Here is a 121,896-nt window from a genome sequence, read left to right as displayed (position 1 = left end):
TTCAGTCAGATTGATTTATTCTCTGGGAATATCTGTGTAGGACTTTTTGCTTATAGGCGTTTTATTATAGTTATAGATTTGTTTTGTTCAGAGTTCAGAGTATTTTTACAGTACTTTGTAATACTGCATTATGTGACGTGTAGTAGCAACACAGCATGAAATATTATTAAAGAATATAGAAGAGGAATGGAAGCAGCGTAACGGGATGCACTGTGGAAGATGGAGTCACCTGATCAGCCCAACGAGGTGGGAAGTCTCCACCATTGTTAACCTTAAGTTTAAGGTCACATTTTTAATAAGTTCCTCTCTCACTAATCTTCTACTTAACAGCTGTCTGCTGTTTCCAGCAGCCCCTCCCTCTCTCCCTCCCGTCCCCTTTTGTCTCTCTCACCCCCCTTTTCACAGCCTTCCATTCTACATTCTTTGTAGGCAGGTAAGAAGGTGCTGAGGGGGCTGAAATGTACACGTATTTCTCTTTAGTGCCACTTGTGAAAGTGCCATTCGGAGCTTTTCACCGCGGCCAGTTGTTCCCTCGGGGCCTTTCCAGCTGTTACTTTCGGCTGCCCGGGTCATTTTGGTCCAGCCTCTCTAATTGCACGGGGAGCTATTGTGTCATCTCTAAGCCACTTGTCCTCAGAGCTGTCTGTAAATCGATCCGTGTTTGTGCGTCAAGTGTGAGTGAGTGTGTGTGCGTGCGTGTGTGTGTGTGTGTGTGTGTGTGAGGTCTATATTTACCAACTTAACAATGAGAGAGCATTGTGCTGTCCACATTCTTGGCGCCAGAGGACACTTTGTGTTCGGGGGGTCACCCTCATCGCCTCATCAAGAGCGGCAGAGAGGCAGGAGGCCGCGGGGTGGACACGGACAGACAGGCGGCGAGGACGGCGACAGCAAGACTACAGAGGTCCCATCAAGGAGAGAGACAGACAGGGACACACGCGTCCTGCAGATCCGGGACACTCAGAGGACTTCAGCTGTTTCTTTAGAGAAAGCGTGAGTGGGATTTCTGATTTCTTTTGCCTTACGTCAGTCAAGACACTGACGCGTTATTCCTTTACAAACGATACAACGCTCAGAATTCTTCTGTCTCTGTGTTGTCAGAAAGGATTCTGTTCGCTTGACTCTGCAGCTAGTTGACCTTCTGATTTCTCTCGTCTCTCCTTGATGGCTTCCGTGGAAGTAACTGGTCTTTACTCCCCCCGAGGACGGCAAACAGCGAGCTCCTGTAGTGTTCAAACAACGCCTTCCCCTTCATTTGTCTCATGTTCCGCTATTGATGTGTTTGTGTGTGTGTATATATATATATATATTATTTTCATCATCAGAGACCTAGAAACCGAGCTTTCGATTCACTCCAGAGACGTGAAACTGCACCGTGCGTGGAGAAAAAAAACAGGCACTGCTCCGCTGTTTCTGCTTTAGCTCCCGCCAGGGGCCCCGGACTCCGGCCCGCCCATGGAGGCCCGATCAATTTTAATGTGCCAGAGGTCGACCTTCCATTAACACTGCTCAAACAAACCCCTCTCCGTGCGCCACGGTGATGCACAAAAAAGGGCAACATGGGAGTCAGCCGGCCCGCTAGTTCATTAGCCTGTTAGCTCGCCGCTGTTTTCCATGATGTAATTGAGGGGGAGAGATAACACATCACGCAGTGGAGCCAAGCTGACGCTTTCTGTTGAGTGTGTTCTGCATTCATTCGCATGATGGACGACAGGCAGGGTGATTTATGAAACATGGGACCCAAAACACACCTTTTCTGCATCTTTTTCTTTTTTGGAGTTTTCGATGAAACCAAACATCATTTTTGGCTTTAAAAAGTGCATTTTTATCATTTCCTAACATTCAAAATTCAACCTATATTCAAATAATCAAGAAGATAAATTGCAGAACAAGTCATTTTTGAATTTCGAGCATTAGCTGCGGTGATGCTGGACTCAAAATGGAAGTCGGTAGGGAGGGTAGATGGGGTGGGAGGGGGGGCGTGAGTTTGATGTATGATCCAGAGAGTAATGCAGCAGATGTGAATTCAGACACAAAATGATACTAGTAGGCCCGTGTTACGCCTGGTCTTTGCATTTGTAGTCATTTCAAGACTTGTGCTTCTTCTGATAGTGCTTGTCTACTGAGGAGATAAATGGTGCACTGAATATCTTTTCATACACTTATCCCGACCTTTGGGCTCAATTGTAATTCGTACGCAACTGCAGCCAAATTCGCCATCCTGCACCAGCACAATATGGAAAAGCTGTTACTCCACCATCTCGACTGAGCAAATGACCAGAAGTGTGCCTGCAAGGCCCCGTGTGCATACAAAGCACAATAAGGACGGTTGTCTCTCGGCAAAAGCTAAAGTGGCCGATAAAGTGGCGTCTCGTCTGCACTCGGGAAACTTACAGCTTTGATTTGGCTGCAGCGTCTCGTCCGACTCTCATTGACTCTCCTCCCACGGCCTCCTCGCTTTCATCCTCCCCTCTCTCCACAGGTGCCAGACGGGTTACCATGGAAACCAGGACGGCGATGCAGCGAGAGCGGGAGGAGCAGTCGTCCCAGATGTCTCACAGCGTGCAGCTGTCGTCCCAGATCAAGAAGAGGACCTTCACTTCCAGGTGCGAACACGCTCCCCTGACTTCGGCGGTGGCCGAGGTTCAGATCATTTACTCGAGTGAAAGCATCACAAACACTGCATCACAAGTCCTGTGTTTAAACAGAGAACCTTCCTGAGGTTCAGACCAGAAGTATTATCATCCCGAAACTAACCCTTAAAAGAATCATAGTAAAATAAAAAGAAACATTCCTTTATTAAAGCGGATGCATTAATGTGCCAGTAAACATGTATACGTATATTCACCATGTAAAGGTGTTTCCCAATATGTTTAATCGAATATTGAATCTGACACTTTATTATCAAGTATGTTGAAGGAGTGGAGACACACACACACAGAGCCAAGTGGAGCATTCCATTGAATACACAAAGACAGCTGTGTGTGCAGTGGCAGCGCAACCGCACCGTGGATATTAGGCATTAGTTAAATGTCCGTCCCAGGTGTTCCAGGTGTTCCAGTCAACCAGCGCGGCTTGATAGGAAAATATGAACGGCAGCAAATGCGAGAGTGGAAACATTAGAAAGGCGACAGGTGTCAAAATAAGTGCTGGAGAACGGCTTTACGCATTAAAGCCAACGGACATGAACTGGCTCCACTTTGTCCCGGAGAGACATAATTCTCAATGTTGATCCACGACCTCAACTGTTATGCAAGTAAAGATATTCTGAGGGTGTTTGAGAAGAAGTGAATAAGTCAAACTTCTTCTTTTCAATGGAAATTGGGCTTCAGGACAACGGCGACTAAATCAACCTTGAGACGAGTTTCAAATACGTCGGTAAGTCCTCACATTTTCTTGCCGTTCAAGCCACTGACTTCACCGGCCGTGATATGATTTAGGATTATTACCGAGGTGAGATCAGTAATGCAAAAGCCTTTTTTTTCCCCATTTCACTGGGTTATCTCTCTTTCTACACGTGTGCACACACACACACACACACACACCTGAACTCTACACTACGGTCAGTTTGCACTGTGACATGAAAGGGAGAAATGAAGAAAGAAATCCACTCAGCAAATACGCCCCGTGCTGCCAGACGATGCGACTGAGCTGAAATAGAAATCTCTTCCTACCCAATAAACTAGTCAAATGTGCATTGATTTTCAACCCCCCCCCCCTTCTTTCAGCGGCCTACAATCTCCATTGCAGAATAAAAGGAACTGGACCCACGTTATCTCAGACCGACCGGTGCCTCTCAGAGCTTTTCCTCTTTTTCTAATTCCTCGTCCCACCGAGTTAATTATTTGCGGAAGCAAAAAGACAGACATGTAGAACCTCCACTCTCCTGCACGGAGCAACGCTATCAACTCAGCCATAAAGGTTTGTTTGCATGGGGGTTCGCGCGTGTGCGCATGTTGCTGTGTGAGTGTCTGTGTCCCTGTGTACACATCTGCAGGCTGTACTCCAGCGACGCTGCACCGCCGTGGGCTCTGCGCTGCATTATTCAGCAGCCCGGGCCCTCTCACAAACACAACAAGAAGCAGAAGTTGTCCTTACAAAAAAAAAAAAAAAAAGAGAAGTCACGTCAATTTGCATGAGCATTTGTAAGGTGGCTGGTTGGAGGTAAAGCCTGAGGCTCAAAGTTGACAGCAGGAGTAGTGTGGTACACACCTGGGTAAATAAAAAGCTCTGGCCCACAAACTTCATCCCTTTCCATGGCGCTTTAAGCAGGCCGTCAATAAAGATCTATTAATAAGACGTGGAGGGACAGCAGGGAGTTAACAGTCATCTGTGGATCCAGCGGGAGCAGAAATTAAAGCCCCCTCCTGATACAAAAATGCCTTTCATTGCCTCCAATGACTTTGTCGCGAACAACAGATTGTGGTGTCAGTGCAGTTTATTTATTACTTATTTATTAAGTACTACAACCCGGTGGTCCAGATAGAGAGCTCCTGCTTTTCGCGTATCTTAAACACACGGGGGGACCTGCTTTCTGCGGGACCCATCGAAAACAATCCTACGACCAGGCGCTCCGCGTGTTCGTCTTTGTTTTTTTGTGTTCCAGTTCATCGACCGGAACACACCCGGATCCACCGCCGGGTCGACACATTGACGCATTGTGCGTTAAAAAAAACAAAAACAAAAAAAAAAGCGGAACGTTGCAGATAATTGCGCGCTGCAGCACAGATACGGTTACGATCACCGTTGTGCCATGAGCGATCGGCTCTGATCCAACAACCCTTTGTCTCGGTAACAGTCGGCCTCTTGTCTGTGTGTCTGTGCACATGGACAGCTTGTGTTCCTCCTGATTGTATAAGCTCCCTGTGGACAATAGCACCAGTGAGCAAAAGAGGAACAATAAGCAGAGCAGAAGCAGCCGATGGTGATCACGTCTCGCTCGAAAGAGATAAGAGGTCATGCACGATCACCCTTTGCACGCCAAGCAACCGGGCGATCGAGCAGATGGCGACACTTGGCAGTTACCAATGCTGATTGACATTGACCAATCTGCACCCAGCGCTGCCCCTGTGACCCAAGAGAAGGGGTGCAGCTCTTCTGCTCAGGAGAAGACGACACGTCGAGGTCTGAATCTTCGCATCGTGGCGCGTCGAGCTGCACAGACGGACGAGGGTACCGGCGAGACGCGCCGTGTTGACGCTGTCTTTCAAAGCGGGTCATGTCGTCCCGCTGTGTTCTCACTTCTTTGCTGTTTATTTGGCTCTGTTTGATTTTGGCGTGTCAATGTTTACCTTTTTTTCAGAAAGAGAGCAGACAGCAAACAGTCTACGATAAGAGTTTCCAGTTTTAAGCAGAATCCCCGGAGTGGCTGATTAAACGAGGCCTTGTGTCCGTAACGCGTGCACGCGTTGCCCGGAGCTCCCTCTCATGTTCGGAAGGAGAAACACTGCTGCTTTCTAGTGGCAGAGGAGAATATTTGCCTAATGAGCTTGAGATTGGATTTTAGGACGTAAACCGTGACAGAATTAATAGGCGCGCTAACGTGAACACCCAATCCTCCCATCAACGGAATGAATAACCGCGAAATTAAAGCTGCAAGCAGCATCAAAAAAAGTCATGGAAAAAAAGGTCTGAATGTATCAGGTCGAAAGGTTTGACTGGAAAAAAGCCCAAATATATTTTGAATTTCTGTGACCATCGGAATCCGAAGAGGCGACGATTGATTTGATTTAAGAGGCACATTCAATTACTTTACATTACAGCCCGACTCTAAAACCAGCACAAATAATTCATTGTGCCATTAATGAAAACTCCATTCATGAGCATAATTTGAAAATGGTCGTTATCCAATTTTTGCCCTTCAAAGATCTTTCATTGAAATTATTTAAATCAGAGAAGTCATTTTCTGCTGCTGTGCCCGCAAACCCAAAGTTTCTGGATCGCAGTATTAATAGAATCCTGATTACAGACACAGTCGGTGGCGTTATGACGCCATTATATCAGCTGACATGAACACACAATTAATATAATTGCACATGTGTCATTTGATGATATTCAAGATACATCAATTGTGTTGATCAGCTTTATTTTCTTCTCTGGATGGAACAGGGACGAGGAAGCCTCCTACTCTGATTTCCATCCCATCATCACCGCCGACGTGATGTCCGTCAAGGAGATCCTGAACACGGGGGACTTTCCCCGCCACAGGACATGGTGAGATGAGACATCCGGCTAAATACAAGTTTGTTGATTATCACTAAGACTTGATGGATTGTTGATGTGGATAAAAGCCTCTCGATCAGTCTGTTTTCACGTCACGTCGGTGCACGAACCATGAAAATGTTCAGACCTGCCTCACAGTGTGTGTCACCCGAAGGTGAAAGGTCAGGTACTATCGAATAGATACAATTTATATCTGCACATTCCCACTAGAAATTCGTAATAACACAGTGAAAAGTCATTTCCTCTCATACTGATCCAAAAGGACTGTGAGCGAGCCATCAGACCTCCTTCCTGCAATGTGAGGTTCTGGTGGTAAAACCTCTCCATCAGTATTCACCACCACGTCCTCTCTCTCCACCTGATTGGAGGAAGTGGAGCGGGTGAAGTTGCCCTGGTGCTTTGGCCTGCACGCCATTCACCGCCCGTGAGCTCTCACACTCCGAGCGTCTTGATGAATATTGGATATCCGGGCTGTTTTCCCCACTTGAATCCGTCAGTAGAAGACCAGCTGGGGACTCTTCCCGCCATTTGCTCTTTCACAGAAGTCATTCGACGTGCAGGCGGACGTTTGTTTGTCTGATTTGATGGGGAAGAGGAAGGAGCCTCACATCCTTTCGGAGGAAATTTGATCAGCAAAATGCATGAAGTGATAATCACCCTGTAAAAAGAGTCATTCTTGGAGCAAAAATGCTTTTTTCTGATTCTGGTTTCTCAAATGTGAGAATTTGCTATTTGCAAACAGCTGGCGGGAGCTATGTTTTCGTTTCTTTTTCATTTCATTTCTAATATTTTACAGACCAATTGCATAGATCCTAATGAATAAATAATGAAATAGCCACTTGATGTCTAGTCGTAGCTGGGTCACTCAACAGAACCGTCACGTTTGGAGGCTCAGTTGTAGCCTCTTTACTCCTCTCTAATCCGTCCAGAAATTAAACTGGAATCGCTGTGTCAAAATGACTTTGACATCCCTAATATATAATTGGTCCTTTATATTCATGTAAAAACAGAAATAATGAACAATAATCTAGCCATTAAAGGAGGCTAGATGACTGAATACTAGAACACAGAGTTGTCAAGGAGGGGGAAGGAAAAGGTGGGTGTGGTGGGGGGGGGCTGTGTCTTCTTGAAAGACAGAACACATCCGACCGTGATGAGCCTCAGCTGCGGCGGGGCGGCCCTGCCAACTCGCCATCTCGACCCGACACCACCGCAACCCTCCATCTCCTCGTTCTTTTACCCCTCAGAAGGAGGATGAATATTTCAGGGGGGAGGCCCGGAAATCTGGTAACGCTTGAGATGATTGACTCCTTCCAGGACGAGAGAGGAAGGACGGAAGGACGGAGTTGAAAGCTTCGGGGGGGGTCGGCGCAGCGTTCCTGGAAGGGGCCCGAGCGTCGGAAGACGCCGGAGCATGAAGTTTGTTTTGGTTCCTGTGGGAATGAATCCGCCGCGTCTTTGTATGTTTGGCGAGTGCGGCTCAAGCTGCACATTTCCATGTGAGTCATCCGAACGGTTTCTCCACTGTCCCTGTGGGACGGGGGTAACGTGTAAATGATGCAGCTGACTCATGCGTGCCCCGTTTGTCTTGGCAAGGGGGGGGCGGTTGGCTGTTGTTCGCACCAATGAGCAATATTAAAATTCTCATTTTGAGCAATAATTAAGCCGTACGATCATATTCTCATACTCACTGAGTTTGTGTGCTGCAGTGGTTCATTCCCCTCAGGGTTGAACATCTCTGAGCCAACAGAGATTGGAAATGCAGTCAGGCACACACACACACACACACACACACACACACACTCAAACGCCAAAACCTTCTTTCCAAACGCCTCGGAGTGCGAGTGTGTTCTGCATACGCATCTGTGCATTCACATATTTAAATATTTCTTGATGTTGTTTGTGCATTTCATTGAATCATTGCAGGCAAACGACGGGCAATTTGTGCTGAGACAAGAGTCCGTAAACACTTAAGATTCTGCGTCCGTTTGTTGTGTCTGTGAAGTACATCTTGGAATAATTAAGCCCCGTCAATCAAAAGACGGCTCGGGATTGCCCCTTTGGTTAAAACGCAGCGTTTAAAGAGCAGGCAAGACTCATAATTGTGTGTTTTGTAGTGCGTGTGATCGCCGATGCATGCAGATGAACTGCTGCATGTACACAAGAGAATGCCACGTAAGCTATATGGCATTCACAGCTGCATGTGACCACCAGAAGGCCTCCTGGGGTTGTTTGGTGCAGGTTCAACAGCCATGAAGAGCATCATCATCATCATCTTTAGAGAACCAGTAAAGGCCGACTGGTGAAAACCTTCAGTCTGGTGGGAGAGTGGTGCCCTGTGTGAAATGACACGTATAGGTTTTTTAAACGCCACGGCGACCTCACCACTCGAGCCTTTTATGCGGCGCGCTGCGAGACATCGCGAAAACTAACATCTGCGTGCAAATGGACTGGGACAAAAAGAGACGTTTGCAACGCCAAAAGGAATCAATGTGAAATTGCCGTTTTCTTTCTCTCAGAGGTCGATCCGCGTCGCTTCAAACCGCATTCAAGCCTTTGTGTGAAACGCCGTCTCTACTTTTGTCCTCTCTTCCAATGTGTTCTTCTGAATTGCTGTGACAACCCGCTCAAAATGTTCAGATGAGCCAAATTACTTCCATTCTAGCCACGGTTGAAAATATTTTGTGCTGCTGAAAATCCAATGTGCACCTTAACATACTTACTTAACATTTGTTTCATGGGTGTGTGGATTGGTCATTAGAAGGCTGCTGGGTTGTACACTTCACAAAAAAAGTCGGCTACCGTCTATGTTTTTTTTTGCATCTGCATTTGTGTGTATTCACCACCCTTATTTGCCAGTTAGTCCTGAAATGTGCTCCACCAGGGACGTCCTGCGGGAGACTCTGGCTGAGGAGCACCACAGAGACAAGTGGACCATGTTTGGCAACGAGGCGGAGAAGGTTGAGCTGGACGTGATGAGGAACCAGCGTGCGCTACGCAGACGCGGCGACGCGGCGGCCTTTCGCAAGCAGGTGAAAGATCCGAGGAACGACTGCCTCGTGCTCAGCTGAACAAACAAAATCATGTTCTTAACATCAAAGTCTAATAGTCAACAGGTTTCACAGCCACAGAAGACGTGTTTTATTGGAAAGACAAATACCCGAGTCTTCGGTCTCAGTGGTGATTAGTAGTGATTTACACTTTGTGTCACTTTTCTGTTTAATTTATTTCTATTCATAATTTTGTGCCGCAGGCCGAAGCGAAGGCATCTGCCCACTTGAAGCACCTGGAGCGTCTGAGTCAGAAGGCCCCGGACTTTCCAATCCCGCTGAGGTCTCACGCCGTCTGGGAGGGAATGACGGTCACATTCTCCTGCACCGTCCAGGGCTGTCCTCCCCCAGAGGTCACATGGTGAGAACTTCTGCCCCTGCAGCGCTCAGGTGATATGAAGGTGATATTCCTTCCAGCAGTTTCTATTAAAGTCATTCGGGTCGTGCAGGGAATTGGTGTCTTTTCACTTTGGTTCCTCACTTGGCCTGAAGTCATCAGGAATCAGGAATCAGGAAACATTTATTTGCCAAAATATGCCAAACATACAAGGAATTTGTCTTGGCGGTTAGTGCGCGACAGTAGAATAGCTTCCAGTGGACCACTGGATACCATTTATAATGACGTGCACTCCGGATACATCTTACTTTAACACCAAATCGTCAATCAATCGATCGGTCAATCTAGAAACATCTAATTGTCAACGAATTTGATTAACGGCTATTTAAGTCAGTTATAACCTTTTGATTGTGGGATGTTGCAAACGAACAGAACTGGCAAGACAAACTAAACAAAACAACATTTTCGGGCAGTTTATAGAAAAAAGAAAAAAAATGAGTCCTGATTTGCATAATTAATTCATGCCTCATGCATGATGTGACACAAATAAATACTTCAGAATCAGTCACGGGATCATACGAGCAACATTGCTTGACGTATGCAGGTAGTTCAGGCTGGACACCCGTACGTGCAAATGATTGAATACAAAAAAAGACAAAAAAAACGTCACGACATCACATTCCCGATCCCTCTCTATGAATATGAAATATCCTGTGTTATTTCAGGCACCGTTCCAAACTGTCGACCTTGATACTCGAGCTGCTGTGAGACTAGCGGATGAATGGACTGTGTGTGTGCTCAGCATTCATGAACCCAGGCAGAGATCCAGAGGACTGGAAGCCTCCGGGTTTCACCGTCCCGCCCAACGGGCTGCCCTTAACAAGACGAACGCGAGATCGAGGGGCCCCTCTGGTTGTCATGGATTCGGCCAAACTAACACTTGACCAGTTGGAAACGTGCACGAGTAATCATGGGGCCCAATCGTGAACACCTTTCCAAATGAAGCCCATTGTTTCATCTTTCTGTCAAAAACACACGTTGATTTCTAACGTCCTCCCTCAGGTTTAAGGACGGTCTGCCCCTGAGAATGTCTGACCAGCCCTGGAATTACAGTCTTCAGCAAAAATATGGCCTCAGCTCACTGGAGATCAGAAGGTAGGTCACTGGCTCCAATCCCTCATTGAGGATGCAAAGCTCCGTGCAGGATGAGAGAGATCGGACAACCTTACTATTGATTCATTTTGAATATTATAAATGATTATAAAGGTGACGAGATCCGCGTTCGGAAGCGAGCTGACGGCTCACAGTTTGATGCTGACGCGTCATTCTCTGCTCATGTGGACGTTGAACACGTTCAGGGAAGCTTAGTCTTACAAGATGTAATGCGACTGTCAAACTAAGAAATTCATGATTGTGTTACATTTTTAATCGGCTTCATTACCAACTTTTGAGGGTTGAAAAGTGCCAATTAAGTTCGGGACTAGTCAAACCGCAATAACTACTACAGCTAAAAGATGTGCAACGAAAGCGCAGGCGGGTGACAGGACAGAAGCAGAAGCAGAAGCAGAAGCAGAAGCGGCTCCGTTTCAGCGCTTCTGTATCCTCAGGTGCTCCCCGGATGATGCCGGCGAGTATAAAGCGATCGCCACGAGTCCCCTGGGTGAAGCGCTGACATTCGGAACCCTCCTGGTGAACTGTGAGCATTTTTCTATTTCATATCAGCCGCACCCTTCTGGAAATCCATTACACGGAATACAAAGACGGGGTTTTAGGAACAAGGACTGAAATACAGTTCTGTTGCGTGTTCCAAACTGGTTACGGGTCAGTGAGACACCCGGAGTGAATGGCAGTGAGTTTTTTGCATAAACTGCAATATGTCGCAAGTGAGGCCATCGAGAATATGTAAAATTATCAATGGTTGATTAAAAGGAAAAAAAGACTAAGCTCCGCCCCTAGCTTGACAGGTAACATTGATTATATCTGGCCATTACTTATGATGGAGCCCGAAGTAATTAAGTGGCCAAATATCTTTGATATTATGAATGCTAGCCAATAAATGAGCAGAAATGGTTGTAAAGAAGTGTCAAAAAATGGAGGTAATTTAGAGACACTGTAGTTTTCCCATCAAAAGGCACTGACTTAAAAATATTAGGTCACAGTTGACAGTTGTTAAATCTCATAATCAAATTGAACAATCAGGAAAGTTTCAGATCTCAGCTCAAATTGTAATTTAGTTTGTCTTTAAACTATCAATATTTAAAGAACCTCAAATATCCAATATTGCTGGGTCCGTTTGTTTAGCATTTTTATTTTGCACAGATATTCATTAATGCCTCCAGGGTGCTGATACATTTGACCGTATATCTCTGTCCTCCTAATGTTGGTTAAATTCTCTTTTTTTTTTCCATGTAAGCCCAAGCAGATTATTTCCATTTTGTATGCTGTATCCCCCCCACACACCCCCCAGCCCCTGGGCACACTGTCGTTTTATATCCCCATTATTACACTTTCTGTATAAATGAAAATGAAAATCCACAGCAGGCTAAAATGATGAGTGGACCACAGCTCATTGCAAAAGTCATTGTAGAAGTTGGAGGAAGGTGGAAGTTGTGGTGACTGATAATCCGACACGTACATCGAGCATTGTGGCCTTGCAGCGTTGTGGCAGAAACAGTAATGATTCCTCTTTACAACTTTTAAATGGCCGCCTCGATGCCTGGCAGTAAAGCTCCCCTAATGTTCCAGATATCAGTCAGACGGCGCCCGCGCTTTAATGATGCACTTCAAGGCTTCTCCTCGTCATCCATATTTCACCCGCTTTCTTGGGGTTGTTAAAAGTCGGTTAGAGGGAATATTAGATGTGACTGGCGTGACTGTGGCGTTGCCAGGTTTGATGAATCTGCTGTGTCTCCTTTCCCATCTGTTTCCGTCTCCACCTCTTGACTCCTCGGCGGCGTCCTCCATCCCGTCCCGCCCCAGCGCGCCACGGAGCCGCCGCCGGTTCAGAGCGCTCGCCGAACCCCGGTAAGTTTCACGCCAAGGGGCCTAATAAAAAGTGGGCCCCTTGCATTTCTTCCTCCGGCCTTTGGAATTCTTCCCGCTGCACGAGTGAACGAGGTGGGGTGAGAGGGGGGTGAGGAGGGTGAGAGGGGTGAGGGGGGGGGGTAATGGGGGGGGGGGGGCAACGCTCTGCTCTGCTGCACCTGCACATTTGCTCAGTACCTGATCGGGCCAGCTGGTCGTGGGAGCAAGATATTTAACTCAGTGTGTTCTTACTACCAGTTCAGCCAGCGTCTCAATATATCTTTTAAGATGCTTGCACGGCCTTTGTCCTTTGTCTCCCATGGAGACATGGAGACACAGGACACTGGGGCCAGGCGTCAAACAACAGACGGCGGCGAAAGCTGAAGATTCCTTCAAAAATTCCTGTCAGGTTTTTCCTTCAGCTGCCATTGTCTCACTCGTCAAAGCACTGAGGCGATGCAAACTGGAAGTGAGAGATACCACGAGGTCCCGTCGAATCCTTTTCTTTCGAGATGCGGCCGAGAGTCTGTGACATGTTTCTTGTAATGATCTGGTTCTGCTCAGTGGTCCCGAATATCACAGGAATGTGCGCTGCTTCATTTCCCCTTTCATTCAAACCTTCCCTCAGCGCCATGATGATTATGATAAATTCACCACAGTTCATGTTGTAAAATGTGATCTGCTTAATAGGAGATAATTAAGTATCGGTTACATATAAACGGCTCCGTGCAATTCTTTAGCACATTCACGTGGCACTAAAGGCCCACGGCCATTACAAGCTGATGAAGCTTCATTCAAAATGATTGCCACTTAATTTCTGAATGTGTGGGGAATTATTGCGCCATACATAATACTTCTGCAGAGGCAACGGTGGATTTGAAGCAAAGCCAGTAATGAAAAAAAAAAGGACGGATGGAGTTGACTTTATTTTGGAGGTTTCCAACCCCCTAATTTCAGAGTTAAGTGCCTCACTGTCACGGTTTGGGTTAATGTCTGGTTTTATTTTGTAGTTTCTTGCCTCTGTTCTCCCTGGGTCACTTCCTGCCTTGTCCTGTCCTCCTCTGTGATTGTCTGTCATGTCATGATTGTTTCCACCTGTGTCCAATCACCTGCACCTCCCTAGTGTATTTAAGCCACGTGTGTCTTTTGTCACGGATGTTCCTCGTTCCTGGCTGCCTTTTTGCCCCATGTTCCTGTGTGTGTGTTTTTGCCCGTTGGCCTTTTGCGTTTTTGCATTTTGGCTATTAAAGTCCCTTTTGTTTCCCGCAAACCTTGCGCTTGAGTCCTGTCTTTTTCCCCGCGCAACATCCCTGACACTCACAAATAGTTGATTGTCTTATCTACTGATCATTAACTGTATACTGTGGACGTGGTTCCTGAGGTCACCCGTCGGTTTGTGAGCATTGTTTTGGAACCTCGTGTTTGACATTAATGCCTTTTCCATCTTGGATTTGGAAAAAAAAAAACATTTAGAAACGGAATTAAACAGTCGACTTTTGCACATCTTCTGCCTCCTGATTCCTCTCCTCAATACTTGTGTTTTCGCTTTGTGTTTAGGCCCAACGGAGTTTTTTTTTTCTCACTTTTAATACATGTGTTTTTTCAGAAGTAAGGCTGGATCTGCAGTTGACCTACATTTCAATATTCACCTGCGAGGACGCAAATGCATATTGCTGAAAAAGTTCTTCCCTCCGCTTCCTTTTTCTACGACAAACTTGACGTCTTAAGGATTTGTCTTCCGCTCCCTCGCATTCGCTCCTTTCAACTTTCCTTTTATCTCCACCCGTGTCACCCGTAGCCTTCAAGCCTGAGCGGGAGGCCCAGTTTGGCGACACCTTCCCCCCGACATGGGTGACGGAGGGCGACAGCCTCACCCTGCGCTGCACCATCGGCTCAGCTCTGCGGCCCTGCCAGCGGGACGTCACCTGGTTCAGAGACGGTGATCACCCGTGAAGATGGACTCCGATGTTTGACCACTTCCAGGTTCGACATCTGTTTTTATTTGCGCTCCGTAGGCGCCCGGCTTCATCCGTCTACAAATGTGGACATCGTCACGGTGGACGGCGAGGCCTCCGTCACTTTGCGGGCCGCTAACAAGGAGCACGAAGGCGTGTACGCGGCCCGGCTGAGGACCCGGGACGGCGTGCAGGAGCACAGCGCTTTCGTCTATGTCGAAGGTGAGGACCACGCTGCGTCGCTTCTCAGACGACGGGTTGTTTTTATTCATTGCATGAAGACAGCGAGATCGTTTCGTCAATATCAAAGGAAATGTTTAAGTGAATATTTTCATCCTATCAATCTCTATACATCGTCATCGTCACCCACGACGACAGCTATAAGAATAGTAAAACAAATAGCTGTTGAATGCAACAATAGATGAAGGCAACAAACAAATGAGCATCGATCAAAGCAGGAGCTTTCGTGACACCCACACTTAAACTGATCACAGATACCCGTTTAATGGCAACACCTCACACGATTTATTCTATCCATTTGGTGCCAGAACGCTAAATGCTAATTTCCCAAGCTCAGCATTGATCGGAGGATGAATACCGGGGGCCGCAGGCGGCCGGCAGTGTAACGAGGCTTAGTCCTTCCTGCGGGGATTTCAACGCGACGTCCTCTTCTTCTCCCCCTTTCCGTTCTAAAACCCCCGACACAGAGCTGGTGACATTTAGGTTTGAGTAGCACGAACGCTGGGAATGAGGGAAATACTAACCTGGACCGATCCAAAGGGAACATGAGTGGCCTACCAGGACCTATAATACAAACAGTGAGTCTCAATTATATCTCACCCGGGACAGTAAAACAAACGAGTTGTTGCTGGTATATTGGGGGGGGTTTGGAGTCCTGTCAACATCTTGAAATGTCAAATAACTCCTTTCAAGAGATGCTCTTTAAAGATGGTCTTTATGAAGATAACATCTGGGCTTTAAATAGCTGTCCCACCATATCACACCAGGAACCCCTCCAAGGCTAAATGCAATCCAAAAGCATGCTTCATTCTGAAGTGATCTATTTTCTGTTCCACAAACCCGACGGATGCTTTGCAGGCACCTCGAGACATTTGCATGCCAAACTGCCGCTGTGTTTCAGAGACCGGAGTCATCATTTGTTGCCCCAATCTGGATAAATGGTGTTTTGATTGTAACCTTCACTCAAAACACGATTTGCATTTTTCAGATTTTGGGTCTACTTCCACTTCCTGTCACTGAACTAGCCCGACTCGTACTGGGGGGGGAATTGCACCATCAATCAAGCTGTTCTGTTGTAAGGGGGCTTGTTAAAACTATTTTCTTTTCCAGGCTGCTATTTTCTCTCTCGTACGCTGTTTTTGCTGCATGCAAATAAACCGGAGCACCACCCATACTTGAATCATCAGACATTTGAAATGTATCGGTGCAGCTCTGCAGCATAATACCGCCGCTTACGTATTGCACCTCAACGGCCACAATGTGCACTGAATCATTCATGGGTTGGTGTGCACATACACACCGATCGCACGAGTGCAAACACACACTCGTGTATGAAAACTGTGCAAAATGAATGTTCAGGTCTCTCTTTTATTGAGGAGCTTCTTTAGCAGAGCTCGGGGTACTAATTGGTGAATCCGCTAACTTTCCTGCTCCTGGGTTCGCGCCTTCATTCATCCGTCATATTTGCATTACAAATAGGCCGAACAGGCGAGCAACAACAAATGAGAGAGAAGTGAGGGCGAGGATGCAAATTAAAAAGCGGTTAGCGATGAGCTTGATGTCGGTTTTGAGTCTTTTGTTGAGGGAAGCGTCCGTTCCGAGCCTCCAGAAAAGGTTTGGGAAGACATCCAGTCCCTTTTAATCCGCTTTGCATAATTTTCTCATTTATTTTCTCTGCCGGCTGTCTGTGTGGCTTCACTTCCACTGGTTGTGTATAGAAGATGTTAAACAACACATGTTAACACGTTGCTTCCTCCGGCCTCCGCATCACTTTTCAAACAAGCTCCGTCACACCAAATTGCTTTTTCCTCTTTTCAATCCATTTCTTTTTTCCACTCAAGTTTTTCACTTTTCACCTTTTGGATTTCCTTTTCATGTATTTCCTTCAAATGACTTCTTGCATTGCTCCAGTCTGTCCATCTCCTCCTTTGGTTTCCTCCTGTAAATGACTCTCTCGTGCTGCAGATGCATCAGCTGTAGTGGTGGGAGGCCCCGCTTCTCCTCTGGCGCTCCAGGTATCCGACGTCAACAAGGACTACGTCTTCCTCGCCTGGCAGCCCCCCAGTGCTGATGGAGGCTCACCTGTGGAGGGTTATTATGTGGAAAGGCGAGTTAACATGAATCTCGGAATTGTCTTCGCTTCTCCGGCAATTCAGTTTGATCGTAAAGAGCTTTTAAGCGGATTAATTTATTCAGCAGATTAATTGGATCAAAATAAGTGTCAACTAATCTATAGATTGAAGTATTTGAATAACTCCAGTTAAATTGCTTATTTTCTGCTTTTAACTTAATTAATTAATCTACTTGGTATACCTTAAAATATTAGATTTTAGGATTTCTTTTATGAAGCTGTTTAATATTGTTGTTTGATTTGTCAATTCACTGTCATGTTACTTTGCATTTCTGCTTCAGTAGAAACACATTTGGTATTTGTTTTTCCATTGCCACCAATATTCAGCACAAATAATGAATCCCTCACAGCAACCTCCCACTGATTTAATCTACATATTAAGTTTTATTTTAGATCGTTTTTTTACCTTTTATTGCAAGTCCACAACGGCCCAGTAGCAACACGCTGCTGAACCCCAGCTCGCTCCGCATCCCGCTTTGGAGGAAATTAGATCATGGGGGGGGGGGGGGGATAAGGATGGCGGTGGCCTGCAGCGGCGTTGTATCCGTTCGGCACAGTTCACGGCAGATGGATGGCACACATGGTGATCTCAAGACCATGTGAACTGCCGAGTCAAAGACTCCCGCGGGGGGAGCAGGCGCTTCCCTTTATCGACGGCCCCCCCATCAATCAATAACGGTGGTCCTGTGGCTGTGTACGTGCACGCGAGTCGTCGCAGAACATAAGTCAAGTATGTATATTTGCACACGTGTCGCTTGGGTTCCTTCTCTCTTGGAGGTCGACGATGAGTGTGTTGGCATTCGGGGTTAGCGGAGGGCAAAGTGGGATGCTTAGTTCCCTAGCAACCTCTTCATGGTGTTGGTTACGTCTGAGCTGCAGTTCTACTTGGAAGGCAGGTTTTCACTGTGTTTGGAGGCCCATTATTTTTCTGTGTCTGGTCACAATTACGAGTGTGGGAGGGATATTCACCGACTTCAATGTGTCCTTGCTGTTGTTGTTGTTGCTGCGTGAAACGACACACCGAGAATACTGAATGGTGTTTTTTGTTCTGTGTTTACCTCTCATTTAAATGTCTCTCTCAGGCGCGACCTCCGTCGGGGCGAGTGGGTGCGCTGCAACGAGCGCATTCAGGGCGCCTGCCAGTGCCCGATGTTTGGGCTCCAGGAAGGAACCGTGTACCAGTTCAGAGTGTGTGCCGTTAACCGGGCCGGAGCGGGGCGCCCCTCCAAGGCCACCGAGCCCGTCCTCGCCGCAGACCCGCTGCGACACACCAGGACCACGGGTACGACGGCGGCCACCACTCCACCGGAGGACACAGCGTGTTTGGTTCTAAGTGCATCGGCGGTGTGAACGCTGTAACGGATTCGGGATTTAGTGATCATAGCGATTCATTATTAAATCGGTACGCTGGTCACGATATTCTTTTTCAATCAGACGAGCTATCAAAAACTGAGGCGTGCCGAGCTCATCGGTCACACATGTTCCTCCCGGATCCCTCCCCCCCACCAACCCCCTTGTTATGTTATGAGATGCAGTTTATATTATTAATGCTTTTACTCAATTATTTATTCGTGAGCTCAATTGCGAGAATAAATAAACACACGTTGCGGTATAAGTGCATCCAACGCAGCACGGCGTCCATTTGATAAATGATGGTCCCGCGGGGAAATGGACGTGGCTGCGTCACTCTATTTAGCTTCTTCCCTTCAATCCGTCCCCCCCCCCGCTTTGCATCTACTACAAAGAGCAACGTGTCGACCACTCAATCGCCTCGTCTGCTCCCAGCCGCCGAGCCATCCGCACCGGGAGGACGGATGGGCTCTGGTCCAAAGCTGTGGATCATTAACCGCGGACGAAGGACGGGCAAGAAGGTCGACTGGCCTGCAGCCTGCAGCGGCTCCTCCAACGCTAACACTATAATATCACGGGCGCTCGTGTAACTTCATTAAGGCGACGTGAGTTCCCTCTGGCCTCAACCCGTCTCCTTCTCTGTTTCGCAGTGGTCAAAGTAGACAGAGGGAGGACGGTCGCCGTCACTAAGGATCAACTCGAGGGTGAGAGTGCCGTATTCCTGTTTCACTGTGCGTGATTTAGTCGTGAATAGAACGTGAACGTTGAACGTTTTCCGCCCATGATTTGAAATAGCACCCATGTTTTACCGGCACGCAGCGCCTTCAGCCCGCCTCGGGCTCAGTGGCTTAATGCATCTTCGTATTATATTAAACAACGAGCTGCGGTAATTGCACGGCTGAGGCGACGAGCGTTTCTCCCATTTGCAGAAGTGAAAGGAACGAACACTCCCTGGTGGTTTCCTGGTAAATGCACATAATGGCCCGAGCCAGTGTGAATGCCTGTGAAGAGGCCCGCTAACGCTGGAGACGTACCTCGAAGACAAAGGAGGGTGGAGGAGGAAGATGGATTTTTCATCCAGGCAACCAGAAAACAGATGTAGCGGAGACAGTGCTTTCCTACTTTCTTTATCCTGCTCTTTAGTGGAGCAGAAAGTGTGCATGCAAATTTGAAAGGGGGGAGAGAGAAAGCACTCATGTGTGTTTGTGTGCAGCTTTTGTCCAAGATGGCGGAGAGAAAGTTACATTCAAGCAAATACACATTGGAAATGCTTTTTACAGCGAGTTATTTGCTAGAAATATATTCATGCAAAGCTAAGCTTTCTTCATACTTAACATGGTATTGATCTTTTCCTCTTACTCTCTTAGAGAACTCCCTTCTATAAGGGTCATGAAGGAAACGCTATTCCAATTACTTTTTGCATGTTTGTGCTATTTTGTACTAATTTGACGTGAACGTCCTCCTCGCATTTAAGGTGAAACATCAGAACTTTAACCTCGTAGTCATGGATTCATTTAAAGGTCACGGGTTTGAGTGCAGAGCTACAATACAGGACAATATTAACTACTGCAGTCTCACCCACACACACACTCACACACACACACAGACACGGTTTATGCTTCAGATCAGCTTCTTTCATTTCTCTTTGCTCTGGAGTTCCTTTCTGATCCTCACTGCAGCTCCGTAGCTCTTCAGGGGATGCAAAACAAAGTCTTACACAAACGCAAACGCAAGACCCGTGACTAAATCCGGACGCTTTCATTGTCCTTGAATCCCTTGGAGAGTCACTGGGAGTGTGCTGACTCAAGCCATTTGCCTCTGTGTTATCCAATATTCGTGTATATTGGGAATGGAGGTGGAGTTTGGGCCTGCAGGGTAAAGCCTCACCATTGTGTGCACGCTCAATTCAGCGCCACCAAAGAAAGAAAGAATGCGTGCACAACATACGCCAGCTGGACTCCACATTCTCGCTGACTTTGTTCTAACTTTTTGTTCTTTGTCTACCTCCTCCTCCTCCTCCTCCCTTTGGCTCTGCAGGTCAAATCAGAGCTCCTTTCCCTCCCACCAACGTCCTTGCCTGCGAGGTGAGCGACACCTACGTGGTGCTGAGCTGGACCGAGCCTGAACCCAGAGGCAGGGAGCCGCTCACCTTCTACGTGGAGCGGGTCAGTGTGCGCTCACACACACACACACACACACACACACACACACACACACACACACACCAATGCTCGGTAACTCTGGGGGTCTCGGTTGATGAGTATTGTCCTCTCACCCTTCACCTAATCACAACCCCGGACGTCCTACAAGACAGCTTGCATCCAAGGAAGTCTGATATTGGAGAGATGGCTTCTATCTTTGAGCTGTGTTGTCAAAGTGTGACTTCCAAAGCTCAGATCCTGAACAGGGAAATAAGATTTTCAGCAATATAGGCAGCAAAACCTTTCAAGAGGCTTCATCTCAGGCATTGTAGTGCAGTGGCTGAGAAAGAGATGTGGAAAAAAGCACTTGTCCAAAGTGTTGCTTGAGGATGTTTGAATGTTCATCATAAAAACTTCTTCAGTTTTCTCCTTAAGTCTGAAAAAGCGTCACACCATCACGCTGAGTGATTGAGATGGACCTTCACACACGGTTCCTGCTCATCACTGCTTTACTACGAAGTTCTAAACCCAAGCAGGCTGCTGGGTAATCCCTCTTTAGAAGAAAAGGCACAGGCACAAAGAAGTGTTCTTCAAAGGAGACACACGCTATCGCTCACACACGAGATCACGTGTGAACACAACCGCCATCGTAATCAGTGACTTACATCCACTGGGCGCAAGGATCGATTTCTCTAGCGTCATTAGTTCCTGTATTCGCTCGCTGGGTTTTTTGAGGTCCGTTGCTGGAGTGTGAGCCAAATTAACAGCAAGCTCCTGACCACTAATTAAGGAGACAGCAGAAAGAAACGCTGTGTCTGTTTAAGGGGGAATTTGTGGAGCCATTAAAAGTGAGCAGACCTTGATGTTGCTCTTTTGCGACGTGCGCGTTGCTTTTCTCGCTCACGCACTTTTGTAGCTTGTGATTTTAAACTACGTGGAACTTTATAATTCTTTATTTTGTGTGAGGGGTGACCTGTTCATCACGACAATAAATGGCTCCGGCCCTCCACCAGGAGCCCGTACTCCCGACAGCTTCTGTAGCTCCAATAATCAGAAAACTGCCACAGGACAGATTTATATTGGACTTTTGTAAGATGCCGTGGTAATAAAATCTGTCTAATCTGTCAAAGGCAGCTGAAACTATTACAGTGTGCTGCTTCACCTCTGCTTCTGCAATGAGGTGAACATTCAAATACCCCCTTTGTCCTTGAGCAAAGCACTAACCCTGAAAAGGTGGTTACGTTTTCTTCTTCAAACAGGGTGTTAGAGAAGGAAGACTATGAAATAGAGAAGGTTAGTGTAGTAAAGCCCACAACTTCTACAAAAAAGTCCTGAGTTATGCAACAGAGACTGGTTTTACAATATTGAAGTAGATAATGTGAAGTATTTGGTAGTCCAAGCAGGTTGAATCCTCCAACATGTCTGAAGGGGACTGAATAATGAGCATGTCCTTGAGAAAGATGCAGATAGAGCTTTGAAATCATCTTTTTTTTTTTGTTTTTTTTTATCAGTCTCAGGCAGGAAAGAGCAGCTGGGAGCTGGCCAATCTGGACACGGAGGTAAACTCTCCGAGGTTCCCAGTGTTTGACCTGGCCAAGGGCAAGCAGTACCTCTTCAGAGTGCGCTCCGTCAACAAGTACGGAGTCAGCGACCCCTCCGAGCCGTCTGCACCCGTCTCCTTGGGAAAGCCACAAGGTGAGAAATGAGCCTCGTCCGACACTGTGACCATCAACTGCTCTGCCCGTGAAGGTCAATTAGACTTCCTCTTTGTGAGATAAACAGCGTGGTTACATGGATTCGATCAACTGGCCTAGTCGGGATGAAATCCAATGATCCGTTTCATGTAAACACCTTTGTCCGTGCGGTCCGACTACGATCCGACTAACACCCCTGAATAATTCCATCCGATCCAGTTGGTAGTTCGACTATTGCGGCATGTAGCGGTGAATCGGATGAGGAACTGGACTTTGCGTCTTTGCGCATGCTTGAGATCCCGACGGCGTCTTCTCTCCGTTATCAAATCAGCCAATAGCGCCATTCGCATTCGCTGTGCTCCTATTAGCATCATGCAAAGATAGTAGAGGGATGTAGCTTCACCTTGCTCTCCGCTCGCCATCTTTCTCATAATGTTGATGTTGTTGTTGTTGTTGGTAGTGGTGAAGCGGTCAAGCGGAAATGGCTGCATCACAACTAGTTGTAATGAAAACAGCGCCACCTATCGTATCGGATATGACGATATGCTTTCGGCCAATGATTCGATTTATTCACTGCCATGTATATTGGGATAATAGCACCTCCCCCCGAAAGAGAGCACAGTCCGACTAAGCAAAGATTCAAATGATACCATCATGTAAACACACTGTCTGTCTTTGTACAAACATCGATCTTCATAGCAGGTCAAATATATATATATATATATATACATATATATGTATATGTATTAACATCCCGTAAGTAGGGTGGCTGCACACTGCATCGGGATCACGATTCGTCTGCAGCTTAATCAAAGCTGAAGGAAAGATATATTAAGGTGACATTTCTTTGGGAAAGAAGCAATTTTGACTCAACATTTGTGAATTTTGCTTAAATTAGACCCTGATACAGCGTGGCCCCTTTTAGTGTTTTTGTATAGTATAAAAACCTCAAAGAGGCAACTTAAGTGCAGAACTTGAGTAAGTACCTTTCCACACTAGTAAGATTTCTGCACCCTTTATCTGTGTGAATTTTTTCCAAAATCAAAGGAGGAGTTTTTGTTTCTGTGTTTCCGATCAGCGGCGCCGGCTCCGCCTCACTCCGTCGTGGCCGTCAGAGACACGCACACCTCGGTGTTGCTCCAGTGGCAGGAGCCCAAAGAAAAGGACGACATCCTGGGTTACTACCTGTACTACAGCGAAAGTGGCCACCAGGACTGGAAGACTGTCAACAACAAGCCTATCAATAAAAGCAGGTAGTAAGTGAAAGCATTGCCTGAAGGCGAGTTGCCGCTGTGGGAGAGGAGTATCTGTGCAGCCGGGTAACTACGCGCAGCTAAAGACAACTTTGTCTCAGATTTACAGTTCACGGCCTCAAGAACCGGAAGGAGTATGTGTTCAGGTTGAAGTCGGTGAGCCGAGCAGGAAACAGCAACTACTCGGATGAGTCTCAACCCGTCCTCGTCAAATCAGCCATTTGTAAGCGCACCCTCCAGGCCCCAAAATAATGGGCATGAAATGTATTACAGGGCGACAACTCAAGGACGTTCAAAGCGTTTTACTCACCAAGCAACTCTTGCACCATTTCTAAAGTCTTGTGCAGATTGTTGGAGATGCACAATTCCGACACCGGGAGTCTTGCACGCACATGTTGTCTCCAGAATTCAGAAATGTGTTCGCGTTATCGACTTATGCATTCACCTTTCCAGTTACACGGCTGATAATGTTGCCCATTAACAGTTTGCACTGCTAGTGTGTTCGTATTCGACTAAGATTGTGCTCCTTCAACATGTCATGGTGGCTCTTATCGTGGTTGCCTCGTAGCTGTGTGGAGACGTCCCTCTCAAACAGCGAACCGACCCTTCGCTCTTCCCGTGTTGCAGTCTCGGATAATGTGCACTATGACTCATTTCGCTCGCCGCTCACTCACTAGAATATCCTCACCTCATCTACTTTTCCACTCCGCCATTACCTGAGGATAGAAAATCCAATTCTTTTGGGGGGGGGTGAATACATTTTTTATCAAATAGAATATGAGATGAATATTTCTTCCCTTCTCATACAGAAATACTCAATACGGGCTTTTAGATATGAATTTGCAACTCGCGGCGCGGAGTTGCAGGCGGTGGTGAAGTTATTGACTTTCTCGGTCTATTTAGCAGGAATAGGTGCCTTCTCTCTGCTATTATTTACACCGTTTGTTTTTGTTTTCATCCTTCTCTGCTTGACGCAGCCGTTCCTTCGGCTCCCTCTGCCATCGCCCTGCTGCTGTGCACCGGAGCAGAGATGGTGTTGGGCTGGAGGGCCCCCGCGTGTAACGGGGGAGACCCCGTGCGCGGATACTACCTGGACCAGATGGAAAAGGGCGCCAGCTCATGGAGGGAGGTCAACGTCAAACCCGCCAAAGAGAGGCTGTTTGAGGTCTGTAATGGTGGAGTGTGACGCTCGCTGCATGTCAGTCTGTCAGTCAGTCAGTCAGTCAGTCAGTCCACATGTTGCTCCAGACTGAGTCTCTACAATTGTTGAAAACATTCTTGGTGCCCGGAGGAAAATCCTCTTTTATATCTTGACAACTATTGGAAGGTTTGTCCATCTTATGCAGCCGTGGATGTTGGCACACTGCCTCCTTGTTCTTTACCGATGCCAAAAGATGATGAGTAGCTGCAGAAGAGCTACAGCGGCATTTGGTTATCCGGTATTGTCTGTTTTTTGTGTTTTTTTTGTTGTGAAACTGTCCGAAAGATTGAAAAGTAATACAAATGCATTGACCAAACATTGCCTGCAAATCTAAGGACATTCCTGTCATCCCCCGCTGCACTTGCTTTGTTCTAATTAGCAACGTTTAGCATGCTATCTCGCTGAACAAAGGTTTTGAACACGAAAAGGATTATACCTGCCAAACATCAGCCCGTTAGCGATGGCACCGTAGGCATCGTAGGCATGTAAGCGTGCTGACTTCAGCATTTAGGTCACAGCGAGCAAAGAACAGTCTCGCGGGGCCGCAGCCTTCGACTGGAGACTGTTGTTTCTCTAAGTGTGTACTGCTTAGCCTTCACATCATATGCATGAAGCGGTCTAGAAAGATGTTTTACATTATGCACATGTGAACTTGCAGTATCCACAATGCACAACAGAGTATGTTCTATTCACCGACAGTATGACGACACATAATTCATTTTTTCATGTTTTGATAATGGAGATGAAGGAGAAGGAATCATTAAAATCACAGCAGAAAGAAATATACATTTCTTGTCGGGACGATACGGGAATACTTTTAATAAAATTATAAAAATTCAGGTTACCTCTCCATTTAGTAGTTGGCTCAAGGTGATGGAAATGCTGGCTAAAGCTCCCTCATCCACATAGGCTTTGTCACTAGGCAACAAGCAGTGTCCATGGAGACCTGGAGCAAAGTTAAATCTTTAACCTGTCTGGAGGAGATTACAGGTGCTCCGTAATCAGACATTGTTCTAATGTGGTCCATGTGAGCGACTGTTTTTAGCTCCTGGGTAGAACAAAGACGGAGCCAATTAGAACATAAAATGACTGTATGGGAGGATTATCCCTGCACATTGTGGAGAGGGCAGTATTGAGGATTGGAGATCCATTTCTCAGAAGGAAACCTCTGGTGAGAACATGCAGCTCCCCCTTTTGGGGGGAATCAGCTATTTGAAGCCCGTCACGATGTGCGGTCTCCACTTCTCGCCGCAGCTGTAGTACGAGGTTATTCAAATCGCGCTGGTGACCTCGTGGATGCAATTAAGATCAGTCATTTGACTGTTGATTCTTTTAAAGAGGTAAACTGTGAAGAATTACTTTGCCGTGGAAGCTTCCACAATGAGATGTCCTGATGTCACTGATCCCGCTCCATTAGAACGAAAACAAGATTTGGTTTTATTTTCTCCTCCGATTGCAATTTCACCACGAACCATCCAGGAGAGATTACTTCTTAAAGTCAAACACAACTAACAATCCTTCATTGCAAGTGAAAGACTTAATCAACACAACTGTACGTCAAATGGATCAAGTGGAGCCAGTTTGCCATCTAGTGGATGAAAGCTGGATTCCCCTCAGCGAATTCTGGCAGAAAACCTCTGCTTTCCTTGGTGTGAACTGTATATTGGTTTGATAAGAAGGTTGCCATTCAGTCTAAATATGGTTGGAAAAGGCATTGTAGGTAAAGACATATAGCTTTTTTTAGAGAGTGATTGCCATTACTGCACAATAAGCTGCCCCTGGTTTTGTCGATTCGTTGCCGGGAGCAGCAGCGAGTTCACAACCGTTCACTGAGGCGATAAGGGCCTTAAGGTCTCAGAGGCTGTAAATAGGAAGATCAATGAATGGATCAATAAGGCTGAATCCTTTCTCTTTTCAGGGGCTGGGCCAAAAAGATGTACAGCAGCAGAGCTAATACCTTTTAAAATGCCTGCTTGATTCTAGAGGGAGCGTTGGTCCTGTGTGATGTGCCAACTGATCCGTGTTTTCCATTTGTACTCAATATTAACCAATTTAATGTCAAGATGTCTATTATCTACAGACAAAATCCATAAATCTCTAATTAAACAAGCACTGAATAATTACTTGAGTACTTTCTTTTATTCTCTCTTGGCTTTTGAGTTAAGAAAAACAAAAACATTATAAGCTCAGTTTTCGGTTTTCCGCCTAAAATCCTTTTGAATCTTAATTCTAATCTCATATATTGTCTTACATTCAATGAGAGCTGTAACATGTGGTTAAAACTATAATATAGATAAATATGTTCTTATTTCAATGAATTTTGAAGTAAGCTTGACTAATCCTACCACAAGAGACGAGAAGAGACGATTTTGCCTCTTCATCGGCAGGTTTGCAACCTAACCAGTGGACACCTTTACCAGTTCCGTGTGTTTGCCGCAAACATGGTCGGAGTTGGCGAGCCATCTGAGGCCAGTGAAGCTTTCCTGTGTGAGAAGTGGACCATGCCAGAGCCAGGTGAGGACAAAATGCCACTTCACCTTCACGAAGGATATATGAGATCTCTGCACACCTGAATGTGTGACCGGTGGAGGGCCCACACGTGGAAACCTTCCTGCACACTATGTTGCAGCTGGTATGATTATTTAAGACACATAAAATAGTCTTCTTTTAATACTTTTTATACCTTTTAACTTTAATTTGCACACCCACACACACACAGGCTCAATGTTACTCTGGTATGCGGCGGTTCATCGTTGTGGCTCCACTCCTTTCAGCTTCTTGGGACATTAATACTGAAAATTGAGAGAGAGACTCCCTCACACACGCCACTTATAAAGCTGAGCTCATTAATCTTTGTAAATGGGCTTTCCTCTGTGTGGTTAATAATTCAAAAGTCATTAAGCAAATTAACTACTAAGTGTCAGTGGGGGTAGATTAAAGAAAGTCACTGTACTCATTTACACATTTTGTATGGTCACCATATATTAAGCTTCCTTGCCCCAAAGCAGAGACCTTGATATGCCGCATGTCTCCTCTCCCTCAGGTTGTCCCTACGATGTGCAGTTCAGGGAGGTGGGAAACGGCTCCCTGGTGCTGCTGTGGGCGCCTCCGATGTACGAGGGACGGAGCCCCGTCACTGGCTATTTCCTGGAAATCAGCCAGGGCGACCAATCGGACAACTGGACCGCTTTGAATGAAGGGCCAATCTGTGACACACATTACAAGGTGAGAGAAGCTGTGAAAATGTTGACAAGCTCCGAGACAGACATGCATATTTAGGGTTCATCCATTATCTGATCGGGAAAACTATTGCCGTATTAAATAAAGTTGCTAATAATAAAGTTATTAGCCAACCCTATATTGTGTTCCTCATGTGTGGGACCAAACCTTTAAATAGTCATTATAAATTATGCCAACGAGCTGTAAATCTTTGATTTGTGTTTCTTGCGACATCCAGGTGTCTGGTCTTCAGACGGGTCAGACCTATCGTCTCCGTGTGCTGGCTGTCAATGAGGCTGGGGTGGGCCGGGCCTCTCTGCCCACTGAGCCCGTCACGGCTGAGTCCCGACCAGGTCTGACAGTACAGATACAGGAATAAAACATTGAAATGCAAAACTTACAAAATCACTTCCATGCCCTGTTTTCTGGCGGTTTCTGGACCTAAGAAATGTGATGATAGGAAAAGCCTTGACACACCTAGGGTCTGCCATAGGGTCTGATATTGGGTCGGCCCAAAAAAGGGTCTGATATGGGGTCTGCCATAGGCTCTGAAAAAGGGTGTGATAAAGGGTCTGCCAAAGGATCTGATATTGGTCGGTCTGATGGGTCTGATATTCGCTCTGAAAATAGGTCTGATTTAGGGTTAGTCTGATATAGGATCTGATACAGGGTCTGATAGGGGTCAGTCTGATATAGGGTCTGATTTAGGGTCTGATAGGGGTCAGTATGATATAGGGTCTGATTTAGGGTCAGTCTGATTTAGGGTCTGATATAGGGTCTGATTTTGGGTCAGTCTGATTTAGGGTCTGATATAGGGTCTGATATAGGGTCTGATTTTGGGTCAGGGTGATATAGGTCTGATTTAGGGTCTGTCTGATTTAGGGTCAGTCTGATATAGGATCTGATGCAGGTTCTGATAGGGGTCAGTCTGATATAGGGTCTGATTTAGGGTCAGTCTGATATAGGGTCTGATATGGGGTCTGATTTAGGATCAGTCTGATTTCGGGTCTGATATAGGGTCTAATAAAGCCACACTAATCAACTATTTCACCTTCAGGTGCCAAAAACATTGAGATTGGAGTGGACAACGATGGTTTTATATTTCTGGGCTACGAGGCTGATGAGACGGACGACGAGAGCAAGTTTCTATGGAATAAGAACTACACAGAGCCCATCGATGCCAAGAGGGCTCAGGCAGAGACAAAGAAGGACGGGTATGGCTTGAGATTACATTGATATTAGGTTTTGACCAGGCAACTTCAATTTGCTTTGTGGAGCCAATTGTTTCAAAGCTTTTCACAGTGAAATTCCCACTCAAGGCAAATGTCCGTTAATTATATCTTCTCTAAGCTTAAAGGAAGTCTATCCGCCAACCATTGCACTCATTGATGGCATGCAAAACAATGACTAACTTTGGGATTACATTGTTGGGGTAGAAGGCACTATGAAGTGTGGTGGCTGACAGACTAAAGCAGCACCTTCATTCCTCAGGTCAGTCCTTACCTTCACAGACCCCTCTGAGGAGGATCTGGGTCTCTACACCGTCGAGTTGAGCGACAGCCCGAACCACTCATCCAGCTACGACTTCACTGCCGAAGGTAAACTGACAGCCAGAAGGTCAGAAAACTGTCTCGTCTAATTCACAACTTCGTCTCAGGCGCAACCAGGACTCTCCTGCGTTCATGAATAGCAGGGCTTTTGATTTTATGCGTTGTCAAGCTGTTCCGTCAAGCAAATCATTATGCACCTCGCGACCTGTTCCAGAAGGTCACCCGTCCAACTAATCTTATGTTCTCAATCAGCTCTCAGCTTGAAATTAGAGCCATTGTTCCTTGACAATAAGAAGAATTGTTAGTCCTGTTCAAAGTTGAATTAACCTTCGGCTAACATTTTACTTCTCTGCAGACCTCGGACGACTCAAAGAACTCAGCTGGCAAGTGAGAAATCCATGTATGTACCAAAGACATTGCGCCCTGTGTGTTCAGCTGATATATCAAAAAAAATGTTGAAAAAGTTATTATCAACATTAAATGTGAAATACTTAAAGTATGTATTGGAGCGCTTGTTATTTTGAGCCAAAATGATTGAATTGAATGATCGTCTAAACTCACTCGTCCCTGAATGCTCTGCCTTTGTTATTTTGTAGTGATAGATCTGAAGTCAGGCTGGCAGGTGGAGGTTTCGGATCAAGGCGACGTACGTCTTTGGCTCCAGACCGAGAGTCTGAGCGACGCCGCTGAGCTCCGTCTCATCTTCAATGACCGAGAAATCACCGGCACGCCGGTGAGAACCGCCTCGGTACTGCAGCTCAGACACCCACATGGTCAGGGTTGGACCATTTGTTATCCATCCATTGCCTGCAATCACGCATCCTATTCAGGGATGCTGTCATTACACAGTTATGAAAACTTCATGGATGGAATGATTCACGCGGCGCGTTTTAGGATTTTATGTCCTGCAAAGGAGACTAATTGTTCTGAGCACATGGCAGCGTACTTTACTTGTCGGCCTGCTGCTCATCAAGTTGACAAATGCATGTTGGCCAGATTTGGATTTGATGGAGAAATCTGCCCATCAGGTCTCACCAAACCATAATTTGCGCAAACAATGTCACCAGTGCATGAGGGGAAGGTTTTTTAGTCATTGATTTTAGTGTTTAGAGGCTAACTAGCAAATGCTCAATAGTATGTGACCCTCTTGAGCGCCCCTGACCCACAGATTGGGAACCATTCCTGGACTAAACTACCTAACTGTGTAAAGTACCTCATTTATCTACATTAGCAGCTACTTCTTCTGAAAAGAAAAGAAAATTCAGGGTCATGTGATTGATGCCTTTTTCTCTTGCACTTCAATTACAATGCGCTAAAAGTCTTTCTTTTTTTTTGTTTTTTCAATGACGCTACTACAATATACTGGTTACTCCTGCTTTAAAATGTGTTTCACATCTCAAAAATTACCTCCACATTCATTTAGGTTGATAAAACGTCTCGGTAAAGAGAACACTGGCTGAATGTGAACAAATCCTACTCAGCACTCAGATGTTCTACTACCAAGTTAAAAATAATTAGCTTTGCCGTCGAGGTTATTGAACCTTGTACTGACGTGGCCAATGAGGGAAAAGCAGAAACAACTCAGTGTATTTATCGTGTTTCACAACTCTGTCAGATACATTTTGTGTGACTGTGTTTGTGCGAGTCAGGCGACTGCTTCGTAGTCCTCGCATGCATTCATAGCTTCTGTTGCATTTTCATTTACTCCATTATTTCTCAGAGCTGCATATGAACAGTAGTGATTATTATCATTATTTCTGAATGACCACAGCTGACGTTTGCGAATTTGAAAGCCATTTGGCTATTTAGGGCCCTCAGGTCCCCCTTGCACCACAAATGACATCCACCTGAGGCCTATGCACCTGCAAGGAAACGCTTATCATGATGAACATTACAATCAGGAAATAAATCACTCGTTTGTTTGTGTTTGTCTGTGTGCGAATGTGTCAGAAAAACAGGATATTTCATTTAAGCTGTGCATTTTGTCGTTCCAGTGGCCTTTCGTGTGCCAATTATCAATCCTATTCTCTCTGCCTCACTAACCATCGACACAATAGGCCGCAAGTGGCGTGTCTACCTGCCACTCTGCTGTGGACTGTCCGTGTGCCAATGCTTGTTTGCTGTTCTGCAGCACCGTAAGATCAACTTCGACAAGGACAAAGGTCTGTTGGAGATACTGTTTGACCAGCTCTGCCGGCAGGACGAGGGCTCGTACACGGCTCAGCTGAAGGACGGCCGCGCCAAGAACCAATTCACCTTGGTCTTTGTGGATCAGAGTGAGTCTTTCACCACGATGAAAGAGGACCCGACGTGTAGAGGGACAATAGAAAAGAACAGACATCTCTTCCTGACCGTGATATAAACTGTAGTGAGCAGAGACGTTCTTTTTTTTTTTTTTATCAAGCCGCTGTTTATTTCTTCTGTTAAATTGGGTCTTTTGGCATTGCGATCTATGGCGACTGCTTACGTTTGGAGCCGTCTAAAAGTTTCAAGGAATTGCAGCATTTTTTGCTTCAGCGTTGCCCCCCCCCCCCCCCCCCCTCCTCAGAGAAAGCATAGTTGTGCACAGTTACTATGAGATTATAAGTCTAAATGTTTCCCATAGACACTCAATGCTTGAGTCAAGATAACCTTTTAAGTGCTGTTTTACATAACTTCACACAAAATACATAAAAAGTCTGTCTCCATGGGCCTTTATTTCCATCGGACTCTGGGAAAGTGTGAAAAAAAGTCAATTTCCCCAAATCCACCATACCACTGATCTATCTCACTAAGTAAAGCTCACATTACACATTCAGCTGCTTTTGTGAAATCTTGAAACGGTTTGGAGCCATATTTTTTATTCCTGGCAGAGGAGAGAAGCATTTTGAACATTTGTCTCTTGAATAAATAACATTAACAGAAATAATTTAATGCAATATGAAAAACAACATTAGGGAAATAATAAAGGAAGCTTAAAGGAAGCTAAAGGTCTGCATTCATGGTGCATTTATTTCTAGACATCTGACCTTTTAATGACCTGCTTCCTTTAACGACAACCAGAGGAGCTGATTTGTGCCACAATTTCTTCTGAAAAGAATGACTAAATGATCCTATAATTATCTTCTCTTGTGTTGCTTTGTGAACGATGTCGGTCAGTACTTGACGACCTGTTTTCAAATCATACAATTATTTTGCCTCAGTTTAAATCCATTTTTAGCAAACTGTTTTCCACTCGGCCTGAAAACTGACATTGTTTGTGTCTCGTCAGCGTTTCGTCAGACGTTGGCCCTGGCGGATAAAAAACGACGTGACCATCAAAGGAAATCTGGTGAGAACAGAAAAAAAAAGCACTAACAGATAAATAATGAATAAATAAATAATAAGAGTCGCCGCACGGACAGAAAGGAAGCCCTCTTTGCTGCTGAGCTCTGTGGATGTGATAAGCTGGAGCGTTTGTGTGCACAGGCCGATGCCCCACTGCACCCTCGTGCAAACAGACGCCTCAAAGCGCTCTGGCGTTCAAAGTACTCGTGGCTCAGAGCCCGCCTTGCACATTTTGTCCATTACGTGCAGAACAGTTCAGTGCAAAGCAGCTATTAAAGCGGGCTGGTTAATTACTGCACGCTGTTATGAATGACCTCACCCTGTTCATTTTTGGAAGCTGTCACTATCATTAATTGCCATGAATTGCCTTGTAATGAGGCGTTTATGTTTCCGTGGTTGCTTTGAATAAGTTATTGTCTAGTGCTCACTGTTTTCTACCAGGGGAATAATGTGCTGTGCTCTCTCCTCTCCCAAGGACCTTATTTCCAGGAATACTTGGCGTGGACCATAAATGAAGATTGCGAACTCATTATAAAGTGCAAGGTGCTTTGTTTTTGCTTAATGAATGTGCTGTAAATACAATAATTAGCCTAAGTGCTGCTAACCAGGAAATGTTTAACCCTTCAAACAAAAATGTATGTTGTTACATTTGCTTTGAAGGTCGCTAAGCTGCAACATCATTAAGTACAAAGACAATTTTCTGCGTTGGATTCATGCGTTGCAAAAAGAAGGACTTTTATTTCTCAACACATAGGTGACAAATACAAACAAGGACACGTCACTCAAGTGGTTGAAAGACGGCGCGGCGGTGAGCCGCTTCGTCTATGACCAGTCATCTGGGGTCAGCACACTCACCATCCCGCAGGTATCAAACGCCGCTCTATTTTCAGAGTACGTGTGTGTGTGTTTGTGCTTCGGAGTCTCCAGGTTAAATAAAGGATGAGTTAAAGTGTTTGGTTGTTCTCCAGAGTCATCAATAATTCATCAGAGGACCTATGAATGAGAGCGCGTCTCCCCACAGGTTACAGAGAAGGACGCGGGTTCCTTCCGGTGCGAGGTGTCCGACGGGAGGGGGGAGGACGTCAGCACTTTGGAGTTGCTCGGTGACGGTGAGACGTCGTTCCCCGTTTGCTCACGTGTGCTGTTTCAATTTAGCATCAATAATAGAAGTGAGGCGGTGATCATCTTTTTCCTCCGTGTCTCATTTGGGGTCTGCAGCATTTAGCTCCCCACCACTAATCTTGGGTTTAGTGTTTATTGAATTCCAATATCAACATAAAAGAGCGTCTGAGGGCTTCATTGTCCTTTTCATTTACAGAGTATGACAAGCTTCTGCAGCAGCTGGGTGAACGGTCGGGTGAGTTGCTCACAGTTGGAGTCTCTACGTTTGTGGAATGTGCCAATGAATTTGCTTCACATCTGCTTTGTTTGTGATGGGGAGGAAACGACTGAAAGCCGTGTTACTAATTGGTTGTTGTGTGTGTGTGTGTGTGTGTGTGTTGCATTCGAAATATGCAACATGAAATGGGCGAGGACACGGAAAGGGATACGCAGACTGTCTCTCTCTCCCTCTCTGCAGCATTGTCTGCCAGCCCGTTGAAGGTTCAGAGCACCGCTGTGGGTCTCATGCTCTACTGTTCCCTCAAATACTACATGAGCTTCCTGAAGACCAGCTGGCTCTTCAAGTGAGTCCGCGTGCGAAGCACCTGTCTGACCTCTCCGCCCTGCCGATGACGAAGTGTTCCAAAAAATACCCGTGATAAATAGAAATGTTAAAGATCCTTGTGCGCACAAACACCTGCACAGAAAAACCAATGAGAAGTAGCTTAAAGTGGGGTTTGTCTGATGAACCATCTGTAGCAGTGTGGCCACAGAAGGAGCTTCACGGACCGGCTTGTAAGCCGGTTCAGAGGTAACCCATAAAATAATTAAGAAAGCGAGCGGGAAGCTGTTCCACTGGACTGTTGGACTTTGTTCTCAACTGTCCTGTCGTGCACGTGTGTTTCTGTGACTCGATCCTGTGATTAGATTTAATACATTGTGAATCATTTTAAAATGACTGTGAAAAGGCTGAGGGGGGAATGTTTTTGCTGGAAGGCCTCAAGCAACACCTGCTGGGGGCTTGAAGGACTGCCTTAAAAACAGAACAAACAGGTTTGATTGACAGGTTTCTTATTCTGGAATAATGATTATATAATAATAACTTTTGTATGATTATAGTCTAAATTGTAACATGTCACTTTAGCTTCAACGTGTATGTTTTTTTTTTTAGAAACCTTTACCATCAATTGCTTTCATCCAACTCAAAAAGATGTGAAAAGAAGAAAAAATCCACTTCTAAATCTAAGCTCGCCGCTTTGTTCCAGGGGACACGCGTGATTATCTCCATGATATGTTTTTGGTGAGCAAATTTTTGGGGAAATTGTCTTTGCTTCCTTCCTTGCAGAGAGAAGAGGATCGATCAGGAAACCAGGACGAAGCCCGGCAGCAATACGGAGAAAGTCTGGATTGAAATCTGCAACCCAACAGAAAATGACAAAGGCAAATACATCTTGAAGATGTTCGATGGGAAAGAGACGCGCGAGCGGCACCTGGACCTGTCTGGACAAGGTGGGTGGAAATGGCCGGTCTAGACTGAGAGAACATTTTCCAGAGCAGACAAGCTAAACGACAATCTCGATCACCATTATTTTCCACAGCGTTTGCCGACGCCCTGCTGGAGCACCAGCGGCTGAAGTAAGTGCTGCGCTACGAGCAGTGGGTGACGTTTTCCAGCGCAGCAAACACTGAGCATGCTCATCAAGCTATTAGTTCGCAAAAACACCTCAGGACAGATTATGGTTGCCATGACGCTGTGCCACGTCATAGTTGGTTTGACTCCTTGTGTTCGTCCCTCAGGCAAGAGGCCATCGCTGAGAAGAGTGAGTCACGCCTCCTGTGTGAATACAGAGATATTTCAGCAGGGCATTATTGTCGCTTTTGTTTTTCGTTTCAGATCGGGCCAGAGTGACAAAGGGCCTTCCTGACGTGGTGGCCATCATGGAAGGGAAGGTAGGACGTCGTCAGGGAAACGGCACCACATTACATCATTTTGTGTGGCAACAGGCCGAACAGTCCCATCGCTCATTTCCTGTTTTCTTCACTGCTCCTCGTCCTCCCTTCAAGTCTTTGTGTCTGACGTGCTTCGTCGACGGCGAACCCGCCCCGGAGGTCACCTGGCTTCGGAACGACAAGGAGATCGCTAAACACACCCAGTTCGACATCACCAAGGAGCCCAGGTGCAGCACCATCACCATCAACAACGTCACCATGGCCGACTCTGGAAAATACAGCATCTCCGTGCGCAACCAGTTTGGCGCTGAAACGGTGGACGTGACCGTCAGCGTTTACAAGCACGGAGAGGAGCCGCCGCCGTGCGCTGTGGAGATGGGGTTTTATGCCTAAAGTTTATCATGTGTTATTATTTAACCACCTATACTGCAAAACGTGTATACGATTTCAATTCTAAACAGTGTAGTGACATCAAAATGTCAGGTTTTCCCACAGGACAGGCATGCAAAAGAGTCCTAAGCGGTCAAATTCAACATTAACCAATTAATATGTAATCAAATTTATACACTCAGAGGATTCATTGCTGTGCACTTACATGTCCTGTGATTATAAGCGAGTGGATGTCAGCACACATTGGCTGAAACATTATCTTGCATTAGCTTCTCTACTTGTTCTCCTGTCACATTATATTTAAGGTTGTCATAACCCGTGATAATAAAAGTGAATTGTTTCAAGGGTTCACTAAGAATCTAAATCCTACTGGTCTGTAGAGCCGTCGGTGAATCGGGTTTGTCATTTGTGTTCTGTGTGAATAAATTCATTTCAAGTGATTATCTTTTATTTTCATCTATTTATTGATCAATTTCCCTCTTACGGTTCTTAATCAGAATACAAGCTTATTTTTTGGTTATGTGTTAAAGAAAATATATGTCTGCAGCTTTCTTTATGTACACTTTTGTACAAGCAGAGATCAAGTCTCGTCAAAAGCAAACAGTCCGTAGTGTCGTTAACCTACAGGGCGTTGCTCAGTTACTCACGTTAGAGGTTAAACGACACAACAAGGAAAGGTTGCACACACGCATTCTATTCGTCATGAAATAAAATACATGGAAATCCATCTTATGGTTTATTAAATGAAATATTTTCTAATTGTAATGCTGCACGTTATCCTCCTCAAACTCCATTCAGTCTGTAAATGAAAAGTGTGCAAATGATTCAATTTTTTTATTCCGAAATGCCTAAAAAAGTTATTACATATTTCTTATCAGTGAGTCTTTTTTATCACACTTGACACAAACGACCATGTACACTAATCTTTGGTGGAAGCCAACGTTTGTCCCGACAGGAGTAAGTGAACTCCAGGTTGTTCAAACAGCGGGGATTTCTCCGGAGGGGGTCAGTTACTCATTGGACGCCTGCTTTCCTGTATAAGAAGGTGCAGCGTGACAGTCGCATCCTCCACAGTGTGTCGAGCTTCACGCAGCTGTCTCAGCCTCCAGCCCGCCTCGTCAAAGTAGAACCCTAGAGAACATGGACTTCAATGGAACATGGCAGGTCTACTCCCAGGAGAACTACGAGGAGTTCCTCAGGGTCATGGGTGAGAAAACAAAACCAGTCACTCTGTTTTTTGTTTCACAGTACAAATACATCCACTATATTTGGAAGCCTTTGATGCAATTGCATCATTCTGAGGTTAAATATAACCAAACCGCTGACGCTTGCACATTTCACTGTGCATGTATTGACGAAAGAAATGTACGCTTTGCTTGCCAGAACTTCCAGAAGACGTCATCAAGATGGCCAAGGGCATCAAGCCCATTACTGAGATCAAGCAGAAGGGTAACGACTTTGTTGTCACCTCCAAGACACCTGGGAAGACTGTGACCAACACCTTTACCGTCGGAAAGGAGGCCGACATCACCACCATGGACGGCAAGAAGCTCAAGGTTTGTACTACCGTGGATTTCTACGTCACAACACTGACTTTTCTGTGCCCTATTTCTTATCCAATTTGATGTCCAAAATGATCTCCTACTGGTTCAGGTGAGCCTGTTTTGGAGGTGTTTATTGTGTGAATTGTGTCCCTCCTCTGACCTGCAGTGCATTGTCAATCTGGAGGGGGGCAAACTGGTCTGCAACACCGGCAAGTTCTCCCACATCCAAGAGCTCAAGGGAGGAGAGATGGTTGAGGTGTGGCATATCGTACACAAACTCACTCATTGTTTAAAACTTAATGTATGGTGATGTCATATGTAATGTAATGCATCATGGGCACACATTTAATGTGCTTCTCTTTGCTCTGTCCTCTTTCAGACCTTGACCATGGGCTCAACAACTCTTATCAGGAAGAGCAAAAAGATGTAAACTTGGCAGAGAATAAACCAATTTTCTATTTTCTATATAATAAAAAAAGTGAAATAATAAGTGTGTAGTGTGTTATTTGCGTGTGACAGACTGCAGTCATAACATGCGTGCTATGGTGACGTAATAAGACGCGTTGGACATGTCAGGTTGGGATCTGTCTGTTTGTGCTCGTGTGTGAGCGCGCATGTGCCATCGTGGCCGTATATTTGTGCGCATGCGCACCGCAGACTCGGGGCCACACCGTCTGCTGCTGTAAAGCGAACGAGTTTGGGCAAAAGAAAATTGCTGTAGTAAACAAATTTACTGGTCTTTTTTTTTTTTAGAGAATTATAGCAACCGGCCGTTAAAATGGCGAGGTACCTGAGGCCGCCTAATACGTCTCTCTTCGTGAGAAACATCGCCGACGACTCCAGGTATGTTGTCAGTTGAGCTAACATGATGCTAAGTTAGTTAGCAACATCAACAAAATGGCTAACTGGTTTCAAACCAGGGGTGGCTAAAACGTGCGCTAGTTGTGTTTCAACCGAATATTGTTCCGTATAACTAATTACCCCCCCGCGTCTGGCTCGCTAACACCTAGCTAGCGGCCGGCAAGCTAACGTTAACACTAAGCTAGGGGGGCGGGTGTGTTGTTGCATTGTTGCAGTTTACGTTAACGTCAACGTCACCCACTGTCCCCCAAAGGCGAACCGGGAATCTAACGTTGGACTGCAGCACCGGTCGGAACGCGTTAACGTTACGTAACGTGAATGGTGACGAGCAGCAGTTTCATTCGTAAACGTCGCCGCAGGGGTGCAGCGCTCCTGTGAGTGACTTCCTGCAGTAGAGAGGCGTTACTGCCGATAGCAGGACACGCTAACAACATGCTAACAACATGCTAATGTTAACGCACGTTGGCATGTGGGAAAACCCAGTCGTTTATTCGGGATTCTACCGGAACGTATTAACCAAGTGTTCTCCCAGTCACATAAAAAAAATTTACAAGACACAAATTTCAAATCACCATTTCGGATTTAGTAACTTTTAAAAAAAAATTGGAAACTGAAATGATACAATGTAAAGTTCAACCAGATCACAACATGTATACTAGTTTACTAGTACTGCATAGTGTACTAAGGACACTAACTCAAAAGTCCATCTAGATCAAACATTAACTATATATTTAATTTAGTTTTGAGATAAAATCATATTGCCCTGTTTTGCACAGTTTTCAGTCACTTTTCCGCAGATTAAAAATTGTACTGGAACTTTTAAGGAATGCGCTTCTATTATTTGGTGCTGCCTCCAAAATAGTTGGGTTGCTAAATGCAAAATACTTAAATGGCTAATGGAGAGATTCAACTAGAACACGTCTAACATGATCGCACTTTCATACGTATTCTGTAACATTATCAGTGACTTGGAGATGTTATGTTTCTGACCCCTGTGACCTCTGTTTTATGGATAATTTATGCAACGCCGAGCTTTGCGACCTTGACTGGCTACTACACATTTTGAATGAGAAAACTTCCTTTTGAAGTGGAAGTCATTTTATTTGTCTGCAAATGCGTTTTACCGTATGCTACGCTGGCACCAGCTCGTGTGTGTTTCTTACTCTCTGAGCTGCAGCTAAATTCATATGACAGCCAAATGTGCTTATTTCATGACACTTTAGGCCAGAGGATTTACGACGTGAGTTTGGTCGTTATGGGCCTATAGTAGACGTCTACATTCCACTTGACTTCTATACACGGCGGGCCAGAGGATTTGCTTACATTCAATATCCTTTATTCTTTTAATTTGGAAATGGTGTCTCAACAGGGGGATTGTAAAGCATTTAATCTGTATGATTGCTATTGATTGAGTGACACCTGATTACAATGGCAGTGTGTATGTGTCTGTGTTTTCTTTCTCATATTTTAATGTCATTTTATATTCTGATCATTATTTTTTTTCTATTAATTAAATGTATTCAGATTCAAACTTATTCCTAACCAATATTTCTTCTGTTGTTGCCTTAGAATGGTAAAGATACAGTTCTGGAGATCCCACACCAAAGAAAGTTGAAAGGCGGTTATAGAGTAGATTCAAGCACAAGAGACACCCAGGCGACAAGCAATAGTGGAATTTGGAAAATAAAGAGAGCAAAAGCACGAAGATACAAAGAGGAAAAAAAGAGAGCGCCCAGGCTTCCATTTGTCAACCAAAGGGAGGAAAAGCAAAGTGTTTATTGGGCAAAGACAAGCAGGAAACCTCAAGTTCTTCTGCCAAGACAATAAAGATCACGCTGCAGGTTAAAGGTAACAAGCCAAATGTTTTGTATCCTACCTAATCTGATCACCGTCAATACTTGTCTTGTCTTTACAGTTTGCGATCACATATGGGGCCAATGATTTCAGTCGCTAAGTTGTTAAATGATCTCAGTCCAGAGCTGTGTTTCATAGACTGGATCTGTCAACCTGTGTTGCAGCAGCAGCATTTTTTTTTTTTTTTTAATTGTTGTGCATGATTGCAACCGTCTCTGTTCCTGCTTTCCAAATGTCAAACTAAAAGGCCTTAACAGTAAAGCACGTTTGAAGATGTGCGCGATGCGGAGGACGCTCTACACAACCTGGACCATAAATGGGTTTGCGGGCGTCAGATCGAGATCCAGTTCGCCCAAGGGGACCGAAAGAGTACGTAAAGCATTCGTTCCTTTCTCATCTACCTGCTGCGGGGCCTCAGTCGGCATCATCTTACGGCCTGTGTGTATGTACGTATATATATTTCCATCCAGCTCCTAACCAGATGAAGACCAAGGAGCACCATTCCCCTCGCAGTTCCTCCCGTCACGACGACGAGCGGGACGGCCGCCGAAGACGCTCCAGGAGCCGCAGCCACGAGCGCCGCAGGTCACGCAGCCCCTCCTACGAGCGCCGGCCACGGCGCTCCGAAAGCCCCAGAGAGTGAGTTGTTCAGCTCGCCGTAACTTCAACGGCTCGAATGTTTTCTCAAACCTCAGTATATAAAAAGCTGGAATCAAAAATTCTGGGAACTTTTTTTTGTGTGTGTGTGTGGAACAAACCAGTTTGGTCATTAAAGGAAGAAGCCAAACCATTACTAGTTACAATGGCACGTTATAGGAGGCTCCACCCACTCTGTTAAAAGTCCAGGCTACGCCTTGAAAAACTGGTTTGTGTCTCTGTTCCATCCACAGATCTCGGTCCTACAGTCGACACAGACGGAGCAGAAGCCACGAAAACGAGAAGTAGTCAAAGTTCCCCTCTTGTAATGTGTTCGATTCACTAATTAAGAACCAGCGGCTCTTTGCACGCCAACGCCTCGATACACAACCAGCGCCACTGATACGTGACGTTTGTCCCAGCAGGTACAGAGGTCCTCCTCGGGACCACCACAGGGCCCACCGCGAGCCGCCCCCCCGCAGCCACTCCCCGTCTCGCTCCCCATCACCCTCCTCCAGACCCCCGCCCAAAGGTAAAAAGAGCCAGTCCAGGTCCCACACCCCGGGGGAGGAGTACCAGCCCAACCCGAGTCCCCAGAAGCAGCCCGTGGGACGATCCCCATCCCGCTCCTTCTCCAGATCCCCGTCCCGCTCCCGCTCTCGCTCCAGGTCCTGGGCCGGACGGAAGTCCGGGGGCCACTGAGCGGTTCGGAGATCTGACCCCGGAGGTTCCCCAACGAGTGTTACGGTGTCGTGTGTTTGCATTTGTTTATCCGTTGCCAAAGGGTTAGAGGGGCGGCGAGAGCCGAGGTATTTTTTTATTTCGTTTCATAGGGATTTGTGGAAGCAGTTGATACCCGGGAAGTAGTTTTGGGGGGATTTGTGGAACATTAGCGGCTGCAGGAGGTAAAATGTTGGTTTGGCGTTGCCCGTACTATTTTTGTACTTTCATTCATGTAAATGAACACCAGTCTGTTTGGCTTTATTTGTTGAAACGAAACATGAATTGTGAAAAGTGACGTTTTATTTCAGCCCATACTCATCAGTATTTACCAAGTACGCTGTAATTAGTATCAAGCAGTTGCTCCCTGATGTTGTCCAGTATGCAATGTGACAATGTTTGACATTGAACTGTATTCATTTGTTTTTTTGTTCAGTGGGTGAAAAAGTTGAATAGTTCAAGTATTCCTTAGTATTATTGTCCTAGTTTGCTTTTAAAATAAATACTTTTTTTTAAGCTTGCGTGGTGGCAGAATATGATACGTGTTCATAACTAAACTTCATACGTGTAGGCACCAGTGAGAAGACACAGACAACAGTATAGGGGGGAGGGAAAGGGATTTATTCTTTTTTTTTTTTGGTTGAGTGCTTTAACACTGTCTTTTAAACTAATTGATACCAATTAAACGGGGCATTTTCTCTTCATAGTCGGTGACATTTCTTCAGGGGGACAAATTAACAGCCAATTGATAACATGTTTCTAATTTAGAACAAGGAGACCTCCATGCACAACTCGATCAGGGGCAAGAAAGAAAACATTTACATGAACAACCAATAGTAAGAACTTAACGGCATCTGGCAGGTCCAGTCGTCGGCTGGCGGAAGACTAGCGGAGAACTGAAGCTGGTTCTGATGAAAAACATTGATCAACACGTGGTGAAGCCACCAAATGGAAACAGTCGGTTTCAGCATGGATTTCAACTTAGGCACAAACAGGTCAACTCCAGATGAAACACTCACATAATGTAAGCACATTCCGATCTCGAGTTTATACATGGGCAAGTCTCCTTCAGGGCCTAATTAATGTTTTGCAGTTTGACTTAATTTGCACTAAGCATATTTCACCCTACACTGCATAATACAAAACAATAAAAAACATGTGCAAGATCTCTGGAAAGATAACAGTGCAGGGGTGTTGAGAAATGCTTATTTGCAGCTTTTTTCTTTTTTTTTTAACAAAAATAATCTTCAGTATTGAAGTCAAGACATTGAAGTCAAGACACGTCCTTAGCATGTCTTATACATTCAGTGTTGTTACTAAAAATACTTTTGTCAGCCAGGCCTCAAATGTCGCCTGCCAATGTACATATGCTACAAGTACTTTATACACTTCATTATTTACATGGCTCTTGAACACATTAACAAGCTCCCATACTTTGTTTTGTCATCTTTACGCTGGCAATAAACAGCTCCAATTCTGCAAGGGGAAAGCAAACAGAGCCTCAACAGAGAATTGAGTCCAAGAAAGAAAAATATCCGTAGTGAGATCGTCAATTACGCCGCCATCATCTCAATAGCATCCTGGCCTGTAACTGATTAAAAACTAGTCTGATTGCAGTGCAAGAGGGTAACCAAGAGGCAGAGTGTCTGTTGATTATGGGATGGTCAACTACTGAAGCCTATTTTGTAAACATAAACACCAACCTCCTGCCTCACTTCGAGTCCTTTGGGCCACTTCACTTCAGAAACCCTCCCCCGCCGTGCCTCGCGTACGAATGCATGCAGCCAAGACGGGGCCAGGTCACGTGACTCACGTGACAAAACCAAGCCTGGCCCCTCTTCCGCGTGTCCGAGCTGCAGCGCTGTCCTGAGGAGGCCGAGGAGCAATAACAGTGCTCATTGGAAAAGACAAACAGTTCGAAGTGACTTTCAGGACCGTCACTCGTTCACCGCGCAGACTTCAAAAGGTTTAACAACCTGCCGCCCACATAGACGATGGGCCAAAGGGGGGGGGAAGGGGGGCATACAGCTAAAACATTGCTTTGGTTACACAGCACTTATTTCTTTCAACCACGTTCATAAAAGGACTTGTACAAAATAATGCTATGATAGAGTTATGGGCCTCGGACGAGCCCGACTCCTATAGTGCATGTGCGCACAGCGCAATAAAAAAAGTACAGGAGTAGACGGTCCAAGGCCCGTGTGCCATGGTCTCTTTTTACCCTTAAGTCTGAGGTTATACTTTTGACCTGTACAGCATATTACCTCCGGTAAGAAAGCTTCTTTTTCCCTGCAGAATTGCAGTCTGAGTGTCCTTTCCACCCCAAACAAGAATTGTTATACGCAAAAGAGAAGGAGGGTGGGGCCGAGTCATGAACGGAAAATGCTAGAAGAGTTTGCTTTAGCACCGGAAGCTTTAGCTTTAGATGTGCCCCTAAAAGGCTCATCCTAAGAGTCAAATAAATCAAACGGCATGTCTGTCCACAGAAACGGACCGTAATAGTGAGGGGGATTTAACTGACCTATACTATAACCGTTGTTTGGGGGGGAACTAGCACACTCAATCTGCTCGACAGCCAACATTAAAAAGAACAAAACAAAAAAACAGAAGTAGAAGGGATATCCAGTTTGTCATCAAGTCACAGAAAGTGACTCCACTAAAAGGCATTACCGACCAGCAAGGCTCCAAGGCTGTAATATCTAGAAACGTAGGCTTAAAATGTTTGTGTCAAATTAACATTTCACCGCAAACTCTGCTGCAAATGCCTCCGAACACTGAGGTCAATCTTTAAAAAAAGGGACTAAAAGTATTACAGCGCTGAGGTGTTCCTGGTGGGTGGGGCCCTCAACAGAGTCCTAGTTCGTTCATACGTGGGCTTCTGATGTAAGTGGGGAGGGGGGTTGTGTGTGTGTGTGTGTGTGTGTGGGGGGGGGGTCCCTCTCAGGCCTGCACTTTGAGGAGGCTCTTGAGCTGGAAGGCCATCATCTCCCGGTGGTCACAGGGCCCCATGGGGAAGGACACCCAGTGGCTGGGGGGCTTAGGCAACACGCTGGGGGAGGGTGGCTCGCTGAACTTTGGCCCGGCGTAGCTCGGACTCCCCTGCGTGGCCAGCAGCGTGTTCAGGTGAGACACCGCGCCCTCCCAGTTGTGATCATAGTTGGTGGCAAAGCGGACCGAGGCGCCCTTCTCCGCGGACGCGGCCTGCCGCGCCTCCTGCGACCTGTGGTAGGCTGCGACTTTGTCGTTGCGGCGGTGGCCGAGGTGATGGAGGCCGCCGGCCCCTCCCACGGACGCCGCCGCCGCGCCGTTCTGGTCGCGGCCCCGCTGCTTTGCCCGGCCCAGCTGGTTCTTCTTGGGCAAAGGGCGCTCGGGGAGGGAAACTGGAATGTTGTATCTCTCGCCGCCTCCCATTCTGCACTACCGTGTCACCTGAGGTCGGTGGAGACATGAAGCGTTAATGAAAGAAGAAAAATGAAAACAACATCCGTTGTGATCCAGGCTCGGGTGTGATGCCCAAACCGTCCACACGGCGGAGGATTACGTGCAGACACGCCAGACAGCCTGGTCGGAGGCGCCCCTCCCCCCGCACCCAACCGAGAGAAAAACAACCCCCTCCTGCTGCTCCTGCTCACCTCTTTGTGGTCGGAAAGTTGATGCACCAGAGATCCGTCTTCAAACGTTCACCTCCGATCGGGCCCCAGGTCCTCGAAGTAGTTCTCTGTCTACTTCTGGCTGCACTTCTTCTGTGTCCAGCGAGGTCCGAAGTGTTCATGTGCCGATGAGCGTTGTTTTCCCGGAGAGCCGAGCTGAACATCAATTCACCGCCGCACACGATGCGCCAAGAGGACCTTTCAAAATAAAACATGTAAAAAAGACAGATAGAACGTTAATTTGAAGCGAAGTGAGAGGTGTGATTTTATTTTAGCGTCGACGCTCTTCCGGGTTTTTTTCTATCAGCGGATCATTGCGGTGATTTTTTTTTTTATGTATAAAAGTAGAAATAAAAGCTACATGTCGTTTTCTTTAGACAAACACTGGAAGTAGGAGCCAAACTGCGACACGCCAGACCACTTTCTGTTTGTGCGCCTCTAGCTGTCGCTTTGTTCCGTCGGCGTCACTTTATCGATTATCGATTTTTTAAAAACGATAACCTCGATAGACGTGACATTTCTTTAACAACCCCGACTAGCAGGTGGATATTTCGGCGGCTTTTACAGCCTCGACAGCGCTCGTTCGGAAGCAAAAAACCATAACAAAGAAACGGAGCGACTAAATATGGCGACGGGGGGGGGGGGGAACAACGGCTTCTCTTACCGACTTCCTCGGGTTCGGTTGTTGAAGAGCCCTTCGTCCCAAGAAAATTATGCGATACGCCTTGCGGTGACCTCTCCCTCTCGGGCGGACTTTGCGAGGAAGCACAGCGAGCTATATTTCCTTACAATTCCCCGTCACACTCGAAGCCTAGGTGGTGTTCACAGCCGCTTCTCTCTCTCTCTCCCGACTCCCGTCTCTATTGCAACAAAATGGAACCCGCAGCGGCGATATGTAGCTCGTGCTGGCCCCGGATCCGACCAATCGCGTGGCGAGGGCGAAGCGAGCGGCCAATCAGCGAGGAGACAAACAGACGCATCCACGCCTGTTGCCGGACGGGTGACGTCAGTCGCTGACAGCTCTGCTTCCCTTTGTTGGGTCTCGGGTATTTCCTGACTGAAGTCGAGGAAAACAACGACGGGAAAAGCACATTTTTAAGCAACGTAACCGCTCCGCTTCCACGTTATCTTACGTAATAAATAACTCCCCCCGCCTGTTACCCACGATGCCATAGTGAAGTTTTGGGGAGGGGCAACAATGTGTACTCGTATTATGCAACGTTAACGCATCGTTCAAATGACAAGATGAGCCCGTTCAGAGTTTAGATTTAAAGTCTGCTTCGTACTTTCTCTGGATTTGTTTTTCCACGGTCCCCATAGCCGAGGGTTAACTGCCGTGCAGGGAAACAGCTGCAACAGGCTGTAATGGTTGGTTTGCCCCGAGCTGCCCATCCCCCCACGTCTGCGTCCTCTGCTGAAGGAAAACAACCTTGGCTGTTTTCACTGAAACGAATCCACGTCGAGGCATAAGAGCACACGGCCGCTGTAGAAAGGAACATCCATCCCGACCCACGTCAAAGATTATTCTGCAAAGGCTTCCCTTTGAACGAACACGTTCAACCGTTGTGCAATAATCCAGCGTGGGCTTGGCAAAGGCCTTAACTTTGAGTTTTTACCACCGTGCACGAGGCGCAGGGTCCACACGTCCCGCTGTAACACGTCCAGCAGCGTGCGAGCCTCCGATGGGAACAATGAACGGATGTGTGTGGGGGTTGCAAAAAAAAAAGATTTGTGAGCCTAACTTGAAGACTTCGGAGCGTACGAGGCCGTACTCGTCTGCCCGCTGATGTGTTATCTTCTTTCTTATCATTGTTTATAGCTTAAACTAAGGCCTGCAGCTCCCTGGTGTTACTTGTATTGCCACCCAGCATTCCACGGGTCCAAGTCCGAATAATACGAAACGGCTGGCGTGATTGATTGACACATGTGTCCCCGGTCAAGCGTCAAAACAGTTGCTCAACACATTTGTTGTCAGCCAGTGCGAATACAGATGCAGGCCTTTTGGAGGAGACGTGACCCCAGCCGAGAGGCGACCGCGTGTGCAAAGTGGGACCTGTTGCGTCCCGCAGATCACACGGGAGGACATTCGCATTAAAGCGCCCGTAAAGGCAGCATGAACACGCCCTGGTAGCGCGAACGCGTCATACACGTAGTGATTGTGTGAAACCCACACACCCACGCACAGTGACGCGCCAAAGCAGAACCAGTTTCACACCAATCATATCCGAGAAATGTGTGTCACACCAGCAGCACAAATGTTCAAGGGAAATTTTCTTTGTGGCCAAGTTGTTGTTTTTTTTAAATGTCTTTTTCCGGTCGGCACAGAAACGCAACATCTGCCTATGAAGCACACACGACATGTATCTACATCTATGTCTCTACAACATAGAGATGCAAAAATAAAAACTTTAGATTGGATTGGATTAGCGAAAACAAATACCAGAGCCGATACACATCTAAACCACGTATGCTGAAAATAAGATAAAAATACACAAAGGACGCCATTGAGAGTTGTGGTGTCGTGTGTTTATTTGCGGCTCCACCCTCCTTCAGCTGACCGTCCCGCTGTGGAGAATCGGGCATTTGGCCCAAATCACAGTGAAAGGTTTCTTCAATCCACCCTAACATTTTATTTTGCAGCTGCTCAGATGTCAGATTTATTCCAAGATAAGAGCTAAAACCTTACACGCTGGGTGTTTTATTACTTCCACTATTTAAAGAATGTGTTTCCTTTAAATTTCCACATGACAGAGCTTTTAGACGTTTATGTTGAGTAATTAGAAGGTGAAGTGTTCTGTAATTTATGGAAAGTGCCATTTGATGTTGTCCTGTAAATGTGTTTAATGTTAAAGGAATGAAAGAACTGCTCCTTTAAATATCTGTTCTTGCAGGAAACATAATTCAGAAGCCAACTAAAACCGTATATGAAAAATCTCAACAATTAAACAGTAATAGGAACAACAAAAAAGGAAAAGAACTGCAGTGGAAATATTTAAATCTTTTTTTTTATTAATTTCCAAATCTAAACATTTTCATTCACATAATATAGTTCAAAATGAACCAAATTAGTTTAGTTTGAGCCGTTTTCTTGCGTTTTTCACGTCTTTCAGCCGAACAATCAGGCGTCCTGGAAATAAGATAATAAAGAAGTCACTGGACTAAATCTTACTGGATTGAACCTGAATCATTCTCCAACAGATAAAAAGGACCCTGACGTCCAAAAGACTTTCTAAAAAGAGAGCGGGTATAGCAGGATGATATAATCACACTGATAATTCAGGCTTTCTTCTGTCCTGAGGTCTGCACCTGGCCGGAAAACGGCCGAGAAGAAATCTTATTGAAGCTGTGCCGTCTGCTGCTAATCACATTTCCGGCCTTCTGGCCTGCTGAATTTATCAGTTCAGAGGAGGAGAGGACACAGCGTACCAGACATAACCGCCGGGTTATCAATCATAATTCACTGCTGTCTATATATGAAAATTGCAGCAGAAATATAACTCTTAATGACCTATTTATTTGTCTCTTCTGTTGTGAGTCCCAGTTTCTGATTCACTTAACACACATTTCTCTAATAGGATGCAAATTAATTTCGCAACGCCTCGGGTTTGTTATCTGATTTGATTGTTAATGAGCTACCAATTTACTTTATCTTCACCGGAGGGGTGTTAAGCAAATTTAAACATCCTTAATAGGTCTGTGGAGTGCCCGTCGAGTTGACATTTTGTGGCTATGCAGAATGATGAAGATGAAAAAAGTGAGCAACATGTCATTCTGCCCACCAGCTCGCCGCTGCTCAGCGCTGCCCCCTGTTGCACTGCAGGCGATACGACACCCAGACCCACACTGAAGTCCCTGAGCATCAGTCACCTTCGTGCAAAAGACCCAATTAAGGCGGGTTGTCACACCTCAGCACTCACTGTGGATCGGATGTAAACAAGAAGCAAACAGCCGAAGCATTCGAATTTCTGCAGAATCCCTCTTTATATTGTCACCAAGAAACACGGCTGCATTACGTCAGCTTTTCCAATGCGCGCGCTCAATAAAACACCGCAGACAAAAATGAAATCTTGCTTTGGTCAAAGGGTGAGACGGTTTCCTGTTTTTTAGTATCAACGTGTCTTCAACACCTGCCTAAGTGCTGCTCTCTCTCTCTCTCTCTCTCTCTCTCTCTCTCTCTCTCTCTCTCTCTCTCTCTCTCTCTCTCTCTCTCCCTCTCTCGCCCTCGTGTCATCACAGCCTGCCTCCTTATCTTCTGCACTCAGTCATGCACTTTGCCATCAGTCAGGTTTGTGGGTCTGTCGCATCATGCTGCTGTTGTGGTGCTGCTGAGGGACTTTATTCAAATCGCCTGAATTAGGAAATAAGCAGAAAACTCCATGCAAGGTAAGCTCGTCAAAGGTTGTTTTGTTACAGGTTCAAAACCCGGTGACGTTAAGCAATAAGAAATAATCCGCTAGGTGAATTTTAACTGGTGAGTTGATGATATCTCTGTGAAATGAAATGAAATTAAGAACAATGTGTGTGCGTTTATTGTCCATTATTCATTATGTGTAGTTATGCAGCATTTCTGCTACTTTAGTTGATTTAACAAAGCTTCCTTTTGTCTGCTGCAAAACTAGACGTTTCCTGTGAAAGAAGAGCTGGTTATATTTTGAAATAGTGTGGCACGTTGCAACAGTGACTGTTAACACATATTCTCAGCGGGCATATCGCCATTGATGCGACTAAAATGGACGCCTGCACATTTTCTTATATTGTAAATGCCGTTTTCTGCACTCGGCCGCTGCTCGTTCTATGGACGAGACAATCGTTTGCATAAGAACGATGGTTCTTGACAGTCAAAACACGGCAGTCGCTCAATCCAGGTTCAACGCGAGGCCGAAAAGAGCCCGAGGTGGTGTAATATCTGGTGGTGTAATAGCTTGCACATTTGACACAAAGTGGAGTTGAGAAATATTGTCCCTTAAGTCTACAAAGGCCTCTCTGGGAAGCAATCTTCCTCGCTCGCACACAACTTCAATGCTTTATGAGGGCGGCGCCAAATTTACAATGAAAAACCCCAAGAACGGTTACAGAGAATAGAACTTTATTCTAGACAACGGGATGAAGCCACAGTGGCCTGACTGGGTTAAAGTGTTCCTACTTGTTTAGAATAACATGCACAGCGTCATGTAAAACCGCGTTCCTTGATCCATTTGAAGGTTTCTTTTTGAGTCTTTGCTTGCTGTCACTTTCATTCACGTGCTTTGCCTCTAAAATATTTTCTGTATAATTTAGGGTAAGCAGTCACAGGTGATCACTCCCTGTTCATCACAGCATCATTTACTTGATCAAATCCTCTCGCATAAGCTTCCCACACTATCAATCTATTGATTGCACACAGTTGATGCATTTAACGGCGGATTGTTCGTCTGCCGGTGACCTTCACCGACCGATTTACTTTTCCGTTACAATACAATCCCTCGTGATTCCAGAAGGGGGCCGTCCTCATCCTGTTAGTTACGATAACAGGCCAAGAACAGAGGTTTGTGATTGTATTAATCTCCGTAGATAACTGAATGCACTCAGTAAAATCCCTGCTAAAGTGATTGTGGAAAATATGGATTAAATTGCTCATTTCACAAAATCTAAATAAATCACATAGACACTTTGAACCTAATCCCGCGTTTTCCCCTTACTTGGTGCCAATCATCAATCTACATGGTTTTAGAAGAGTGAGCTGCCTGGTTTTGGGGATATTATTCACAGTCTAAATCATAATAAGATTATGTAGACCAAAGAAAATAGATTTGAAAGCTCAACAGCGGTGCTTCTTTCCCCAAATCATGACCCGTTTACACACGATAGCCACGTAAAATGTGACAACAATATCTAACAACAAACAATAGCTCAATTGCGCTACAAAATGAAATTCGCCCGATGGATTTTGGGGGTCAACGGCCCCTTTAAAATACCGACGACGTCTAGCGGGGGCAGGTTTGTCGAGGTTTCACTGTGCGAACCTTGGTCAAAGTAAGATGCGTCATAGCGTGCAGACATGTGCATGGAAGCTGTCGTCATGCTGTCAAGCGACAGCTGCTGGAAGGGATGCGATCGCATTCAACACACCAGCAACACACTGGTTGTATCCAATGCACATTATGGACAAGGGTGAAATCAATATGTTCATTATTCCTCTGGTTTATGGTCTGCGATTTAAACCCTGGATCCTTAGGACCATCTCTTCAATATCAGCAGCGGCAGATAGTGTAATGGTCTTTGTCTATTTACCCTGACCTCTAAGTGACTCTCTGTCTTCACTCACCGATGTCAATCTGCCCTTTAAGCACTGAGTTCAATATTGACAAAGAAAAAAAACCAACATGTCAATTTTTACTTTGTTTCCCTATAGGAGGTCTAACACTTCATGTAAATAAGGTTTGTTATCAATAAATGAATGACACAATAATAACGTGTATCAATGTGTCGTACACATCTGCTGACGTTCTCTTAATTTCATGTCTTGCAGTTTACTTTCATTTTCAAACATTATTTGTTATGTCTCAAGTTCATTGATGAAAACCAGTGTTTTTATTTGTTTTAGACGTTTAGATAAGGCTGAAAAATGTTACTTTTGAAGTATTTCCTGCTGTACATCAACAGATATTTTAACAAAGAATGAATATTTTTTTTATTAGAACTGGCCCTGCAATAACAGTTGAAATGGAGCAATGGGAGGTTCAAACAGAAGCCAAAGAGAACACCTCGTCACTGATTGGTATGTTGTCTCAATATATAATATATATGAATAAATTCTTTAGATACCGACGTGGTAAAATGTAAACTGTGAGTTTTTCAGCAAACCTAATGGTACGGGTGCATGCACGATGGCGGTTGTAGTTTCAGTACGCTTGCCCAATAGAATCTATCCAAATGTGTGACTTTCTCACAGACAACAGTTCCTGTGAGAATCTGGAGTGCTACATGGTTCTCACCTGGGCGGAGCAGACGGCCATCGGCTCGATCTGTTTCCTGGCGGGTCCCATCACCTTCCTGGAGAATGCCCTGGTGTTGGGAGTGATCGCCGCCACAGCCTCCCTGCGGCAGCGGCCCACATACCTCTTCATCGCCAGCCTCGCTCTGGCCGACGTCTTCGCCAGCTGCTTCTTCACCACCAGCTTCCTGGACTTTCACCTCTTTCGCCGCAGCGACGGCCCCACTGCCTACCTCTTCAAACTGGGCGGTGTCACCATGGCCTTCACCAGCTCGGTGGGGAGTTTGCTGCTGACCGCGCTGGACCGCTACCTCTGCATCCAGCAGGCCTCCAGCTACAAGCTGCTGCTGACCCGCCGGAGAGCCGTGCTCGGCCTGCTGATGCTCTGGACCGCCACCATACTCGTGTCCTTCTTGCCGCTGATTGGCTGGAGGTGTCCTACAGGGCTGGCTCCACCCTGCTCGCGCCTGTTTCCCTACATCAACCAGGGCTACCTGGCCTTCTGGACCAGCTTCGCGCTGGTGCTTCTGGCTCTCATTCTGTGTGCCTACGCCCTGATCCTGTGGAAGGCACACAGCCACGAGTTGACTATGACCGGCCTCCAGGGAGCAGCGGGGACAGGCCAGGCCCGCATGAGGATCGACATCCGCCTGGCCCGTACCTTTGGCCTGATCCTGATCATACTGGTGAGCTGCTGGCTTCCTGCGCTCTCCTTCATGTTGGCCGACGTCTCCGTGGTCCTGACTCGCACCCAACAGAGGGCGTTCGCCTTCTGCAGCACGCTCTGCCTGGTCAACTCTGCAGTCAACCCGCTGCTGTACGCCCTGCGCTGTCGGGAGCTAAGGGTCGCTCTCCTGCAGCTGGTACAAAGGCTGTGCGTCATTGGAAGGTGTAGAAAGTCTACAGAGGGTTTAGCCGCTGGGTTACCCTCCACGGGAGACAACAACTGTACCGCCATCACTGAGGACGGGACGCCCGGGAACAGAACATAACGCCGGGACCTGAACTGAACAATCAGCAGCCGGACATTAGCAAATTAAAAGGAAATGAAGGAGTAGTTTTCCTGATCGGGGCGTTTTGGGCACTGAATGAAGAATCAAATGTGAGCAGGATTCATTGCCATCAAATTATCAGTGCTGCTATGTATATTAAAGATATTGTGTTCAAGGGTGTGAAACAACAACTCCTGAATATTGTGAGAAGACCTATTAGTGTATTCAACAGGTCAGAAAGCCTATCAAATATGGGAAACATGCCAGGTAATTTGTTTAACTTGTAGTCATGAGATACACATGAAATACAGCTTGTAGAAATCGTTAACATTTCAAAATACAATTAGAACCATTTTAGTGTCAGATTCCTGTGGAAATAAAGCTTATCACCTCCGGGCATTGGTTTCAGGTCAGACAAAGGGTTTATTGTATGTTGGACTGGAATCGAGATGATGTCACGTGGCCGTTTGACCTTTAACCTTTGACCTCTCCGTCTCAAACGTCGGCGCTTTAACCCTCTAGCGCCCGCGCGAGCTGAAGGGCGGACTCGAATCCGGGGCTCACCGTGTGCCGGACAGGTGGCTGCGTTTGCTGTTATGCGTGTTTAATCTGCAGAATTCGTCCCCGGGGCGCGCGGGGAAAGAGGACGCCGTGGTCGGCCTATCCCCTCCGCACATGAATGCCAGGACTCCACAAAAGCTCCATGTACGGGAGGATTTCACACAACGTCCGCGCACGTGAATCCAAGCAGCGCCGCCGAGGTAAATGGAGCACGTGCCAGGAGGGAAAACCAGCACAAACCCCAGAACACTCTTTACTCTCTTTGTGACAACTGGCAGCTGCAGCAAAGCACACAACTGTATGACATTGCACTTAAAAGTCACAGGCGCACACAGTAGACTGAACAAAAACCACTGTAACAAGTCCTTAAAGATGGCTCTTGGCTCATTGAATGTTTATTTAACTCTTCATCATCTCTCAGTGGCTAAAGTCAGCAGCATTCTTGTGTTTGTAATGATTTGTAAGTGTTCCCGTCCTCGTATGAATCTCCTACGCGGGTCTTTGCTATTGCACCAGAGGTGACTGACTGGATACTCCGAGTCTGCTGTGCCAGAAACTCCTTTTTTTTCAGGGGAAGTGGGAACAAAATAAGAACACAGCATTTTTTTTTGACATACTTTTTCCCAAAATCAAGAGTGGGGATAATCACAGGTCGTATACATTACATTTGTAGTTTATATGTAGTAATATCTTTTGTAAAAACTGTTTTAGAGATGTGCGATAGGAGTTCCTATATGCTACTTTGAGGTTACATTTGTATTATTCTGTATAGGCCTACCCCATGGATATGAGTGATGATATACACCAAATATTAGAAACCCCTGTCTCCATACAATAAAAATAATGCTCCTCTGAAAAGGGTTTTCCAACCACTATTCAAAATCATTTGTGTTATTTGATGTGCATGGAGATTATTGCACATGAAACTGGCTGTCACACTGAGATTCACATCCAGAGACTGCAGTGTATAAATTGATGGAAGATTCAGTCCTCAAAAAATGAGAATGCAGTGGTTGTGTGATCGCTGGTTGTTGTAGTGATAGAATAGGTGGGAAATGGAGCTCATAAAACAAACCCAAATGAGAAGAGAAAGCCATCTGTAATCTTCCTATACGAATGTTTTACCGACCGAGAGCTGTGAATGTACAACGCGAAGCCGGACAGAAAATAAATGAACAATGCCGGTAGCCTTCTGAAGGAGTGAAATCACAGTTAATTTTTAATATTCTTGATTTACCCAACGTCCACCACCAGACGTCTCGTGAACCTTCAATTTGAGTTCAACGGAAACTAGAGCCGTCAACAACTGCAGGGATGGTAAGCAAGACATCCTGGCGCGAAGAGCGTTAAAGACAATTTAGTTTGCTCGTAATTGAGCTGTGTATTACTAGTGCAGTTGAAAGATACGTCTGGTTAAAAATACGAACTCAAATCAGTGGAAATGACAATACAATATGTCGCAGATACTTGACACCCCTCTCTTTTCCTCAATGGTACGGTCCGCCATTGTGACGTTTTAAAAATTCAGCAGGCAGGGTCGGCAGTTGGCTCGCTGCTCAGAGAAGAGAATCCGTTGTTGTGGAGAGGAAGAAAGGCTCGAGAAACCCGAGCAACGTTTAACGTTCAAACCACGAGCGTCAGCCCCTCGGTTCTGCGGGTCGTGTGGTTTTTTTTCTTCTCGACTTACTTTTCCAGTTTTATATAGCTAGCATGGCCTGTGGGGCAACATTAAAGCGGTCGATGGAGTTTGAGGCCCTCCTCAGTCCCCAGTCTCCCAAGCGTAGAAGGTGCAATCCACTACCGGGGACTTCTGGCACTCCGTCCCCGCAAAGATGCAACCTCCGTCCCCCGGTCGACAGCCCCGCGCACTCGATGTCTCCCCCGGCTATGGGAGGCGAACACAGGCTCACACCAGGTAAAGAATGCGACGAGGTTATACGTTTCTTTCTGCGTTTCAGGGTGGGTGTCATGGGGGAGGGGGTTTGGGTGGAGTGGACTGGAAGGGATAGCTAGCTAGCGTCAATTGGGACAATCTGAATGGGGGTTGGAGGCTAACGCTAGCTTAGCTTAGCGAAGCTAACGCCAGGAAGCGTCGCGTTCTCGTCAAGTTGGATCTTTTTGTTGTTGTTCTAAATTATAATACGTTGGTATATTTTCAGGAATCTGGGTGGTTTTGAGTTGTGTGTATTCTTGTCCGCTCGTCGTGCTGCGGGCTGAACGAGTTTACGTCGGCTAACGTTGAGTAGCCCGAGAGAAGACGTTAGCTTTAAAGTTCTTCGCGTAGCTGACGTTAATTCAAACGGCGTTACCGTTTCCAGCATGGGACCAGTTGAACGTGGCCGGCCGCACCACCGAAGCTGTACTGTGTGCTATCGTGGCTATTTAATCGGTTTTTAATATTTCCACGTGACCTTTATTATTTGAAAACGGCCAGGATTTAAACAAAAGGACCCGGCTTGTACAATAACAATTGGGGGACCATCGAGCCTGTTGGCTCTCCGGGGAAGACAAATGGCATCCCAGCAGCAGGCACGCCGTGGCGGGCTGTTAATTAGGAGCTGCTGGGGTAATGTTCCTGGGCTTTACTGCCACAATTGTCTGGCATTGAGGTGTGGGGTTGGGGTTGGGGCGGGAGGGGGGGGGATTCCATTATGCACCACAGCCATTTCTATTCCTCTTCAGGCCTGCAGGACATTGTTCATTTCCTTTTATGTCCGCCATCTACTCTCCCTTTGACTTGGGAAGCTGCGCCGTGCGCGTCGGTACACAGCAGATAATTACCTAGATGTGTGCACTGCGATCCGCTGGGGGCTTTCTGCACTGAGGCCTAATCCCGACGCCTTTTGAATGTTAATTTGAAGAAGACAAAAAAAACAACAACCCGTTGACTGACGTCATTGAGTTTATTTTACCACTTCATTGCTGTGGAATGAGAGTATTACAAGATGGAGACAGCTGTGCTGTGCGTCTGTAGACTGTCATCTGTGTGTCTCTCAGGCGTTTCCTCCATCCCGGCCTATTTCAAATGATACATTACTTGTGGTGCTATTTAGCCCTCCTGTTGCGATTAACTGCCTCCCATCTTGCCATCCAGCAGTGGAAGTGAATGAATCCGATGCATTCCGGATAACTGGTTTTAATTGTTGACGTTTTTCATGTAGTGATCCAAGGATTCGTGTTTACTAAGCGGCTGTGTTTAGCCACTTAACCCGTAACAAGGGGATTACATCGTTCTTCTTTTTTTTTCTCCTTCAATGCCATGGATTAAGTTCTTCACATAAATAATGACGGGTGGGCAAATCTCATTCCGCTGTAGTTGTTTGCATCTTTGTTGGTGTCAGCTGATGATGTTCCTGTTCGATTTACCATAGAGATGAATTTTAAACTGAGAATGAAACCGATGTTTGAGCGTTTAGTTTTAAACATGAAACCAACAAGGGCACAGCCCAATTTTTCACAATGTTGCACGCTTTGATTATTTAGTCATCGGGCTTCGGTTGTTCCTGTTTTCTTTGCACGTCTAAAGGAGAGCAAGAAAAGAGGCTTCCTGGTCCGAAGCGTTGTAAGATGAAGCTGGCGGGCGGTGCAGGGAGGTTTTGCTGAGTGCACCGACACGCCCAGATGTGAATGATGGAGATGGAGTTGGCTTCACGGCTGGCTTCGTGTGAAAACGCCTCTGGTGAGCTGCCTTGCTGTCATGCTGGTAAGCAGAAGATGGGTGTTCGAGGGGTGTTTGGTTTCTGAGAAGGCAGAGCGGTTCCTTCCAGATATCTGGTGGCGAAGACGCACTTTGGTTCCTCTGTTATTGCTCACGTATGCAATCTGACTTGCTTATTACGGTTGCCCTTTAGAGGAGTATTCCGCGTGGTATGTTTGTGTAAATGAATCACATCTGCTCTTTTCCCTGTTGTGACGTTGCTTATTTCGCCCTGAACCCCATGCAGCATACAGTGGTGTGTTCCAGTTCTTTCATAGTTTGTCCGCCTGGCTGTGTTGCAGACCCGCAGCTGCAAGGGTGAAGTAATGTACTGTAGATGTGGCTGCTGCAGACGTGATCTCCACAGGTATTCTGCTCGCCTTCGCCCCGCAGAAGGCCCCTTGCGTCTCAAGCGTGCGCCTGTGCCGCAGTTTGCCAAGTGAAAGCCGTTTTGTTTTCATCGAAAGGTCAGCTGTCATCCCTCCCAGTCGTCTTTACCCACTCCTGCTTTCCAGCTATTCAGGTTTGCTCGTGGTGCGTGTGTGGATCCGTTCCGGTCGAGGTATTCTCAGGTAATAATGCAGCTCGGATCGCTCCCTCCGTTCTTCCGTCTCATTCTCGTGCTTTGCTGACATGACAGCAAACTTGCTCTGTGCAGACGTCCGAGTACCAGCAATTAATTGCGACCTCGCTGAACAGTCCAGACTTGAACAAATGATTGTTTTTAACCATTAGTGCTCACTTAAATTCTCCGCTGCACCCCAAGCTAATACCCGCCAGTCGGGACATTCAAAGCCCCCCCCCCCCCTACTCCCACAGTTGTGTGGCAATGGAGGGTGAAAGGAAATGAGTCCGCTTTGTTTTCTCTCCCCCCACCACGTCCAATCTATCTGGCCGATCTCGTGTTGTATTCACCGTGCGGCCTAAGCCTTTTAGCCAGCCTTTCTCCCCCCGCCCGTGCTCCCTTGGCTCCCGGAAGTTTCTGTGATTGATTGCTTGGCCTGGCGGTCACAGGGTCACTGTTGCCGAGCAACACCCACCATCCCGCTACTGGTCGTTGGCAGAGCTGGAAGTGACGGGCAGCAGAAGGTTTTCACTTTTCAGAACATGCCGCGTCTTTTGAGCCGGCTGAAGTGGCAACATTGCTCCGTCGCCTTCTCCACCCAAGATAAATGAGGCCCGGGGCTCCCGATAGAGGTGTAGAGGCGCGGCATGCACACACCTCCCCCTCCTGTGTGACTTAAGTGAGATAAAGTCGCGCCGAAACATTTGCTTATCGGCTCTATTTGAGGACATGCTGTTTTTACTCCTTTTTCCCGTGACTTTTTTTGAACTCGAAGCTTATAAGTTGACGCGTGTGCTGGCTGTGACCCGTGTGAAGCTGTCAAGTCACCCTAAAGAGGACGTATTTGAGAGGATTCAGGGCGAGCCGCTTTAATGAACCGTAGCATCTTTCCAGATGTGTACCTGTGTTACTTTTACTTTTGTTTTAACTCTGTAGCACTGATGCAGGTTTCACTGTAGATCACTACGGCAACAATGACCCTTTGTTATTTAGTAGTTATTTGGATTGGAAGAAACAACCAGACTTATGCAGCACCTTTCATGACTCACATGCTGAATGCTTGATGCTGATCTGGTTTCATTCCGTTCGGCGTGCCATGCACTCACAGGCGATACGGCAGCGTGACGAATACAACAAAGTGTGTGTAAACAAGACTTTAATACCGGTTAGCTGTGTCATGTTGTCGCTGTTTTCCTGCCTGTAGTTTAAATGATTGTGACCACGCTGGCAGTCTTTAAAATCATTCTTATTTACGTTCCTGAATGCACAACGATCGGCTGAGACCTGTGTCGTTCTTACGTTGCAGAACTCTGAAGTATGATGATTTTCATCTGAGGGGACAGTGTTCAAACCGAAGGCTGCAAGCATCGGTGCACACGCCTTGTTCTCCTGCCTGTTCTCCCTCCTTGTATCGCACAGAGCTGCTCGCACAAATCGCTTTGATTTGGTCCGTCCACCCAACCCGGGGCCTCCATCACGCCACTAAAAGCGCCTCAGAAGAAGAAGGCTTCTACTGTGTTGCAGCTCAGTGTAGAGCGCTGATTTTTGTTGAGGCCTTAACGTAAGCCTTCTCCCCCGCTGTGGTGAAGCAGATGTCATAAATGACTTTTGGGAGAGAAGTGAAGTTGATAGTCACAAGATCAGTGTGTTTTTAGTGTGTCTCTAATACAAGTCCATCACGCCTCTACTTCCTGTCAATGATTGTATGTTTTGGAGCTAATCTTAGGTGAAAGACAAAACAGGAAGTGGGCATAGCTTTAGTCTATCAACAGCCCTGTGGGGGTTCACGCCTTCCTGTAATGGTCCATATTAACGCTGGAGTACATTCAACAGCGTGTGATTGTAGTGGAAGCAGAATTGAAAAAAACATAAAAATGCGGATTCATTCACTTTTTTTTTTTTCTGTAATGAACAACTACTGCTAGTGGAGGGATTCAGAATTCCCTTTTCACATTCAAAATGGAGAATTTAAATGACACATTCTGCATTTGTAGACCTGTGACTTGCCTGCAAAGCCGCTTGTGGGCATTTGATCACAAAAATAAAACCTGTGAGTAACGACGCAAAGTGAATTTGTTGCTTCCAGAAGCCCGTCCGCAGCGTCCCTCGTAACGGGCAAAGCGTTGAGTGTGTGTGTGAGCAGCCTTCCTGCTTTGGGGCGTCCTCTGTCCTGGTCTAACCCGTCTGTCCTTGTGTCTGTTCTCCCCCTACAGAGCAGATCTTCCAGAACCTCCGTCAGGAGTACAGCCGGATCCAGAGGCGGCGGCAGCTGGAGGGGGCCTTCAACCAGACCGAGGCCTGTAGCTCCAGTGACTCCCCCAGCCCCAGTTCCTCCATCAACGCTCCCAGCTCCCCCCCAGGTAAAGAGAATTTAGGCTTTGACCACACTCATACACGCAGGCTTTACGTGGTCATGTACCGCTGTGATGAGTGCAGCTATGGGAGTACTGGTGGCACTTGGTGGGTGTTTTCAGTACCAATACTGTACTTTTGCCACACGGGTGATTTAAATAACATGTCTGCTTTGTTTTGTTCTGCTTAGCAAGTCCGTGAAGTGACAGCAGAAAGACCCACCTAGAAAAAGGGACAACCGCTTTAGGCCTAATCTTTGTAACCGTTAGGAACGATACGGTCTAAAGAGGCAGAACAATCACAAGGGGCGGAGGAATTGTGATTCCAGATGTGAGTTTGTGAAAGATTTATAGTTGTTTGTGCCAAATCCAGCCCACTGGTGAAATGGAGACGCCCCTCTTGTCTGCTCGCTCTCTCAGAATACCATTCTGCTTTATGCATGTTTCAGATGGAACTTCAAATACACTGTACTTCCAGCCTCAATCATATCCACAAAATCATGTAGATGGAATAGTTAACTATGAGCTCAAAACTAAATATGAACACGTTCATAAATCCACATCTGTCTATGAATTGACGTCCAAGTTGCTTCAAAATGTCCCAACAGGTCGTTATTTACTGAATCAAACGTCGCCACCTCGGCACGTGAAATGCAGCTCGACTGATGGATCGACTTTCTCGACCGCGTTGAGCCGTCACGGGACAGAACTCGACACAAGTGGACGTTTGTCTCTCTGCGCTTCCCTTCGGGGACACTTTAGTGCCGCAGCAGTCGCGTTGCACTTTGACGCTTTCAGCACAATTCTGGCATTTGGGGTGCAAGATGTAATCCAGGCCTCCACCGTTTTCTTTCACTCATCGCTCTGCAGGGTCGTAGATCACGGCGACCGCGCGGTCACCAAACCCGGCCCCTCGCCGTCTCTGAGACGGCCATTAAAGAGCCATCCTCGCCCAGCCGTCCTCTTCTGGGATTTACCAACTTGTTTTAGTCTGAGCGGCTCAAAGCCCACTGACAGACATTAGGGGACGGGGGGGCGGGGCATGTTAGTGCCGCATGACCCCGTTGGCTGACAGAGGTGAGGGACGACAGACCGCAAAGAAAAGCTGTAAATCTGCACCTGGTAGAGGACTCGTTTCTGGAGAGGACATTTCTGTCTCACTGAGTGAATTTGACTTTTCTTTTTTTCTTTTTTTTTTAAATGGCCGGTTCTGATCTTGTTTTCTCAGGTGCCTCGAGGAAGGACCAGCCCTCGTTTACGCTGAAGCAGGTGAGCTACCTGTGTGAGCGGCTGCTTAAAGACCACGAGGAGAAGATCCGGGAGGAGTACGAACAGATTCTCAACACAAAACTCGCAGGTGAGAAACGTCGGCCTTTTCTGTGGAGGACAACAAACCGCCAGCATTCACCTTTCACGTGCACAGCGCTCGTCATGGCTCGCTGTGTGAGAAACATCCCGCCCACTTCCTAGTGCGTGTGTGTGCGTGTTATCACAGCTGGTGTCCATGGCTCCCCCAAACAGAGTTTATACATAAATACACAGGCTGTAACCGGGAAATGAGAGGAATTGGAATAAAGAGGAGAGGATTTTGCAGCCGGGGGCCGTACGTTGTGGTTGAATCTCCTGAACGCGTCCTCACCTGGTTCTTCCCTTCTTTCCAGAGCAATATGAATCTTTTGTGAAATTCACACAAGACCAGATCATGCGAAGATACGGAGCCCGGCCGGCTAGTTGTAAGTATCCCGCCTGCTCCGTTGCTCCGTCACAGCGCACGTTTCCTTGTTTAATCTGTGCTGGGATTGAAACGGGTGGAGCGGATTATCGTCTCTGACCTCCACCTCTGTCGTTTCAGATGTCTCTTGAACTCACCGCGATGAGATCCCAACCTCCTCTCACTAGACGGCGGCTCTTCTACAGCGCCCCCCCTCCACCTTCTTCTCCCAGTTAATTTTCATATTATTTCCCTGCCCTGCCCCTGCCCTGCCCCCTCCCCGTGTTAAGCTGTTTGGGTGTCATGGTTTGTCCCCTTTTTAATCCACGTGTCGTTTTCTTACTTCAAAGCTGTTGCTGCTGGCCAAAAGTTACAAGAATATGAAAGATAAACTTCAACGCCCACTTTTTCTTTTGTTCATATGCGCTTTGTGCAAATCCTTACTGAAGCAGATCTGTGTCAAATCTCCAAAGCGTTTTGGCTCATGTGATCATTCTGTATAATCTTCCAGCAGCTGTAGTTAATGGCTCCTGCTTCTGACATCCCCCCCCCCCCCACACACACACCCTTCTTGGCTTTTCCTGCCACCCCCACCCCCCCTCACAACTCTTTACCTAAAGTTTTTTGTCCCTTTTAAAAAAAATAAATAAATAAAAAGTTCTGTGATTTAAAGCCTGTGGTGTTTTCTTGGAGCCAGGCGGTGTCGCACAAAAGTAGAATAAAGAAATCCAGGATAACTGAAAAGGCGCCGCTTGACTCGATGTGATCCGCTTGTCGCGGCTTAATCGGTTGCACGTTTGCCGGGATGAGAAGTGAAGCTCCGGTCAATCCAGATGTACACAGCTGGGATAAGTGCACGTTCACGGCTTTCTTAAGGAGACCACGGTATCGACCCGATTTACTGATGCGAAAATGGCGTGCGCAGCATATTTTTAACCAAGGTTCGCTCTTGCTTCAGTTGCTTGACCCTTTTCCCAAGAGTTTCCTTTGCCATTGTGAAAACGTTTCCAGTCAATTCTTCCTTTGCGTCGACGGCTTGACTTCAGGCCTTTGATCCTTGTTCTTGCTGCCACGCTGGTTATCAACTGTCAAGTTTCGTGTGTTTTTCCTGATTAACCACGGCTCTGCCCAAACTTGAAAAGAGCTTTCTCTCCGGTGGACACAAAGGACAACTCGAGAGAAAGCTCTTTTCAAGTTTGGGCAGAGGCAAGGAAATGGCAAAGGAAACTCTTGGGAAAACGGTCAAGCAACTGAAGCAAGAGCGAACCTTAGCTAAATCTGCTTTCACTAAGTAAAGCAAAGCATGAACAAACAAATCATACTGTCCTACCAGCTGCGTCTCTGGGAGATTAGGAGCCGTGGCCACAGTGTCCTTTGCGTCCACCGGAGAGAAAGCTCTTTTCAAGTTTGGGCAGAGCCGTGGTTAATCAGGAAAAACACACGAAACTTGACACCCGCTGAGCAGCGACTAATTATGGGAAATGAGGTGACTCAAATATGCAGAAAAGAATTCAGCAGCTGTAATTAAGCAGAAAACGCCTGGCAGACGATCGTGGACCGACTGAATGCAGAAGGATTTAAAAATATCTACTTACCAGGAAAGTTGAACTGTTTTAATTGCTTTTAATTTTTTTTTATTGCCGTCTATGTGCTGGTTTTACTGTAAAGTGTTTGAGTAGCCTACAATGTAAAGTACTATATAAATAAAATATAGTTATTCACCAACACCAGGCTTCACCCCCAGCTGAGGAATTGGCCCTTGTTTTGAACCAAGGCAGGCCACTGATGGAGGGATTCAGGGTGGGGCAGATACTGACCTGCAGAAACTGCCCTCTTCATACATTCTACATCAAACACAACTCTCAGTGTCAGGGCTTCTTCATCCAACACGTGGTTCAGAAATGGGCATCATGGTGCAGGAAGAAACACCGGGGAACGGGACTTTTAATATCGGACTCCTCACGTCTACAATTGATCACTGCGCAGTTTCGCCCACCAAGCTGATGACAGCAATAGTGACAAGTAATGCATGTTAATGGAAATGAATCCGAACACATTCAGAGGACAACGGAACAACTGTTAAACACGTTTGTTTGGGATCAGAGCGGCGGCTGATTTAACACACGAGACTCCGGGATTAATCTTCGCCTGGCTGCAAAGCATAAATCACCATGGTTACGTGGATGGGTTCAATTCAACCTGCTTTCGTGCAACCAAGTCCAAGCTAAATGCATCCAGCATAACGTGAATATCCCGGCTTAATCCCTTATCCTGGTTTCGTGCAATAGCCCCCATGATGTGTCTTCAGTGGTGGGGGTCGTTCTCAGCCGACGAGTTTTCCCTGTTGAATTTTTTGCCGACCACCTAATTGATTCAAAAGTTATATCGAGATAAACTTGTTTCTAAATCATTGCAAATGTATTTTAGAAGGGCTGTCAACATTAACGCGTTAATCTATGCGATGGATGTGGCCAAGATTAATGCAAGAAAATATTTTTACGCAATTTTGTTTACTTCATGTGTGCCGGAAGTAAACAAAATTGATCCCCGGAAACGAAACCGTGAAGAACTGTGCAGTGGCAACTCAAGTCTAATGTCATCACAGTCACAGCTTTAAAAAGGGTTTAGTATTAAGCCTCCCTTTTCCAATATTACAATACAAGAGGAACATTTTCCACCTAATTACTCCTGTTTATAATCCACCACCATCATCTAAAAAACGGATTCTCTTCTATAACAACCACCGATCCTTTGTTTGGTTTCACACGATATACACGGTGCTCAAGGACCTCCAGTCACACACGTGCACATCACTGTAGACCTTTGGAAATAGTATCACTGTGCTGAAGTAGCTTTACAATTCTGTCCTGTTGAAATCAAATGTGTTTAGTTATAGTTTCCTTTTATAGTCAACGTGACAAAGTTGATTTATAAAGTATATTTAAACTGAATGCTGTTATAATACTCCTACTTCTTCAAATTCAGAATGCTGGAACACACTTTGTTGGCAGCCAAGTGCTGCTAGACTAAGGTTTTTAAGAGGAAAGTTAAGTCGCAAATGTGGACAGATCATTAGTTCATTTGTAGATTCATTTTCATGTTTTTATTTAATTCGTTTATATTCTTTTTTTGGTGTACAATTGTTAACCAATGTAAAAACAGTTTCCTCACAATCTACGTCTCGTTCTATTCTTTTGCCAACCTCAGCTTTAGTGATCAGGCAAATATGTATGTTTTCATGTGTAACTGAATTTCAGTTCCAATAGAACTTTTCATTCAAAAGAAACAACCTTAAAAATGGTATTTTTACAACAATAAACTCTGACATCTAGTGGTCATATTGTGGCAGCAGGGCAATTTTCTGAATAGTGGCAATAGGAAAAATAGGCAAACAAACAGAATATTCATGCAGAGGAATTCCTCCATGTGCCAGTTGTATTCATTTCATTTTAATTTGTAAAGCCCAAAAAGGCAAATTACAAAATTGCCTCAGGGGGGTTTACAGTCTGTACACATGCGACATGGTCTGGCCCGAAACCCTCACATCGGCACAGCAAAAACTCCCCAAACAATGAAAACCCTTCGTTCAACATGTTCCACTTGGTGGAAATCTGCCTCCAAAATGATTACATCTTTGTAGTTTATTAAAAATACATGCAAATACATGCAAAATACATGCAAAATACAATTAAAAATACATGCATTCTAAAGTTATTAGTCTTTTAAAGAAAAAAGAAATTGCGATTAATCTAGATTAAGATGAATTAGTGATTAAAAAAAATATATATATAGATAGCTCTAATATACAGTATATAAATATCCCTAATATTATATATATATATATATATATATATATATATATGTATATATATATATATATATATATATATATATATATATATATATGTATATATATATATATATATATATATATATATGTATATATGTATATATATATATATATATATATATATATATATATATATATAGGCATATATATACATGTCATATGTATATATATATGTCAGAATATAATAACTACCATGAATATTATTCTATTACCCTAGAATTGTGATTAATCGCAATTAATACATTTCAAAAATGAATCTATTGACTGCCCTTTTTTTCAGAATAAAATACTGTATATTTTTTGATTTCAGTAATTGGCTAGAAATTATTCATAAAGTATATGGGTCGTTTATGGGCAATCCAAGAGAAATTGTATATATATATACACAGTATGTATAGACAAACACACCCACAGGTCAAGAAATAACAGAAGGAAAACCCATCAATGGTAATAAGTTGTCGTGAAGACTAACTGGATGTTCACTCAAAGGGGTTCAAGCCTAAAGGTTCCTGGTTATAGCTGGTTTTTAATATAGAACATAAACGTTGTGTATGTCAGAACGGTCAATGACATGGTTGACCAGCGATTTCGCGGTGATTAATACGTCCTGTTACATGACCTGCTGATGACACTGGAAAGAGAAAATGTTTTATTAAATAGGAGGATGCTCCTTTGTCGTTGCTGGTAAACTCTGCTGCCACCTTGTGGTTCCTGTGCGTCACTGCAGCGTTTCTTTTACACTTCACCCGCACTGCGCTTTACTCAACCGGGAGCTGTGTTACATTTGAATATAGGACCCCGTAACAGCTGTTATTGCCTCTTCTTTCTTCCTTTTTGCCGTGCTGTGCAGGAGGGGAGGTGGGCGGAAAGGGGGAGGCGGTCTGGATAATGGGTCTGTGACGTCACCGAGCTCAGGTGTGGCGCGGGGGAAGCAGGTATATCGGCCGTTGTCGTCGCAGGCTGCCGGGGCTTCGCGGTCTTTCTGTGGCTGAGCTAAAGGGTCCACGAGGAGCTCGTTCTGGACGCAGGAAGGAAGCTTCTCTCGGGAAGAAGCAATGGAAGCTCTATAATTATCTCAAAGTGGCTTTTCTTTCTTTTTCTTTTCTTCTTGGAGTCCCACCGCGACGGTCGGGCTGAAGAGGAGGAGGAGGAGGAGGACGAGGAAGAAGAGAGCGAACCAACGCCTTAAACCCGCGCTACGTTAAATGAACGAGTGTCTGCGGCTGATAGATTTGAGCTCCGTGGAATCGATATTTGTGCGCGTGCGGCCGCCTGGAGACAGCTGCTCTCTTCCTGATAAATATTTAGGTGAGTAAAAGTTGAGTCGAATTCGAACCAAATGATAGGGAACGTAACATCATCATCAACAACAACAACAACAACAACAACAACAACAATAATGCATTAAGTTGTCCGCTGTATAGTTTTTGGTCATCTACAAAACCCGAGTATGGACACGACGGTGAGCGGAAACGCTCAATAAATTACAGTAAATTTAAGTAATGTTAACTTTATTATCGACCAGCTTCTGCCCACTGTCAACATTTTACTCGGCCCAGACGTTAAAAGAGGAATTAATAATATTTCAGGTTTTAGTGCAAAACTTTAGGGTCATTCATTCAGAGTATTTTGTACTAGACTGTTTACATCGCAGTACTCGTCTCCGTGGTCTGAACTGCGCATGTGCGTGTTACAATACAAGTACACACCTGTAGATGCATTTCACGTTGTCAGTGGAGGTTCAACAAGTATTTACTTATTTCATCTCCCAAAGAGAGAACATGTCATTTCCGCGGTGTAACGTTAAGATTATCAGTAACGTGATAAGACATTTTTATTTTATTTATGGTGATTCTTTCACACTTTAAATCTTCAGGGAAGTGAACGTGTGTAATATAGATACAAGCCTCTCACAATAACTGTACTTCTCAGTATTATTAATCGCAAATTAATTATCGGATGCTGCCGTTTCAACCCGACCACAACCATCTCCTCCTGGGTGTAGATCTGCAGCGGTGATGGAGGACCTGGACCTGGAGCAGCAGGAGCCCTTCCCCGTGGACCGGAACGGGCGCCGCCTAGGCGACGCGGCCGACCAGCCCGACGGCGGCCGGCCGGCGGGTTGCTGCGAGAGGTTCCAGCTGTCCGTCTCCAAATGGATGCTCCCGGAGGACCACCGCGAAAAGTACCTGGAACGGGCCAACTGCTGCCCGCCGCCCATCTTCATCGTCCTCATCAGTATCGCCGAGGTAGCCGTAGGAGACCGGAGCGATCCGCGTGGATTCCGTGGTCTTTGGTCATGCATGAGTGGACACATCTGCTGTGATTGTGTGTGGTGGATGTAGCAGATGAAGAAGTCGTATCTGTGGCGGGATATCGGGGAAAACGATTGACCCTTCGATCAAAATGGTACAGCAGCGTTTGGACCAAATACCTCAATATCAATAGCGTCAATATAGTTTTATAGTTTACTATTGTTGCTTCACCAAAATGACGTATGATAAATGCTCATTATTATATTAAGATATCCAAAATATAAAGTATTTTCATAACAACATCCATAAATGAGCGTATGTTGTTTTCCTGACTGATGAAGTGAAGTCACGTGTGACGTTAAAACACCACCCGATCCCCACTGGTGGGATTCACAGATGCTTTTCCCCGACGCGCAAACAGAAAGCCACTGTGGCCTTTTCAGATTGAAGTAAATACAGTGTGGAATGTGGAGGATCAGTGGGGGATTTGTTGAAATTACATGGCGGGAGAGGGAGAGGGGGGGGGGGGGGGGGTGTGTGCCTCACTGTGGCCTGAAATCTATGCATAGCATTTAACATTGATCCCGCTACCTTTTTAAAAGTCAGACCGTTGTAAATCTCCTTCTCGGAGACTTGACTCGTGTGTGTGTGTGTTTTTCGGCTCTCGGCCAGCTGGCGGTGTTCATCTACTACGCGGTGTGGAAGCCTCAGAAGCAGTGGGTGACCCTGGACGAAGGCATCTGGAAAAGCCCCCTGACGTACAAGCCAGAGGTGCGGCAGGAAGCGTGGCGCTTCATCTCCTACATGTTTGTCCACGCCGGGTAAGTTGCGGGCCGGCCCGTTTTTAAAATACTTTTAACTACACCGAGGAAGCTCGGGGGAAGGGACACGGACACCTGACGGTGTCGCGGCCATGGAGCCGATCGTCTCTTTGTTTTGACTTTGGAACCGCTTCTAAAGGCCGTTACAAAGGCCAGAAAGCAGAGGTGTCCAAACACGACCGGAGTCCTGTGACGTGGCAAGCAAAGGAAAATCATGTGAACATAAGCAACAGGAAAAAACAAAACCCAAACCCTGAAGCACAAAGGACGAGTGGATAAGAGGACGAGTGATCACAGACATCAAACAGGATCCTGAGACAAGAAGCAAGAAACGCAACGAGCCGCCCAGTTGCACAAGAGGACACGTTCCTTCATTACAACACACACACACACACACACTACTCTCCAGTGTACAACACGTCGTTTTAATGCCCTCATATTGGCCCTAATTGCATTTGTTAAAACATAAAGGGCCCAACTGTTTCTAGAGTTTTGGACTCTGGAGAAGCAGCTTTGTAAAAATGTAATTTCATTTAAAGTAAACTTTCTTCTCTTCTCCGCCCGTCTCTAGGGTGCAGCACATCTTTGGAAACCTGGTGATGCAGCTGCTGGTGGGCATCCCGCTGGAACTGGTCCACAAAGGATTCGAAGTGGGAATGGTTTACATGGCGGGCGTCCTGGCAGGTCATCCGTTTTTTTTCAACTGCATTTCATATTTTATATTCGTCGTGGGCAGTTACTGGAGCAGCTCCAGCGAGCCGGACTCCATCTGCGTTTTCCCCCTCGGGACATCTGGAAGTTGTTTCTTCCTGTTTGTGTTAGCGGGCTTCCTGTCAGAAGTGCCACTGATTTTTTTTCTTTTCTTTTTTTTGCTCGCGGATGCTTCCCGTCTCCCCTCAGGCTCGTTGTGCAGCTCCATCTTTGATCCCCTCAGTGCTCTGGTGGGAGCTTCTGGGGGAGTTTATGCCCTCATCGGGGGGTATTTTATGAACGCAGTGGTGGTGAGTTCCAAGTTGGGCGTCAGCATTTCACCCTGCAGTTTTTGAATTATATTTGACCATATTTGGTCTGTACAGAATTTAAACCTCATTTAAAATGTCCTGCGGTCGTCCAAAACATCGTGACATCATAGCGTGTGAACAGGACCAGCTCACTCAAAGCTTCCAAACAAATGTCATATGTATTTCACAGAATTTCCGAGAGATGATTCCTGTTCTCGGAGTATTTCGTATCCTCGCTATCGTGATATTCGGTACGTTCTCCTGCGTTTTTCTTTCGTTTAGTTCATCGCACTTTAAAGGTCTTACATTTGATACCGTTTTCTTTCTCCAGTTGCCACAGATTTTGGATTTGCCTTCTACAGGAGGTTTCTGTCAGAAGACGCCGGTTTGAAGGTATGACAGTGGATGGGGATCAGGTCAGATCAGCTAACTTCCCCCCCCCCTGAAAACCAACACACTGATGACCTTTGTCCTTTTAACTCCGTAGCTTCACTTTTCAGCAAATCAACTGTTTATCTATCCACTTCCTTATTCCTTCCTCCATGTTCTCATCTCCGTCCCCCCGCCGGGGGGTCGTTGTTTTGGCGGTTAAACTGCTTCTGGATCTTTCGGGCGTGAAGTCGGGCGGATTGACAGGCGCCTGTGTTCATCACTGCATCCCGTTCTCCCCCCCCCCAGGTGTCCTTTGTGGCGCACTTCGGAGGGATCGTGGCGGGGATGACCGTCGGCTACGTCTTCTTTAGCGCCTACAACCAGAAGCTGCTCAAAGACCCCCGCTTCTGGCTGTGCATAGTCGGGTATCTGCTGTTCCTGATCTTTGCCGTGGTTTTCAATATCGTCCTGAGCCCAGCGCCGTAGGAACGCCGGCTCCGTCTCTCACAGCGTAACACCGAAGGCCTTGATGTCACTCACTCAGGAAGCCGTACTTCACTTGTGAAGTGCACAGGGTATTTTTTTCTACTATCATATTGTGTATTTTTAGAGCTGAACTTGTGAGTTCAAGGCCACCGGTGCCTCATGCTGTTCATGTGTTACATGCAGAAGGACTATTTTAATTTACAACTGGATTAAATCTTATCTGTAACTTTTTAATGGGTTGTGTTTTATTTGAGTGTTTTGTATGTTTTTACACCTTTGAGTATCAAAATACTGCTCTAATTTAATGCCATTTTTTCAAACTGTTAAATGGAAGAACTTTTAATCTTTAATATTTTCTGTTGATGGTAAAGCACTCCTATGAGAGTATTCATTAAACGTAGTAAATTAAGAAAGAGATTAAAGGAAGCGTCGTGCTGCGGCTGAATGTCACCTTATTGTTCCAGCCACATCCTGTTGTTGACTCATTATTGTCATTTTCTAAAAATGTTGATTAGTTTTCCCTTCATGCTGATAGCTTTTCAGCCTTGAACTCCTCTAACGTTGCCTTTTGTTTCACTGCAAACGAGTGCAATGAGTGTTCGATAATGAGCGATTCCGGAGCACGAAACTGTCCGGTTAAAAATGTGTTGGTACATTTACATTTTTATGAGTCTATAGATGAACACATTCAAATTACTGGCCTGGGAATGACAACAGGCGCAGTTAATAAATCAGCAATGTTCATTTGGTGAACTTTGACCCACCGAAGCCTCCAACACTCAACACATGTTTTGCATCTCAATGCCTCTTTTTAAAATGTCTTTAATGTTTTGTTTAAACATAATTTTTGCCATATTGAATCTGGACTTTGGCAACAGAGGATGATTCATTGTGATGATTTAGCAAGTGAAGGCCACATTTCCAATGATGGTCCGATCGGTGGCCAATAAGCACGTGACCCGGCGTGTGCAGCAGTCTGCTGTCTGATGCAGCCGGGTCGCCGCCATGGGGGAGGCGAGGGGAGGGTGGGGGCCTGATAGTACCTGAATGTGGCCCTCTGTATGGAAACTTTTTTTAGTTTCCAAACACAACACATCAATATAACTTAGTGCATCAATATTCAATTATAGGCTTGTGGGACTTCACCCCGAAAACGATGGGAAAGTGTATGTTGTTGTTCCGTGTAGTGCAGCACTCAGAAAATCAGTAGTCTGGACAACAACATCGGGATTTCAGCTCTTGTATATTTAATGAAATACTTGCTGGTCAGCTGTCCTGCTGTGGAGCATCTGCATTTCTTATTGAGAATGTGAAGCTACGTTACTGTTTCTCAGTCGACAACGGAGGCCGTCGGCTTGTAAACGCCTCGTGACGTAGAGGTTAAAGTGATAATCCAATAAAGCACGTTGTGACATTTATTTAAGAGTTGAATACTGGACTTTTGCTGATGAGAACTTGAGCAGTTTGAATCTGTTTTAAGACCCGAAAATAGTGCATAAAATGTGCATATCAGGGGAATGCCGGTGTTACTTCCATCAGAAAAAATCTCTGTACTTTAGACCTTTAGGCTGTCGACACACAGACACGACCTCCTATGACCTTAATGTGTTTGTGCTCGACTAGTCGAATCGATCCGCTTGGCAAAGTGTTCAAACAGTTTTAGGTCAGAAGGCAAAAGTTCAGCTTCCTGAACCTTGTCAATCAAATATCCGAGCTTTGTAAAACAAACATTTCATATCAAGGGGCGTGACGCCGTAACGTGACCCGCGGCGCATTTAAAGGTGTCAGATTAGACGTTGCTTAGACTGTTGGCAAGCACGCTCATCTTTTGGGATATAATTCTAGTAAATTGCATAAAACAAGGTGTCCGCTGCATGAGAACCTGATTGAATCTACAGAGGAATGAACTCAGACATGATGGCGAATCGATTACTTTGCTGTAGTAGAAAACTATTGATTGTACAAGCCTCGTTAGATCACTGACTGGCATCGATGATGCGGTGGTCCAAACCACAGTGTTTGCACATGGAGCAATTAGGCTTCCAACAATTGAGTGTTAACAAATCCTGAATTTGCGAAAAAAACATCTATTAGGAAGCAGCTGGGTTGTTTAACTCCGTGGAGTTGAGTGTATGCAGCATTTCTGTAGGATATAAGGAAATAAAAGGCACAAACAACACGCCCGAGCTGCAGATATTGAGGTCATTATCAGGGCAACAGCCGGTTGCCGCCCACCGTTGTGAGGCCATAATCTAAATGCATCCGGGAAGCTGTTGCTATCGACTTCTCTCTGTTTCGCAGTTGGTGTTTTTTTTTGGAACACTGTGGGGAAAGGCGGGTCACCGATGTTCGGGTGATGCAGATGGACTCGTGTGGAGGGCGGGCGTGACCCGAGGAGACCCGGGTCACCACCGGCTGTCCGTCCACGCCGCTGCGAGCTAAATGGAACAGAGCGGCGCCCCGGTTCACATGCGTCCTGACTGAGGCACAACCGGATGGCCGAGCAGGACAGGGAACACATCCCCGGATAAACCACTCGGCTTCAAATAGATCTTTCCCAATATTTTACAAATGTGTGACATTTTTGCAATTTTTCCTCATCAGGCTTTATTTAGCTAATGTTTTGTTTCACTATTTAAGAAGTACTTTAATTTATTTTGTTACTGGGGGATCTTCTTTGTTTAGATTGTCTTAATCTGAAAAGCTACCAAATATTGTCAGAAAACTTTCTTTCTTTCTTAAAATCCAATTTGTTTCCTCAAAGGTGCACTTCTGGTCCCTTTCGTTGTTCCCTCACCTTCACCTCTTTCACTCACTACCTTCCAGTCACGATGGCGTAGTGAAGATGGGCGACTGGAACTTCCTCGGCGGGGTTTTGGAGGAGGTGCACATCCATTCCACCATGGTGGGCAAGATCTGGCTCACCATCCTCTTCATCTTCCGCATGCTGGTTCTCGGCGTGGCGGCGGAGGACGTGTGGAACGACGAGCAGGCGGACTTCGTGTGCAACACCGAGCAGCCCGGCTGCAGGAACGTGTGCTACGACCACGCGTTCCCCATCTCCCTCATCCGCTTCTGGGTGCTGCAGGTCATCTTTGTGTCCTCTCCCTCGCTGGTGTACATGGGCCACGCGCTCTACAGGCTGCGGGCGCTGGAGAAGGCCCGGCAGAAGAAGAAGGCGCTGCTGCGGAAGGAGCTGGAGCTGGTCGACGCGGAGTCGGCGGAGGCCAGGAAGAGGATCGAGCGGGAAGTGAAGCAGCTCGACCAGGGCAAGCTGAACAAAGCCCCCCTGAGGGGCTCGCTGCTGCGAACCTACGTGGCGCACGTCTTCACCCGCTCGGTTGTGGAAGTGGCCTTCATGACAGGCCAGTACGTCCTTTACGGCTTTCACCTCCACCCGCTCTTCAAGTGCGAGCGGGACCCTTGTCCCAATGCCGTGGACTGTTATGTGTCCAGACCGTCAGAGAAAAGTGTCTTCATGGTGTTCATGCAATGCATCGCGGCCATATCCCTCTTCCTGAACCTCTTGGAGCTCACGTACCTGGGCTACAAGAAGGTCATGCAGGGCATCTTGGACCTTTACCCTCACTTGCAGGACGAACCCGATGACTACTGCGCCAACAAGTGCAAAAAAGAATCTGTTGTGCAAATATGCACCAGCGTACCCCGAAGGGTGACGGTTGCCTCCGCACCCTGTGACTACAACCTCTTGTTGGAGAGGTACCCGAACCTCCTCAGACCTCCATCTTTTCTCCCTCATCGGAGCGAGCAGACCCACCAGCAGTATTTGGAGGATCCCCCGCACGGCAAAGAGGACGGAGGGAATCCAGACTCTCCAAAGAAGGCCGACTCAAACTCCAGCCCGGAGACACCGGAAGAGTCCAGCTCAGGATCCAGGGACAACCCCAGGCCGCCTTCTTCCAACGGCAAGACGCCAGTGGACAGACGGCCGGCAGACCTGCAGATCTGAACTTTTACACCGCGTTCTTGCGGCAATACACGTGACCGCTGGACGTCATTTCAACATTACGGATTTTACACTGACTGAAAACTTTGTTTTCCATTCAGATAATGTAGCATGCTTAAGAAAAAAAAAAACCTGTAGATGAAATAATGGTACGATATCAGACAAAGAGGTTTTGGAATAAGCCTGTACCCTATTGTGACTGACTGCACTGCTACACGTTTAGAAAACCAGGTCAGCCTGAACCGGGTCAAATAGAAGTGGATGTTTTCATCGTTGTGTGACCTATAAACATTGCAAGGCTTTCAATAATAATGTCACCGCAAATGATGAGTGCATGTTGGCTAAATAAAGTTGTTCAGGCGGGCCACTGTTCCATTTTCTCCATCCATATTTAATCCGGTTTCTTTTAAGGTTGCATGTTGTGGTGGGAAGGAAACCGGTAAGAATGAACTGTCCAATAGCAATGCTTACGTTTGTAGCATAAAGCCAATGCGAACAAATATTTAGCGAGAAAATTGCAGTTAAATATGATCTTTTTAGGGCATTAGCAGGGAGATTTATTCAACTAAATTACATTAAGAGCAGCTCTATATAGATTCTAAAATGACTAAATCTGGTCATAATGTGCTCTAGTCCACAATGTCTTCATTTGTCCATATTATCACTCATTTTATACTTTTTTGGACTATTGTTAATTTTGGATAAAAGTAGCAAGTAATGACCGTTCTAACGTACACAACTTTAATTGTTGTAGTACAAACATAATGAACCAATAAAATGCCCGTTTTTCAGAAATGAGTCAGTCGGTGATAAAAACGATGATTACAAGACAAGAAGTACTTTATTTATTGGTGACCAGCTCCTTGGGAAAAGTACACATGTGTCTTTGTCCCGTACCGTCAGGTGGCTCTGCACAGTGAAGAACTATGGCAGAGAAATTAAATTAGCACTTTTTTTTCACAGAGCACTGAAAAATAATGGCATTCCCCTTAAAGGAAGAACTTATTATGGTTGAAGTATTTCTTTAAAGATCTGACTTTTCCAGCCATATAGAAGGGACATTTCTCAGTAAAGCAAAGGAATAAACTAAATAAATACATGTACAGAATAAGTTACATGCTAAGAAAAAAGTAGAAAAAAGATTTACAACAACCACAAAAAAAAGGCTTAAAAATAATCTCTGCCTTCACGCTGCAGCGTTATCGGAACCTGGAACCAACAAACCAAATCTCGTGACATCGATTGAGCCAAAGCGCTGCTGTGGTCAATCAGCTACGGCTCCACCTTCAGGTTCATAATGCTGCAGCTAGAGAGAGATGGAGGAGAGGGGGAATCTACATCAGGTGTGTTGCCTGAAATGTGGGGTGAGAAAGAAGAAAACACGACGACTCAAGATATGCGAATGCGCACTCTGCTTCGTTGTTTGGTAGATTGACTTTCCAAACCCTCTTGGCGACTTCTTGTCAAAATCGACTAGCGACCTCATCTGGTTTTATTGGAGGCTTGTGTGGTGTGTGACGTGAAAGCACGTATTGTTCTGCAGTTACTGTCCTCAGCGAGTCTCACAGAAACCTGGCGGCGCAGAAGAGACGCGTCTCGTCCAATAAAGAGAGAACGCGCTTTTAAAACGTTACCAATCACAAGAGCTACGGAATAAATGCCACCCGGAACGCATTTCATCTCCCAATAACTTTGATTTATCTCTGACTTGGAAATACTGAAGATAATTTAGACTCCGCTAAAAGCGGACCACCGTACGTCAGACGTCTCTGTCCCTCCCGGTTCGTTATGAGGTGAGTGAGTGAAAGTGTCCGTAGAACTTTTACAGTTCGGTGAAGTTGGCAAGATATTCAGATTCAGACTTCCAGGTTTAATGGACGTTAAAACACAAATGACACTTCTCTGACGTCAACAATCAGCTGCACGGAGCCTGCGCATGCACATATCTTTGAGTCATCATTCAAACCCACCCAAACAAACAGCCGAAACTCACCCTTGACTTGAGGTCTTTGTTTTCGTCGGCCAGGCGCGCACACCTCTGCCTCAGGTCGTTGACCTCCTGCTGCAGAGCCTCCGTGTCGGTTGCAGGCTGACCGCCAGAATTGAGATGCTCCTTCACAAATCTGGGGAGGAGTTTGTTAAAGAATCTGCAGCAAGCGGCGGCCTCCTGTTTTAACTTCTGGATATTTCTCTGCATTAACTCATGACTGAGGGTCCACTTGCTAAAAACAAGACCAAGAGATCATTTCTGCAGCTGCCCGATGGTTCAGCTCGTGTGTGAAGAAAGATACTCCAGGGCATTGCTGGGCTTCTCAGGTTGTTCGTACAAAGACACCAGAACTGAAGAAAAAAAATGCAAACGATTAGATACAATTGCATGAAAAGGGCTGGATATAAAATAATACGAAGCTAATAATAATAATAATAATAATAATACGAAACTCAAAAAGCTGCCATTTGAGGACTTGGTTACGTTTTTATTTAGATATTCATTCCTGTCACTCCGGTACGGTCGATTGAGGATAATTTGTACAAACCCAGATGGTTTTCTGTGGTACCGTTAACATTTACTTGTTATCTCACAGGGAGAAATGAGTGCGTACCACTGGTCAGGCTGTCCACTACACCAGCTTTCTCCAGATACCTCCTGAACTGTTCCCGTTTGGTTTCTGGAGCCTGTAAGGAGACAAAAGTCAGCAATTATATGAAAACTGTCGACTGTCAGGTGTGGTTAAAAAACACTTTACACTTCATTTCTCACGGGCCGTTAATTAACTTAATTAAAAGGTCCTGTGTCAATTATTAAAAGACAAGTTTATAAACGTCACTTATAAATAGCAATTAACGTTGAACAATAACCCGAGGGAGGAATTGTTAAGATAAAAAGTTTGCGGTCAGGTTGAGGACATTAACGTGAGTTAATGTAACGTTATCACCAAAAAGGTTTAATCCCAGGTGATTCACAGGTTGCCTGATGAGCACCGTGACGCGTGGCTAAAGCTAAGCTAGCCCGTTTGAGCTCAGCTAGCTAGCCGCTAACGTTAGAGCCATTGACATTAGTCAATAAAACTGTTTCTGCTGAGCGACACTTCAAGACAAAACGAACAACCGCGCAAACACCCACCCGGTAATGCGCCATGGTTGCCGTGGTTTATAAAGTTGACTTTCTTCTCGTAGTTGTAGTTTCGCGGTCCCGCCGGACACCGCAAAGCTGGTTTGGAAGCGCAGGTAAACTCTTTAAGTTTCGTTTATGCAGCGAGTGTGGTGTGCTGAGTGCTGCGTTCAGGTGTCCCTCGTTAAACGGAGTTATATCAAACGGAGTGATTGGCTTGACTCAACCTACTTTGGCAACAGTTTTTATTTATTTAGTCCTGGCTGTACTCCTTGAGATAATAAACCCAGTTCTAACTCGCGTGTGTGTCTAACTGATTACATGCAACTACGATGAATAAAAACGTGTGTTTTTGACAGAATTGTTTTTGTTTATGTTAGTGCTTTTTAGTTTCCAAATGAGACATGGGGAAGAATTCACTCTCTATACCACGTTTGGATTTTTTTGTGTTACAAATGGTCTTCAACCAGATTTGGTGGAGCATCCCTGTCTTTCAAAAAATGAATCCTTCAACGTTGAACCATTTATTGACAGCATGAGTTCCGACATTGTAGAAATACATTGGAAGTCTTCACTAGTTGATTTCTGCCGCCATCAGCTGGTCATACTGCAGAACACCGGCAATGCCCACTTTTCTAGACGGCTCATATTTAGCAACCTACGTCAAATGTTTTCTTAATTTATCACAAATAAAAATGAATAAATTAAAAGTTAATAAAACAAACTGAAAAGACTCCAAACACCTTTGTTAACTGAGTTCGTTTTTGTATTATTCGGGTGATAGGTCACAAAACAGGTCCGAGTACTAGTCAGGTGACAGCGAGAAACCTCAGTAGAGTGACAGGAGCTTCCGACCAATCATCTGTCTTAGACGAATTCCGGCATCAAATCAGAATCGAGGGGCGGGGACAAACCCCACTTTTTTTTTTTCAAGGGAGAGGAAATCCGAAGGAAATGTGTGGGATCACGCTCGGTGTTTCTGAGCAGCCTGGGCTTTGTTGACAAGCCAAATTCATCGTGTGACGATAGCTTGTGGCACACCGACTCATACAAACACGGGTGAGGGGCAGGTAGGGGGTGAGGGGAGGGGGGACGAGGGGGTGGGGACGCGACCGTCGTTGGGTCAAAATGTCGATTCAGTACGAGGTGGAACAGCTGGCCGACAGCTACGGGGTCGCGGACTCTTTCCCCAAAGACTTCGGCTATGGCGAAGAGGAGGCCGACATCGAGGACAGCCCGGCGCCGTCCGACAGCAAACCGAGGATCCTGCTCATGGGGCTGAGAAGAAGTGGCAAATCATCCATACAGAAGGTAGGTAGGGGAGGGGGGTGGGGGAGACGTTGGACCGTTAGCCCTTTTGGGTGGCCTCACCCCGGTAAACGGGTCGTTAGCCAAACAAGCTAACGACGTGACGTGCGCTTAGCATGTCGCAAGTGACGCCGGCTGCCGAGGAGCGACCCCGCCGCGAAGGAGCAGTTAGCCTCCCGGTGTTCGCTGACGTGGGTGACGCTGTGGCGGTAAGCCGTCCGCCAGGTGGACCGGTGACGCCGGGCGCATCTTTTACTGGCACGCTGACGTTGAGCACGTGACTGTTTGGCGGACAACGTGTCCCGCACGCCGGATGGTCAGTCAGTCCCCAACGAGCCGTGAGGCTCACGTGACTGCGACCTCCCTCCTCCCCTCTCTCCTAAATCAGTCCCACCAGGTGCACGACCTGCTGAAGATGGGTGAGTTTTGGGGCCCCTGCGCGTGCGATGTGCACCCAGGGGCCCTCCGAGTCCAGAGCACCCAGAACTCTCTTCATGGAAAGTGTTACTGACGCAGCTCTGCCTGTGATCGAGGCCCGAGATATTCGTTAAATTAAAAGTAAAGCACGGAAGCTTTTAAAGTAAGATTTTGACACACGTGCTTCTGTCACTATTTAAGTGTTGTAACAAATGGCCACGCAGCCGGATGCTTCTGGGCCGCCTTCGCCCTGCTGGCTGTCACTCCTCCTCCATTTGAAGGCCTTTTCTTTGTTTAACGCGACAAGATCCAGCGGCTCACTCGTCTTCTTCAAGTCACATCCAGATGTGGTTGAATAATCGCTGAGATGCACATTTTATTATTCATGTTCATATTCGAGGGAGGGGGGAAGAATCGGTCGCGTGACTCGCCGGGAGCCTGTCCCGCAGATATGAGCCCAAAGGAACACGTGCAAAGAACTGCTATGTCACAATCCACGCTGTCAAGACTCAGATTAATGTTCCCCTGTAAGCCTCCGCGGCCCAACATCATGTGATTCGGCTTTTCCTGCTGGTTCATTGGCCTTTGACCTCAGTGGGCCACACGCTGATCCAAAGAGCGCACCTTCAGGGCTGGATTTGAATTGTCCTAACTGAGTGAAATTACCCGGAAGTAGTGCAAGTTTGCCGTGATAACCGCTGTTTGACTTCTCTACTGCTAAGGAACGAAGCTTCAGCACGTCCCTACTTGGCTCCTTTAGCATAGGAACCCCACTAGAACATCCCTTTCTTTGTAGTCCATCTTCAGGGAAATTGTAGGTAGGTAATTCTCTGACCGTTTGCATCCGGCTCAGGACCACTCTGCTCCACACAGCTGCAGTCTTCGGGTCGGCTGTTTGACAGCAGTCGGAGTGCTGCGTCAGAGTGAGTGTGCGGCGTTGAGCCCTCATGCTCCATGTGACGGCCGGCTGATGTCTTGTGGTTTGAGTCACAGCGGAAGCAAAATACAATCCCGTACTGATCATTTCTCCCATGAAGTCACGGTAGTTGGATCGAGGCCGTCTTACGAGATACAAAGTATTGTTGGGCAATAGTTTAAAGCGCATCGCTGCCTGTGACTCAAAGTGTGCACATGAAGTTACGTTCTATGTGACTTGGATGTATAGTTACTATTTGTCGTCATTTTCTAGGCGGATTACATTAAATCCTTTTGTATCGTCGCAGCCATTCAACACGTTCAACATTAAATCAATAAACTAAAGTGTAGCAGAAAAAAAAAGCTCTGCACTGTTTAAAAATATCAATTTTATTAATCTGTACAGACGAAGCCAAACGACCATCTGCCCCAGACACTATGATAGTGAGGAGGGTACTTCTAACTTTTCCAGTGATATTTAAATTCCATACAAAATCCCCAGGAACCGTCGTCTGCTTTCACTCTTCTTAAACATCCGCACCTGTGATTTCAGGTGGTGTTCCACAAAATGTCTCCCAATGAGACTTTGTTCCTGGAGAGCACCAACAAGATCTACAAGGACGACATCTCCAGCAGCTCCTTTGTCAACTTCCAGATTTGGGACTTCCCGGGTCAGGTAGACTTCTTCGACCCCACCTTCGACTACGAGATGATCTTCAGAGGAACCGGGGCTTTGATATTTGTCATCGACGCTCAGGTGGGGAAACAAATGAAAGAAAAAGGCTGTTAACGTTGTAAACATAGTGTTTTACCTGGTGAAGGGATCGTTTCTAAACATGTATATTAGTGGAACCCTTTCGCTGCGTTAACGAAGATGTGCGCGCTGCATACATGTGGTCCTCTTTTAGGATGACTACGTGGAGGCCCTGGGCAGGCTTCACCTCACTGTGTCTCGGGCCTACCGGATCAATCCAGAGATCAACTTCGAGGTGTTCATCCACAAAGTGGACGGCCTCTCAGACGACCACAAGATCGAAACCCAGAGAGACATCCATCAGAGGGCCAACGACGACCTGGCAGACGCCAACTTAGAGAAGCTGCATCTCAGGTAGCTCGTTGGTGTTTTACCTCTGCATCGTTTTATCAGGAGGAACGAGACGACAACGTGTATGTCATCAAATGTTAGACTGGAGTCATTTCATTTCCTTCTCTCTCGCTCCTGTTATCTGTGAATGTTTAGTTTTAGTTTTGTCATCAGTTCTCATTGCTGCATGGCTATAAAAAAACATGCAAATAGGCCCTTTTCTTTCTGCCAGTCACACCCAGGTGCCATCATTACTCAACTATGATAACCAGTCATTTAAGATAAGTGGAACAAATCTCCTGTTACCGATAATCCGATAATAAGATGCAAATACACCTCAGCTTTTTGGCACTTTTGACATCAGGTTGTCCTACCGGTATTACTGTTCCCTTCTAAAATAGAGCCTTGGAAACACACACACAGAAACACACACAGAAATCTAATAAACATTCTGGTTCAGAGCCAAACGGCTACTCGCAGCAATTAGGGATGCATGTTTGAGGAACGTGGATTTTCTTTCCCACCTCAGTCGGCGCCTGTAGTTCAGCATCCGAGGACGCATGTGACTTGTCCTTTAAGCCGCGTAGGGTTTTTAAAAGCAGCATGTGTGACTGTGTGAAAAGTCCCCCGTGTGACGCCGTAGCTGAGAGGAGAAGATGATGATTGTTTGTTCTGTGGTTTCAGTCGTGTGGACGTAGAGCAGCTTCTGAGTGTTACTGTGAGATTCCTCTTTGACCTGCTAATGAAGAAACAATGACTCAGACACGTCGCCACGGGCTGAGATCAATCGATGCGAGGCTTTTTCTATAGCCAGGAAGCCATGATGCTTTTGTTTGTTGATTATTTCCTTTCTGAATTTGAGGATCTCCTTGAGCATTGAGATAAAATAATTATTAATAAGTCGATAAAACTTCAGTATTTCACCATCTATAACAAAACCGACACGTCGTCATTCCAAAGCCAAAGGGATACATTGATTGTCAGAATAATGGAACAATCAATAAACTCCTGAATATGCTGAGCGTGATGGTTTGTTTCAGCCCAAACACACCAGATGTGACTGTAATCATCGGCTGCGGCCTTTGACCTGAGATACTGCGAGGCCTCCCACCCGGCCGATGTTTGGTGTGGACACACGGCGCTGTGTGTTTTATTGGGAGGGGGGGGTTGTTTATCGTGGAGAAATCGGCCAGCAGAGAAGCGTTTCGTTGATTTTATGCCGCTCTGCTTTGTGTCTTCCTCTCGGTCCGACCTCTTGGTCGCCTGAACGCATGAAGAATTCAAGTGTTGCAAACATTTGTTTTCTTCTCGTGTTTTTCTGTCTATGGTGTTTTAGTTTTTTTTGTTTACCTGCTGTCATGTGTGTCACATGTTAAGGAAGTGAGACGGGTTCCCTGCTGTTAACTGCAAACTCCACTTCCCCTTTTTTCTTTGCTTCCTGTCACTCAGCTTTTACTTGACGAGTATTTATGACCACTCCATCTTCGAGGCCTTCAGCAAAGTGGTGCAGAAGCTCATCCCTCAGCTCCCCACCCTGGAGAACCTGCTGAACATCTTCATCTCGGTAGGTAAAACGCCTCGTGAGGCGGTGTGACGCTCTGCTTCACGCGTGCAGAGAAGTTCCTCCATCGACCACGACGACGTCGTCTCGTTTTCTGCACACGTTCTCACTAACGTGTTCTGCTACGATTCAAGTTGTATTCAAACAAGTAAAAGCCTGTATTCATTTGCTATAAGAAGGGAACAGTTATCTTTTTTGTGTCTTTATCGAGTGGATTATATAAATGACATTCGCATCTGCGCTTTAAAATGATTGTACCCGTGTATTTACATTTCAATATGTGCGTTGATCAGTACGGGATAAAATATGCACCACGCGGGTCTGTTTGTGTCTGATTGAAATCAAATAGCGCATGATGGTACTTCATCACACCGATGCAACATCAATAAAGAGAAACTGTGACCTGAATACTGTACACCAAGAAATATGAATAGGTTCCTTTTTTAATATCTAGAGCTGGAACCATTGATCAGCACTTTTTTAGCTTTACGGTATTATTTATTCAGTTCAAATAAACCTGTTTTTTTTGTTTTTTTGTGCATTGTTGGATCGACTAGCTTGACCTTTGCTCCTGAATATTATTGTCTCGCATTTGAATACGAAAAACTTTTGTTAGTTGTTGCTCTTGTAAAATGAGTGTCCTCCTCTCCTTCAACCGTACTCACGTTCCCCCGGGTCAGAACTCTGGGATCGAGAAGGCCTTCCTGTTCGACGTGGTCAGTAAGATCTACATCGCCACGGACAGCTCCCCTGTGGACATGCAGTCCTACGAGCTGTGCTGTGACATGATCGACGTGGTCATCGACGTCTCCTGCATCTACGGGTCAGTGCCGCTTCAACGGGTTTCCTCATTGGTTCACAGCTTTGAGGAGGGAGGGGCTAAATGGGTGTGTGTGTGTGTGGAGAGACTGTATAGAGTAAACTCTCCAGTCTATTGTTCCATATAAATAACAGGAGGAAAATGAGGTTGTGTCACTGTTTGAAGGAGTTCACCAGCGTTTACTCGCCTGATTTAATATGTGTCTACGAGCGAGCCGTTAACGTCCCACTCCCCCCCCCCTCGAACGCCGTGTCCTCCTCAGCCTGAGGGAGGACGGCAGCGGCAGCGCCTACGACAAGGAGTCCATGGCCATCATCAAGTTGAACAACACGACCGTGCTGTACCTGAAAGAGGTCACCAAGTTCCTGGCGCTCGTCTGCATCCTACGAGAAGAGAGCTTTGAGCGCAAAGGTAAACCGTCCCTCAGAAGTGACACGACGTCGGTCTTATTTTGGTGACCAGCAAGCTGATTTAATCATCAAAGGTGTCGTATTGGGTTACATTATTCCCATTTTTTTCATAAGACCTTCTTGGATGTAACACAATAGTTCATTGGGGAAAAACGTTAATCTGAAATGTATTTAGTTTCTGGGAGGATCTCTTGTACTTATCATGGTCTCTCATTTACATCCCTAAAAACACGAGAGAATCATGACTTTTCACAGACTCTTGCTGCAGACAGTCCCAAGTACAACTCTCACTCTCATCTATACCACACGTGTGCCTCTGTTCCTCCTCAGGATTAATAGACTACAATTTCCACTGTTTCCGGAAGGCCATCCACGAGGTGTTTGAGGTGGGTGTTTCCACGCAGCGTTCGGTTGGCCCCCAGGCGGTGGGCTCGCCCTGCACCAAGGCCGTCGCACTAAACGGCACGCCGCGCAACACCGTCTGAAACGCACGACGACGATGACGACAAGGAGAGAGAGAGATAGAGAGAGAGAGAAAAAAAAAAAGAAAGATGGTAAAGGGAAGGAAGAATATGCCGAGCGCCTGCAGAGGAGAGACTGCGCCACCAGCACCCAAAGTACTGAGACGGGGAGACTGCACAGCCCTCTGCATCGGTTCCAGCTGGATGCAAAGGCAACGCGCTAAACCTGCACCTGCACCACAGCAGGTTCAGGATGTTTATTTTTTTTTTCCTCCAGCGGTCGAAGGCCGCCGTTTATAAGCTGCTGGTCCCTCTTCGTGAACACAAACCAGGTCGGTTTCTGCAGGAACACGAGCCCGACCACGTCTGCTGACTTGCAGAGAAATCCATACACGAGAACCGCTAACGTCACATGTTCAGACACGGCCTTACGTAGATGAAGCTTGTCCTCAGCGCGAGCCTCCTCTCAGCACCACCCACCTCACGCTACCTGAATGCTGCCCGAAGCTCGCTGTTTGGTTTCACTTGTGAAGGGAAAACAAGCTTTTGTGAGCAGCCCGAAAAGGGATTGTGTTGTCCATCTAACTTTTTTTTGTGTGTGTGTGTGTGTCTCGCTTAATGAAAGGGTTTATTTAGATCCTGGACTGGGACCTTTTCCCTCCTCCTCCATAATCGCAGCTTAGCATAATTATGCTCTCCTCAGTGAAAGTAACTTCACTGTGTGCGCTCCACGGAAAATCTCATGTTTAATTGAGTTTGTAGGAAAAAGGAAATAGTTTTGATTCTTAACACAAGCACCGGGGGGGGGGGGGAGGGTTGACTAGCCTAAGAAAGCAGCAGGGCTTCACACTCCGTCTGTCCGACGCATTTTGGGGCGATGAAGGTGATTTGAACCGGTTGGAAGGTGCACGTTTCTCCACCTACAGGCCTGTGTTGTGTATTTAGTTTGGCTCCGTTCATTCCAAGCATGCGTGCGTCACGCGTTGCCAACTGGTGTCCTTCTCATTCGCCACGCCGCTTGTTGCTTTCAAAGGGGGGGGGGGGGGGGGGGAGTGGAAATGAAGCTTAACCAAGACGCGTCCACCAGGACGGGAAAAAGACCAAACTCTACACTGAGACCCAACGTGTTGATGCCTGTGTGTTTATTTCAGGCTGCTTCTAGAGGACAGGAACCGGATTTAATGCACCCGCTGAGTAAAAGGCCGGATAAACGTTGGCGTTCCAGACACGAGGGCGCGTTTGGCCGATTTTACTCGGCAAAGTTCTTTCGATGACTCTTGAGTTTGCTTCTTGGAAACAAGAAGCAAACTCTTCACCTCGTCGTTACCGGTCAGCAGAAAATAAACACTTGCACATCAGAACTGTGATGGATGATTGATTTACTGTATCGTGATGACATACCATGTGAAATAAATGAACATTTTAATTTTAGATACTGCTCACTATCTGGATGATGTTGTTTTAAACCTTCTCTGAGGCAAACACAAGATGGCGCTGTAGGATTACGACACGGTTCCCCCACAGAGAACGATGAGACTTGTGCTTCCTTGGCAGAGTCAGTTTGAGTTGACAGTCAGCCTGAGCGACGCATCCGCCTGTTGGATCAGGACTCTAAATGTCAAAGGTCATTCAGCTGTGATGGAACATGATGGATCACATACAATTCAACAAGATGCCTCCTGGGTATTTTCTATACAATATTAAATCTTTTGTCGAAGTGCTTTAAAATATGGAATTCACTATCTAATCGTCAGCGAGTTAAATAAGCCTCATCGCTACTGTGACGAGCCGCTGTGTGGGGAGGAGGCCGGACAGCTGAACACACTTTAGATGCGATAAAACACTAACAGCTTCTTTTTTTAATATATATTTTTTTATTTTTATCCAGTCCATTAAGCCGTTAATTTCTTAAAAATCTCCCGCATTAATCCTGGCCATGGTTTCCCCGCGGCTCCTTAAGCTCTCCTCCAACCTTTCCCGCCTTGCTTTGATGCTCACTCAAATAGGCGCTAATTTGAGATAAATTATGCATCTGCATGTAGACTTCCCATGCCGGGGAATATAAAGTGTGACACCCTGAAAGACGGGGAATTAGAGCAAAGTGTGATAACTTGACGGCCTAATGGCAGACGGGTTAGACCTGTCAGCCTGGCGGTTTGTTGATCTGCGAGTCGCTTTGTGTTGGGAGGCCAGAGGTCGTGTTTATGATGTTTCCAAGGTCATTTGAACTCGTCTGGACCGGTAAAGAGCCTTCAATGGAGTGAAGCTACTGAAATCATCCTTCCCCAAAACTGCTGCCTAACAGCCCTTCTCTGCCTTTGCCAATCCTGCTAAACGCATCACCACACCCCCGTTTAACCCTTTAATGTTGATTAAATGACATAAATGTTTCTGCACAGCAGAAGTAAAAGAGCAGATGCATACATTTTGTTTACGTCAACAGGAGGACACTACATAGTATATTTTATATAAATGAAGCCTGCTAAATTTAATTAACACAGCCAAGCATTTGCAGCAACACAAAAATGAACTATAAGTCAAATGAGAGGAAAGGCAGTCGCAGAAGTGCTAATGACAATTTCCATGGTTTCAATCGTTGAGTCCCATAATCTCTTGACTAAACAAAGCTGTAGATCAAATGTGTCTTCAGCTGGGCGCCTGTATCCCGATCATCTCGCTCAAAATAACAGCAGCTCCTACTGAATTAATAGTGATTCAACAAATCAAACCTCCAACGTGAGCTGTGGACGTCACCACTCAGCCCTGTGGAGCCACTTAGCGACGCAGTGGCTTCGCCCGGCCTCTGGGTGGGGCTGTTGTCCGCCCTCACAGCTGGTCCGCCTGCTCCACAGCAAGGGGGGGGGGGGGGGGACGGGGGCCCCACGCAGGGACCCCCGTCCCTCACAGGCGAAAGGAGGGAGGCCGAGGACGAGCTGAGGAGGCGACGGAGCCGCATGATGTACAACTGTAATTTGGCGGCGTAGCAGCCGCTGAAATTGCTTTGCTTTATCAAAGGCAACACTGCCCCCCGCCCCCCCTCCCAATAAGTCAGCGTAACCAATAATGAAATAAAGCCAGCTGAACATACTTTTTGCCTGTGATGTCACGCTCACTTCCGCCCTTCATCTTAGATGTCTTAGTATCAGCACTACAATGATATTGCCATTAGGTTCTTAATAAAACTCAGTCAGCCGTGTTTTATCTCTCATCTTTACATTTTATTAGCCGTGCTTATGAGAGACGAGGCGGGAAATGATGAGACTAAGTGAGACGTCTCCAATGGCTGACGGATGTAACGCGGGCTCCATTTGTCTTCGGCGGCGGGGTGGGGTGGTGGTGGGGGGGGACGATGTGTCGTGGACACGGATCCCAGCAGCACGTCGGCTTTCTGCTTCTGCTGCTGCTTCTGGGCAGAAAAGTACCCGATGCAGCGACGTGATGCAGCGAGAACGTACCTTGATCATAAGTCTGCTGCTGTGATCTTCACAAAGTAACTTTTTCATCTGGGCCCAAAAGGTAAAAAAATGGCTTGTGGGCTTTTGTTGTTATCGGCTGCACAACGTGCACAACATCAGTTCGCTGGTTCACTTTTGTTGTTAGAAACATAAATAGTGGGACATTTAGTGGTGCACCTCGAGTTTCTGATGTTTTTGTTAAAAATCTAATTTCCATTGGGGACTGAGGGAGTTTTTTTTTTTTACTAATCTCCCATTAAAAAAACATTTTTTTTTTTTCCAGATGAATTAAAGTCTTTTAGAGTTGATTGGATTTGTTAATTGTGAGAAGTAACAGCCAACTACACATGTTTGATTTAATACATTTCTCAGAAGAAATGCCGTAGATTCCTTTGTTCCGAATGATTTACAATTCATTTTCAGGTTCGATCGACAGTGAAAATAACTGCGGAGTCTATTTGGTGGATTCATTTGCAACATTTAAATACCTAATTTGGGAAAACACTTTGATAGTAGTGGATTTCAATCGATATTGAGGTTTTCCAAAAAGTTAATACCATTTTTCAAATATTTTCTTTTTTTATTTTTTATATTGTGATTAGACCGATACACAAATTCACACCTTTCTAGTTTCCCCAAACTACCTGACTGCTTCTGATCCGGAGGGGGGGGGATTTGGTGGACGGGGGACGGGCGTCTCCTGCGGTTCTCTCGGCCGGGCAGCAGAGCGTGCAGCGAGAGAGAGAGAGAGGCCAGCGGGCCGGCAGACAGCTAATGGGGACCAGCAGTGAGCTGGGGGGCCGGGAAGGGGTCTGGGGGGGGGGCGGGGGGGTCCGGGGCCGACAAAAGGAGCAGCGACAGATGCCATTATCTCAGCCTCATGCAGATACAATGGAGCCGGACGACACGGGGCCCCCGACACTGACGGACGTGCAGCATCTCGTGTGTGTCTGCGTGTGTGCGTGTGTGTGCGTGTGCGCGGAGGGCCCGCGTGGGCACAGCGAACGAACACGTGTGCGTGCACCGTGAGGTTAATGGAACACGATGGAGGGGAAGTGGATTATCGCGGCGACCGCGATTTCGTCCGTAACACTCGTCTGAGCTCCTCTGCGCCCCCCACGCACGCACGCATGCATGCATGCGTGTACGTATATATATGCGCTGCATGCAATTTGGCGGGTGTCTTGGAGTAGAGCCTACATGACCCAGCCTTGTTACAGTCAGACAGACAGATCAGTCACCCATCACCACTTGCTCAGAATTCAGGGGCGCCGTGAAAAAGCGCATCACATCTGGTAGTAAATTTCACTGGGCTTCTTCTTTTTGACCTTAAAATATGCAGCTCTCGCTCCACCCAAGGATGTTCTGGTCATTTGGAGAACCAAGAGACGTGTCAGGGCGGGTGGGGGGGGGGTGTGGTGATGCGTTTAGCAGGATTGGCAAAGGCAGAGAGGGGCTGTTAGGCAGCAGTTTTGGGGAGGGATAAGACGCGTGGGCCTTAGCCAGCGCGGTGCGGTGACACGGGACAGCGTTATTGACTGTGGCGGCGGGCGCTGACACTGGATCGCTGTCTCCCCCCCCTGCAGTCATTTACCAGACTGAGCGAATGCAGGGATCAGAGTTTTTTTTTGGAGGGGGCTTAGAGAACGAGAGAGAGAGAAAAGGCGGAACAAAGTGAGAAGCAGAGGATTGGCACGAGAGGTGAAGAGAGAGAGAGAGAGAGAGAGAGAGAGAGAGACTGGCATTCATACAAATGCTTGAGTATACATGTAACACACACACACACACACAGACACACACACACTGCTCTGTGGACGCCCTGCTGAGTGTCTGACACTGCTGCTGCCAGGCTAATCAGGCTACTCTCTCTCATTAGCGATGGAGAACAAACGAGACGGTTGTGTGACGACGCTTTTGTTCGTGCCGTCGTATCTGTTGTCGAGTGTTAAGTCCGAGTTTTCGTGGCGCTGGTAACAGGTCAGTGTCGGACCTCTAATGCCCCCCCCCACACATGACACAAGCAGCAATATGTTTATCTTCTCCTTGGTGCTGGTGAAAATTCTGCTTTCTTTCCTAATGAGCTTACTAACACACACACACACACACACACACACACACACACACAAGTGCTTCAATATGGATGTTAAGAGATTGACAAAATAAAGTAGGCTAATATAATCCTCACTTGCGCAGAAAGGTTGCCTGTCGCAGAGAAGAGAGTCCAATGGTGTTAATTGGACACGGGCAAATTTAAATAAAACTTTCTTTAATTACTCCACGCCGGCTCGGAGGGAGGCCTGTAGTTTGCTGTCAACACCAACTAAGGGAACTAGGAGGAAGGAAAACGATGATTGAAGAGGTGCAGGTCACGGGTAAACAAATGATCAGATGAGACAGAGAAAACACGGCTGATGCCGAATCACGGCGAAAAAATTCGGCCGCGATAAATTCAAATTTGTCGTGACGCGGGGACACGGGAAACAGCGAGGACCGAGCTGTCCTCCGCCTGGTTTCTGTCACCCAATTCAGTTAAGCCTCGGCCATCAGGTGGTCGCTTCATTTCTGCTCCCATCCAACCACCCAGTGACCCGTTCTTCTCCACTCATTTCATTCCCTGGCTCCTCCCCTGTCACAAACTGAGACGTGTGTAGTTTTTTTTTTGTTGCTCAAATAACATATTGACGCTTTAATTCCATGAATGGAGGAGGGCGAGGTGTAGGGGGACGGGGGGGTCGACAACCGAGTCAATAACACCGAAAAGGAGACGGTTCTTCACAAAGGAAATTGGAGAAAAGGAAAATCCTCGGCGTAACCCGTTTGTGATATTTCCGCAATAAGCCCTTCACAACACTGTGGGTCACGCAGACTTTATTAGCCTTCCCATTGATGTTTGGCTTTTTTTTTTTATGGGTTCTCTTTACAGCCCGGGCGTGCCCTTCAGCCATCTGAGCTTCATTTCTCTCGATGTGTTGTTCCTGAAGGGGGCTCCTAAGGCGCGACGAACACTGAAGCTGCAGCTATTAAAGCGATAAACCGGCTGCCCGGTTGTTGGACGGCGGCGGCGGCGGCGGGCGGGAGGGTGGCGTCGTAATGGCCGCCTAAAAGGCCTCTGAGAATATTTTGGCGTAAGTGGACTTAAAGATGACGGAGTGGACTCGCGCGTAGAGACTGAGGGGGGGGGGGTTTGAAATGCAACACAACGTTAGAGCCAATGGTCCCCAGGTCCCTCGCACGTAAAAGAGAAAGAATTGTGTTTCGGATGTGGCGGACTCAATGGCGTGATGGCGTGATGGAACCGGACAGCCGTAGAAGATCAACTGCTCTGATCCTTCAAGTAGCTGTGGGAAAAAAACCCAACGTCAAAGTGCTCGTTACACGGAGAAGTGGCCGCTGTGGCTGATATGCTGCTAAATAACAACATTTACTGTTGAAGTGGTGCTTTGTATACTTCATAGTTAATGGTAATCAAGTTAAGTGGTTCCCAAAATGGTCCTTTTAAACTATTAATCTAAGGGGGGGTTCTGCTACACAAATATTTCATATTTATTCATTGGTTTTTAACTTTTTGGACCTGCTTTGACTTGTCAGAGTTAGAAGTAGATCTGGAGGTCGGGGGGGTCACGTTTCTCTTTAGATGATCCGTGCGCTTTTTGTTTGCCCCCCCCCCCGGAAACCCCGGAAATATGGCTGTGAAACATCTGTCTTCCTCTCCTCCTCTCCTCCCTCCCTATACCTCCCTTCCTTATTTCCTTCCTCCGATGCTTCCTTCTTCGCCACCTCTCAATCCGGCAGTCGCGCTAATGACGCTGCTCTAGTAGACCCCCCCCCCCCCCATAACACGAGTTATCAGCACCGCACACAGGTCTCCTTCACCTACCCGGCTCCACACACACACACACACACACACACACACACACACCCTGTTACTATTCAGTAGACCTGCTGGGAACCTGCGCCGGGGTCCGGATTGGAAATGTGATGTGTGCTAATGCATTCAGAGACAGAGGTGAGGCCGGCCCTCTCCTTCTCTGTGAGCCAACAGTGGGAACGCCGGCCCCCCCCGATATGGAAAGCCGGAAAGGCGAGAGCACGTTACAGTGGCTGAGTAACGAGAACCACGGAGCTCCAAGTCATTCCCACATTACCGCACACGCACGCACACACACATGAGCGCTGGTCTGTGAAGCGGCGCGAGGCTCCAGCAGAGCACCAGCAGCGCTGCGCTCTCCTGATGCTGATGCCGTGTGAAGTGCGGAGCTGTTCGACACGGACTCCAGCTGCCGCTGCCCCGTATTCAAATGGCGCCACAAGACATCGGCAACGCCGTCTCTTGGTTCTTATTAGACTTTTTGTCTCTCCCAAAAGTCTCTGGCGACTCTCCACACTCCCGGCATGTCCCACGTGTACTTTGCTTCCTCTCTCCTCCTCTCGTCCTGTGTTTTGTGCCCTCGTGACAGTTGGGTGCGAATGTGCGGCGGAATAAAAGAAGATGCACGTGGAGACGTCCGTCTACACGTGTTCTTCATTTCCTTTGCTGACAGCCTTCGCGGGGACATCTGAGGATTTGAGTTCTTCTTTGCTTCTACTCGAGAACCATCTTAAAGGGATCAGTCTGTGTGTGTGTGTGTGCTCATAAATGAAGTATATCGTAGGTTCGCTCGAGTATTTCTGGTGTTCTGTGACAGGTGGGAAGGAGACACTGCGTCCTGCGTCCTGCGTGCCCGCTTGAGGGTAACGGATGGGTTTGCGTGAGAAGAAGATGAAAAGCGGGATGGAAAGATGCTGATGCAGAATGCTTTCACTGATTATAAAGAGACAAAGCAGTTACGCTATAAGGAGTGTCAGAGCTCTTCACTTTGCGGGACACGCACTGCTTTGGATGCACCGACACAACCCAGATTAAATAAAAAAAGAGTAAAAGCCTACTTCGCTGGCGTGTATTGATTTTAGCGGATGAACCTTCCTTCCAGTTCACCGAAATGAGAAAACAATGATTGGGCTTAATAGGAACTAACTATAAATATATGGGGCTCAGTTACAAAAATATATTGTCGACAATCTATGTTTACATGACAATAACTGTCATTTGAGTCCTAAACTCTGCACTAAATTAACAAAACACTTTCTGCCTACAACATGTTGTGACAGTGTCAGACTAGTTGGTTCTCTTGTCGAATGCGAAGAATAAATTATTTAAGCTAACCGCTGTTTTTAATATGAATTGAATATGTTCATATTAGACTAACAAGGTGAGTGCATAGCGTTTACTTTAGGATTAGAACGTCTAGAAATCGTGAGAAATCGCCACTGTCTTTTACCCCAAAATGATGAAACGTGAGTTGTCCAGTTGTCTGTCCCACTTTTTGACTCAACATGAAGCTGAAATGTTCCTGAACGTTACACACCGGGGAGTTTGTCCTCTCAGCCTGAGACGCCTTAATGTTCGCTGTGGACAGCTAACGTTAGCTAATGAGTTACCGGCATAAACGTTAGCCACGGGCTAGCTTTGAATAGCTTTGGGCTCGCTGAAATCAGATTTAAAGGTCTGACTTGCCAGCTGAAGAGTGTCTGACATTTCCAGGGCAGACGTTGTATCTCAGGAACTGGAGCTTATGTGCACCAGCTACTTACATGTTGGGTTATCATTGGTCTGGTATTTTTAGGAATTCATTTTAATTGGTTAATTCAATTTTATTAACAGCAGCTGTTAGTTTACCAGCTGACTGCAGCCAGCATGTAGTCCAAGATCTCCCAGTGGTCTGGTTTCTTCCCAAAATGAATGAATTAGGTTCAGGGGAAGCTTTCTTAGTAGTGGTAAATGTAATTCTGAATTATAGTTTAATAACTGGAGATCTGTTTTGCCCGATGTGAGCTGGAATAGTGTTTTACCCCCCCTGCACATGAGCTGTTATTGGAAATAGATAAATGGGTGCATGGATTTGTTTATTATTATAAGTTTTGTGGCATTTGTGTGAGCGTAATGCATGCACGTTTGTGTGCTCGCTAATGCTCATGATGTGCTGTCAAAATGATTTTTATCATGTTAGCGCTGCTTAGTGAAAGGTCTGCAGTCATTTGCTCTGCCTCTAACAGCGCCTCCGTAATGACTTTAATGAAGCAACACTAAGAGGAAAACTCAAAATGTCATTTTTTTTTTTTCAGATAGCAAAGGATAAGAGTGAAACCCCGCAGTCAGTATTCTGCCCGTCTGTGGCCCAGTGCCATATTTAATTTAAACGACAGGTAGCTCAATCACTGAGGGGTCTCCAGGGTCACCTGTGCATGCTAATGGTGCAGCTCCAAGGACCTGCGGGTTTCACTGTGTGTATTTTAGTCACTGCTTCTCTCTGTCTGTCTTCCTTGCTCTCCTCCCTGTATCTCCCACTATCTTTTCTCAGACACACACACACACACACACACACACACACATGCACAGTGGGGCCTGCAGCTCCTGGGTGTTTTGCGGCTTGGATTCACACCGATGCTTTCTCTGACTGCACTATTGTTATTTAAATGTGGGAGGGCGATCAGCAGCAAGCATTAATGGCATCCTCAGCACTGTGGATGAAGCACAGGACGCACACACACACACACACACACACGAGCATACACACACTTTTCACGCAAGCCTTGTGGATGCACCTTGAGGGCCATATGAATAACAAACGCCTCTGCCATCTGCAACGCCACAGAGTATTTCCAGCCATTTCGGCACATTAGTCAGCAGTCTTTTGACTCAGGCTCTCCACGCACCACTCGGTGAGTCGACGGGGCTCCTCGGCTACAATGGACCCCGCTCCAAGTGCGTGCGGCTCGAACGAGAAGTTCGCTTTCCCAAGATTGAACTTTGCGTTTGCGGCCGATCTGACCTTGTCCCCTTGAGCCTGATGCGGTGGGAGGCGCTTGAGTCGTTTGCTGCGGCGATGTTTTGTTCTGTCAAGCCCAATCAGAGCTCGGCTGGAATACCTGTGGTGATGGTATCGTTTTAAACCGGCGAAGCCCTCCCCCCACTTTCCCGACACCGCCGGACCAAATGGGAAAAGACAGGCACCCCTGGCCATTAACACTTGATCCTTACCTGCTTCCTTTCTCCCTAGAAATAGTTGGACATGTTGCCTTTCAATCCCAGTGGAGTTTTCCAGTTTTTTAATGTAGAAAATGAAATGTAGAAGTGCAAAAAGAGTTTCATGTTGTTTCTGTGGATTTGGTTTGGGCTGATTAATGCGTGCGTATTATGCAGCACAAGCAGTCCCAACAAAAAACAACAATCCTTTCATTTTATTTGACAAAACAAATGGATGAGTGATTCCTGGACTCAGATTGACAATTTTATATAGGAATCAAGATAAAAAATGGATTACTCCAAACTGATTGAGACCCTGAAACACCGGCAGATGACTGTTTCAAACATGAACGCTGCATCTCGTTGAAGAAGAGTCAGATTTATGCTTTTTTAAACCCCTTCTTCATTTGGTTCTTACTTGATGAGGACATCCACCAGGTACAAATGTTAATCACCTTTTAACCCCAATTGGAAATAATGGCATTCCTTATTATAATGTTCGTCGTTCCAGACCGATAAGTAGAGAAAAGTAAACAGCAAAGCGCTTCTTGGTATAATGTGACTCATTTGAAGTGGACTCTTCATTTGAATTTAAACTATTTATCTTTTTCAGTTTTGAACATGTCGTCTCTGATTAATTAAAGACTGTTAATTAACCGTTTCCCGTTTCCCCTGAAACGTAATAGTCCGTTATTTCAATAATAGAAGAGAAAAGCCATTTCCTGTCACGTGAAAGAGGTACTGTGTGTTTGCTCATAGAAATCATGTCGGCCTGTTTTTGTTGTGTTGCGTTGGCACATTTTGTGTGTGCGCGGCGCTGCACTTGTGTGAGTCCCTGTGTGTGTTGTCAGAACTGATCCTATTTTCATTACTCACTGGCTCAAAGAAGGAGGTGAGGCCCCGGCTCGCAGCAGTGATAAATGCATTACCCCAATAAACCCTGTCTCCACAGAGGTGCTGAATGCTGACACACACACACACACACACACACACACACACACACACACACACACACACACACACACACAACACAAACACACACACATTAAAGAAGGGTGAGAAAGGAGGCCCGGTGACAGAGAGGGAGAGCGAGGCACGGATAGATGAAGGGAGTAAAGAGACAATCAGATGGGATGAGAAAGACACTGACAGGTAAGAGGAGATGAGAAAGAGGGTGAAAAAAAAAAAACCCAACGACAACACAGACGGGAAGACAGCGGAAAGCCAAAGGAAAAGTGACAGGCGGCGAGGAAAAGAGAGCGACGAGGAGACGAGACTGAAGGAACGAGTTGGGAGGGTGGTGGTGGTGGTGGAGGGGCGCTAATGGCTGTATGCAGAGCAGGACCGTGGGGCATGCTGGGGGACTGTGTGTGTGTGGATGAACGGATGAATAGAGGTAAAGATGGAGGGATGGAGGGAGGTGTCCAGCTGGCCTCCTTCTCGGCCCCTCATTAGAGCAGCACAGGTCTGTTGCCGCTCTTGAATAGTAATCCTGGAGGAGGCAGCGGAGTGTGTGCGCGTAGTGAGTGTGTGTTTCATATCGTTTTGTGTATATGTTGTGTATATTTCGAGGCGCCTGTGCGGGTGCATTTGTTATTTATTGCACGTGTTTTATTTTTTATACACTTCATGTGTCGCGTGTGCGGACGCATGACTGAAAATGTTGGTGGTGGGCTTATAATAAAATAAATTAATATTTTAATTGTGTGTGTGCGCGTTTCGGTTGTATCCACTGGAGTGTGTGTGTATAATGATGTCACGGTGTGCATGCACAGCGCTCTGTGAGTCAGTGCATGCATTTATGTCGGTGTAGCGTGGCAATATTTAGATGCGGGCCTGTGAGCGAGTGTTTTCTTGAATATATGACAGTGTGTGTGTGTGTGTGTGTGTGTGTCCCAACTCCTAATCACCAACTCACTTTGTCTGTCTCGCTCTTCTTTCCCTCCCGGCCCGGCACCTCTGGTAATGAGGTGAGGGTGGATCAGAACCCTTAGCTGAGTGGACCGGACCGCGTTCCCCCACCGCAGAGAACACGCGGGTCAGGCCTCCCTCATTAGCCGCCATCGCGGTGACATCACAGGCGAAGGCGTCGCCGTGCAAATTGAAAACACACCGAAGTTCACCGAATCAAATCAGAACCTCTTGTCTTCTGTCTTTTAGGGATTCCTGAGGAATTAGAGGAATTTGAAGTGGTGTGTGAGGGGGGAGGGGAGGGGAGGCGAGGGGGGGGTCAGATGGAGAAATGAGAGGCTGGGAGGGGTGCAGGGCAGAATACAATTAAAAAGGAGCAGAGAGTCAAGGGGACTGACCTGGTGATGGGAGGGGAGAGGGCGCAGTTCTTAGTGCACGTGCACCACATAATGAAAGGCTGAACTTTTCGCGGCCGGGGTGGCATACAAAATCAACCCACCCTGGGGGGGAGAGAGAGAGAAAGGGGGAGAGGTGGGAGGGGGGGAGGGTTGAAACGGAAACAACACACACCCTCAACAAAAGCGGCAACGGCGAAGGAGAGGAAGAGACTTTAACGAGGGACGGGGGAGGTAGAAAGGGACGGAGCAAGGGGAGGGACGGAGGCCGACCTGCTGAATGAGCGCAGAGGAGGAGGAGGAGGAGGAGGAGGATGGAGGAGGAGGATGGAGGATGGAGAAGGAAAGGGAGGGAGAGACAGCGAGCGAGAGGCCCCGGCAAATGTGGCTGCCACGGGGGCCTGAGTGACAGAAATTAATAATTAGTGACAATGATTGACAGCGCTCCCTCCATCTGCGGCTCACTGCCGCCTCCCCCCCCGCCTCCCTCCGCCTCCCCTCCGCCTCCCCTCCGCCAGCGACCGCGGGCACAATGAGCTCCAGAGGGATTGTGGGAGACGCACTTGATTGACAACTGCCTCCTGGAGAGAAAAGGAGGGGGGGGGGGGAGTGTTGGGCAGAGTGAAAGAGAGGAGGGGATGGTGTTTGAGAGGATGGAGGGGAGAGGTGGGTGACGGGGGCAAAGTAGAGGTGGGGGGGGGGTTAAAGAGATGGTCAGAGTATTTTTGATTCCCCCCCCCACCTCAGCGATTGTGGAAGGAATTGCAGCCATCAGCTCCTCCGCCCCCTCTTCGATTACCCCCCCCCCTACTTTCTCCATCTCACCTTGGGCCGCCTCATCTTGCCATCTCACCCCCCCCCCCGTGCAGTGTGTAGCCCCATTATGCAAAAGTGACAAATTTACCACAGAGCAAAGGAGAGGGATAAATAAAGGGGAGGAAATGAGAAAAGGAGGATTGAGGCCGGGGGATCTGTGGTGAGGGGGGGAGAGAGGGGGGAGGGGGGTGGGGGGGCAGCCTTTAAATCGCCATCAGATGGGGAATTTGTCACTCTCCCCACCCCCCTGTCCTGTCTCCCTGTTCCTCACGTTCTCCACCTTTCCGTCGCTCCTGCTTGCCGTCCCCGCTGTCTCTCCCTCTTTGCGGTCAGCGGGGGACAGATGAGGGGACGCGTCCCGGCGTAAGACGATGCAGCCCGTCACATTCTTTGCCCTCCTTCTTGTTGCGTCCCTTTCTACTCCTTCCTCGCCCTCCCCCTCTGTCCCCTGTCCTCCCGTCCCGTCCCCTTCTCGATGATCCCATTTTTCCCGCTCCTTTCCCCTCCGTCGTATCCGCTCGCGTCTCCGTCCTTTCCTCTTCCCCGGCCGGGCTTGTTCCAGCCTGCCGTGACGCGGCGGCGGCGGCTAACGTGGTCCAATGTGGTTAAACGCTGCTGGGGCCTCGCAGGCGTCCTGCTGCACACTGTAACAAAGTACACTATTTACCTCGGGGCCGCACGGAGAACCGGTCTGCACAGAGCGCGGCCAAATCCAGTGGGGAATCAGTTTCACATCACAACCCATTATTGATCCCCCCCCCCCCCCCCCCCCCCCCGCCATGTTTTTCATTGTTGGCTGAGCTTGGTTTCCTATCTCTCGGTCCCTCACAGAGGTGGGGAGGGAGCTCAGGATTAAGGTCATGCCCTGGAGGTAAACACTGTAATGCGTTTTGTATTTTCCCCCCAAATCGCTCCATTTCACTGATTAACGGTTCTCTCTCACTCTAACCGGGTGCATCACTTTTTAATTTGCTCCGTCACAGCTGGGGGGATTTTTCTTATGAGGGTGCAGGGCTTCAATCAACTAATAAACCAATCATGAAATGAAGTGTTTTAGTCTCTTAAATGCCTCAAAATGGTTTAAAAAAAGCCAGATGACAATATTCCAAAACCCAAAGACGGCTTCAATCTACACAGAAAATGTGTAAATCATCTCATAAGTAAATAACTGCCAATTATCATCAGTATTGTTGAGCAAATTCCGTTGATCAGATTTACCAAATTAATTATAGCTGATTTCTGCCTTCAGTCCTGATCTTTGGGAACATTCTGGTTTAGAAAAGTGTTGAATCCAAAACTGAGCTGTCTTTTTAAAAACGTCTCCGTGGAACATCTGTTGAATTGAGGTAAATGTCCTTGAAGGTCCCTCATCACTTTGTTCCTCTCTGTCCAGCTGAGGCGTGTAACTTTGCTGCAACCCTTTACTCTTTACACACACGCACACACACACACACACACACACACACACACACACACACACATCAAACAGACGGCACGGAGCACGTGGATCTGACAGCTGGTAACTGCAGGGCCCAGCAGGTGCGATGTGTGTGTATGTGCGCTTGGCCCCAGAGGGCCCCTGACTCATGGCCAGAGAGGCAGGCAGAAGCATGTGTGTGTGTGTTTGTGTTTGTGTGTGTGTGTGTGGATGTTTTGGGGGCCTGGCTGAGTTGACTTCGGGCGAAGTGAAGTCAACTCGCCCGGTGATTGATTGGAACCGGCCTCGACACGGGCGACGTATTGCCTTCGGTCGCTACCTTTTGACTACCTTCGTTACATCAATACCCCCTCTCTTCCCTCCCGTCCGGGTTTTTTTGTGTGTGTGTTTTTTGTGTGTTCTTGTGGCCTCGCGCTGAACTTTGAAGAGTTCACTTTGTCACGGTAATCCACACGAGTCCCGTTTTCCCGGTCGAGGAACTCGGCGGAAAGGTCCGCGGCGTGATCGGCGTCGCGGCGGGGGGGGCGGGGCTTATCTCGCCTGGAACACACCGCACGCAGTTTGGAGGATTCAGTAAACTCTTTATCTCTGTCTGACTCCCTCTCTCCCTCTCTCTCTCTCTCTCTCTCATCAGGACCAGCTTGTTCTTGGTCAGTACGCCATTTGATGGAGCGCGCTCGCTGGCCCGCACCGCCCGCCCGCCTCCGGCTACGGGGGCCATCTTGAAAGGCGCCGCGGCGCGCACACACCTGGCCCGCCGGCTGCCTCTTTGGTCTGCCTCACCTTTTGTCAGCACCATGTTAATGAAGGCCCTGTCAGTGTCCACCGCTCGCACACCGGGGCGCCTTTTAATGAGTTCTCCATTTGATCGCCATAGACACCCGGCTCCAACGCCGCCTTTTTTTTTTTTTTTTCTTTTCCTCATCCCTCGCGAACGATGCTCCCTTCGCTCTTGTATATGTAAGCATGTTCACAGGAGTGTGCGAGGGGGGGGGTCTAAAGGGGAGGGAGAGAAGAAGCAGGGGGACGGTCAGCTGATTAGGACGAGTTTATAATAAAAGGGGGAGGGTGGTTGTCTTTTCAAAAAAAAAAAAAAAAGGGAAAGAAAAGAAAATGATTATTTTTACCCCCCTCCCTCAGTGAGCCCGTTGCTCTCCCTTTTCAGGGGTAGATGAAAGCAGCTGGGCCTCCAACCAAAAGTGCCAGGCGATCACAAACAAACCTTCAGATGAATCACATCAAAGGCGCTGCCCCAATTGTCGGCCCTCTCGTATCTGCGGGAAATTGGCTCATTAAGGGCAAAAAAAAAAAAAAAAATGACATTGTTTACATTAGCCGGGGCCCTGATTAGTGCCAGCCATGTTTGTTGTGTTGTTCGGGCGGTCCGCTTACCAACAGACCACTCGAAGCCGCGCCGCACAATCGCTCCTTTGAAGGCTTTCTTTCTCTCGCGAGAAAAAAAAAAAAAAAAAAAAACCAAAACAAAACAGGGAGAGAGAAAGAGTGAGGACGACAACAACAAACAAAAAGAAAAAAGGGGGGTGGGGAACAAACAAAAAACAAACAAACACGGAGCGGGAAAAACACACTCGTGCACGGACGGACACCATCGCCGCTCTTTATCTCGCTGCCTCTCCGCTCGTCAGCTTCTCTCGCTCTTTGGCGATAATTGGGGCGGGAGGCGGCGGCGGCGAGAGGCGCGGACGGCGGCGAGTCCGTTCTGCGCGGCTGAAGAGGGTCGGCCGTTGTTGTTTGGCGGCAAAGGAACAGAGGGAGCTGGACGAGGGGGGGGGAGGCCACGCTCTCCTCCTCCTCCTCGGCGTTCTCCGTGAAAAGAACGACGATTGCCGCGTGTTCCAGGCGGGCGCGTGTGCACGGTTTGATCTCCTGTGAGGGTCCTTCTACCTTCTCATGTCCCACTCCAGCTCTCTCCTGCCCACTCTTTTGCATTTCGCTTAAAGCGTAATGAAACCCGGAGGAGACGAGAAGGACACAGATCTTTAATCATTTCAGACACTAAACTCCTGCAGAAAACACATCAGATAAAATGACATGTTCTCGCATGCATATTGTCTTTATTGTAGACATGTACTCCCCCCCCCCTCCCCAAATCCATGCACACTTTTCCTTCTGTGAGAATTCCTGAGAAAGGAAACATTTCTACCCTTTCAACTCCGTTTGAGACTTTTTCGTTAGACTTGGCCGAGCGGTTTCCCCCAGTGGGACGCGGGGCCCATTTAACATTCAGAAGGGGCCGTCTGATCAATCCGAGAGGACGGGACGGAGCGCGGAAATGACAAAAGGAACTCGGGGAGTGAAACTTAGGAAAGTTGTAGGTGAGCAGGTCACGCTGCGCCGCTAACGACAGGCGGCGACCCTCCCCCCGCACCGCGCCCCCCCGCCCCGGCCGCTGCCCCTTTCGCCCGCACGCCGCTCCCTGCGCCGCCTCACCTTTGCCCTGGGAGAGAAATGGAGTCTGACGCGAAAAGTAGGGGGAGGGAGGGAGGGGGAGAAGGCCGTGGAACACCTCCCCCTCAACATAATGATGACCGCTGAGATCGGGACACCGTCCCACGCCGGCCCCTGGACGCTCAGCGCCGCGGCCCCCGGGTCAGCTCAGCACATTATACTTCCTCTCTGCTCCTGAACTCTGTGACTCCACATTAACACCACCCCCCCCCCCCCCCCCCCACCCCTCCACCTTCTCTTTTTTTCCTGTTTAAATTGCTGAACTTCCTTCATTTCTTTCCCTCTTACTACACCTCATTTTCTCTTCTGTCTTCCCCTGAACTCCTCTTTGTCTTTTGCATTTCATCCGTACAGTCCAGGTAGCGTGTGTGTGTGTGTGTGTGTGTGTGTGTGTGTGTGTGTGTGTCATAATTACCATTTAGAATACTAGCAGATCTCTGAGGGAGGGAACCCAAGTTTGCAAACAGAGAGCATTGTGGGAGCTGTTTGGTTTGTGTTTGGGTGCCCTTGGTGTGCTGTGCCGAGGAATCAGAATTTCCTTGACTTTTGACCGCCTTTGTCCCCGGGGGGGTGGCAAGGAGGAATAGAAGGGCACCGACTGACTTCCATTTGCCGTTTAAGGACCCATATGGAAAATATAAATTGGTAGCAGCGGGGGAGGCTGGAGGTTTTGGCATTCCGGGCATCGCCCCGTTTGAATTCATGAGGTTGTGTTGCATCTCTGCCCACTTCTCGATTGGAATATTTAAGAATGTGTCACGAGAGGAAAGACGGATAGAGATGTCAACAGAGCTAGTTTCTGTCTTTGTTTTCTGCCTGCAATCTTTTAAAAGTTTTGGCTCTATTTTTTTGGGGGACATCTGATAAAAACTTAGGGACAACAAGAATTAAAAGTCATAAAATGTTGCAGCCAAATTAAAAGCTTGTGCGTCTAATATCTTTCTAATATCCGTATTAATACATGTGACGTCTGGCAAACCTACAGAATGATTATTGTGAGCCAAGCAGCTCTTTCCCTGTCAGATGAGCTGCAATCGAACCATCGCAGTGAAAAGGATGTATGTATTTTAATGAGGTACAGTGGATTTTAGTCTTTACAGAAGCTGAAGGAGCCTCGTGATCGGTGTAGATCATTTTTTTAAATGTCAGCTAATTGAATGGCAAAGGGTCACAGCAGTTTAGCTTAGAATTAGGACAAGCTAATGATTTTCACAATGAATTAATCTATAACTCCTTCTGTTTGACTGACTAATATATCACTTTCAAAATAATGATGAATGGCCACCATAAATTCCCAAAGTTGACATCGCAATTAAGCTTATTTTGTCCAAAAAGGTAGAATTTCTTCATTCATAGGAAATGTACTCAAGCAGCCAATATTCAGGAAGATGGTTACGCATTTCTTTTGGCATTCTTGCTCAATTAATTAGGTTACTTAAATAATACATTTATAAAACAGACCTTGAAGTGTTTAAAACACCATTTATATGGTCTCATGTCACGACGGCGTAATGGACCCGCCGACTTACATCACTCCTCCTGCCTGCAGGAAGCCCACTCGGACAGGAGAGAGTAGCCGCGCACGGCGTGTGCTTTGTGCGTGTGCTTTACGTGTGTGTGCTTTACGTGTGTGTGCTTTACGTGTGTGTGTGTGTGAAGCCTAGTGGGAGACTACATTAGGAAGGGCTCTCGTCCCGCTCGTGCGACGAGGGGCCGACCGCGACCTTGCTGATAATAACTTCCAGCGGGGGTCACGGCCGGCCGCGAGGGGCCCCCGAGAGCGAGGGCGGGTTGGGGAGAGAGGCCAAAGCCTCGTCACCTTCCCCGTTCTCACCCCCCCGCCCACGTCACTGCTATCAGTTTACATAGAGAATTATGCAAAACGCAGAGGATTTTGGCATCGGGGGGGGGTGGGGGGGGGGTAGGGAGGACTGCGGGTTAATGTAGGGGAGAAAAGAAGGGAAAGATGGGGATTTTGTCGGGGGGAAGAGAGGGTTGTGGGGGGGCGGCAGGGGGGGCGGTGGTGGGGGGGTGAAAAGGGGGAAATAAGAGGGTTAATAAAAGTGACAAGTGAGTGTTTCATTCTATCTGAGCCCCCCTCCCAGACAGGTAACTCACTTAGAGGATTCGCTGAGTGAGGGAGTCAGGCTATTGGGGGAGATGGTCGCCGCGGTGTCTGTCGCAATATAAGCCAGAGGCGACACGGGACCCCAGGGTCCGGCCCCCCCCCCCCCCATATAACAGCCCACCGGAGAGCCGGCACAATAAAAGGCCACTCAGCCAGATGCAATTTACCACAAAGAGAATTTCCTGAAAAACTTGATTTAAGCCGGAAAGGAATTGAAAGTTATTTGCAAAAGAGTGATATCCAAAAACGATATACCCCAGGTCGACTTAGGAGAGTCATTCGTATAAGATCGACTTTAATCTACAGGCTAAACGGATTTGGTTTTACCTGACTCAAAAGAAAAAGTTATTGAAAACACCACTTTCCCGTCTCTCCCTGTGGACTGTTGGGGTGGAGTGAGGCGCCGGACGCGTCCGCTGAGGGATTCGTTTTTTTTTTTATCAACTTTTAAAGATCTCACACTTCCTCCAAGTTGGCTGCCACCAGTCAGAGATGTGATTGTTTTAATAACATTCTCATTCAGTGCAATTAGAGTTCTGTTGACGCCTTCTGCAATATTGAACTCCCGATCCCCCCCGAAAGGTGATTTGATCTCTGTTTGTTATCGGCAATATGTCGCTCTAAATTCTGTCAGATTAAAGCCTGAATGCAACTTATTTTGTTTTGGGGGGGGGGGTGAATGTAGTTTCCTTTTGGGTGGCCATTTCGTCAATCACCGCATCAATAAATTAGCCTCACACCGACTTCTTTCATTCTGTCTGTGCAGCTGGCGTCGCTACAATGCGATGAGCATTCAAATCTCTACTAGATACCAGAGTGAAAGTGGTGATGAAGTTTGTCAAGGCTTTAATGCAATTTCATAGAAAAAGTCACAAAGTGCAGTTTCACAAAGTGAAATGTTTGCCAAAAGCATGACGCCATGCCTGGCCTCTCTAATGATAAGTTGTCCGATCCAATATTTGTGTTAATTGATGTACACAACGGGCATCACAACAGATGTGACGGTACAACAACCAACAAAAGATGATTTGTTACGCGTGCCGCTTGATGGAGGTTGTGTGGCGCTTCTGCTCCCGCGTTAATGCGTCTGATCTGTTGGACTTGGGGGGGCTAAACGCTTTCTGTGTATCTCTATCACAGAGGTTAACAATTTTTCTCTCCCTCTAAATGAGGGGCGCTGACCCTAATATGAGGCCACTTAACAGCCACGGCGAGATGGTAATTGGCCAATGATCACGGCCCCTCCCCCTAAAACAGTTATTTGTAATGGATTATCTGTGTATTAGTTACATCTATCATAGTGGGGGGGGGGGGGGCTGAGACTTGAGATAATGATATTTCCTCCTCCTCCATCTTGGTTTTTTTGTGCCGGCTTCCTCTCGTGCTTCACTGATGTCTGTCGTAATTGTGTGTTCACGGGCTCGATTTCCCCGAGGGGCTCCCCCAAATTAAAAGAAGTCATCCCACTCTCTCCTCATCTACCCCCCCCCATTGTCTCTCTATTTCGTACAATGCCGCTCCAGGGAGGCCGTGCCTATTTGAATGGAACTTTCTTGTCTTTTTTTTTTTTTTTCTCCTCTTCAAGCCGCGTGTCACTAATGAATAAATAAAACACACACAAGCAGTGGATTGACTTTCATGCACGGGTGCCCCGGCTTTGATGAGACCCCCCCCCTCTAATCTCATAGACGAGCTGCTGAGGACGGTCGGTCTCTGCTCTGCTGGGCTACTCTTAAACATTTGTTCTGTGTGCAGATGGCGTTGGGTTGCACTCCGCTCGGGTCAAATAACTGCAAAAATGTTATTAATCACACTCCTATAAAACATTTCGAATAATGTCTTGATCTCACAAACAGCACGATTGACAGGTATTCAACCTGCAACCAGCTGGAAAAACATTTTGAGTTCCACACGGAAAGAGAGTGAAACTCCAAACGTATCCAGAGGGAAAATCTGTTGTATAAATCTCTCTGTAGCCACAGTTTGCTTGTGAAGTGATCACTGGCACGTGCAAGAACTAGAATACAATTTAAATAGTTTACACCAGATGGCTGCTTCAGTTACATAGTCATGAAACAATCCCTTAAATTATGGCATTGTTAACATATTGTATCAGTTTTACATTTAAAAAAAAACCCCATTAATGCGCAAATGGAAATATTGTTTCTTGAACGATCAACCAGTAGATCTACTTGTTTCTGACCTTTACCACCACAGTTTAAAGAGAGTAGCCTGTGCCAGTACTCGTCGGTCTGAAGCCGGCGTGGCCTCCCCTAACCGCCGGGGGCCGCGGCGTGCCGAGCAGGGCGCGGGGATCCTGCCCCTAATTAGCTCGTAATGGCGTCATAAATTATGGAAAAATCAAGGCGGTACATCGGCCGGACGTTTTAATGAAAAGCTGTAATGGGTCACCCCCCCCCCCCCGCCCCCCGGAGCCCCGAGGGCCGAGGTCGTTTCGCCCGCCAGGGTCATCCATCACCTCACGGCCAGCAACAGGGCCGGACCCTCAGACGCGACCCGGCGGGCGGAGGTTCCATTCCCCCGCACCATCGCTATACCTGTACCTGCGCCTATCCGGCCACGTTACGCCACCTCGCATTCACAGACACGCGCTCGTCCATGCACGCACGCGCCCACATCATCAATTTCACGCTCGCCGTGCAGCACAGATGACGAGAGCTTGTCAAAAGGTTCCTCCCTTTTACCTGGAAATCTTTCAAGAGAACGGGGCGTCAATCCCGGGAAGGGCTGGTCGAATGAAATCTCTCTTATTGATGCTCCTGTTGTCCCTCGATTGGGACGTGGCCGCGCCCGCCAGGTGAGCGTCTGAGAATCATTAGCGGAGCTGATTTGATTTACGTCTCGCGTGGACGGGGCCACCCAAATGATCTGCCTGGCCACAGCCGCCATCAATCACCGGCAACCAGAGGGCAAAGCGAGGCGCGCGGGCGCGGGGGGGAAGAGAGCGAGGTGGCGCGCGAAACACACAGCACCCACAGGGCCGCCGCGCGAGACGCCTCAGCGCGTGTGAGTTGCGTGCGTTGATATGTGTGCGTCGCTGTTGGAGCACGTGAGACTTATTGTGAAGCTGGATGTGAAGTTATTCATGTCAGTCGCCTTTAACTTTGCCTTTTGCTTCAGTCGGATTCTCAAATTCGTGCATCACATCTTTGGTTGACATTCAATGGCCGGTCACTTTTTCTTAAAAAACAAACATGCATGAGGTGCATTTTAACCTTAATATCCCAACAACGAAAACTATTGCAAAAGGACTGTATAGCTCATTAAAAGTATAGATATATAAAAACAGTTCCTTTGACTGTGCTTGTTGATTTGTGTTTTTGACAGAGTTTGTCACTGCAGCTGGAATGAAACTCTAGAATTAAAGTCCTTTTCTTAATGTGAAACATGAGGATTTGAACCAGAAAGCGATTAACTGTGTGTGCGCAGTGTATCCAGTTACCTCCGTATGTGATTTGTCTAAATGAAATGGCCGGGACTTACAGAAGAGGAGTTTAAGTGCTTGCACAGTATGTAAAGCAGGTACCAACTCCACATATTTAGAATTCTGTCCGGTGGTTAGAATGATATTCCAGCCGGATCATTTCTGCCCTGAGGCGGGCGCTGGTGAAATTCCCCCTCCTGTTCCGGGTCGTCTTGAAGTCCCCACTTGGATCATCTCGACACTTGAAAGCACTTCCACTTTCTGTTTCTCTATTTGCTTCTTTTGCACCTGTGCACGAACATCCGGCAAAACGGAGAGCGCCGCGTTTACGTTGGAGGGCCGGTGATCGGCGGCCGCCCTCGGGGCGCCCCCTCTACCTCCCCCCCCGGGAGTGTGTTGAGTATGCTGTTGCCAGTCCACGGGCCCCCTTCGCAGAGAGCCGGCACAGGTTCTGCAGATCCGCGTGCCACCGCACTGTTGCATCAGCAATAATCTCCCAACGCCAACAGAGACGGGGAAAACGGGATCAGCGCTGCGTTAATCGAAGCGCCGTCACCCGCCTCCTCGCTAAAAACCACCGCGGCGCTCGTATTATTGGAGCGTGCATGCTCAAATATTTCCCTGTGATATGGTAATGAAACCATAATCCTTTACAGTGTAGGTCTATTTGCACTTTTATGGCGTTCGGAATCCAGGGATTCCATTGGATTTGGGTTCCAGTGAGTATCAAATTAGATATGCGGTATCAAATCCTGAATTTATGCCTCAACAAAAGGCCCATTTGTTTTGTTTTTCGCTAATGCGCCGGAGCAAAAGTGACGATGTTCAAACATTCAATACTGTAAAAAAAAGCACACTGTTTTTCTTATTAGAAACATGAATATCACACATTGGGGCAGAGCAGGGATTGTGTGTGCACGTGTGCAGGGGGTGAAGGCCAAATTAGCTGGGTTGTATAAGCAATTATTGGGGCACACAATGTACCTAAGCGCCCTAATAGGTATGTAGAGGAGGCATTATTCAATTAGAGTGGCAGTTTGCTGCAGCGAGGAGCAGAGCAGTGGTGACAGCGCTGGTGTCTTCTCCTTATGAAACAACCTATTTAAGCTAAATCAACTCCCACTTAAGAGGCGCGGTAATAAGCGCGCGGCGACGCTCGCCGGGCCCGCGGGGGCCCATCCGTCATGCTGTAATACGGCATCAGAATGAGTGATAACACCTAGTCCTGCTACAGCGCCTTAGCTGCTGCCGCAGGAACGGCTCCCCAACACACACACACACGTATATACACCTGCACGGACACACACACACACACACAGACACGCGCACATATCGCTAGCAGCAGCAATACCGCTTGGATGGCTGTGCTCATTTCCCGCTCCCACCCACCTCCTGCTCCGGCAACTTGCATATGCGGAAACAAATTGTGTTTCTATGGATTCGCAAGTGTGAGCCTCTTTGTTTCGTTTGTCGCCGTCGTCGTCGTGAGCCCACTTCATAGTGATGCGGTGTGTGCGTGCATTTAGTTCCAATGATTCATTATGTTCAGAAATATTACAGGGCTGCAATTAACAATTATCTTTATTACTGATTAATGTGTTTTTTTGTTGTAATTTACTGTACTTTATTGCACAGGGTTTTCAGAGCTAATATCTTTAAAATGCTTGGGGACGGTTTTCACACTAACATGATGCAAATGAAAAAAAGCAACAAATGAAAAACATGTTGATATATTAAACACTTTGGGGACCGATAACCATCATAAATATTATTCATGTGGCTAAAGTACATATAATTATCCCCTCATTGTGGTTGAACCCTATTTAAAAATCGTCTTGTCATTGTCACCCTGCTCCTCGTGTCGATCCCCTTCTTCCTGTCCTCTTGTCTGTCTCCGCCCCAAAAGCCCACTTGTCTCCACTCTGCAAACAGTTCCTGCCCAGAACTTAGTCCAGCTTGTCATCATGAAGATAACGCACTTTGACTTTGCCGTTCCTGTCACACTGATTCCAGATGTTCACGGAACACAAAGGAACAGGTGTCCCAGCTGGAGAGAAATCTGCCCCTTTCAGACGATTGGTGACATCCTTTTTAACCGATCACTGATATCTCTCTCGGCTCGCGGGTGCTTTGGACTGTATCACTGTACTTCACTGCACAACTTATTACGAAGAACTTAGAGCAGCAAATACAAACAAACGGGGCGAAGAAAGATATCGAGTGTTTCCCCCGATTTGAATTATGAATAGATGAATGAACCGATGAAAAACAACAACAAAACATCTACAGAGTGATGGAAACAGAGGAGGGAAAAACACTCAATAAGCGGCATGCTTGAAATGTTGGAGGAGCTGGTTTCATCGGCTTCCTTCTTTCTTTTTTTTTTACATCTTGTTTGTTTTTCTCCTCATACTCATTTCACATCTCTCTCTCTCTCTCTCTCTCTCTCTCTGTGGCTCATCAGTGTGGTTCTTCATCGGTAATGACTCCCACTGTGGCGGGGCCCCTTTAAGGTTGAAGCCCCCCCCACTCCCCCATCCCCCCCCCTCCTTCAGTCCCATCCGCTATGCATTATTCATGGCTTCACAATCAAATGAGGGAACTACGGTTGGTAGCAGGAGACGTGGTGCATGGCTCTTCCTCCCCAAAAGTCCCCCGAGGTGCCCCAGTCTGGTACCCACCATCCCCTACCCCCCCCCCACCCCCCCACACCTCCTCCCCCACCTCCCACCGCCCCTGCCCCCTAATCCCCGCCACCTCCCACTCGCCCCTCCCGACACAGTGACAGATTTTTTATTTCTTATATTTTTTCTCTGCGTACACGTTGACTCCGTGTCACCCTTCTCCGGGGGGGGGAGGGGAGTGGGGGGGGTCATTTGGCAGTCACGCCGGTCAGCGGTGACCTCCGTCGCCCTCTGGGGTGGTCGCCCGCTTCCGCTTCCTCTCGGCAGGGAAGCACCCAAGTGTCTGGCACCTCTTTCGGGAGGGCGGGCAAATGGACGGGTGGAGGGGGTGGGGTTGGGGGAGGGGGGGGGGGGGGGGTGGGGACAGTTTGCCCATTCTTTGGGGGCTTTTCTACAAGAGCTAAGACGCCCGTTTCACTTGTGACATTGTGTTCAAACTGCTGTTGCCAAATGTTGGCATTTCGGCGCCCCCCCTTTTTAACACCAGGGGGCCTGTTGGGAGGGGGGAGGGGGGGGGGGGGACACTCTCTTCCTCTCACACACTAGAACCCTTTGACTTGAACATAAAGTCAATGGAGAGACCAAAAAGGGGAGCAACGGTTCCGCTGATGCTGGTCATGTTTCAACTTCAGCAAATAACTCACCCGGCGACGGTGGCAGGACAGCCTCCCCCCCCCCCCCCCCCTCAGTGACGAAGATGATGATGATGGATGATATGATACCAATGCTAGCGTAAGCGCCGCTGAGTTTGCTGTAAATGCAAACTGGAAGAATCGATTATTGCTTTTCCCTTCGCTGATGGAACTGAACCGTTGGAACCGACTTAGACGTTCGGCGGAAGAAGTTCTCACGCTCTTCTAAATGTGTATCCGTGGAACTTTACCTGTATCGCACCTTGCAGAAACTTTATCTTCGCCACATACACACAGATCTTTGCTAAGACAGAGTTTACTGCACAAGTTCACCTTTCACGTCCAACACAACGTTACATGAAGATAAAACGGAACGGTTAATAATTAGCGTCCTTCGAGAAGTGTCAAAATAAGAGCGCTGGAGAGAAATGCAGAAAAGGAGCAAAATGTCTTCATGCGGTGCCCGTAGTAAGTAGTTGAATGAAGGAGAAGATCGCAGATTAACATATTAAATGCCAAGATGGGCCCTCCTGGGGTGTGAAAGCCTTTTCCCCAGCGCAGCCGGTGGAAACAGATACGTATCATAACTGGTCTCTTGTGAGCCGTCTTGTTCTTGCTTTACTCCTTTGCTGCTCCTTTTATCACGAGCGCTCTTCAGCGGGAGGATTAAGTCCTGTAATCATGTCGGTAATTGAAATCGCGGGCTGTTGTGCACATTGCTGAGAGCGACGCAGTCACCTGTCTCTGCATGGAGAGTTCCCCCCGTCCCCGTCCCCCCGTCCCCCCCCCCGTTAAAAAGTCAGTCTCTTCACTCCCGAGCCGGCCCATAAATATGCCATTATGGTACTCTTATTATCCTCATTATTGGGGTGGCTGGAGAGGCGCCTGCGTCCATCATGGCGCTGTAATGCGGGTCTAATGGTTCTGACCTGTACGGGACACAGGTGGTCCCCAGAACAGCCCTGATTGGGCCCATTTATTAAGCCGCTCTGGCGCCGGGGAGACGGTCCGGTTAGTCATTTGCGTGAGGGTCAGGTTACATTCCCAAGGCTGATGATGCCCCCCCCCCCCCAACCCTCCCCCACCCCCCTCTTTACCCCCGTCTCGCCTCGTAGCCCCAGCTTTGTTCTTTCCTAATGGCTCAATTAAATGGGTTAATTCGGAATGGGGACCCTCTTCAAATCCGTGATTATCACCTAGCCCCCTACCCTGCCACATCACCACACACACACACACACAGAGGTTGCTCCATTGCTTACCCCCCCCCCCAACTGCAATCCCACACATTTATTATTCATCGCAATCAAATAAGTGAGGTGGTTGAAGAAAGTTGTTTTTCTCTCTCTCTCTCTCACTTTCTTTCTCACATCTCTCTCATTCTCTCTACCTCCATGCCCCCCCTCCCCCCACCCCCCTTCTTCCTCCCTCCCTCCCCCCTCGTCACCTCTCTCCTCCTCTCTTCTCCTCTCACAGGGAGGAATTTATTTTATTGCGACAAACGCACCGCGGAGCCCTCGGCTTTTTTTTTTCTTTCTCGCCGGCCCGTCATCCACGCAGGCAGTCGGGGAAGCAGCCCGCCAGAGCAGCCAGGCGCCCCCCCTCCTCCCCCCCCCGTCAGGAAAATGAGCAATTCTCTCATTGTAATAATGCGCCTCTGTCATCTTCCCATTATCGGCATGATAAAAGATGAAATATTCAGGGAGGCTGGCCTCCTAACCTGATCTGGGCGCGATATTGGGCCTGTGGAAAATGAGTTTTATCAGCTTTAATATACTCCTTGGCAGACTGACCCTTGAAATTAAACATTATTACAGAGCGGATATTTAAAAAACCGGGGCCACAAATTACATCAAAATGAAAATATTAAGGAACATTACGAATATATCAAGTGGCGGTTCTCTGCCTCTCTCTCCTCGCACACCGGCTCCCCTCATTCTGACACCCCCTTTCTCATCCCCCCCCTCCCCCTTAAACCCTCTTCCATGAGCGTGGACGGGGATGCGGCAGGCGACGTTGTAAGTGTCCCTGTTGTGTGTGTGTGTGTGTTTGTGTGTGTGTGTGTGTGTGCTGCTGGAGAAATAATAACAATGCTGCCTGTCCCGCCAGCTTCATACGTCTGCATAAACTAATTAGACCTCAACGCTCTCATCACCTGCTTTATTACTGAGAACGGAGGCACGGAGTCGAGTGTTGGGGTGTTTTTATGCTGGGGGGGGGGGGGGCAGCGTGCGGTGGGATTAGTGCTTGATGTGTACTTGAGCGACAGTGAGCGTCTTGATGTGTGTGTGTGTGTGTGTGTGTGGTACTGAGGGAGGTTCAGGTACAGTCTTTGTAGGATAAATAAAAAGGACTGCAGGTGTTTTCAGGCGTCAACGTGCACGAACACACACGCAGGAAGTGAGTCGCTCCAATCACTAAAAGTCCCCCAAATCTCTTCACCCCCCCCCCCCAAAAAACGCAGCGATAGTGATGTCGGCTCTGGGAAGTGGGTGGTGATTTGTCACTTTCTGTTTGGGGGGGGGGGTTTGGGTGGGGGTGGGGGGGGAGAAATGCAATAAAAGGCGGAGGAGAGATGTGATTTGAATAGATTTCAGAGGAAGTCGGTCCTTGGGGGAGTCGGATGAGTAAGCAGTGTCCCCGAGGACCGAATTAAAACTTTACTTTTGGTCACGCCGTCCCCCTCCCACCCCCCTCCTCCCCCCTTTCTCACCCATCTCCTCCTAGTGCTCCTTCGCTTATCGCCCACGCGCATGCGAGTGTGTGTACGTATGATTCCTGACTGGTCTCCTTGTGTGTCTGCGTGCTGTGTGTGTGTGTGTGTTTGGACTTGTGTACGTGTGTCCCACGCAAATGGAGCGCCCTCCCCTGCCCCTCGCCCCGAGGTTATGGGGGGGTAGACACAGCTGAGATGAGTATTCGCAGCAGCACGCCCCCTATCCCTTAACCCAGCACAGGGGAGCTTTGCATACTGAGGGTGTGTGTCTCTCACCGTGTGTGTGTGTGTGTGTGTGTGTGTGTGTGTCCAGAAACCCGCGGGAGATCCAGTTGATTCCGTGCACATGTCCTTCGCTCCCTCGGCGATCCGCAGCCGGCTCGCTTGGTGCCGCACTCATTAACGGCTGCGTGGAGGAAAGCGGGCTGGCGTCGGGCCTCGTCGGGCCTCCACGCCGGAGAAAGCCCCCCCCCACTCTCCCCACTCTCCCGTTGGCGTGGACGGAAAAAAACGGCATCTTGAGTGTGTTGTGCTGAAGGAGGCGGCAGCTTTCTGATCAGACCGAGCAAAAGAATAAAAAAAAAAAAAGGGGGGGGGGGGGCAAATGCAGAATAGATGGGATAGACACCACGGGGGCTGGTTGCAGGAGGGGAGAGAACAGCAGAGGGAAAACGGCTTTCTTCATCCCTCCCCCCCCCCCCCTCTCTCTCTCTCCCCCTCTCTCACTTGATTCATTATGCTGATATACACAGTACTTGCTTCCTGGCTGAGCCCCCCCCCTCGCCCCCCCCTCGCCTCCCCCCCTGCACTCCCGCCCTCCTGGAATGCACACACTGGTGAATGTTCACACACACACACACACACACAGCAAGATGGTGGTGGTGCCATAAATATAGCAAACGACACAGCAAGGTCAGCCGCGGCCCGGGTCGGCAGCGCCGTGGGCGCCGCGCCGAGCTCTTGTTAGGAATGCACACAGATAGCTCATTAGCCCCCCCCCCCCACACACACACACGCACGCACGTGCACACGCAAACATATACAAACATTGATCCATTTACTGCTTGATTGGAAAGTTACAGCGTCACAGAGCCGAACCCTTTCTGTGACCACATTCAGTTTGCTCCCCTCGTGCGTGTCTGCCGGCTCGCAGTGTGTGGTGTTAGTGGTGTGCGTGCACGCCAGAAGTGTGTTTTTAATTTGAATATGTTCAAGGTAAGTGTTGGAGTCACGCATTTACACGTTTCACATACGTGTGTGTGTGTGTGTGTGTGTGAGCTACTGTATTTTAAACTTGGCTCGGTGCGAAAGCACGCGCGCTCCTCTGAATGCAGAAGCTGTCATGTTTACACAGGACAGCTTTCAGGAAAACATCACACAGACGCACGCAGACGATGGAGCCGTCTTTTGATGTTTCCTTTTCCCTCGCTGGGTGAAAGGAGACGTCTTATTAATACGGAGTCAAGGGGAGACGTTCGGAGGAGGAAGGAACCGTTTGGGGGGGACGTCTCCGTCCTCCTGCAGCGACTGAGCGTCACTTTGCGTGAACTCTATAAAGCAGCGGTCAGTGTGCACGTGTAGGAGAGCGTGTGCGTGTGTGTGTGTGCTCTTGTAGCAGAGGTACTCGGCTCATGCTCCGGACACGCCTCAGAGACTCTGTGAGTGTCCCCCCCCCCCCCGCCTCAGACACATGCTGGGACACACCCAGCTAGTTTCACTCGCCTTCATCGCTTCTTCTTCTTCTCCCTCCATCTTCTCGCAGAAGATACATGACTTTTTTTGGTTCTTCTTCTTTTCTATCCGCCAGATTTTCTTCTCTGCCTCGACTACAATGTTATCTGCTTTCCATCCATCTATTATATGCTGAGTAATTGAGCCTATTGAGCCCCCCCCCCCTCCCTCAGTGTCCTCTCCACCTCGACCCCGCTGTATGAAATAGATAAATGCATTGGATACTGATTGTCCCTCCATGCCAACCTCCACCTCCGTACACCCCCCCCCCCCCCCAGCCCCCTCTTTGCCTCCTGCCGGCCGGGGGTGGTGTCAGTCTGGCAGGCCTCGGGGCCCGTCAGGTGACCAGTGGGCCGTGACGGGCAGCACCTCTCCCTGCAGTCTGGCGCCCGCTGGGGTCTCGTCCGGGAGCCCAGCCTGCCAAAGTGACCTCACTCCAACCGAGGAGGGTGTGGGGGAGGTGGGGGGGGCGGAGGGGGGGGAGTCACACAGAACGCCACTTTCACTCGGCTAAAGCGGACAGGGCTGAAATGAACCAACAGCGGCTGCAGTTGAAATTCATATTCATGTGGTTCTTCAGCGACACTGTGGACACATATTTGTGTCTTTGGGCCTAAAACAAACAAACAGTGCTTCATCTTGTTGATGATTGTTAAATCCTGACTATTCAATCAATTCACCGCACTACTTTTTTTTACCTTCACATTATGAAGTGTAATATTTGGATTATTTCGTTGTGTTCGACAGACGCGTGTTCACGTCTTAATGTCGATATGTGACCTTTTCTTTATCGGCATCATGCTTCTTTCTAACAGCATCACTCTGCCGCCGGCTCCGTCTCACTGCAACATGAAAAATGCCACTCACTCACTTTATTGGAGACGCTTTTAAATTCGTCTGCGTCTCGAGGACTTTCGAGGCAACATTTAGCTCCTCTTGCAGCAGACGGGGGGAGTGTGGGGGGGTAATTATTAGCGTGCCAGAAAGCATCCAGGTGCGCTACACAAACACTTTTTCCCCGGCACCGTCTCTGGTGGCAAAAACACAACATCTCCGTCTCCCCCGTGGCCGAGTGTTGAGCCGAGGCGAACCGCCCCCCCCTGCATCCCTGAGAGGGTGATGCAGCGAGGTGACACCGTTAGGGAGGAGAGCTCCGGGTACACGTGTGTGTGTGTGTGTGTGTGTGTTTATATTTGTTTATCTGCATTAAAAATAATGTGTTTGTGTGTGTGTGAGAGTTCTGGTGGCTTCACATCCAGTTTGAGTACTCTTTCCGGTGCGTGTGTGTGTGTGTGTGTGTGATGCACTGTGCTTTGCTTTCGGAACCCCCCCCCCCCCCCCCCTCAGCGCCCCGCCCTACCTCAGCCCCACGGAGATGCGTCGGGGTCAGGGAATATGGGGAGAGGAACGCGGGGAGGCCGCACTCCACGACTTGAAAGGAATTCTAATGAAGCAGCGCAGTCGCGCGGCTTATTCCCACGACAACAGGCCCCAAACAAATAGCTGCATTTGAAGTCCCCTCGTTTTATGACTTTGAAACTGCTGCATGGGGTGTGTGTGTGCGTGCCTGTGTGTGTGTGGTTGTTTTTGTTTTCGGGGTACACTAAGTGTTTGTTGTGTGTGCACAAAAGTCTACCTCCACATTTTTTCTCTGGGAAATCGGCCGGGGAGCCGATTTACTTTAATGCCGACACGAGAGGACGTAATTATCGCCCGCTATGACCAGAGATGGACTTTTTTTTTTTGTATCATTTGTAATCACCACCGACTCACATCGGTGTGCTTCTTCCTCCAGTAAACGCTCGGAGACGCGCTGTGAGGATGCACGTATGGGCGGATAATCAGAGGATCATTTCTATTTTGTGTTTAACATTAAGAGGCTTATTTAATCCACGAGGCAGGTAATCATTGAGACGTGTGCTTCCCTTCTGTTCGCGGCGTATCTTCAGGTTCATTTTTAGATTGTGATTAAAGGCATATTAAAGAGTGTGATTGCAGAATGTGGTTTTTTCACAATAGAGGGTGTTTTCCTGCTGGATTTCAAAGCATTGCTGATTTTAAACCGAGAGATCTGAAAACACGAATACGGTTTTGATGGAGTGAAAGCGGCTTTCAATTATTCTCTATTTATTTTTCGGATTAGGCCTTTCAGTCATGAACCCACCCTGCGTGAGGAACCATTTAAATAATTCTCAATTATTTAGTAGAAGTAGGGGCTTTTCTTTTTGTTATTTTTCTTTGGGATTACCTTAAAGAGAGCAGCAGTTTTCTGTCACTCTTTCGTTCTTTCTTTTATGTCACATGACAGAAAACACACTTCATGCCCCTGCTATCAAATTAACCGATGAGTGGGGCGGTGGCCGGCTAGGTGTCTACATAAATATTAATATCACCCCCCACCCTGTGTGTGTGTGTTTTCTTTGACAACCTATGGACGCATGTACAACGGCTCCTATGAACCGAGATGTCTTTTATTTCTCAGTCCGGTGCCTTTGCATCAGCTGGTCTGGAGGCGGGTGTGTGTGTGTGTGTGGGGTGTGTGTGTGTGTGTGTGGGGGGGGGCGTCTGCGGCGTGTCCGCCTGCTCTGCGCAGACGGCTCGGGTGAGAATGTCACTCCGCGAAAGCAGCACGAGTTGAGCTGTGTAAACAGTAAATAATAAACAAGTGCTCTGATACATTATTGAGAGAATCACTTTAGGCAACTGGGACGGCATGAAACGCATAACCCCCCCCCCCTCTCTCTCACCCCCTCTCACCCCCTCTCACCCCCTCCCACCTCCATCTCACCCCTCTCACCCCCTCCCACCTCCATCTCTTTCTGTTTTCTAACTCTCTTTATGAGTTGGATGGGTGGTGAGGGGCGCCGGCACTGTTACAGCTGCATTATGAGACCATCTCTGCAGAGATCGGCGCCCCGATAAACTGCCCAGTGCTCATATTCATTATTGATCAGCCGGCCCGCTTTTCTGTTGGTTATCCAATTATTAGTTTAGTCTATTAACTGATGTGTAACGGGGCCCAACGTCATCATCTTGCCTGATTTGCCTGAGAAAAAAGTCCAAAAGTCAAAGTGATAATCACAGGTCGATGTAGGTCAGTTTATTACTCAAGAATGATTCATATCACCTGATTCATATCCAATAAACAAATAATCAGTATGAAACTTGCACATGATTCTGTTATCAATGCTGAGAAATCGGCAGTATGTGTTTGTTTTTATCAACTCTTGAGGGGGTAAATCATCATGCTGCATTTTCCCTTCATTTACAGCGTTAATACACCGAGAGAAAAGCAGCAGATTTTGTCGGAACCAGCAAATTCTTTTCAGGTTTGTTTGATTGATGACTCGAGCCATAAGTTGATTTCACTTATCATGTCCTCCATCTTCACGCGCTGCTGTGAAACGCACAAACGGAACCCCCCCCCCCCATCTTAATTGTGAAGCGCCATGAAACCCGTTTATGTATTTGTGATCCCCACCCATCCCCCTTTAACCAGTAGCATGTTTTCTGTTATTGTGTGAACATAAAGCAGCATCTGAATCTCCCTCTTTTAGAGCGTGTAGTAAATGGAATATCCTCCTCCAGTGGCTTATTGAGCAGAATAATTACATTGCACATATTGAATTCCACTAATGCTCCAAAGGTAGGTCTTATTTAATACCACGACTCCCCGAGGGTTCGGAGCACGATTCCAAGCACACATCTCCTCACTGCGCCTCTAATGCGCCCGATGGATGTGTACATAAAAAAAGATGTCCAGACTCTGTGAAAAAGTAAACTTGGCTGGTTGGATTTGAGACATTTTTTTCCTGCGAACATCTCCACCGCGTTTCCAACCGCGCTGATTATTTCGCCATTCAGCCCCCGCCCATCTATTTAATTCCCCGCGCGGGAACCATTCATGCTTTCCAGGAAAATGACTACCACGTGTGCAAATGCGTGAGACGTGCGTTTGTGTCCACAGATGCTGCAGTCAATGATGCTGCGTGATTTTAAGTCCTAGGGTTGCGGCTTCGGCTACGGATCCTTCAGTGACATTAGAAGAGATTTGGGGGTGGGGATGTCTCATTTTCACCCAGGAACAATCACCATGTTTAGCTCCGGGGGGCTTGTGAATCGTTGCCCGCGCGCGTCGAGGAAATACTCACGGCGGCCTGAAGATGGCAGCCAAAAGCCAGTTAGCCGCCATGTGCCATGTGCGCGCCACAAGGCCGCATGTTACTTCACAGGTCAAATATATCCACAATCATGTTTTACCGGCTCCAGCAGTCGAACTGGCAATGAGACACGTTTAAGCTTTGTTACCTTTTGAGTGAGATGTGTTTTTTTCTTTTTTAGCGTTCTCCAATAAAAGGAAGGCGGAGGAGTCGCAGGATGAGAGCGTTTGGATGATTGGGCAGAAAACTGGCGGGAGGATGTTTGTTTGTTTTTTGTCGCGCGTGTGGACGTAAACACTGTGAGAATGACGTGAAACAAGAAAATGACTCGAGGTCTGCGCGCATTAAAAGAAATGGCAACACAATTATGCAAATTTTAAACAAACTATGAATTTGTTTTTTCAATTAAAAAGAAAAGAAAGCACTTTTTTTTTTCTTCTCCCAGTTGGATTTCAGCCACGGTTTCAGTCCCACAAGTTCAGACTTTTCCAAACAGCACATCAGAAAACCGTTTTTTGGGGCCTTTTTCTTAGTTTTCCTTTCACGATGAACCGGCCGCACATCCCTCCATTCTCAGCCGAGACAATGGAGAGGTGGAGAGGAGACAATGGGGGGTTTGGGTGGAGCAGGGAGGCGCTGGGGCTGTGGGAGTTAGGGGAGGAAAACGCTGTGTGTAGGACACACACACACACACGGGCCAACTCACAGCCAGATGGAGGGAAAGTTCACGTAGGTCAGCGATCAGTCTTTATCTCTGTGTGTGTGTGTGTGTGTGTGTGTGTGTGTGTGTGTGTGTGTGTGTGTGTGTGTGAGGATTGTATGGATTGCTCTCACTCGCACACGGACACACATGAAGTGCACACCGTGGGCAGCCTGGGTCATGGCTGTCCCTTCACAGTCCACTGCATGATTATCGACGGCTTGAACCGATACCCCAACAACGAGCTACGGTCACGTGTGTTGTGCTCATGTGCACACCCATTTGTGTGTGTGTGTGCGTGTGTGTGTTTGCACCCAGGGCCTATGTGGACACACACGGTGCTGGTATTTTGCACACGTGCACACGGAGGCACAATAGGAGCCGGGTGGGGCGAGGGGCAAGGATTGGGGGGCCCCCTACGGGAGAGGCCTCCTCCTGGTCCAAATCAATATATGAGAAGTCATGCAAGTATAACAGAATCATTACTCTCACAGGGCTTAGAGGAGCACAATGCACAACCACAGGGTGTGTGTGTGTGTGTGTGTGTGTGAGAGAGACAATGCGTTGTGTTTGCTTTGGCACCTGTTGTCTCCGTCGGCCCGGCGCCGGTCCTCCGGCGTCCTCGGTAGCGTCGGTAGCAACGAGCTCCCTCCGTCTCCGCCCGTGTCGAACAACACTTTGTGTCTTTTCGCACTAATCACGATTGCTGCCACGGTCTCTCTTCCCCCCCCCCCCCCCCCCCCGGCCCACCTCTTCCCTACGCCCTCGACACATCAATGACAAGCTCCTTTCATCCGCCGCCGCATCCACCGTGTATTTACAAGGCCCCCGAAATGAACACAGCAATTATTATCAGTCATGTTAATTCTGCAGATAATGATCAAAAGCCGAGTCCCGACTCCTTTTTCCTCTCGCTCGTTCCCGTCTCCCCTCTCCGCCCGCTCTGGGGAGCCAACAGCGGTGACAAACCTCCCCTTTTATTATTTCATGGCCTGTTTAAAGATTTAGCGAGGCCCACAAACCACTGCTTTTAATGACCAATTAACAGTCTGCGGAGCGCCGCGGCCTCGTTCAGGATTTGCTGGAG

At 47.2% G+C, this 121,896-nt stretch overlaps 10 protein-coding genes across 12 annotated transcripts; 8 read left to right on the top strand and 2 right to left on the bottom strand.

Annotated features, from left to right (window-relative positions):
* The first annotated feature begins 833 nt into the window (after positions 1 to 833).
* On the top strand, positions 834 to 36,555 carry myom3 (myomesin 3). The gene is made up of 37 exons (XM_040164190.2): positions 834 to 993; positions 2,483 to 2,606; positions 6,109 to 6,213; positions 9,107 to 9,254; positions 9,476 to 9,633; positions 10,672 to 10,764; positions 11,217 to 11,305; positions 12,589 to 12,633; positions 14,432 to 14,572; positions 14,649 to 14,810; positions 16,794 to 16,935; positions 18,042 to 18,241; positions 18,960 to 19,013; positions 20,347 to 20,474; positions 21,962 to 22,145; positions 23,223 to 23,397; positions 23,499 to 23,620; positions 24,375 to 24,562; positions 26,986 to 27,112; positions 27,642 to 27,823; positions 28,056 to 28,170; positions 28,875 to 29,031; positions 29,309 to 29,415; positions 29,723 to 29,767; positions 29,964 to 30,100; positions 31,499 to 31,643; positions 32,618 to 32,677; positions 33,149 to 33,216; positions 33,428 to 33,538; positions 33,695 to 33,782; positions 33,992 to 34,030; positions 34,253 to 34,358; positions 35,120 to 35,283; positions 35,373 to 35,409; positions 35,572 to 35,594; positions 35,669 to 35,724; positions 35,839 to 36,555. Exons 2-37 carry the CDS (start codon positions 2,500 to 2,502, stop codon positions 36,115 to 36,117), a joined length of 4,287 nt encoding a protein of 1,428 aa, XP_040020124.2. The 5' UTR covers positions 834 to 993; positions 2,483 to 2,499; the 3' UTR covers positions 36,118 to 36,555.
* A 374-nt stretch (positions 36,556 to 36,929) lies between these two features.
* Positions 36,930 to 38,148, top strand: fabp10a (fatty acid binding protein 10a, liver basic). Its single transcript, XM_040164209.2, has 4 exons — positions 36,930 to 37,321; positions 37,498 to 37,670; positions 37,825 to 37,914; positions 38,038 to 38,148. The coding sequence occupies exons 1-4, from the start codon at positions 37,255 to 37,257 to the stop codon at positions 38,086 to 38,088; spliced, it is 381 nt and encodes a 126-aa protein (XP_040020143.1). The 5' UTR covers positions 36,930 to 37,254; the 3' UTR covers positions 38,089 to 38,148.
* Positions 38,149 to 40,326: 2,178 nt separating this feature from the next.
* srsf10a (serine and arginine rich splicing factor 10a) lies at positions 40,327 to 42,250 on the top strand. The gene is made up of 5 exons (XM_078094517.1): positions 40,327 to 40,367; positions 40,647 to 40,742; positions 40,844 to 41,012; positions 41,264 to 41,314; positions 41,432 to 42,250. Exons 3-5 carry the CDS (start codon positions 40,855 to 40,857, stop codon positions 41,709 to 41,711), a joined length of 489 nt encoding a protein of 162 aa, XP_077950643.1. The 5' UTR covers positions 40,327 to 40,367; positions 40,647 to 40,742; positions 40,844 to 40,854; the 3' UTR covers positions 41,712 to 42,250.
* Positions 42,251 to 42,329: 79 nt separating this feature from the next.
* Positions 42,330 to 46,315, bottom strand: pnrc2 (proline-rich nuclear receptor coactivator 2). Its single transcript, XM_040164208.2, has 3 exons — positions 46,044 to 46,315; positions 45,362 to 45,577; positions 42,330 to 45,158 (listed from the first exon to the last, which is right to left on the bottom strand). The coding sequence occupies exon 3, from the start codon at positions 45,138 to 45,140 to the stop codon at positions 44,670 to 44,672; it is 471 nt and encodes a 156-aa protein (XP_040020142.2). The 5' UTR covers positions 45,141 to 45,158; positions 45,362 to 45,577; positions 46,044 to 46,315; the 3' UTR covers positions 42,330 to 44,669.
* Positions 46,316 to 49,611: 3,296 nt separating this feature from the next.
* cnr2 (cannabinoid receptor 2) lies at positions 49,612 to 54,763 on the top strand. The gene is made up of 3 exons (XM_040164203.2): positions 49,612 to 49,762; positions 52,057 to 52,136; positions 52,311 to 54,763. Exons 2-3 carry the CDS (start codon positions 52,082 to 52,084, stop codon positions 53,342 to 53,344), a joined length of 1,089 nt encoding a protein of 362 aa, XP_040020137.1. The 5' UTR covers positions 49,612 to 49,762; positions 52,057 to 52,081; the 3' UTR covers positions 53,345 to 54,763.
* A 424-nt stretch (positions 54,764 to 55,187) lies between these two features.
* akirin1 (akirin 1) lies at positions 55,188 to 62,901 on the top strand. 2 transcript variants are annotated; one of them, XM_078094516.1, is made up of 6 exons: positions 55,930 to 57,608; positions 58,118 to 58,174; positions 60,381 to 60,527; positions 61,747 to 61,875; positions 62,180 to 62,251; positions 62,371 to 62,901. In XM_078094516.1, the coding sequence occupies exons 1-6, from the start codon at positions 57,533 to 57,535 to the stop codon at positions 62,379 to 62,381; spliced, it is 492 nt and encodes a 163-aa protein (XP_077950642.1). In that variant the 5' UTR covers positions 55,930 to 57,532; the 3' UTR covers positions 62,382 to 62,901. The 2 variants fall into 2 exon arrangements, with proteins under 2 accessions (XP_040020141.1, XP_077950642.1); XM_040164207.2 differs by lacking the exons at positions 55,930 to 57,608; positions 58,118 to 58,174 and adding an exon at positions 55,188 to 55,820.
* Positions 62,902 to 66,792: 3,891 nt separating this feature from the next.
* On the top strand, positions 66,793 to 71,248 carry rhbdl2 (rhomboid, veinlet-like 2 (Drosophila)). Of its 2 annotated transcripts, XM_040164201.2 has the most exons (8): positions 66,793 to 67,387; positions 68,085 to 68,328; positions 69,007 to 69,155; positions 69,727 to 69,839; positions 70,056 to 70,156; positions 70,347 to 70,407; positions 70,488 to 70,549; positions 70,835 to 71,248. In XM_040164201.2, the coding sequence occupies exons 2-8, from the start codon at positions 68,098 to 68,100 to the stop codon at positions 71,012 to 71,014; spliced, it is 897 nt and encodes a 298-aa protein (XP_040020135.1). In that variant the 5' UTR covers positions 66,793 to 67,387; positions 68,085 to 68,097; the 3' UTR covers positions 71,015 to 71,248. The 2 variants fall into 2 exon arrangements, with proteins under 2 accessions (XP_040020135.1, XP_040020134.2); XM_040164200.2 differs by having other exon boundaries at positions 69,727 to 70,156.
* Positions 71,249 to 73,458: 2,210 nt separating this feature from the next.
* gja9a (gap junction protein alpha 9a) lies at positions 73,459 to 75,344 on the top strand. Its single transcript, XM_078094515.1, has 2 exons — positions 73,459 to 73,587; positions 73,841 to 75,344. Exon 2 carries the CDS (start codon positions 73,860 to 73,862, stop codon positions 74,982 to 74,984), a length of 1,125 nt encoding a protein of 374 aa, XP_077950641.1. The 5' UTR covers positions 73,459 to 73,587; positions 73,841 to 73,859; the 3' UTR covers positions 74,985 to 75,344.
* Positions 75,345 to 75,798: 454 nt separating this feature from the next.
* Positions 75,799 to 78,404, bottom strand: LOC120810014 (c-Myc-binding protein). The gene is made up of 5 exons (XM_040164210.2): positions 78,106 to 78,404; positions 77,585 to 77,657; positions 77,273 to 77,321; positions 76,975 to 77,104; positions 75,799 to 76,287 (listed from the first exon to the last, which is right to left on the bottom strand). Exons 1-5 carry the CDS (start codon positions 78,118 to 78,120, stop codon positions 76,246 to 76,248), a joined length of 309 nt encoding a protein of 102 aa, XP_040020144.1. The 5' UTR covers positions 78,121 to 78,404; the 3' UTR covers positions 75,799 to 76,245.
* A 608-nt stretch (positions 78,405 to 79,012) lies between these two features.
* On the top strand, positions 79,013 to 86,500 carry rragca (Ras-related GTP binding Ca). Its single transcript, XM_040164198.2, has 7 exons — positions 79,013 to 79,404; positions 81,287 to 81,490; positions 81,642 to 81,841; positions 83,267 to 83,381; positions 84,059 to 84,201; positions 84,461 to 84,609; positions 84,939 to 86,500. The coding sequence occupies exons 1-7, from the start codon at positions 79,222 to 79,224 to the stop codon at positions 85,091 to 85,093; spliced, it is 1,149 nt and encodes a 382-aa protein (XP_040020132.1). The 5' UTR covers positions 79,013 to 79,221; the 3' UTR covers positions 85,094 to 86,500.
* The last annotated feature ends 35,396 nt before the right edge of the window (positions 86,501 to 121,896 follow it).

The sequence above is a fragment of the Gasterosteus aculeatus genome, chromosome 20, assembly GCF_964276395.1.
Source record: "Gasterosteus aculeatus chromosome 20, fGasAcu3.hap1.1, whole genome shotgun sequence".
Lineage (NCBI taxonomy): Eukaryota > Metazoa > Chordata > Actinopteri > Perciformes > Gasterosteidae > Gasterosteus > Gasterosteus aculeatus.
The sequence above is the reverse complement of the archived record's forward strand: the minus strand, read 5'-3'. Positions and strand labels throughout refer to the sequence as shown.

Bases quoted from the DNA above. Each gene is read 5' to 3' on its own strand.
- akirin1 (XM_040164207.2), top strand. From the start codon at position 55,616: ATGGCCTGTGGGGCAACATTAAAGCGGTCGATGGAGTTTGAGGCCCTC. The intron at 60,528-61,746 runs GTAAAGAGAATT...TTGTTTTCTCAG, and splicing joins CGCTCCCAGCTCCCCCCCAG to GTGCCTCGAGGAAGGACCAG. The intron at 61,876-62,179 runs GTGAGAAACGTC...CCTTCTTTCCAG, and splicing joins TCTCAACACAAAACTCGCAG to AGCAATATGAATCTTTTGTG.
- pnrc2 (XM_040164208.2), bottom strand. From the start codon at position 45,140: ATGGGAGGCGGCGAGAGATACAACATTCCAGTTTCCCTCCCCGAGCGC.
- fabp10a (XM_040164209.2), top strand. From the start codon at position 37,255: ATGGACTTCAATGGAACATGGCAGGTCTACTCCCAGGAGAACTACGAG. The intron at 37,671-37,824 runs GTTTGTACTACC...TCTGACCTGCAG, and splicing joins TGGACGGCAAGAAGCTCAAG to TGCATTGTCAATCTGGAGGG. The intron at 37,915-38,037 runs GTGTGGCATATC...GTCCTCTTTCAG, and splicing joins AGGGAGGAGAGATGGTTGAG to ACCTTGACCATGGGCTCAAC.
- myom3 (XM_040164190.2), top strand. From the start codon at position 2,500: ATGGAAACCAGGACGGCGATGCAGCGAGAGCGGGAGGAGCAGTCGTCC. The intron at 27,824-28,055 runs GTGAGAGAAGCT...TGCGACATCCAG, and splicing joins TCTGTGACACACATTACAAG to GTGTCTGGTCTTCAGACGGG. The intron at 33,539-33,694 runs GTATCAAACGCC...GTCTCCCCACAG, and splicing joins GCACACTCACCATCCCGCAG to GTTACAGAGAAGGACGCGGG.
- srsf10a (XM_078094517.1), top strand. From the start codon at position 40,855: ATGAAGACCAAGGAGCACCATTCCCCTCGCAGTTCCTCCCGTCACGAC. The intron at 41,013-41,263 runs GTGAGTTGTTCA...TTCCATCCACAG, and splicing joins CGCTCCGAAAGCCCCAGAGA to ATCTCGGTCCTACAGTCGAC. The intron at 41,315-41,431 runs GTAGTCAAAGTT...CGTTTGTCCCAG, and splicing joins AGAAGCCACGAAAACGAGAA to CAGGTACAGAGGTCCTCCTC.
- rhbdl2 (XM_040164200.2), top strand. From the start codon at position 68,098: ATGGAGGACCTGGACCTGGAGCAGCAGGAGCCCTTCCCCGTGGACCGG. The intron at 70,408-70,487 runs GTACGTTCTCCT...TTCTTTCTCCAG, and splicing joins CCTCGCTATCGTGATATTCG to TTGCCACAGATTTTGGATTT. The intron at 70,550-70,834 runs GTATGACAGTGG...CCCCCCCCCCAG, and splicing joins CAGAAGACGCCGGTTTGAAG to GTGTCCTTTGTGGCGCACTT.
- rragca (XM_040164198.2), top strand. From the start codon at position 79,222: ATGTCGATTCAGTACGAGGTGGAACAGCTGGCCGACAGCTACGGGGTC. The intron at 81,842-83,266 runs GTAGCTCGTTGG...CCTGTCACTCAG, and splicing joins TTAGAGAAGCTGCATCTCAG to CTTTTACTTGACGAGTATTT. The intron at 83,382-84,058 runs GTAGGTAAAACG...CCCCCGGGTCAG, and splicing joins TGCTGAACATCTTCATCTCG to AACTCTGGGATCGAGAAGGC.
- LOC120810014 (XM_040164210.2), bottom strand. The intron at 77,105-77,272 runs GTATCTTTCTTC...ACTCCTCCCCAG, and splicing joins AAGCCCAGCAATGCCCTGGA to ATTTGTGAAGGAGCATCTCA. The intron at 76,288-76,974 runs GTGAGTTTCGGC...ATCTCTCTCTAG, and splicing joins ACAAAGACCTCAAGTCAAGG to CTGCAGCATTATGAACCTGA.
- cnr2 (XM_040164203.2), top strand. From the start codon at position 52,082: ATGGAGCAATGGGAGGTTCAAACAGAAGCCAAAGAGAACACCTCGTCA. The intron at 52,137-52,310 runs GTATGTTGTCTC...ACTTTCTCACAG, and splicing joins GAACACCTCGTCACTGATTG to ACAACAGTTCCTGTGAGAAT.
- gja9a (XM_078094515.1), top strand. From the start codon at position 73,860: ATGGGCGACTGGAACTTCCTCGGCGGGGTTTTGGAGGAGGTGCACATC.